The sequence below is a fragment of the Aotus nancymaae genome, unplaced genomic scaffold, assembly GCF_030222135.1.
Source record: "Aotus nancymaae isolate 86718 unplaced genomic scaffold, 86718_ANA_hifiasm-v0.15.2.pri h1tg000059l, whole genome shotgun sequence".
Lineage (NCBI taxonomy): Eukaryota > Metazoa > Chordata > Mammalia > Primates > Aotidae > Aotus > Aotus nancymaae.
The window spans coordinates 34,231,561-34,335,047 of NW_026988473.1; the positions used below are offsets into that span (position 1 = coordinate 34,231,561).

Genomic DNA, 103,487 nt, shown 5'->3' on the forward strand with positions numbered 1-103,487 from the left:
TATTATTGTATAAAATCCATAAAAATAGAGCTTATTAGAAGAAAGAACATGGAATTTAGAATCTGAGTTTCTATTGTTTCATTTCCTGAGAATTGAATGAGATCTATCATACTGATCTTCCCCACGACTAGTATTGATAGATTGGAGACATTTCATAAATGTTTGCTCGATTAATGGTTGTCATAATTTAGGTAACTAATATATGGCAGTGGCTGACATGATGTAGATGCTCAAAGGTCTTAATTTATTTCCCATTTTTATTATAACCATGCTCCTTACCTGCCACGCAAGCTCATGGATTCCTAATTAAGTGTTGAGAGCTTGCCTGTGTATAGGCTTCCAATTAAGAGTAGCTCTGCAATAGAAAAACTGAATATCTAACATTTTACTTTTAACTGATTTAACAAGTTGTTAAATTAGGTCTGTCAGATATTAAAAATCTGACTTAATGAGTAGAATATTCTTTTTTTCAGGGATATAGTTTCTGAAGGAATATGGCATATTGTGGCATTTTTCAAAGATAACCATCTCAAACGTTCTTCTTACAACATAATATTGATAGGACTCCATCATGAGGCAGGATTTTTACCCTCTTTCCACTCCTCGCCTCAAACCTGAATGGACCCTCATAACTGCCTCAATTAATAGAGCATACCAGAAGTGAAACTATGCCTTCCTAGCCTGGGTCTGACCTCTCTGGGACATGTATCTTCAAAACTTTGAGTCAACATGTAAAAATTCAGCTACCTGCAAGCCCCCATACTGGAGAGAATATGTGAAGACACTCCATAGAGTTACAGATGCCCAAGGAGTCCCAGATGAGTTAGCCTGCAGTCTTCTCAGATCAGACATCAGAACATGTGAGGGAGGAAGTCTTCAGTATGATCCTGGCCCTCACCATTGTCTGATTACAACTTCATTAGAGACCCCAACTCAGAAGGCCCATATCTACTTCTCTTAGATTCCTGACCCATAAAATTTTGATAGTTAGAAAATGATTATTGTTGTTTCAAACCACCAAGTTTTATAATGATTGTTGCACTGCCATGGAAACAAGCAGGGCAATTAGGGGGAAAAATGTTAGTCTAGTTAGGTTTAAATTGCAAGACAGATGAGCCATGTCTTAGAACATTCCATCCTTCAATCCTGGTGATCACTGTGAGGGGAAGGCAGAGACTCTGCCCAGTCTGTGAGGTTTCCATTGATTCCTGGGGTTGTGGCAACTGAAGTTGTCTAAGACAATTTTGTTCTGAAAAACCCATGGCTCTGGAAGAATAAAATATACTTCTTAATAGTTTTTCCAGTAATTAAAGTTTTATTTCCACATCCGTTTTAGTAAGTGTAAAAATACATTTCAAATCACTCTTTCCTTCAAAGTGGGAAAAGAAGGTGGGGGTGGGGGGAAGCAGAGCCCATATGTCTCCAAATAAATGCAGTTACCAGCGCTGCCTTTACCGAGGTCATACACCTATGTGGTGGAGGGCATAGGATGGTGGATAGGGATTTTCACATCTGGATTTCATCAACTCATATTGGTTGTAACTTGCAGACTGCAATTTCTTTGCCAATTTTTTTTTGTCATTAATCCCTTGGTAGCATAAAATAAAAAAAATGGTTCTAGACTCTTCATAAACTGCAATTGGGCAATAGCTGTTGTGCATAATAGGCAGCCTAGACTTGATAAATGTTAACAAAACTCTCCCCTCACCGCCATGAAGGTGAAACAAAATGTGAGGTCTACACTAGTGGAAAGAGGTAAATGGCATAATTTTGCTTCTGTCCATGAGTGATGGGAGTGAAAACAAAATGTGCAAATCCTACAGGGGCTGAGAGCAAGAAACCCACACAGTCCGTGAGTGTAAAAGGTGTTGAATGGTCACTGAGTCCTTCTGGAATTGCTCCAGGGGAAATGGTTTCCTGAGGCCTTGGTCTGGCAGGGTGGAAACAGCATTGCCGATAGATGATTGTTAGGTTTACAAAGGAGAGAAATTATTTAAGAAGGCAAATGGAGGCATATTTTTTTTCTACATGTTTTACCCTGCCAGTAAGTAGAATAAAAAAAAAGAAAGAAAGAAATTACAATTCCCAAACATAACTTGGACTTTTACATCAGGAGGTGGCATGGGCTATTTTGAATCTAAGGGCAAAGTGAAATGATGAAAAAATAAAAGCTGGGTCTTACTTTCTGCCTCTTGACTCCAGTGAATAAAGATCTTTGGTGTATGATTGATGCTCAAAAGCCTTTTAAAGACCTTACACCCTAAACTATTTTTGGATTATATAACCAAGTACTTTAGAATGTGGTAGTGCCTGATGCTACAAATTAGGTAATACAATATTTTTCTTTATCCTTATTTAATTTAGAGTAATGTGTAAGAGGATGGGTCTGAGGCTTATATACCCAGATTCCCTACCCCCTGACTGCTTAAGCAGGGGTCTCCATTTCTGTGTGCCTCATTTCCACATGTTTAAAACATAAGTAATATTTTGTGAGGATTAAGAATGTTTCATGAGAATCAAGTATAATAAAACATGTAAGTGCCTAGGACTTACTTAGGTGCCGATAACTTTTAGTTATTATTCTTATGTTCATCTGTACCTGCCTGACTTATTATGAACCTACACACCATTTTCTATGTTGTTTTTAGTGTTTTTTTTTTTTTTAATTTTTCTCCCTATTGAGTTGACTGTTACCACTTGCAGCATATAATGTCACAAGTTGTAGGTCTACAACTAATTAACCCTCTCCTTTTCTTCTCCTAAGTCTTAGATTATTTATATGGAGTTTAAACAGATCATTTATTTTCACATTTGATCTTTTTAACAGCATTTTAAAACTGGTTCTTTTAGCTGTTTTGAAATAGACAATATACTATTGTAATTAACTGTAGTCACTGCTGTGCAATAGAACACAAGAACTTATTCCTCCTATCTAACTGAAACTTTGTGCCTGTTGACCAATCTCTCTCCTTCCCTGTTCACTCCAGCCCCAAAGCCTCTTGTATACCTTCTGCTTCCATGAGCTCAATTTTTTTAGATTCCACATGTAAGTCAGATCATATGGTATTTGTCTCTTTGAGCCTGGAAGTTTAAATATTCTCCCCACAAATGGTACATATTTGAGGTGAAGAATATGCTAATTAGCCTGATTTCCTCATTTCATAATGTCACATGTATCAAAACATCACATTGTACCCCATAAATACATACAATTACTATTTGTCAGTTACAAAATCAATTAAAAACCCGATTCTGAAATAAGAAAACAAACCTCTGGATATGACTGAAGAGGTGATTATTAGACCGCAACCTCCATGAGGCCAGGGACCATTTTTATTTTGTTCACTATTTTGAAATACATAGAATGCAGAAAAATCAGTTTTTCTTTCTATTATTTTTGCTATGATTATTCCAGAATAGGCTGGCTCTCTATAGCAACTATCAGTCAGGGTTCAATCAGGAAACAGGTGGCTCTACCCAACATGGATACTTTAAGTAGAAATGAGTAAAAGCACTATTTTGAATAGTGGGCAAGGTTTAGGGAGCACAACAAAATCTAGTGTCTTCACTAAGGGCCAGTGAGAGTGGGGGTGCTGGGACTGCTACTGACTAAAGAGACCAGGGCAGACGAGCATTACCAGGAGCCAGAAAGAGGGAAGGTGTACAGAGGAAGAGGCCTGAAAAGATCTGTGTGGAAAACTGGCAGGTAACCATCCCGGGAAATGAATACCTTTTTACACTATGTTCCTGCCTCTGGTTTACTGCTTGTGCCCCCATTGGCAGAGTATATCCAGAAGCCAGAAGGCAAGGGAGCCTATGCTATAGTTCCTTAGGTTTAGGCTCCTAGAGCACAGAGTGAGGAGGGAGAAGTGTGGAGCCTAGACCTGGAGAGCGAATGAAGACTTCTAGCACAGGATTGCATATTCAGCCACTTCTATGTGATCCTTCCTATTCTCTAACCCTAATGTTTCCCACTTACCCTTTAGACACTCAGTATTCTCACTCAGACTGCCCTCCAAGAAATACCCAGTGATCTGGAATTTACAGCTTCATTAATTCAGTAAATACTCATGGAACAAAAGCAAGCCAAATGTCAACAAATGCAACAAATTATAATCCACTGTAATAGGTACCAGGATAGAGCTGGCGTTAAGCACTGAAGGAAACAGAACTAATGACTTACTTTTCTCTAGTGGTGAAAAGCAAGGGAGGTCAAGACAATTTTACAGACGAGGTAACAGTTAAAGTGAGTCTTGAACAACAAGGAAGTGTCATGGTTATTCCTCCCAGGGACTTTATTTTAAACTTATTTCTAACTATTTTCTTAAAAGTTCCCTCCCTTTTTGTACTAGATAGTTTCTAAGATGGTTTCAGTGATCCTCATCTCCTGATATTCATGCTTTTCTTTAAGCCCCTCTAAGTGTAGGATGAACCAAGTGACTTGCTTCTAAGAAAGAGAATATGGTAAAAGTTACGGGATATAAATTCTGAGATTAAATGACAAAATGACTGACTTCTGCCTTGCTCTGTCTCATTATCTTCCTCAGTTTCTCTGAGGGAAGCTAGCTACCATGTTGTAAATAACTTGTCTCAACTCATTCCTGCTGCTATAGCAAAATACCTTAGACTAAGTAATTTATAAATAATGGAAATTTATTTCTCACAGTTCTGTCTGGGAAGTCCAAGACTAAGGTACTGGTAGATGTGGTGTCTGGTAAGGGCTTGCCCTCTGCTTCCAAGATGGTGCCTTGTTGCTGTGACCTCTGGAGGGGGCCAAACATGTGCTTACATGGTAGAAAGACCAGGCAGGTCTCTGAAGCTTCTTTCATAACAGCATTAATCTCATTCACAAGGGCAGAACCCTCATGACTTCATTTCAGAAGACCTCACCTTTTATCACAATGGGGAGATTAAATTTCAACATAAATTTCAGAGGGACACAAACATTCAAACCATAGCATTCCACTGCTCATTCTTCAAAATGTATGTCCTCGCATACAAAGTACATTCATTCTATCTCAATGCCCCCAAAGTCTTAACTCATTCTTGCATCAGTTTAAAATTCTAAAGTCCAGAGTCTCATCTAAATCAGATATGGGTGAGACTCAAGGTACAATTCCTTCTGAGGCAACTTCCCTCTCTTGCTGTGAGCCCATAAAATCAAACAAGTTATGAGTTTCCAAATTACAATAGAGGGACAGACACAGCATAAATATTTCCATATCAAAGGGAGAAATAGGAAAGAAGAAAGGGGTAACAGGTCCCAAGTGAGTCCAAAACCCTACAGCAAAAATGACATTAAATCTTGATGCTTGAGAATCATCTTCTTTGACTCTATGCCCCACCTTCCAGACCAGCAGCAATGGAGGGTTGATCCCCCACAGCTCCTGGAGGACCCCTTCTTGTGGTAGTTCTCTTCCTGAGCCACTGAAGCTCTCCAAGGCATCCTTTGAAATCTACGTGGAGGCAGCCATGCCTCCATAGCTTGTGCACTCTGTATACCTGCAGAGTTAGCACCATGCGGCCACTGCCCAGGTTTAGCACCTATGCCCTCTGGAGCTGCAGCCTGAGCCACATGTGGGCCTTCTTGAGACATAGCTGGGAAAGCTGAGGAGTGCTGCACCTGAATGCAGGGAGAAGACAATTGATAAATGAGGTGGAATTAGGCATTGAGTGCTCAGGCTCTGTGGGTGCCCACAACCCTTCTTTTGACATGATTTTTGTCCCCCAGGCCTTGTCATTCTGGGCCTGTGATGAAAGAGACAGAACCAATAGTATCTGAAATGCCTTACAGTTGGATTTTCATCTGCCATTTTGTTAATTTTTTTCTGTGTATCCATGTTCGTTAATATTTTTCATGCTTTTTTTTTTTATGACAAATTATTGTTCTGTCACCCAGACTAGAGTGTAGTGGCACAATCACGGCTCACTGCAGCCTTGATGTTTTAGGCTCAAGTGATCCTCCTACCTCAGCCTCCCAAGTAGCTGGGAATCACCATGCTGGCTAATTTTTCTTTCTTTCTTTTGTTTTTTTTTTTTTTGGAGAGATGAAGTTTCATCACGTTGCCCAGGCTGGTCTTGAACTCCTGTGCTCAGGTGATCCAGCTGTCTTGGCCTCCCAAAGTGCTAGGATTACAGGCGTGAGCCACTGTGCCCAGCCTCTTTTACCTTTTGGGCTATATTTTTCTTTCCATTTAGAATACACTATTGGATTATTACCTATTTCTCCTTTTCATTGTTTTAGTGTTTACCAGAGGGTTTACAATGTACATCTTTAATTTACCAGTCTAATTTCAAATAATATGCCACTTTTTGTATGGTGCGATTATTTTGCAGTGGAATAATTCCAATTTCTCTCTTACACCCTTTGTGTCATACAATGTACTTCACATATGGTATAATACATTAGTACTATTTTTGCTTTAGGCATTCAATTACAGTTTCAATTCTGTAACATACAGAGAATGTCCTTGATATAGTATTTACCTTTATTTTTACCATTTCAAGCACATTTTATTCCTTTGTATGGATGTACATTTCTGTCTTGTATCATAATTCTTCTGACTGAAGAACTTTCTATAACATTTCTTAAAGCACAGACTCCTGGCAATAAATTCATCTTTGATATGTCTGAAAAATTACTTATTTTGCCTTATTTGTGAAAGGTAGTTTTGCTGAATATAGTATTTGGAGTTTTTAAGCTTCTTGTAGTTTAAATGTTACTATATTGTTTTGTAGTTTGCGTATGTTCTGAGATGTCCTTTATAAATTGTATTTTGTTGTTCTGCATGTAGTGTATTTCTTTTCTGACTGTCTTCAAATTTTTTCTTTGTCTTCAGTTTTCAGTTGTTAAATTATGATGTGTTTGTGTGTGTGTGTGTGTGTGTGTGTGTTATTTATTGTGTAAATAGATTTAAGCTCCTTGGATCTATGGTTTGATGTCACTCATTATTTCTGAAAAATTCTCAGCCATTATCACAAAATGTCTATTTGTCCTGTTTTTTTTCTTGTCCCTTTCTTGCACACCAATTATCCTTATGTTAGAACATTAATATTAAATGCTCTGTTTTTTTTTCTTTTAAATTTCACTCTTTTCCCCAATGTTTTTGTTTAGATAATTTCTATTTATTCATATTTACTCAACATCAGTTCTTTGAGATCCATCTGAGTTGTTGAGAATATTCCTTTAGTTTATTCCTTTTTATGGCTGAATATTAACCAATTTAGAGTTTGGTGAATTTTTTTTCCCTCAGCTATCTTAAGTCTACTGATGAGCACTATAAAGAATTTCTTCATCTATGATATAATGTCTTTTATTTCAACTTTTCTATTTGACGTTTTTAGTTTTGTTTTCTCAACTAAAATTCCCCATCTGTTCATTCATGTTGTTAAGCTTTTCCACTAGGTTCTTTAACATGTTAGTCATAGCTACATTAAAGTTCCCATCTGATAGTTTTGATATATCTCAGTCTGGATTTATTAATTTTTGTCTTTCAAAAATGTTTTTATTTTGGTATATCTCATAATTTTTTACTGAATTATGGACTTCATGATAGAGACAGAGATAATATTTTTATGGGGAAAAGGCTACACTTCTACTTTTGGGCCAATAATATGATGGTTCATTCATTCTAGACAGGAGTTGATTTAGGTTTCTGTTTCATTATCACTAAAGTTACCTTCTTGCACTACACACTTCCAATTTCTCTACCAAAAGGCTGACTTTGTGAATAGGGTAAGCCTGTGACCTCTTGTCCTAAATTATGAACAAATATCTGAGCATGATCAGAAACTATTTTGTTGAATTTCAGATGTAACCTAGGGTTATTGTATTCAAAGTGTTGCCCTATAGGATGACTACACATACCATTTTGCCCAGAATCATTACAGGTTTGGCTAAAAACTCCACATCCTAGGAAAAACCCTTATAGTTTCAGGCAAACTGGGCAAGTTGATCATTCTATGACAAAAGACTAGCATCATTGATATTATCTGGGAGCTTGTTATTAGGTTGGTTCGAAAAGTAATTGTGCCATTAATGGCAAAACCAACCAACTACTTTTTGCACTAATCTAATAGTAATAAAGAATCTTGGCTCCACTTCAAACCTACTGAAGCAGAAACTGTATTTTAATAAGATGCACAGGTGGTTCATAGGCACATGAAAGTTTGAGAGGAATTGCTATAGAAATAAGAGTTGAGAATCTACATACCTGAAATTTAGATTCACAAGACATTTTGGATTTTGTTTTAAAATGTTTCTATTTTCCATTCTTTTTGCTCTACCTGCAACGTTATTCAACTTACGGGAAAATCTTCATTTGTCTCCCACCAGGACTTAGTTTATTATATCCTGTGGAAGCACAGTGTCAATTGCCCTCTAGTGAGCATCAGCTTTTTTAGTTCCATTAATCTCTGTGTGTGTGTGTTCATATACTTTCTAATTAAATTCATTTTTTAAAGAAGATCTTTTAATTCAGATATACTCAGGTCTCTGGAGAGTGATTATGGGATTCACTAAAATGCACAATAAGCAACTCACTATATTAAAAAACTAGCTAATGAATACAACTTTAGTAATTTTCTTCTATATTCTGATAAATGGGGTTTGAAAACTATATCACTGAACTTCTCTGGAAAAATGGATGAAATTTTTCTAGTTGATATCTGGCTTCTTTGAAGATAGAAATATCTTTAATTTTCATTTTTGTGCAAATAATTATCTGATAATTTTATTTAAACATTCATAAAACCAGTAGTAAAAGTTATAAACTAGATCTTTTGTATATAATGAAAGACCTTTGTAGATCCTCCATGCTCTATATATAATCTAACCATAAGGATTTTTTTCTTTCCCTTTTGGAAGGCAACATCCATTTTATAGAGTAGTACGAAATGTAGCTTTTATGTTTTGGTTATGTCTTTCCTAAAACACATTTCTTTAGCATTGTGGGTTTTCACACTCTGCTTTCAGACCCATGGAATACTCTCCTGAACCTCCAATGTTTGTTTAAGCTGGCATAAAATCCTAGAAAAATTCCAGCAAGGCTCCCCATGGCCACCACCACCCAGAAACAAAGCCCAGATTCACTGCTGGCCCATTACCTGAAGCCTTGACTGCTAAGTGAAACGGCAGGGTTGACTTCAGCTCAAGAATGAATGTATGGCTTCTTGGAGTAATTAGGTTTTCCTGGCCTTTGCTTCATGGCATATGTATTACAGTTTAACTAAAGTATTAGACAACATAACTTTGTTAGACAAAACACCCAAATTTACTTCCAAGGAAAATGGTATTGTTAATAATATAAGATTTGAATTAAGACTGCTTTTACTTTGCCATTGAGAATTGAATGATAATCACAGGAACAATCACAGGGATTCTATGAGCTTCAGTGTCCCTATCCATAAAATGAATAATAATAGAAAGTATCTTGCAGTGTTATTGTGAGAATTCATTGAATAAGTAATCAAAAACAGAATTCAATGCCTCAGCATGTTAGTTTCCCAGTCTGAAATGTCACCATGGTAGGTCTCCATGGTATTTGTAAAATGATACTGCTTGCTGTCCTGAAAATACAAATTTTAAAAAGCTATAATTCTGTACATATGGCTAGGCATATGTATTCAAATATGTTCATGTGTTTTCCACAACTATAATTTATTTGCATAATCTTTTCCTAGTCTACTGCCCAAAATTTTAAGTGTCTTTTGGGAAAAGGAAATAAAACAGCACATGCTCTGACTTGTCCCAGGCCAATTCCTTATTTTTTAGATGGACAATATCAAAATAACATTGTTTTCATGGAATGTATATACACGCACATGAAAGCTTACACCAGAGCCTTGCTAGTCTTGTGTACTGGTCTACATTCTTTTTATTTATAGCATATGGTGAGTTTCCCCTTGACACCATTTAAGATAGTACAAATGTTCCAATTTTTACAAAGGTTCAAATATCTATTCTACCCTCCTGACATAGGAAACCACATGATGAAGGGATTTGGAGCCAGAATACCTGCCCTTTATTGATCTTAGGCAAGTCATTGAATCTTCCTCAGCTTTAGTTTTCACATATTTAAAGTAACAACAGTGATAAATTATTATTACAGTAATAAATATATCAATGATCAAAATTGCCATGAACATTGATTGACTGCTTACTATGCTCTAGCCCTCATATGTTTGTAATCTATCATAATATGCAACATGATGAGATAAGTACTTGCATTAATTCCACTTCATAGATGATAAAACTGAGGCTCAGAGAGGATAAGTGGCATGGCCATGATTAGCCAAATTGTAAGCATCGGAACAGGGGCTGATAGTTTATGCTTTCATGTGCTGCTCTCCACTACCCTCCACAAAGTGAGCACAATAGCTTATATTTCTTGTATTTGCTTCTCACGGCTGTTTTAGGAGCTAATTTGTTCATGTAGAAGGATAGTGGTTTCCAAACTATAAACTTATAAAAATATTGGTTATTATTAGTATTTTCATAGGACTCTGGCCTTTCAAGTCAAAATAAAAGCTACTCTAGTATCAGGGAAATTTTAAGGAAAAAAAAGTTTTGCAAATCTACAATCACGGGATCTTAAATCATTTAGTATTTCAGACATGCTAGTTTTCTAGCCACAGGCTATTTCCAAAACCATTTTTCATTATAGACTGAGCTCAATTCCTCTAGTAGGATGAAATTGCTAGATACATATTTCTATCTTTCTTTTATTTCATATAGGGATGATTCTATTAGTTTCCTAGGGCTGCTGCAACAAATTAGAGTAAACTTGTTGGCTTAAAATAACAGAATTCTTTCCTATAAAACTAAACATACTCTTACCATATGATCTTGTATTTGCAGTACTTGATGTTTACCCAAATGAATTTAATACATTTGTCCACACAAAAACCTTTACATAGGTATTTATAACGGCTTTATTCATGATTACTAAAACTTGGAAGCAACCATGATATACTTCTATTAAGTTAATGGGTAAATAAATTGTTACATATCCAGACCATGGAATATTATTCAGTGAATGAAATGAGCTTTCAGGCCATGAAAAAACATGGAGGAAACTCAAATGCATCTTACCAAGTGAAAGAAGCCAACCTAGAAGGCTGTATATTTGTGATGGTTAATTTTGTTTTGAGTGGGTCATGAGAAGCCCATATATTTGGTCTGGATGTTTCTGTAAGAGTATTTCTGGATAAGATTAACATTTAAATTGATAGACTGAGTAAAGCAGATTGCCCTCAATTAATGTGGGTAGAATGGGCCTAATTTAATTAATTGAAGGTCTGAATAGAAAACAAAGACTGACCATCCCCGAAATAGAATAGAATTCTTTCTACCTGACAGCCTTCAAACTGAAACACAAGACTTTTCCTGTCTTTGGACTAAAACAGAAACATTGTTTATTGTTCTCTCCTGGGTTTCCACCTTGCCAATTTACCCTACAGATCTTCGGACTTGCCAGCCTTTATAATTGCATAATTCAATTCCTTATACTAAACTAACTCTCTCTCTCTCTCTCTCTCTCTCTCTTTCCTCTCTCTCTCCTCTCTCTCTCTCTCTCTCTTTCTCTCAGAGAATTTTTAAGACGGTGAAACAATTCTGTCTAATACTCTAATGATGGATACATGTTATCACGCATTTGTCAAAACCAGTAGAATGTACACCACTAAGAGTGAACCCTAAGGCAAAGCATGGACTCTGGGTAATGATGTATCAGTGTAGGTTCATCCATTGTAACAAATAAGGTACCACTACCGTGTGGGATGTTCATAGTGGGGAAAGATGTTATTTGGGAACAATGGGTAAAGCGAATTCTCTGTACTTTCTGTTCAACTTTGCTGTGAACCTGAAACTGCTCTAAAAAATAAAATCGATTAAAAACAAACAAGACGAAGTCCATTAAAAACAAACAAAAACAGATAAATTTATTCTCTCACTGTTCTGGAGGCCAGAAGTCTGAAATCAAGTTCGTCAGTAGGGCTGTACTTCACCTGGTGGCTCTAGGGAAGAAGTCTTTGCATCTTATAACCTCTATAGCTGTGGGCATTCCTTCATGTGTGGCTGCACCATTCCAATCTCAATCACCATGATCACATTGTCCTCTCTTTTTCTTTTCCTTTTCCTTTGTTTGTTTCTTTCTTTTTACTTTTTTTTTTTTTTTCTTTTCGAGATAGAGTTTTTCTCTGTCACTCAGAGCTGGAGTGCAATAGTACAATCTCAGCTCACTGCAACCTCCACCTCCTGGGTTCAAGCAATTCTAGTGCCTCAGCCTCCTAAGCAGCTGGGGTTACAGGTACCCACCACCACACCTGGCTAATTTTTGCATTTTTAGTAGAGATGGTTTCATCATGTTGTCCAGGCTGGTCTCGAACTCCTGACCTCAAGTGATCTTCCTGCCTCAGCCTCCCAAATTGCTATTTGTTTCTTATAAGGATATTTGTTATAGGATTTAGGGCCCACCTGGGCAAACTGGGATGCTATCTTCATCTGAAGTTGCTTAATGTAATTAACTCTGCAAAGATACTTTTTCAGCATAAAGTAAGATTCATAGTTTTCAGAGATTAGGGCATGGACATATCTTTTTAGAGGCTACCATTCAGACAACTACAACGATCATTTACCCAACCCTGGTCAAGAGACCTCAGAGAAAGTCTACTCAATGACTTTTAGATAAGGCTTTCTCTTTTATTTCTCCTCTGTTTATGTGCATCTCTTCTATGCATGAGAAGAAACTAAGTTTTCTAACTTTCTGCACAGTTTAAGAGGGCAAGGGGCCTGGAATAGCAGCAGCCATCTTGTGTCCAAGTGGCGACAAGCACAAAGACTTGGTTGAGCTACTGAAACAAGCCTGAATTTCATTCCATCTGAGGCTATAAATATTCTGATAGTTTAAATTGTTGATCATTATGATTTTTGTCACTTGTAGTTCAAAGTATACTAACAACTATTAAAATGCGAAAATATAAATATCACATAAGGAAAAGGAGAACTTATGTAACTTATGTGATAATTAAAATATAACAGATTTAGAATTCAGGAAAATAAACAACTGTCTTAATGGTCAAGTTGGCTTAAGAGAGGGTAATTCGAGGGTTATTCCAAGAACACAGAAAGAGACTTATTTATCCTTAAGAATAGGAGTCAAGAGAACTAGCCTAGCTGAAGAGTAAGAAAAGGCGGAACCAACTGCTAGACCATCAATTCTGTGAAGTCAATTAGAACTACATAAAGCTTTGGGCATAACATATATGTGGAGGGTGGCACCTGAAGCAGGCATCAAAGATTCAAGGTCAGAGTCTCAGGAAAAGCTTTGGGCATCCTCTAGGGTGAAAGAAAGCATTCAGGTGAGTGAAAACTTGATAGTCTATCACAGTTTAGCTCTTGAACAGAAGCTCACATTCTAGATACTTCAGGAGACACAACAACGAATTAAATGGTATAACTATCCTACTCTCAGGATAGTGACCATTTCTTGAAGAGAAAATACATATATACAAATGGTAATAAAGTAAGAAAGTTCCTAAGAGCTGTGGATGTAATAATTTAGGTCTAGGTAAGAGAAAGAAGTGGAAATTCTGATATGGAAGGAGAAAACTATGCAAAGCTCTAAAAGCAAATTTGGCTTATCATCAGTTTGTCTAGTTAGAGGCTCTACTGTGAGTTATTACTCTGGTACCCTAGCCACTAAAATCACAAACTCCTTGAAGTTCTTTCTAGATCCAAAGTCTATGCTTCTGTTTTACTGCATTATGCTACATCCTTAAAATGGATACAGCAGGTATAGCTGCACTTGATGTGACTTCATTTTTGTTTCACAAAATATAAGCTAATATTGAATGTAACTAACCCACAAAAACCAGCAACAACAATAATCCTTCCTAAGACAACTTACTCCTTTATCAACCACTGACATTCACAAAGGTTTCCTAATGTGTTGTCTTTTTGCATCCTTCCAGAAATTAAGGGAATAGAATGCTTTAGGTATTTTAACATTAAAAAAGAAAGCATATAACATGGCCAGATTATAAATGTATACTGAATTATATCAAGCCTAAAGTGTCTACTTGTCCTGCTTCTAAACCCCACAGATCTCATGGGTAAACTTTGAGAACATACTGGTTTTGTAGTAAAGACATGTATTCATCAAGTGGAAAAGCTCAGATTTTTATATGTAGCCACATGTGAAAACTATTGTTAAGGTGGACAGATCCTGAAATGATATTGCATAACTGGAGCTGGATTTGACACAAATCTTATGTAATAAAATGCCAGTCTACTTCTGTTCATACTCCAGTCATCACTGGCTCCCTTAGCAGTAATCAAAGCAGTAATCAAAGCAGTAATGACCCAGACAAGTCCTTTTGTGCACAGCTTGACATGCAGCCAGGGGAAGTTTGTGAAAACTATGAAATAACTCTCCACTATGAATATCATGGAGTCATCCCCTCAATGTGATTAAGTAGATTTAATTTTGATTGCTGGCAGATTTCACAGCTCTCAACACCTGCAGCTCCCTGGTAGACTTAAGATAGGTGTTTTGCAAAATTCCTTTTTATTTTCCACATCAGTTGAACAGAACTTCGTTTCACTGGAGCCATGAAGTATCTTCTATTCTGCAACCAGTGGGTCTTTGACTTAAGCAGACAAATTAGTTCACTGGTCTGACAGCCAGGTTGTCTTTTTTTGTTTGTTTGTTTCTGCCCCACTGTTAAATCTCTGCCTCCCAAAGCTATCTATGTTTACTACTACACACAACTCAAAAACAAAACAAAAGAAACATTTTTTCTGCCCTATGTTGGAATCCTGACACATTCTTAGAGTCTCAGTCTTAGTGTCATAAAAATCCTTAAATTTAAAGGATGTCCCCGTGCCATATCTAGCAACCCTTATCACTACCCCTCCAATCAAAAACATATGCTTGTAGTTATTTTTTTACCTAAAGAATAGTTCATGACCAGTTTCAAGTTTCAAGTTTCAGGCAGCCTCTATTTTAGAAAGATATTATACTTACCAAGGCTATTGCCTTTCCTTAATAATTGCTGGCATTTACTAAGAATTTACTATGTGATATCCACAGCTCCTTTAATTTTTACAATTACCTTATTCAGCAAGGACCTCGATTATCCTTTTTTTTTCCAGCCAAAAAAGTCCTGCTTAGAGCACAGATCACTTAAGTAGCATTACACAGCTTGTAAATGATGGAGATGAGGTCAAATTTAAGGTGGCTTGTGTTCTTAACTTATATTTCCTCACACTATTGAGGTATTTACTAGAGCTACATTTAAATCAACTCTGCCAACCTGTGCTCTAATAGAGATTACTGCAGAGAAGTTCCTACCTAACCAAACCTTTATAAGAAGTAGAGAACATTTTCTGCCAGGAACTGTTGAGAAACAAATCTGTTAAGTCGACTTGGGAAAGGTAACTGGCTACAATTAAGCAGTTTAGGTTCTGTCAATGTCATAATTTTATGTGTTGCCAAAAGAATAGGACCAGAAGTACAACATGTAGGCAGTTTGAGTTGGGGTGAAGATAATTCCTTTAGTCTGCAAGAGTAGGCATAACTGCAGAGGAAAATGTGAGTTTGAAGCTCTGGGTGTGAGGCCAAAATTAGAGAAAGAAAGCAAAGACAAAGACCATGAAAGAGGCAACATGTGGATAATAGAACTGGACTGTGCAGAGGACACAGATTTCAGTGTTCTCATATGCAAACAATATAAGGATCTTAGATAATCCTTGGGCCTCAACAGGACAGCTGTTGAATAAAATCTAGATGGGGAGAACCCACACAGCTATCTTCATGACAGTAAAACATAGTCCAGCCCACTGGTTCTAATAAAATGGCTGTATCTTTTGAGTGCTACTGATACATTATGTTCTATGCTAAGCAAATTACATGTCATCTTATTTCATTCTCACAATTCTCTCACAAAAGACATAGTGTTATATATTTTATTCTTCACAAAGTTGAAGCTTAAAGAAATTAAGTTCCTTGACCATCTCTAATGCTCATATTTGGATTTTTATTCTGATTTAAAGGATGAGAAAAAATTTTACTCTTAAATGATATATGGTCTATCTTAATTCATATTTACTAATCATGTACAGCATTCACAAATAAATGAAGAGTTGAACTCTAACACGTTCCAATATGTTGGTCCACATACGTTGATAGTTTAAATGTACTAAGTTTGCCTGGATACCTTTTTTAAAAAAAAAAAAAGCTTCAAAAAAAAAATCTTGCCCTCCCAGGATATTCAAGAATATGACTTAGTATGCATTATTTAAACTTAGCTTGGAATGAGCAAAGATAGCTTGAGAGTAACCCATGTAAAAAAAAAAAATCTTAAGTAATCAATTGAGTCTGTGTTATAAATAAACTTGCAAAATGGACTAGTTAAATTTAGGCTTCCTAAATAAATGGAACAATAGTTTCTAAAAATTCTCCCCAAAATATGCTTTAAAAAAATCCCTAAAAGCTATTTTTGTTCCTTGTAACTTCTCAAAGCCTAGGCTTAGTCAAAAATTGAAACTTTAGTAAAGCCTACATTTTTGTTTGTTTTTGAGTCCTAGACATTGAACTAAGTCACAATGTCTGGTCCAAATATCACAGAATCACCCTACATGGCCCTTATGATTTCCATGATGCTCTATTCATTAAACACTCAGAATATTTCAGCAGTTCTCTAGTACTTCAGGAACAGATTCTATCTTACCTCAAGTTCAAAGATCTATTTCATTTGTTGAGACCTTCCTATAACATCAGCCATGCCCTCTGTTCCGTCATGAATATTCATTCCTCCAAGGTCTGGAGTGTTCTGGTACTTCTCAGGATGTCAGAAGAACCTCCTTGAATGAAGTTTTTTGAGCAGGGGCTGTAATTTCCCCATCTTCACTGCTTTTGCATGAATCTTAGCATCTAGGTACTGCTCACTGTTGAATTATCTTAAACGGTCTGTATGTGTCAGATTTGGATAAATACATTGTTTAAGCATGACATTTAGCACTGCTAATTGGCTTAAAGAAACAAAACTTATTCTACTGAAATCTTTTATGAGAAAATGTATCCCACAGTTTACCCAATTTATTACACGCCCTTTAGTTAGTAAAATGTTTATAGTTTTAAGTTGGGTATGATAGAATTTTCCAGGAATATGTCAGTGTTTCCATTATGCCCTTATTTTTCACCCCAAAGTAGCACAAGTTTATTACTATGTCCATAAAAATTAATATTCCACTGAAACTTGGCACCAAACCATTAAGTAAATGTTTACATATGCCTTCAAATATTAGTTGAGTTGTTTCTACTAAATGCTAGACCTGCCAGGCATAAAAATTGTTAATCTATAGCCTTTGTCCACTAATTCATTTGAGTTATTCTTTCAATAATTAAACTTAGCTAAGAAACAGCACCTGAAATGGACAGGAAGCCAGAAAAGGGCTGATGGAGAAGGAGTTTATTAATTATCCAGAAGCTTCCAACATGAGGTCATCCTGAAAAGTGAAAACCATCAAACAAGGCAAGTATAGCCAAGCAGGCGGGATGACTTGCACCAAAATATACATCCCTGTTCTCTGTCAACTGCCTGTCAGCTGTCAGGAAATGGCCTAAGGGCCAACCCACATGGGCCATCTGCGGGCCACATGCTCAGGAATGTACTGCAGATGGAGGGCTAATTGAGCTCCCAATATATTTCGCTGACCAAATGGTGGGGAAGCCAGGCCTTCATAAGAGTTTAAAACTTTATGTCCATTATAGGAAGGCTGAAAATTCTTTGGATAACTAAGGAGCCAGTGAGGATAGAGGAAAGGAAAGTGTGGTGAGCTCAAAGATACCGAAAGAGAAGAACCAATGAACTGAGCTAGTCTCTTCTTTTGTCAGCTCCTATCCCTGTTCTGCATAGAATGAATCATTGTTCTAAGTTGTCTACAAAGAGAAGAACCAATGAACTGAGCTAGTCTCTTCTTTTGTCAGCTCCTATCCCGGTTCTGCATAGAATGAATCATTGTTCTAAGTTGTCTCCCTTCCTCCCTCCTTCCATGCCGCTCTCTATACATTTATACTGAAGCGCCTATGAGAATTAGAAGACTTATTTGATTCAAGACTTGCCTTCACCACTCACTAGCTGTGTGATTTCCAGCAAGACAATTTATTACATAAATATTCATTCATTTATTTTTTCGAGACAAAGTCTCACGATGTCACCCAGGCTGGAGTGCAGCGGTGTGATCTTGGCTCACTGCAACCTCTGCCTTCCAGGTTCAAGCGATTCTCCTGCCTCAACCTTCTGAGTAGCCGGGACTACAGGCATGTGCCACCACACCTGGCTAATTTTTGTATTTTTAATAGAGATGGTGTTTTGCCATGTTGCCCAGGTTGGTCTTGAACTCTTGACCCCAGGTGATCTACCTACTTCAGCCTCCCAAAGTGCTGGGATTACAGGCGTGAGCTACCGCATCTGGCCCATTTCTTTAATTATAAAGTAAATATCTAGTGAGGAGTTCTAATAAATGCTTGATGGTGCAAAGCCCTGCTCCATTTACATGGCTTAGGGTCAGAAACCCATAAGCTGACTCATGTGAAACTGGTTAATAATAGTAATAAATAATGGTGGGCATTTATTATGTGCCAGGCAAGGTCAAGAATTTGGCATAAAATATCTTACCTATCTATATAACACACATCTAAAGTATTTTTTTTTGACTTTGAAGATTTAAAAAATCAGAGGCTCTGAAAGTTTTAGCATCTTTCCCAGGATGTTTAGTCTCCCTAAATTGACCTATAGATTTAATCATCAAAATTCCAGATAAATCATATTTATTTTACATATTTACAAACTGATTCTAAAATTGATATGGAAATGCAGAGGGCACAGATTAGACAAAGCTAATTTTGAAAAAAATTTTTTAAAAAAGCAAAAGATTGGGAGGATGTATATTACCTGATTTTAAAATTTATGATAAAGATCTGATAATCAAGACAGCTTGGTATTAGCATAAAGATAGAGATACAAATCAATGAAGCAGAAAGGGAGTGTAATAATAGACCCACACTTGTATGAGCATTATTTTTATTTAAAGGCAATAGAGTAATTCATTGGGAAAGAATAGGTTTGTTTAAAAAAATATAAAGTGACAATAACTTCATCCACATGGAACAAAACATACCTTGGCCCCTACCTCATACTATACAAAAATATTTCAACTTTCATTATACATCTAAACATAAACATTAAAACTCTAAAACTTCTCGGAGAGAATCTTTGTGACCTTGGAGTAGACAAAGAAGTTTTTTTTTTTTTTTTTAAATAAAACACAAAGCACACTAACTGTAATAGAAAAGATATATATGACATAATCTTATTCTAAATTAAAAACTTAACAATCTTCAGAACATATTAAAATAATGAAATGCAAGGTACAGGTAAAAAGAAATTTTTGCAATGCATACATCCAACAAAGAATTTGTACTAAAAATATAACCTTCCACTTCAGTAATAAGACAACACATTTTTTAAGGATTTAAATGAGGTTCTTGAACATTCTTGAACAACCAAAACTAATCCATAACATTAGAGACTAGACCAATGGTCACCTGGACCTGGAGGGTGATTACCCGAAAAGAAGAAACTTTGTATCCTGATGGAAGTTTATCATTTTGTAATTGTGTGTCGGTTATACAAGTGTACATGTTTCTTATAATTCCTCCAAATATCTACTTAAAGTTTTATTATATATAAATGAGATTTAAGTAAAGATGACTTTAAAAATTGACCAAAGTGGTCATCAGTTGATTTTGTGTCTGCTCTTGTGTGTTGATTGAAAAAAGAATTGCTCATAAAAGAGAGATGCCAAAAAATTGGGGAATGTACAATACCTGATTTTAAAATTTATGATAAAGATCTGGTGTACAGTTTGTTCTAGTATGGTGCTGTCACTAATGATAATATCATTCATGGGAATAAAATAGTCAGGAGAAAGAGCAGACTTTGAAAAAAATGAAAGTTTTAAAACATTTAGTATCACTTGTCTATGAAATATCTAAGTAAAGTAGGTCAGTAAATAGTTAAACATGTGGGTCAGTGTGTTAGCAGATAACTAGTAGACATATGTGTACAATATATGATATGGTTTGGCTCTGTGTCCCCACCCAAATCTCCTGTTGAGTTGTAATTTCCAGTATTGGGAAATAGACCTGGTGGGAGGTGATTGGATCATGGAAGCAGGTTTTCTCTATCCTGTTCTCATGATAGTGAATGAGTTTTCATGAGATCTGATGGTTTAAAAGAGTGTGGCACTTCCCCCTTTACTCTCTCTCTTGTTTTGCCACATGAAGATTGTGCTTGCTTTTCCTTCACCTTCTATCATGATCGTAAATTTCCTTAAGCCTTCCCAGACATGCCTTCTGTATAACCTATGGAACTGTGAGTCAACAAACCTCTTTTCTTCATAAATTATCCAGTTTCAGTATGTCTTTACAGTAGTGTGAGAATGGACTAATACAGAATATTGGTACTAAAGAAGTGGGGTCTTGCTATAAAGATACTTGAAAATGTGGAAGCAACTTCAGAACTGGTTAATGCACAGAAGTTAGAACAGTTTTGAAGGTTCAGAAGAAGAAGGAAGATGAGGAAAGATTTGGAACTTCCTAGAGATTTGTTAAATTGTTGTGACCAAAATACTGACAGTGATATGGGCAGTGAAGTCCAAGCTGAGGTGGTCTCAGATAGTGATGAGAAACTTATTGGGAACTAAAGTAAAGGTCACTCTTGATATGCTTTAGTAAAGAAACTGGCAGTGTTGTGCCCCTGCTCTAGACATCTGTGGAATTTTGGACTTGAGAAATTTGATTTAGGGTATCTGGTGGAAGATATTTCTAAGCATCAAAGTATTCAAGATGTGGCCTGGCTGCTTCTAAAAGCCTACACTTATTTGAATAAACAATGAAATGACCTGAAACTAGAACTTGTATTTAAAAAAGAAGTACAGCATAAAAGTTTGGAAAATTTGCAGCCTAACCATGTGGTGGAAAAGAAAAATCCATTTTTGGGGGAGAAATTGAAAGCTTCAGAAATTTGCATGAATAAAGAAAAGTCAAATGTTAATAGCCAAGACAATGGGAAAAATGCCTCTAGAACATTTTAGAGACCTTCACAGCAGCCCCTCCCATCACAGGCCTTGAGGTCTAGGAGAGAAAAATGGTTTTATGGGCCAGGCCAACACCCCTGCTGCTCTGTACAGCCTTAGAACATGGTGCCCTGAATCCCAGCTGCTCCAGCTCCAGCCATGTCTAATACGGGCCAAGGTACAGCTTGGGCCATTGCTTCAGAGGATGTAAGCCCCAATCCTCAGCATCTTCCATATGGTGTTGAGCCTGCAGGTGCATAGAAGGAAAGAGTTGGGTTTTAGGAACCTCCACCTAGATTTCAGAGGATGTATGGTAACACCTGGATGTCTAGGCAGAAGTCTGCTTCAGGAGAGGAACTCTCATGGAGAACCTCTACGAGGGCAGTGCAGAGGGGAAATTTGGGGTTGGAGCCCCCACACAGAGTCCCCACTGGGGCACTGCTTAGTGGATCTGTGAGAAGAGGGCCACTGTTCTCCAGACCCCAGAATGATAGCACCACCAACAGCTTGCACCATGCACCTGGAAAAGCTGCAGTCACTCAAGGTCAGCTCCAGGGGCTGTATCCAGCAAAGCCACAGGAGTGGAGATACCCAAGGCCTTGGGAGCTGCCCCTTGTATTATCATGTCCTGAGTGTTAGACATGACATCAAAGGAGATTATTTTGAAGCTTTAAGATTTAATGAGAGATCCAAGATGGCCAAATAGGAACAGCTCTGGAGTGCAGTTCCCAGTGATAAAGCAGAGAGTGAGAGATCACTGCATTTCCAAATGAGTTTTTACTGCCCAGAGACCAGGAGATTCCCAGGTGGAAAAGTGCCATGAGTCTCCAGCATGACTGTTTCAGCAGGCACAGCAGGTCTCTGCACAAAAACTCACACAAATCTGGGCGGCTGATTCAAGTGGTGCCTGGAATGGCTGGGAGACAGAGTCACCCATTCAACTGAACAAAATGGGACTGAAACAGGGAGCCAGGTGATCTGGCTTGGTGGGTCCCACCCCCACAAAGACCAGCAATCTGAAATGCTCTGGATTGAGAATTTCACAGCAAGCACAGCTGGACCTGGAACAGACCAGCTCTGAGAGGGGAAGGGCATCTGCCATTACTGAGGCAGTCCACCACTACTGAGGCAGTCTGCCATTACTGAGGCAGTCCAGCATTACTGAGGCAATCTGCCATTACCAAGGTAGTCTGCCATTACAGAGACAATCTGCCATCACTGAGGCAATTCTAACTATACCCCTATAAACAAAACAGCAAGGAAGTTCACACAGCAGCTGGGTATAGTCCACAGCAGCTCAGCAACACCTCTGCTGGCAGACTGTGACTAGGCTACCTCCTTACTGGGCAGAGCATCTCTGAAAAAAGGCAGCAGCATATCAGGTATTTATAAATAAAGCCCCACCTTCCCAGGACAGAGCACCTGGGAAAAAAAGGTGGTTATGAGTTCTGCTACAGCAGATTTAAACATACCTACCCAACAGCTCTGAATGGAACAATGAAGCTCACAGTTCTGCACTTGAGCTCCAGTAAGGGACAGACTATCTCCTCAAGCAGCTCCCTGACCCCTCCACTTCTCCTCCTCCAAGGGATCACAACTCCTCACCAGCAAAGGAACAAGGCTGAATGGAGAATGAGTCTGATGAATTGACAGAAACAGGCTTCAGAAAGTGGGTAATAATAAACTTCTCTGAGCTAAAAGAACATGTTCTAACCCAATGCAAAGAAACTAAAAACCTCGATAAAAGGTTTGATGAAATGCTAATGAGAATAAACAGCTTAGAGAAGAATATAAAAGAATTGATGGAGCTGAAAAACACAATACGAGAACTTCACGACACATACACAAATTTCAATAGCTGAATAGATCAAGCAGAAGAAAAGATATCAGAGATTGAAGATCAACTCAATGAAATAAAACAAGAAGGCAAGATTAGAGAAAAAGGAGTAACAAGAAATAAACAAAGCCTCCAAAAAATATGGGATTATGTGAAAAGACCTAATGTACATTTGATAGGTGTACCTGAGTGACGGAGAGAATTAATGCAAGCTGGAAAATACTCTTCAGGATATTATCCAGGGGAACTTCCCCAACCTAGCAAGGCAGGTCAATATTCAAGTCCAGGAAATACAGAGAACACCACAAAGATATTCCTCAAGAAGAGCAACCCCAAGACACATAATCTTCAGATTCACCAGGGTTGAAATGAAGGGAAAAATGCTATGGGCAGCCAGAAAGAAAGGTCTAGTCACCCACAAAAGGAAGCCCATCAGACTCACAGCAGATCTCTTGGCAGAAACCCTACAAGCCAGAAGAGAGTGGGGGCCAATATTCAACATCCTTAAAGAAAAGAACTTTCAACCTAGAATGTAATATTCAGCCAAACTAAGCTTCATAAGAGAAGGAGAAATAAAATCTTTAACAAACAAGCAATTGCTCAGAGATTTCATCACCACCAGGCCTGCTTTACAAGAGCTCCTGAAAGAAGCACCAAACATAGAAAGGAACAAGCAGTACCAGCCACCCCAAAAATGTACCAAATGGTAAGGAGCATCAACACAGTGAAGAAACTGCATCAACTCATTGGCAAAAGAACCAGCTAGCATCAAAATGGCAGGATCAAATTCACACATAACAATATTAACCTTAAATGTAAATGGGCTAAATGCCCCAATCAAAAGACACAGACTGGCAAACTGGATAAAACTCAAGACCCATCAATGTGCTGTATCCAGGAAACCCATCTCATGTGCAAGGATACACATAGGCTCAAAATAAAGGGATGGAGGAAGATTTACAAGCAAATGGAGAGCAAAATAAATCAGGAGTTGCAATCCTAGTCTCTGATAAAATGGACTTTAAACCAACAAAGATCACAAGAGAAGAAGAAGGTCATTATATAATGATAAAAGGATCAATGCAACAGGAAGAGCTAATGATCCCTAATATAAACACACCCAATACAAGAGCACCCAGATACATAAAGCAAGTTCTAAATGACCTACAATGAGAGTTAGACTCCCACACAATAATAGTGGGAGACTTTAACACTCCACTGTCAATGTTAGACAGATCAACAAGACAGAAAATTAACAAGGATATCCAGGACTTGAACTCAGATCTGAACCAAGCAAACCTAAAAGACATTTACAGAACTCTCCACCCTAAATCCACAGAATATACATTCTTCTCAGCACCATATCACACCTACTCTAAAATTGACCACATAATTGAAAGCAAATCACTCCTCAGCAAAGGCAAAAGAACAAAAATCATAACAAACCATCTCTCAGACCACAGTGCAATCAAATTAGAACTCAGGATTAAGAAACTAACTCAGAACCACACAGTTTCATGGAAACCGAATAACTGGCTCTTGAATGTTGACTGCAATGAAATGATGGCAGAAATAAAGATGATCTTCGAAACCAACGAGAACGAAGACACAATGTACCAGAATCTCTGGGACACATTTAAAGCAGTGTCTAGAGGAAAATTTATAGCAATAAATTTATAGCAATAAATTATGCCCACATAAAAAGCAAGGAAAGATCTATAATCGACACCCTATCATCAAAATTAAAAGAGCTAGAGGAGCAAGATCAAAAAGACTCAAAACATAGCAGAAGAAGACAAGAAATAACTAAGATCAGAGCAGAACTGAAGAGATAAGAGACAAAAGAACTTCATAAAATTAATAAATCCAGGAGCTGATTTTTTGAAAAGATCAGGAAAACAGGCATACTACTGGCCAGATTAATAAAAAGAAAAGAGAGAAGAATCAAATAGATACGGTAAAAAACAATAAAGGGGATATCACCATAGATTCCACAGAAATACAAACTACCATCAGAGATCACTACAAATAACTCTATGCATGTAAACCAGTAAACCTGGAGGAAATGGATAAATTCCTTGACACACCCTCCCAAGCCTAAACCAGGAAGAAGTTGAAACCCTGAATAGAGCAATAACAAGGGCTGAAGTTGAGGCAGCACTTAATAGCCTACCAACCAAAAAGAGCCCAGTTCCAGATGGGTTCACAGCTGAATTCTACCAGACATACAAAGAGGAGCTTGTATCACTCCTTCTGAAACTATTCCAGACAATCCAAAAAGAGGGACTCCTTCCCAAATCATTTTATGAGACCAACATCATCCTGATACCAAAACCCGGCAAAGACTCAACAAGAAAAGAAAACTTCAGGCCAATATCCTTGATGAACATAGATGCAAAAATCTTCAATAAAATACTGGCAAACCAATTGCAACAGCACATCAAAAAGCTTATCCACCATAATTAAGTAGGATGTGGAGAAACAGGAACACTTTTACATTGTTGGTGGGAATGTAAATTAGTTCAACCATTGTGGAAGACAGTGTCGTGATTCCTCAAGGACCTAGAAATAGAAACTCCATTTGATATATACCATTTGGATATATACCATTACTGGGTATATATCCAAAGAATTATAAATCGTTCTATTGTAAAGACACATGCACACGTATGTTCATTGTGGCACTGTTTACAATAGCAAAGACCTGGAACCAACCCAAATGCCCACCAATGATAGACTGAACAAGGAAAATGTGGCATGTATACACCATGGAATAGTATGCAGCCATAAAAACAATGAGTTTGTGTCCTTTGTAGGGACATGGGTGAATCTGGAAACCATCATTCTCATCAAACTGAAGCAAGAACAGAAAATCAAACACCCCATGTTCTCACTCATAGGTGGGTGTTGAACAATGAGAACACATGGACACAGGGACGGGAGCATCACACACTGGGGTCTTTTCGGGGGGACTAAGGGGGGGACAGTGGGGGGTAGGGAGGTTAGGGAGGGATAACATGGGGAGAAATGCCAGATATATGTGACAAGGGGATGGAGGCAGCAAACCACATTGCCATGTATGTACCTATGCAACAATCCTGCAGGTTCTGCACATGTATCTCAAAACCTAAAGTGCAATAAAATATATTTAAAAAAAAAAAGATATATGGATTTCCCTGCTGGGTTTCAGACTTGCATGAGGCCTGTAGTTCCTTAGTTTTGGCTGATTTCTGCAGTTTGGAATGACAGCATTTACATATTGCCTGTGGCCTCATTGTATCTTGGAAGTAATAAACTTGATTTGATTTTTACAGATTAATAGGCCAAGGGCCTTGCTCTGTCTCAGATGAGACTTTGGACTTGGGCTTTTGAGTTAATGCTAGCATGAGTAAGACTCTCAGAGACTGTTTGGAATGGAAGATCATGTGTTGAAATGTGAGAGGAATATGAGATTTCAGAGAGGCCAGGCATGGAATAATATATTTTGGCTCTGTGTCTCCACCCAGAACTCATGTTGAATTGTAATTCCCAATGTTGAGATGGTGCTTGGTGGGAGGTAATTGAATCAGGGGGGTGGATTTTCCCCATACTGTTCTCATGATAGTGAGTGAATTCTCATAAGATCTGATGGTTTAAATGTGTGTGGCACTTCCCTCTTTGCTCTCTCTCTCTCCTGCTATGCATTTGAAGATTGTGCCTGCTTCCCCTTCACCTTTCACCATGATTCTAAGTTTCCTGAGGCCTCCCCAGCCATGCCTCCTGTACAGCTGGCAGAACTGTCAGTCAATTAAACCTTTTTTCTTCATAAGTTACCCAGACTCAGGGATGTCTTTATAGCAATGTGAGAATGAACTAATACAGTATATTTGAGAGTCAGAGTGCAGATAGTAATTAAAGCTTAGAATAAATGAGATCATCTGTGGAAAATCTGTGGTGATTAGGACAGAACTACAAAGAACACAGGATTTAGGCAATGGGCAGGAAAAAGATGGCTGTTAAAGAGAGTAAGTTTTTGTATCTCAAGGGTGAGAATGAAACCAAGAGAGTAGAGTGTCACAGAAGTAAAAGTTGAGTAAAGTTTCATAGATATTAAAGGAAGTGCCAGATACTATTGTCTTTTTTAAAGAAAGAAAGAAAGAAAATGAAGAAGAGGAAGAAAAAGGAAGGAGAAAGAGAGAGAGAGAATGGGAGTATTGCTTTCTTTCCCAGGCTAGAATGCAGTTTAGTAATGGGTATTGAAAGCCTCTTTTATACCAATAATTATACTTGATGTAGACAGGAAGGAATAAGGGAAGAAAATAACAAACAAGCAGCCAACCAATATTTCATTTAAACCTAAGAAATGCTATGCAATTACTGAGGAGTGATTTACTTCCAATTATGTAGTCACTTTTGGAATAGGTGTGAGGTGGTAATGTATGTTTTGTGTATTTGAAGTGGAGAGTTCTGTAAATGTTTATTAAGTTTACTTGTTCTGGGTCTGAGTTCAAGTCCTGAATGTCCTTGTTAATTTTCTGTCTCGTTGATCTATAAAATCGTTAGCTCTTCTTGTTACATTGATCCTTTTGCCATTATATAATGTCCTTCTTTGCCTCTTTTGCTCTTTGTTGCTTTAAAGTCTACTTTATCAGAGGCGAGAATTGCATCTCCTCCTTTTTGTTTATTTGTTTATTTTTACTCTCTGATTGGTTGATAAATCTTCCTCCTTCTCTTTGTTTTGAGTCTTTGTGTATCGTTGCATGTGAGATGGGTCTGGATGCAGCATACCGATGGGTTTTGGCTTTTTATCCAATTAGAATATATATATAGGTTTAATACTGGCATTTGATGCTAGCTGGCTGTTTTGCCCATTAGTTAGTGTAAATTTTTCATTGTGTTAATGCTCTTTGCTTATTGATATATTTTTGGAAAGGCTGATATTGGTTGTTCCTTTATATGTATAGTGCTTCTTTCAGAAGCTCTTGTAAAGCAGGCCTGATGGTGGTGAAGTCTCTAAGTACTTGTTTGTTCGCAAAAGATTTAATTTTTCCTTCGATTATATAGCTTAGTTTGGCTGAATAGGAAATTCTGGGTTGAAAGTTCTTTTCTTTAAGGATGTTAAATATTGGTCCCCACTCTTTTCTGGCTTGTAGGGTTTCTGCTGAGAGATCTGCTGTAAGTCTGATAGGTTTCCCTTTATGGGTAACCTGACCTTTCTCTCTGGCTGCCCTTAGTATTTTCTCCTTCATTTCAACCCTAATAAATCTGGTGATTATGTGCCTTGGGGTTGGTCTTGAAGAATATCTTTGTGGTGTTCTCTGTATTACCTGGAGTTGAATATTACCCTGCCTTGCCAGGTTGGGAAAGTTTTCCTGAATGATATCCTGAAGAGTATTTTCCAACTTGGATTCATTCTCTTCGTCACATTCAGGTACACCTATCAAACGTAAATTAGGTCTTTTCACATAGTCCCATATTTCCTGGAGACTTTGCTCATTCCTTTTCATCCTTTTTTCTCCATTCTTGTCTTCTTGTTTCATTTCACTGAGCTGGTCCTTGACTTCTGATATCCTTTCTTCTGCTTGATCAATTCGACTGTTTAAACTTGTGCATGCTTCGCAAAGTTCTCGTGTTGTGTTTTTCAGCTCCATCAATTCACTTATATTCTTCTCTAAATTGTCCATTCTCATTAACATTTCATCAAACCTTTTTTCAAGGTTCTTAGTTTCTTTGCATTGGGTTAGAACAAGTTCTTTTAATTCACAGAAGTTTCTTATCACCCACGTTTTGAAACCTGCTTCTGTTATTGGAACACACCCATAATCTATTAAGCCTTGTTCCGTTACTGATGAAGAATTGCGATCCCCTGTAGAGGGAGAGGCATTCTGATTTTGAGTATTCTCTGCCTTTTTACGCTGGTTTCTTCCCTTCATTGTATATTTATCCATCTGTCGTCTTTGTAATTACCGACTTTCTAACTAGATCTCTGAGCTGACGTCCAACTTGTTGATTCCCAGCACCGAAATCTGAGCAATCCACTGCGCCGGCCAAAACAGCGGTGTTAAGATTGATGGTGCTTTTCTGCCCGGGAATCTCCGGACTCTGCACCAAGAACTGGCGCACTAAGGCGCCAGCAAAACCGCCACGCCGGCCACAAGAGTCGCCCTGGTGACCCGTGGGGCTCCTCTGCTGGGAATCTCCCAGTCCGTGAGCAACAAATATTCGTCTGAAAGTGTGGCGTCCTCTCGTTCTCTACACTTTCACTGAGAACTACGAGCCCGAGCTGCTAGTGATCAGCCATCTTGGATCTCTCTCCCACCAGATACTATTTTCACTAACATTTAATTAAACAAGTCAAGTCACTTGGCATCTCTGACTTCAGGGGGGCAGGGCAATATAATCTTACCTGGTGCATAGAAGAAAGAAAATAAAAATACGAGTGAGAGCCATGACATTTATCACACTTTGTAATAAATTGCTCCTCCTGTTTCCAGCCCTGCATCTCATTCCTGTCCTCCATTTCTATACCAATGTTTTTGCTGAATTCCCTGGCTCTCCATGGTTCTTTGTGATGAATTTGTTTATTTCTTCCCTATATTTTTTTTGTGCTAATATTCTAAGCTCTGCTCTGTTGCCACAGTAACCACAGCTTTTGTCCAACAGAATTTAATTGATTTGTTCATTTACTGATGACATTTCATGTCCTTATCTTTACCTAGAATGAAAAAAAATAAAGTTCACATGAATAAATTTTAGTATGATCTTCAGTGAGAGAGGCTATAAATATATGAGTCTAGTTTATTATCTTTCAGTAAACATTAAATAATACTTTTATCATTTAAAAATTTTTATGCTTAATTTCTTTCTGCACCCTGAGTAAGAAATCTTTGCCTACCTCCAAGGTGTGAAGATATTTCCCTTAAAATTTTATGGTTTTGACTTTTAAGTTTGGGTACATTATTCATGTAAAACTAAACTTTATATAGGGTCTGGGGTTACAATAACGTTTCAGTATTTTTCCATATGAGATTATAGACCATTTGTTGAAAGGCCCCTTCCTTTCCCATTGAAAATCTTTTCTCACTTTGTCAAAAGCCACTTGGATATTTCGGTGTAACCTATTTCTTTATTCTGTTCCATGATATATTTGTCTATTCTCAGGATGTTACAACATAGTTTTGATTACTCTAGCTTTATAGTGATACTTGAAGTCAAACAGTAAACATCTTCCAAACTTTTTCTGGTGGTAACGGGTTCTGTACAGAACTGATCCTCAGAAGCCAAGTTAATTGTAGAATCCCAGAATAGCAGAGACAAGGCCACACCACTTAACAATCAAGCAAAAGGTAAGCATAATTCCCAAAACGGGCAGCAAGGATACAAAATCAAAGTGCAAAAATCAGAAGCATTCCTACACACAAACAACAGGAAAACAGAGAGCCCAATCATGAATGAACTCCCATTCACAGTTGCTACAAAGAGAATAAAATACCTAGGAATACAACTAAAAGGGGAAGTGAAGGAGCTCTTCAAGGAGAACTACAAGCCACTGCTCAAGAAAGTCAGAGAGGACACAAACAAATGGAAAAAACATTCTATGCTCATGGATAAGAAGAATCAATACTGTGAAAATGCCCACACTGTCCAAAGTAATTTATAGATTCAATGCTATTCCCATCAAACTACCATTAATATTATTCACTGAATTAGAAAAAAGTATTTAAAAATTCATATGGAACAACAACAAAAAAGCTTGTATAGTTAAGGCAATCCTAAGCAAAAAGAGCAAAACTAAAGGCATCATGCTACCTGACTTCAAACCATACTACATGGCAACAGTAACCAAAACAGCATGGTACTGGTAAAAGCAAAAAAAAAAAAAAAAAAAAAAATCCAGACATATAGACCAATGGAACAGAATAGAGAACTCAGAAATAAGACTGCACATCTACAATCAACTGATCTTTGACAAACCTGACAAAAACAATGAATGGGGAAAGATTCCCTATTTAATAAATGGTGGTGGGAGAACTGGCTAGCTATATGCAGAAAATTGAAACTGGATGCATCCCTTACACTTTATACAAAAGTGAACTCAAGATGGATTGAAAACTTAAATGTAAATCTCCAAACTAAAAATCCTGGAAGAAAATCTAGGCAATACCATTCAGGACATAGACATAGGCAAAGATTTCACGATGAAAATGTCAAAAGCAATCACAACAAAAGCAAAAATTGACAAATGGGATCTAATTAAACTAAAGAGCTTCTGCACAGAAAAAAACCCTATCATCATGGAGAACAGACAACCTACAGAATGGGAGAAAATTTTTTCAATCTATCCATCTGACAAAGGCCTAATATCCAGAGTCTACATGGAACTTAAAAAATTTACAAAAAAAACACACACACAAAAAAAAACACTAAAAAGGGGACAAAGGAAATGAACAGACACTGCTTAAGAGAAGACATACATGTGACCAACAAACATATGAAGAGGAGTTTAACATCACTAATCATTAGAGAAATGCAAATAAAACCACAATGAGATACCATCTCATGCCAGTCAGAATGGCGATTATTAAAAAGTCAAGAAACAACAGTTGCTCATGAGGTTGTGGAGAGATAGGAATGCTCTTACAGTATTGGTGGGAATGTAAATTGGTTCAACCATTGTGGAAGACGGTGTGGTGACTCCTCAAAGACCTGGAACCAGAAATAACATTTGACCTGGCAATTCCACTTCTGGGTATATACCCAAAGGAATAGAAATCATTCTACTATAAAGATACATGCACATGTATGTTGCAGCACTATTCACAATAGCAAAGACATGGAATCAACCCAAATGTGCATCAGTGATAGACTGGATAAAGAAAATGTGGTACATATAACCATGGAATATTATTCATCCATAAAAAGGAATGAGATCATGTCCTTTGCAGGAATATGGATGGAGCTAGGGGCCATTATCCTCAGCAAACTAACATAGGAACAGAAAACCAAACACCACATATTCTCACTCATATGTGGGAGCTGAACAGAGACTGGCGTCTGTCAGTAGGGGGTTGGGAGAAGGAGAGCATCAGGAAAAACAGCTAATGGATGCTGGGCTTAATACTTAGGTGATTCGTTGATAGGTGCAGCAAAACCATCATGATGCACATTTCCCTATGTAACAAACTTGCATATCCTGAACATGTTCTCTGGAAATTAAAATAATTTAAAAAATGGGCACAAGAATCATAATGACCTTCAAAAGCTTCTGATTCATAAGGATCTTTGGATATGCCTTGCAGAGCATAGTCTTCCTAGAAGCAAAATAGATGAGCAGCCAACAAAGATCAACCACGCTAATAAAGCAATTTTCCATTGCCCAGTTCCAAACCTCAGGCCAGTTCTAATTCCCAGATCCCATCAGTTAAAAGAAAAGTAAGTTTTCCTTGATAAAGGACCCTGAAATACCATAACAAGAAATAATAGTGGCGATTCCTTCAGTTCTTCTTCAAACAGACTTAGGAACTTTACCTGGTATAATTAGGAAAGGGAAAACCCTAGATTCTCCATATCTTTTGGATACAAGGTCCAAGTTGATGTTAATACCCAGGAAATCAAAATGCCATCATAGCTCTCCTGTTAGAGTAGAGGTATATAGGGGTCAGGTAATAAATGGATTCCTGGTACTGACCTGTCTCACAATGGGTCCATTGCATCTAAGAGTTCACCCAGTATTAACTTCCCTAGTTTCTGAACATGTATTTAGAGTGGGCTTATATGCAATCAGCAGAAGCCTCAACTTAATTTCTTGACCTATGGAATAAAAGCAATTATAATAATAATGTTTTCATAGTAACCTAGAGCCATATGGAGCTGGCTAGTCAGAATTGGTCTTATTGAACCCAGAACAGAATCTTCCAGGTGGGCTTCCTGATATACAAGAGGTGTTCAAAAAGTTCACAGAAAAATTGTTATGAAGAAATTATGCAGATAATTGAATTATTTTGCTCTAGAATAAACTCATACTAATTTGTTATAACTTATATGAACAGTATGTAATTTGAGGGTAAGAAAAAGTTTGAAAAGATTCACTATCAGAGCAAAATGTGTTCTGTTAAAATTGAAGCAAGAACAAATAGCAAATTTATGGTGAAGCTTGGGTAGAAGAATGGTGAAATCATTGTTGTTTTACAAAAATTTAATGAGAACAATGTCCTAAATAAATCAGCAATTTTCAAATGGGTAAATCATTTTAAGAAAGGACAAGTTGATTCTGAAAATGAAGCCCATAGTGGCAGATCATTCACATTAATCTGTGAGGAAAAACTCATCTAGTCCATGCCCTAAATAAAGAGGACCAACAATTAACAGTAGAAGTAATGACCAACATCACTGATGTCTCAACAGGTTCAGCTTATACAATTCTAACTAAAATATTAAATTCTAACAAACTTTCCCCTCAGTGGGTGCCAAAACCAGATGAGCTGCAGACAAGAGTGGAACTTTCAAAGGAAATTTTAGACAAGTGGACTCAAATCCTGAAGCATTTTTTGAAAGAATTGTCATGAAATAAAACATGACTTTACTTGTATGATCACGAAGACCAAGCACATTCAAACCAATGGTTACTAAGAAGTGGGCATGGTCAGTCAAAGCAAAGCAGACTAGTCAAGAGCAAAGGTAATGACAACAGCTTTTTGGGGATTCTTAAGTCGTTTTGCTTATTGATTTAGTGGAGGGCTAAAGAATGATAACATCTGTTTCTTATGAGAGTATTTTGAAAAAGTTAGACAAAACTTTAGCAGAAAAATACCCAGGAAAGCTTCACCAGAGTTATTCTCCACCACAATTGCGCTCCTGCTCATTCCTTTTATTAAACAAGGGCAATTTTGCAAGAGTTTTGATGGAAAATTATTAGACAACTACCTTACAGTCATGATTCGGTTTCTGACTTCTTTTCATTTCCTAATCTTAAAAAAATCTGTAAAAGGCATTTATTTTTCTTCAGTTAATAATTAAAAATGACTGCTGGGTGTGGTGGCTCACGCCTGTAATCCCAGTACTTTGGGAGGCCCAGCAAGAGGATCATTTGAAGTCAGACCAGCCTGGCCAACATGGTAAAAACCTGGCTCTACTAAAAATACAAAAATTAGCTGGGCATGATGGCACACATCTGTAATCCCAGCTACTTGGGAGGCTGAGTCAGGAGAATCGCTTGAACCCAGGAGGCAGAGGTTGCGGTGAGCCAAGATTACGCCACTGTGCTCCAGCCTGGATGAAAGAGCAAGACTCTGTCTCAAAATAATAATAATAATAATAATAATAATAATAAATGACTGCATTGAGGTGGTTAAATTTCCACGACCTTCAGGAATAAACTAAATGGCCGGTATTATTGCTTACCAAGGTGTCCTGAATTTGATGGAGCTTATGGTAAGAAATAATGTTTATATTTTTATTTTTATCTTTTAATTCAAATTTTCCACAAACTTTTCAAAATCACTTCATAGGTGTCTATTGTAAAATATAGTAATTTGACCCCAATACATTATTTAATCCTTAATTTCTTTCAATTATTTTGAGTAAAAATCTATTTGTCCACGAATATCAAGAAATAGCGTATCACATGGTTGTTTGGAAGTCTAACTAGAAATTACTTATCAAGGACTGTAAAGGGTCTGAGATTTCACCCTACTTTTAAGCTAACAATTAGCCTCTCATAGTTTCATGAATGCTGGCAGAAGACATGATATTTTAGGTGAAAAATTGCATTATTCTTGTCAACCACCTTGGAGGTTGATTTAGATTGTCCAAAGAAGATTTCTATCATTGGAAGCTTGTGTGCTCACTGGAAGCTTAGAACTACTAAAAGTGGTTCTAGTAGATCCTCGGAAACATGGGCCTGCAATCTCTATGTGGATAAAAGTAGAGAAGAGATCTGAAGAAACTGTGAAAGCGATGCTGCTTTTAAATCTCATTTTACCTTCAGAGTTGAGAGTTGATAGTGGAGTGCTCTACCCAGATGGAAAAATAGGTGAAAAAACACATCATGACCAGAATGCTTCTTTGGTGTGCAAAACAACTAGTTTGGGGGAAGATGTTGTGATGTAAGGAGTTTCCAGGACTTGGCTGAGCTGAAAGGAGATTATTATTTTAGAAATCTTGAAGGACAGGAAGGAAAAGTAAGAGAATGGGCCCTAGTAGTCAGGGAGTTAACAACATAATTGAGCACTGTGTTTGAAAGATGAGATAATGCTTTCAGTGAATAAGAAACTGAAGTTTCTGATCCAGAAGAATCAGAAGCATGATTCTTGATGGAGCTGGTCAAGTCAAGCAGTTAAAGTAGGTAGGATAGTGGCCAAAAGAATAATGCCAGGATGGGAAAGCAAGGTTTGCTTGGAAGGGGTGGTTTTATGGAGGAGAAGGTAGGAAGGGATATTTTAAAAGCTCTACCTTAATTCATAGGTGGTTGATTCTGTTTTTAAACTGTTTAGGTCATAACCTATGCTTCAGCCATAATAATTGGATTTTTGCTTGATTCTCAAGATTGTATCTTTACCATACATCTTCTTTTGATAATTGCGGCACTGACTTGTTTTGAGATCCTTTATTATCATCCTTGGTAAGCTAGTGAGTTTCTCAGCCTCTTTAGAACCTTGGCCTGACCTTTTGCAAGGGGCCAAAATTCTATCCTTGAGTTTCAATCTCAGGGCCTGAATATGAAAGGAATAATAATAAATGAAAAAAGAAGCTTGAGAGAAAATTATTTTCCTGCTAAGGGAAATATTTTTCTGCTGCCAGAAACTTTGCATATTATTTAACTTTAAAATTTCTATTGTGACTCTTCACCATCAATCTTTCTTTCTGGACCACTGGGCATATTTTAGGTCTTGATGCCTTGCTAACACTTTACAAATGTCACCATATACCCTGGATACTATATGTTATGGGTTAAATTGTGAAGTCCATAAGTTATATGTTGAAGTCCTAACTGCCAGTGCCTTAGAACCTGACCTTACTTGGAAATAGGGTCATTGTAAATATAATTAGTTAGAATGAGGTCATACTGGAATAAGGTGGGTTCCTAATTCAATATAACTGATATTCTTATTAAAAAAAAAAAGGGACACTTGGACAGAGAGGCAAACATAAATGGAGACATGTGATGAGTGGAGTTATACTTTCACAAGTCAAGCAACCACCAGAAGCTAGGAGAGAGAAATCATTCCCCAGTGTCTTCAGAGGGATCTTGGCCTTGCTGAGAACTTGATCTCAGACTTCTACTTTCCAGAACTGTGAGTTGATAAATTTCTGTTATTTAAACCAATCGGCTTGTGGCACTTTGTTATGGCAGCCCTAGCAAACTAATACACTCTCTTCCAAGTGCCTGCCTGGAATTCTTCCTTGTATAATTACACATTTGTACTTTTCTCTAGAATAGTGTTATGTAACAAATTTTTTGGTCATGATTAAATGTTCTATGTCTTCTTTCCAACTATTAGTCATTAGCCAAACATCACTATTGACCACTTGAAATATGGCTACTGCACCTGAAGAACTAAACTTTTTGTTTTATTCAATTTTAATTGTTTAAATTTACATTAAATGGCTACACATGGCTAGCAGTTACCATATAGGATACTACAGTTCTAGAACTTGCCCTAGCCTACTAGGAGTGTCTATTTCTAAGTCCTGGTCCTACCCAGTTTGCATTTAGCCTTCTGTGATTAGCAATATTTTAAGATCAAATTAGCCAAGAATCCCAAAATGTATCATTTAGGCTGCTAAATCCTATTGGTAAGCCTTTACTCAATGGCTTGATTTCAACCAAACTGAAGGAAACAGCTAGCTTTTGGAGGATGTTGGATTCTAGTCCATACCCTATTTTCTTTCATTAGTCACTTTGATTCTGGAGAGCCTGCTATCAGATTTTCCAGTTCTGCTAGTGGTTTTAATATAAATCATGACTATGGATTAAGAACTAGACAGTAATTACTGATGAATTTCAGCTTGGTCATGTGACCAGCCATAGAGGAGATTACTCATTACTTCAGTGACCTTAGTTAACATTGAACTGGTGCCCAGAATATACAAGGCTCTAACTCATATTTTCAATTATGTCTGACTTTCCTGACTCAATCAAGCAGTATAAAGACTTGTAGTCTTCTTTTATACTCTTATTTTTCTGATTCTTGTCACTAGAAAGTGAAGTTGTTTTTTTCCCCATGGCTCTTTTTTTTTTTTGGACTAAAGCTTTCCCTAACATTTTTACTGGCTGGGATATTTATTCCTATTAATTTAAAAGTTTGCTCAATTAAGTTTTCTATTATAATGCCAAATATGCACACATCTTTTTAATGAGACTGGAATTTGTGCCACTGCATTAGAGGATCTGTCAAAAAGTCTTAGGAAATTATTTCTTGACCCTTTACTCTGCTTTTTGACTTTTACATTGTTTTATGTTAATAATCTTATTTTTTTCCATGTTACATAATTTTGAAAATTTTGTTTTTCATTTGAAACATCATGGGGGCATTTAATTTCTTTGTGAGGAAATTGTTTAATTAATATTTTATTTTAAAAGAATGGCATTAAAAACAAATTGAAATGGATGGGCTGCATGAATGTACTTTTTATCAGCTTAGAATAACATAACTAAAATAAAAAATAATGATAACACCAAATGCTGGTGAGGATGCAGAGAACTGGATCACTTATACATTACTGGTGGGAATGGAAGATAGTGTGGTTACTATGGAAAATAGTTTGGCAGTTCATTTCAAGACTAAAAATAAACTCACCCTGGGGTCCATCAGTTGCACTCTTGTGCATTTATCAAGACAAAATGTTAGACTTATTGTCACACAGGAATTTATACACAATGCTTATAGTAACTTCATAATAGACCCAAACTAGAAACCACTGTTAAGTAAACTATGGTATATTAGTCCCATGGAATACAACTCAGCAATAAAAAGGAAAAAACTATTGATTGATATGTGCAACAACATGGAAGAATCTCCAGAAATTACACTGATTGAAAGAAGCCAATGTTAAAAGAATATATACTGCACAATTCTATTTATGTTGTATTTATGAAATAACACAAAGATAAAGAACAAATGGCTCTTAGTGATTGCAAGCCTTAGTGGTTACAGAGCGAGGAGCAGGAGGTGGGGAGGGAATGCACACAATGGGGGATGGGGAGCCACATAGTGAGAGGAAGGAGATGGGTGTGGCTATAAAGGGTTCTAGGAGTGTGTTATGTGGTAATGGCACAATTTAGTATGTTGATGGTTGTGGTGGCTACACAGGCTATGCTTGCAATACAACTGCATAGCAGTTGGGTGACTGGATAAAGGATAATATTATTAACCAGTGTCAGAAATATAGAAAAAAGGGCATTTTGGAATCTGAGATGGCTAATTACAAGTTCCATCTTGGATGTGTGAGTTACTATCCCTGGAGGACAAGCATACGGAGTTGGATGATTGGCAGTAGATACATAGATCTGAAATGCAAAAAGAGAGCAAGACTCAAAATATAAATTTGAAAATTATTAACATATTTATGTATATTACATAGAATATGTCTGTGTGTCCAAGAAGAGACTACTGTCCTCAATACTGTGGCATGTATACACTGAGAGTAATTAAAATATGGGTAGTATTAAAATTATAATCTTGCTACAACTATGGAAGATATACATATACACATATGTACATTCTGTTTTCATTTAGGGCTTTTCAATTTACCCTGGACTTGAGACTAGCAGTTTTTTGTGATCAAAATGCCAATAAAATTCTGAAATTTCTTTGGCCAGTATGGCCAAAATAATCAACATATTCAGTGCAATCGTTATCAAAATATGAATGACATTCCTCGAAGAAACAGAAAAAATAATCCTAAAATTTATAGGGAACCAGAAAAGACCCAGAGTAGCCAAAACAATCCTGAGCAAAAAGAACAAAGTTTGTTGCATCATATTATCAGACTTCAAATTATACTACAAAGCTTAATAAACAGAACAGCATGATACTGGCATAAAAACAGACATAAACCAATGGAACAGAATAAAGAACTTTTAATGCATTTTTTAAGCATTCTACTCTTTCTTTCATAGCACTTATCACAGTCTTAAATTGTTTAATCACTTGTAAAATTATCTGTATTTTTTTCCTGTAATTCTTAGTAGTCTATAACATTCATGATTTAAGAGTCAAATCTGCTTGACTGTTCCCTGAACAGTAAACTAGCATAATCCGTGGTGGTGCAGATAGATAGATAGGTGGATAGATAGTTAAGCATTATTTATATCTGAATAAATAAGTGAACAAGTTTGTAGAGTTTCTTGTGTATTGGCCTAAAAGTCAAGACCACTGGTATATAGTCCTTATTGTGAAACCAACAGGCCATTTGAACTAGAGCAAATATTCCCTTTTTTGGTGTTCTTATATGCAGAAAGAGAAAGTGGGAATCTGTGTTTTCTGTTTCTTTTTATCTCCAAATGGCCAAACTGTATCCAGCAATCATGGTTGGAGCCTCAAAATATATTGAATAGGTCTGTAATGAAGGGGGCATGTGTTTATCAGTATCATTGTGTTACTGGTGTATGTTGTTTCTATTGTACATTTAGAAGCAAATTTAGGATTATATCTTCTGTCTCTGTGTCTCTCTTCTGCAAGATGATTTAATAAGATCAAACTCATACCCATTCATCATAAACAAACTGGATTTGTATGTGTGTGTGTTTATCTGTCATCTAGGCCCCCATCTTGAAGGGCACCTTTGCCCAATAGGATAAATTTTACTAGATATGAAGAAGACACCCTTCCCACAGAAAGGAAGGGGCATTAGCAATAAATGGTGGGCCTCTGGCTTTCCAACTGAACCACTTAGGCTCAACTGCAAGAGTTCGAGGTAAATGTATGCTATTTTTCCGCTCTTTCTTCAACTCAGGACCTGAGTAAGGGCGCAGGTTAACCAGCAAAATACAGGATAAAGAGCATGTATTTTGAAGATAGGTAGAACAAATTCAGATCTTGGTATTCCTATTTTCTGCTGTGAGCTTTAATGCCCTTATCCACATATTGAGGACAATGCTATATACTCACTGGGATGTTGTAAGATTAAACAGGATGATGTCCTATATACAGTTCCTGTATAATTGTTTACTAAAGTGTTGCTATTACTGTTATTATGTATGGACTCCAAGATGTAACTTTCTAAAGAAAATCATGTTTTGATGACATGTTTGTAGTAAGGAGAAACAAAGAGTGTTTTACCAACTGTAGGATCATTACTTCTTTGTTCTATGTTCTTTATTCTATCCTTGACAGGTGTTATGCCATCTCTTTCTCTCAAGTTGCTGCTCAATAAGTAATGTGCATGCAGCCACACTTACTAGTACTAGTAAATACTAGTAGTTTACTAGTACTTATGGGACTAGTAAAGGAGTAAAGTCAGGAATTAACCTAGACTTCTTGAGTTATAGTTCCATGCCCTTTCTACTTTGACATAGACTTTTTTCCTGCTAACTAAAGGGAATAATTGTAGCCATTCACAATTTCAAATACAATGCTTCATAGTATGTACAGAATAAATATTTGCAACACAGAAGATGATAGAGGTATTATCTAAGGAAGGAAAAAAAAGATGAGTAACTTTTGGGAGACTGATAACAAGTTCAGTGTTGGAAATCATTATGAGATTCCCTGAGCAATATACATGAAGATAGCTATAGTTTGTTTGCAATATGAAATTGAAAGTCAGGTCAGAAAACGGGACTTTATATTCAAATTAGGTTGTCACTGAAGCTGCATTGGTTGTTGAGACAATGAAGAGAGATACCTGCAATATGTAGATTCTGAATTAGTTTGCTTGTGGACACACATACATATTACTGTAGGTACACAGAAATTAGAGAGGAACATAGGTGGTACATAACTATCAGGCTTGTTTTGCATAGTAAATGAGTTTTCTAAAAAAATTAAATTTGCTATGTGCTAAGAAGCAATATATATAATAGTTCTCAGTTTCAACTCTGAAGCCAATCTACTGGATGAGCATTCTGTCACTTACCAGCTAGATTAAGTTACTTGGGCTTGATGTACTTCAGTTTCCTTATCCATTAAATGGGACTAGTAATAGATCTACCTGACAGATGGCAGGGAGGATTTAATTCAATATTTTATCTTTATGAATTCTTTAAACAATGTCTGACACATCATTGATCTCAGTAAATATTAACTGTGATTGTAAGGGAATGTAATAAAATCCTGTGAGTGAATCACAGAGAGAAAATTTATTTCATTCTGGAAAGGTCTAGAAAGGCTTTTCTTGTTCTGGACTCCTTTTTTTTTGGCCATTTTATCTGCCTGCCACACTCACACTTGTACCTCAAAATTCACCCAGATGGCATCCTTTTCTGTAAGACTTCCTGATGTCCCTTCCTCCCTTCTGTATCATAATGAATTACTCTATTCCCCATGCTGCCTCTGGATTCTGTATCTCACCACCATCTGTTGAATGGATCTTATCTGCTTGCATGCTTGTTTCCTCTATTAGACTGAAGTAGACTTTCTAGAGCTTAAGGTCAATGGCTTATCAACTTTGGATCTTTACCCCAGTGTTTGGTGTGGAGTACCTGATTATTTCTGCACATTGAACTGTTAAAATTACATTTATACTAAACCTTAAAAATCCAAAGCCCAAAATTCTCTGAGCTAAAGGAACATGTTCTAACCCAATGCAAAGAAACTAAGAATCTTGAAAAAAGATTAGACGAAATGCTAACTAGAATAACTAGCCTAGAGAAGAACATAAATTACTAGATGGAGCTGAAAAACACAGCATGAGAACTTTGTGAAGCATACATAAGTTTCAGTAGCCGAATCAATCAAGCAGAAGAAGGTATATCAGAGACTGAAGATCAACTCAATGAAATGAGAAGGCAAGGTTAGAGAAAAAAGTGAAAAAAAATGAACAAAGTCTCCAAGAAATATGGGATTATGTGAAAAGACCTAATCTACATTTGATCGGTGTACCTGAATGTGATGGGGAAAATGAATCCAAGCTGGAAAACACTCTTCAGGATATTATCCAAGAGAACTTCCTCAACCTAGCAAGGCAGGCCAGTATTCAAATCCAGGAAATACAGAGAACACCACAAAGCTATTCCTCAAGAAGAACAATCCCAAGGCACATAATCGTCAGATTCACCAGGGTTGAATTGAAGGAAAAAATACTCAGGGCAGCCAGAAAGAAGGGTTACCCAAAAAGGGAAGCCCATCAGACTCACAGCAGATCTCTTGGCAGAATCCTTACAAGCCAGAAGAGAATGGGGGCCAATATTCAACATCCTTAAAGAAAAGAACTTTCAACCCAGAATTTCATATCCAGCCAAACTAAGCTTCATACTTGAAGAAGAAATAAAATACTTTACAAATAAGCAAATGCTGAGAGATTTTGTCACCACCAGGCCTGCCTTGCAAGATCTCCTAAAACAAGTACTAAACATGGAAAGGAACAACCACTACCAGCGACTCCAAAAACATAACAAATGGTAAAGAGCATCGACACAGTGAAGAAACTGCATCAACTAATGGGCAAAACAACCAGCTAGCATCAAAATGGCAGGATCAAATTCACATAAAACAATATTAACCTTAAATGTAAATGGGCTAAATGCCTCAATCAAAAGACACAGACTGGCAAATTGGATAAAAAGTCAAAACCCATTGGTGTGCTGTATTCAGGAGACCCATCTCATGTGCAAGGACACACATAGACTCAAAATAAAGGGATGGAGGAAGATTTACCAAGCAAATGGAGAGCAAAAAAAGCAGGACTTGCAATCCTAGTATCTGATAAAATGGACTTTAAACCAACAAAGATCAAAAGAGACAAAGAAGGGCATTACATAATGGTAAAAGAATCAACACAACAAGAAGATCTAACTATCCTAAATATATACACACCCAATATGGGAGTGCCCAGATACATACATACCCAATATGGGAGTGCCCAGATACATAAAGCAAGTTCTTAATGACCTACAAAGAGACTTAGATTCCCACACAATAATAGTGGGAGACTTTAACACCCCACTGTCAATATTAGACATATCAATGAGACAGAAAATTAACAAGAATATCCAGGACTTGAATTCATATCTGGACCAAGCAGACCTAATAGACATCTACAGGACACTCCACCCCAAATCAACAGAATATACATTCTTCTCAGCACCACATTGCACTTACTCTAAAATTGACCACATAATTGGAAGTAAATCACGCCTCAGCAAATGCAGAAGAACAGAAATCATAACAACCAGTCTCTCAGATCACAGTGCAATCAAATTAGAACTCAGGATTAAGAAACTCACTCAAAACTACACAACCACATGGAAACTGAACAACATGCTCCTGAATGGCTACTGGATAAACAATGAAATGAAGGCAGAAATAAAGACATTCTTCAAAACCATTAAGAACGAAGACACAATGTACCAGAATCTCTGGGACAGATTTAAAGCAGTGTCCAGACGGAAATTTATAGCACTAAATGCCCATATGAGAAGTGAGGAAAGATCTAAAATTGGCACCCTATCATCAAAATTGAAAGAGCTAGAGGAGTAAGACCAAACAAATTCAAAAGCTAGCAGAAGACAAGAAATAACTAAGATCAGAGCAGAACTGAAGGAGATAGAGACACAAAAATCCCTTCAAAAAAATCAATAAATCCAGGAACTAGTTTTTTGAAAAGATCAACAAAATAGACAGACCACTAGCCAGACTAATAAAAAAGAAAACAGAGAAGAATCAAATAGATGCAATAAAAAATGATAAAGGGAATATCACCACCAATTCCACAGAAATTCAAACTACCATCAGAAATTACTATGAACAACTGTATGCACATAAACGAGTAAATCTAGAAGAAATAGATAAATTCCTGGTCACTTACACCCTCCCAAGACTAAACCAGGAAGAAGTTGAATTCCTGAATAGACCAATAACAAGGGCTGAAGTTGAGGCAGCAATTATTAGCCTACCAACCAAAAAAAGTCCAGGTCCAGATGGGTTCACAGCTGAATTCTACCAGATGTACAAACAGGAGCTGGTACCATTCCTTCTGAAATTATTCCAAATAATACAAAATGAGGGAATCCTCCCTAACTCTATTATGAGACCAACATCATCCTGACACCAAAACCTGGCAGAGACACAACTAAAAAAGAACCGGCAAATATCCATGTTGAACAGCAAGGCAAAAATCTTCAATAAAATACTGGCAACACAAATGCAACAGCACATCAAAAAGCTTATCCATCATGATCAAGTAGGCTTCATCCCGGGGATGCAAGGCTGGTTCAACATAGGCAAATCTATAAATGTAATCCATCAAATAAACAGAACCAAAGACAAAAACTACATGATTATCTCAATAGATGCAGATAAGGCCTTTGACAAAATTCAACAGCCCTTTATGCTAAAAACTCTCAATAAACTGGTACCAATGAAATGTATCTCAAAATAATAAAACTATTTATGACAAACCCACAGCCAACATCATACTGAATGGGCAAAAACTGGAAGCATTCCCTTCGAAAACTGGCACTAGACAAGGATGCTCTCTCTCACCACTCCTATTCAATATAGTATTGGAAGTTCCAGCCAGAGCATTAAGGCAGGAAAAAGAAATAAAGCATATTCAATTAGGAAAAGAGGAAGTCAAATTGTCTCTAATTGCAGGCGACATGATTGTATATTTCAAAGACCCCATTGTTTCAGCCCCAAATCTCCTGAAGATGATGAGCAACTTCAGCAGTCTCAGGATACAAAATAATTGTGAAAAAACCACAAGCATTCCTATACACCAATAACAGACAAACAGAGAGCCAAATCATGAGTGAACTCCCATTCACAATTGCTACAAAGAGAACAAAATACCTAGGAATACAACTAACAAATGTCGTGAAGGACTTCTTCAAGGAGAACTACAAACCAATGATCAAGGAAATAAGGGAGGACAGAAACAGATAGAAAAACATTCCATGCTCATGGTTAGGAAGAATCAATATTGTAAAAATGGTCATACTGCCCAAAATGATTTATAGATTTAATGCTATCCCCATCAAGCTACCATAGATCTTCTTCACAGAACTGGAAAAATCCACCTTAAACTTCATATGGAACCAAAAAAGAGTTCTCATAGCCAAAACAATCCTAAGCAAAAAGAACAAAGCTGGAGGCATCACGCTACCTGACTTCAAACTATACTACAAGTCTACAGTAATCAAAACAACAATGTTACTGATACCAAAATGGAGATATAGACCAATGGAACAGAACAGAGGCCTCAGAGGCAATGCCACACATCTACAACCACCTGATCTTTGACAAACTGGACAAAAACAAGCAATGGGGAAAGGATTTTCTGTTTAATAAATGGTGTTGGGAAAACTGGCTAGCCATGTGCAGAAAGCAGAAACTGGACCCCTTCCTGATACCTTACACTAAAATTAACTCCAGATGGATTAAGGACTTAAACATAAGACCCAACACCATAAAAGCACTAGAAGAAAACCTAAGCAAACCCTTCAGGACATTGGCATAGGTGAGGACTTCACTACTAAAACACCAAAAGCAATGACAACTAAAGCCAAAATAGACAATGGAATCTAATTAAACTTAAGAGCTTCTGCACAGCAAAAGAAACAATCATTAGAGTGAACTGGCAACCAACAGAATGAAAAAATTTTTGCAAGCTACCCATCTGACAAAGAGCTAACAGCCAGAATCTACAAATAACTAAAACAAATATATAAGAAAAAACAAACAACCCCATCAAAAAGTGGGCAAAGGATATGAACAGACACTTTTCAAAAGAAGACATTTACATAGCCAACAAACACATGAAAAAATGCTCATCATCACTGGTCATTAGAGCAATGCAAATCAAAACCACATTGAGATACCATCTCATGCCAGTTAGAATGGCGATCATTAAAAAATCTGGAGACAAAAAAAATAATCTGGAGACAACAGATGCTGGAGAGGATGTGGAGAAATAGGAACACTTTTACACTGTTGGTGGAAGTATAAATTAGTTCAAACATTGTGGAAGACAGTGTGGCAATTCCTCAAGGACCTAGAAATAGAAATTCAATTTGACCCAGCAATCCCATTACTGGGTATATATCCAAAGGATTATAAATCATTCTATTATAAAGACACATGCACACGTATGTTCATTGTGGCACTATTTACAACAGCAAAGACCTGGAACCAACCCAAATGCCCATTGATGATAGACTGGATAAGGAAAATGTGGCACATATACGCCATGGAATACTATGCAGCCATAAAAAACGGTGAGTTTGTGTCCTTTGTAGGGACAGGGATGAATCTGAAAACCATCACTCTCAGCAAACTGACACAAGAACAGAAAATCAAACACTGCGTGTTCTTGCTCATAGGCGGATGTTGAACAATGAGAACACATGGACACAGGGAGAGGAGCATCACAAACTGGAGTCTGTTGCAGGGGACTAGGGGAGGGACAGCGCGGGGTAGGGAGGTTGGGAAGGGATAACATGGGGAGAAATGCCAGATATATGTGATGAGGGGATGGAGGCAGCAAACCACATTGCCATGTATGTACCTATGCAACAATCCTGCATGATCTGCACATGTACCCCAGAACTTAAAGTACAATAAAAAATATATATTAAAAAAGAAAAAAATAAAGAATGGTGATCATTAAAAAATGTGGAGAGAACAGATGCTGGAGAGGATGTGGAGACATAGAAACACTTTTATACTATTGGTGGGAGTATAAATCAGTTCAACCATTGTGGAAGACAGTGTGATGATTCCTCAAGGATCTAGAAATTGAAATACCATTTGATCCAGCAATCCCATTACTGAGTATATACCCAAAGTATTATAAATCGTTCTATTATAAAAATACCTGCACATGTATGTTCATTGCAGCACTGTTTACAATAGCAAAGACTTGGAACCAACCCAAATGCCCATCAAAGATTGACTGGATAAAGAAAATGTGGCACATATACACCACGGAATACTATGCAGCCATAAAAAGGATGAGTTCTTGTCCTTTGCAGGGACATGGATGAATCTGGAAACCATCATTCTCAGCAAACTGACACAAGAACAGAAAACCAAACACTGCATGTTCTCACTCATAAGTAGGTGTTGAACAATGAGAACACATGGACATAGGAGGGGAACATCACACACTGGGATCTGTTGTGGGTGGGGGGCTAGGGAAGGGATAGCAGGGAGTGGGGAGATTGGCGAGAGATAACATTAGGAGAAATACTTAATGTAGATGATGAGGGGATAGAGGCAGCAAACCACCATGGCATGCGTAGACCTATGTAACAATCCTGCAAGATCTGCACATGTACCCCAAAACTTAAAATAAAAAATTAAAAAAAAACCCCAAAGCACTGGCAAATTTATAATTCTTGATCATAATGAAAATAGTGATGACTACTTACTATTGTAAGTAGTCAGGCATTGTGCTAAGGATTTTGCATGCAATATTGTTTTTCAGCCTTGTGGAGGATATTTTCTTTCTTTCCCTTTCATTCTCAATTTTGGTAAAAATGAAGACGACCCTTTGAACGTGTTAGGAGAGTGTAGTATAATAAATGTAGAGAAAACTACAGAGGAAAAGTAGAAAACCATTACCAGATGACTTGTCCTGTTGCATATTAAAGCATATTTCATTATAAAACAATTAGGCCAGAATTATGCCAAAACAGATATGTAGATCAATAGAAGACAAGAGAATGTTTAAAAAAGGAAAGGTTTCTTTCAAACAATTAAGTTCAGACTTAGTTCAGACTGGATAACCATTTGAAAAAAAAGATAAACAAAATTTAGAATTGCATAGCACTTCTTACAGTAAAATAAATCTCAGATAATTTGAAGACTGAAATCTTACTGAGAAATAAAATATGTGTGAGTATGTTATTATTTAGGGCTTGAAAATAGCCTCTTTCTAAGCTTACAACAAAGGCAGAAACTACATTTTAAAATTAAAATGGACAGAATAAAATGCATAATTTCCACATAGCAGAAATGCAGAAGACAAGTATTTCAAAACTATATTAACAATATAAAGTTGGAAAAAATATCTGTGGCAGGTACAATGAGACAAGGATTAATAACCTTAACTAACAATCAACTCTTTAAAATTAATAAGAAAAAGACCAGCAGTTAGGGAGGCAGAGGTGAGAGGATTGCTTGAACACAGGAGTTGAGACCTGCCTGGGCAACATAGTGAGACCCTATCGCCACAAGAAGAAAAAAGAAAAAGAGAGTCATGCAAACAAACATAAACAAAATCAATTAATGACATAATTCGGCAGCTCTCAAAAGAAGAAATATCAATCACTGTCAAAGATATTTAACTAAACAGGTAATGAAATATCGGAAATTAACTTACATTGAGACATCAATTTAAAATTATCAGATTGAGCATCATTTTTTAATGGAAAATGTGAAATCTATTGTTATTAATAGTAGGTATATAGGAAAATAGGTTGTAACACAAATTGAAAATGAGGATGTAACCTTATGCAACTTTTTGGAGAGTAATTTGGCAACAGTTTATGTAATGAAAACTTACAAAAATATCTATTCACTTAAATACTGCAACTCTACACCTAGAAGTTTATACTAAGAAAGGAATCAGACTTGTGTGAAAATGTAAATATACAAAGACTACAGCTCAACAGTCTTTATTTACAATACTGCTATCCATCAGGGACTTTGGAATAAATTCTAGAGTACCAATATATTGGTTAGTTATCAGCCACTGAAAATGAAGGCCTGTATTCAGTGACATAGGAATGACCATAATATACTGTAAAGTATAAACGCTGTTCTTAAAATATCATATTTATCATGATCTCAATAAGATATGTGTGCGTACATTAGGGAGAAGTAGGGAGTTCTTATAGAGGTGTAAAAAATGTATATAAAGATTATGTCTAGGGTGGCATTTTAGGTGATTTTGATTTCTCTCAGACAGATAGATAGACGGAGGTGGGGAGAGAGAAAGACTAAGCAGCTTATGTAGCTCCTGTTTCCTGTTTATTAGACAGGTTTGCTCTCTCTCTTCTGGATAGAAAGGGGAAACCTGACATATATGTATATATGCATATATGTGTAATAGACTGCATTTTCTAGAATAAATTCATTGTGCATTTATAATTGCAATGTTATTGTTATTGCGAGAGAAGAAAGAAATTACCCAATAACCAAACAGATTTAGAAAATACACTCTTGTAGTTGCCAGTGGTATTAGCTAAGTACTTGGAACTGGTCATTTTTAAGTCCTCCCCCTATGTAATTAGAAACACAGCTGCCAAGACTTGCACAGGGATAAGTCAAAACTCTAGATTATGTTTTCCTATTTTTTCTTCTCTTAATTTTCCAGAGTCTAGAGAAAATAAAACACCATGAATCATTAGCCCACGGAAAAATGTACAGGGGTAAAAGACCATCTTCAAAACCTTCCTTTTTTATTTAATAATTTTTTTTGTTCTACAACCTAGTCGTTCAAAACACCCATGATTTGCAGTCTAGAATTCTAATGGAATGGGAATTTATTTCCCATGGAATGCCAGATACATTTTCCAGGTGTGTTGTTTTTGAGGCTGTATTATTTATCACAGGTGTAAGGTTTTCCATCTCTAATTAGCTGAAGGGGAGTCAGTAAATCTGTCTAATTCATTTTAGAAACAGGATACAGAAGCTACATAAGCTGCTTAGTCTCAAAATAAATGTGCTGCCAGGTGCCCATAATTGAGCTGTTATATTGACACATGCCATTTGGGCAGAATTTTGTTAGGATAGTTTTTCCTGAAAAAAAAGATATATTTATAAGTCAAGTATAAAATAGCATTTTGGAGATGATGCTTTTTAAAATTTTTATAATTCATGTAGAGTGTGAAAACCCAATAAACAGATGATAACAGAGATCTAGCTGATATTGAGCCACTGCCTTTCCAGTTCTTTAAAATATTGATCAAATATTAATTGCCCTTTAAATATTTCTATCATGTCTTTTCTATGTTTCTTTGTTGAGAGACAATTTTCTATACCTTCTGAGGAATTTTCCTTTAGATAATGATGTTGGTTTTTACTACTGCTGCTAATAATGACAACCATGACAATAGAAATTGCTTTATTTATTAGATACTCATGAGAAACACAACAACTTTATTATTATTGCAATTTTATAGATAAGGAAACTTGGATGTGAAAAATGACTAACTAGTAACTTGGTGGAGCTGGAAATCAAGACATTCTGAAGTGGAGAAAATATATTTCTTTAAAGTGGAAATAGAATGCACATTTAAACACCCTTTTGCACCACCTACTATCTTCTTAGGATTATCAATCCCCTTTTCTTCGATGTGTTTTATAAATTCTTAAAGACCTGCACAGCTCAGTAGTAGTCAAGAGTATAGACAAATAATAAGAAAGGTGACAGCTGCACTTAAGACAGTAACATGCCAGCCTAGCAGTAAATAAAGATGATGCCCAGCTACTTCAAAACTTCTAACTACAAGCTAGTACTTTACTCCATAGCCTTTCTCTCATGGCCTTCCTGAAACCTATCTTGTATGCCATTCTCAAATATGGTTGATTTTTGCTTCTGCCCCACATTATATTAGGAATGATGAAATGAAATAAATAAGCAAACAAATAACTAACAATTGAATAAATGAATCAATCAGTAGATTACCCTTATTTTGTAAAGATTTTTCTAAATATATGTAAAGACATACAAATATATATATTGCTATTCAAATTTTTAAAAGTGTTTGCTAACTAAAATAACCTCATAGATCATACCAATGTATTCATTTAATGCTTCTGAGAAGCACTAGGTTATGTAATACACCATACCCATTTGTAAAATTAAACATAAATCATGTACATAGACACGAGTTGGTTAAGTTTTCTTCTGTAAAATATATCTCAAGCTTCAGCAAGAATTCTTCATTTGGGCTTCTTGGGCTTGAGGGCTTCAGAGCTCAAAGAAGAGCCAGGTATTTATGCAGAAATGTGTGTTATAAGTATATTGGTGAATTTTTTTTCTTTGCTATGTTATTTTGAATACCCGTTACCAGTGTTAGTTTTACTGTTATGTTTGTCCTACTTTAAGTTATGGCCCCACTTATTTCAATGGCCAGCAAAGGAAATTATCTTTTGATCATTCTTGCTCCTTTATCTTAATACAGAATTATGCTATATTCTTTTTCTTCCATTTTCTCCCCTTATTTCTTTACTCATTTTCTTTAACAGATAATTATGAGTTTATATCCATGAAAGGTAACTACGAGAAGTGAGACAGATATTCACACATATGTCCTAGAATATTATAATTGCTAGAATATAATGTCCTAATATGTGCTTGATATTAAAATTATACATGAAATAAATAAATTTTTCTTTTACATGCCAAGATACTATTTGCATCTTGGGAACTGTGATGGACAGAACTTAGGGTAGCCCCGTATTCACAGCCTGTATGGGAAGACTTGCTTCTCATAAAATATGACAAAACATGTTGCGATATCACTGTCTTGATTAGCACTCCGTGTGTGTGTGTGTGTGTGTGTGTGTGTGTGTGTGTTTTGCTAACACACATCGGAAACACTTTCCAATTTTTCTCACTTTTTGAAGAAGTAAACTTCCATATTGTGAACTGCCTATAGAGAGGGCAAGGTGGTAAGAAACTGCAACTCTAGCAGTTGAGAAGCAACCTCCAGCCAACAACCAGAAAAAAACAAAATTGGGATCCTCAGTCCTACAACCGCGAGAAGATGAATTCTGCCAACACCCTGAGGGAGCTTGGAAGTGGATCTAAGCCGTGCTTGGACTTCTGACTCATGGAACTGTGAGATAATAAATGGGTATTCTTCTAAATAATTGAGTTTGTGGTAATTTTTTAAACAGCATTGAAAACTAATTCAGATCCTAAACATCAATTAGCATTATACTTATTCATGTGTGCAAATGGTGGACCATACAACTCCAGTTGAGACTCTGCTGGATGAAACAAAACATATCAGAGTTATTTTCTGTCATTTGACTTGAATCTGTAAGAAGTTTGTTTGAGTCAAGAAAAGTCAGCTTGAATGTTTAAAATATATAGGAAGAGGGATACCTTTTATTTCATGACTTGATTTATGGATATAATAATTACACATCTGCATTTCATTTTATGACATGGTCTCAAAAATGTTGCAGTCTCCTACCAAGAGTTTTAAAATTGTATTATGCAGGAAAATCTATAATGTATGAGCTTTGAATGGGAAAAACAGGAACAGCTCTACCAGTTTTAAAAGAGCCTTATTTACATTAAATAATTTCTATATAAATTTTACAGATAGATATTTTTGAATATTCTAAAACCATGAAATGAAAATATTTTGATAAGTTTTTAATCAAGTCATAGAGATGGAGAATTTATAACTCTTATCTTTAGAATTTATGATAAAGAAATTCTTATTTTAGGAATGCTGTTTGCACAGCTTTAGTAATTTCAGGTTTCTCACAAGGCATCCACATTGTGATGTCATAAAAACCCTAAAAGTGTATTTAGGAAGTCAAGGAGAGTATGAGTAAGCATGTGTTGAGTGAAAGCAAAAAAATTAAATGGCCAAGACAGAAAGATGCTAAGTGGCTACATTTAGAAGCATTCTTGCTTTCATCCAGCTAATTTCAGAAGTTCCTACTTTTTTCACAAAAATTATGCTTTTGTCCATGACCTGTATCTTAGAATCTCCTATGTATTTGGCCTGCTTGATTTACCACTTATAACCTCTTCCCTGGATCCTCAACGTCTTTTTCTTTTTATTGGCTCTTATTTGGCACACGATGCTGCCACTCCATGTGTCCACCATTTGCACACATGAATAAGTATAATGCTAATTGATGTTTAGGATCTGAATTAGTTTTCAATGCTGTTTAAAAAATTACCACAAACTCAATTATTTAGAAGAATACCCATTTATTATCTCACAGTTCCATGAGTCAGAAGTCCAAGCACGGCTTAGATCCACTTCCATGCTCCCTCAGGGTGTTGGCAGAATTCATCTTCTCGCGGTTGTACGACTGAGGATCCCAATTTTGTTTTTTTCTGGCTGTTGGCTGGAGGTTGCTTCATATTCTGAAAATCCTTTTCGAGCTCTGACCCCATCTTCTCCATCTATTATCTTGTCTACATACTTCTGGTTTAAGTCCAATTTTCTCTTATTTCCTGTTTAAACTGTTTCTTAAAATCTCTTCCTGGTCTCCACTTTCCAGTCCATATTTCATCCTACTAAAAGAGTAACCTCTCCAGTACACAAGTCTTATTATATTACTTCAGTGACTACTTCAGTGACTCCTCTTCACATTTATTCTAAAAGAAATTCCTCTACATGCCATGGAGAGTCCTTTGCTCCATCACTTACCAATTCTGCAGCTCTTTCCCTGCCTGCCATTCTCCTACACACGCTCTTAGAATTTACGTTCCAAGCATCTGTGTACTTATCTCATCTTACTCATCTCATGTGCTACAAAACCATATGTTCCTTGAAAATAGGACCTGAGCCTGGTAAGAATGCTTATCAACAAATGAATGACTCCAATTCTGAATCTATTATTGGCCTGCCAACAAAAGGTCAATATGGTTGGTTGTTACAGCCAGTGAGTCTGAGTAAGATCATGATGCACAGATGTGGGATTTATTTGCAAAATAACCACTCCAAGACTTTTTCAAGACAGTGACATACTTGGTTGCGCCACAAAATCAATGTGATAAATGTTCTGTCTTTGGGTCATATTTCTATCCCCTTTCCTGCACACTGAGGCTGAACACTTAATCTCAGAGCTCTTCTCCCCTTCATGACTGTGTTCCTTTCTTGTCCTCATGGACCACTAACAGTTTTATATTTTAATGTTTTTCTTAGGGTCTAAGTAACTTTTTTCTGATTAGAGAGGTTATGAGTGAATAATAGTTGCATTAAGGGAAAGAGGCTGTCTTTGGTCTTTACTGAACAACCCAGGAGGTAGACCATGCATGCCTGAGAAGTGAAATACCAGGACCTGAGAAACTCAGTGCATATGTGGACTACACGGTGAGTTAAAATAGACCCTCATGTGGCAGCTGCTTTTTATTATATGCTGCAATCTCTGAAGTTTATTTCTTGTTTTTTTCCCCTCAGGATCAAAATCTTCTCTATTAGCCTTACACACACAGAATTTCAGTCTGGAAGGGTCAGACTTTGACTACACATACTATATTCAGTTCTATGAGTACTAGAACCAGTTGTGCTTACAAAGTTCCTAGAAGACGTGATGCTTGTTATTGGAGTACTGTGAAATGGTCCAGCTGAAAGATACCCCAGATATATGATAAACATATAGCCTATATTTACTAGGGTAGTTTTCAAAGTGCTAGTTCTGTTGTGACTATAAACATATTAATATTTGTTAGAAGATAAGATCATTGTTTTTAGAGATGTAGTGATCATTGCAGTAATAGTAACTGACTTTTATAATGAGAGCATTTTACTTTCTTTTGGGGGCAGCGTTTAAGCAGTTAAGTACAGGAATGAGACATATTTGTTTGGAAACTCCTAGGATACTGGCACACCTGAAGAAGGTTTTAAATATGCAGATTGTTCAAATAAAGCAAAGGTTTTATAGAGTCTTTAAAAGTAATTTCAGAATAAAATGTATAAGACTATGACAACATCCGACTTTTCCAGTCGAAAATTTCAGGGAAAGGCAGATGAAGGAAGTGGGAGTGTTATTCTGAGGGAGTTGTTATTATAGGAAGAAAATGAATTGCTGGCCCTTAACATAATAATAGAGAAATATAGACCACTAAACAACTTGATAAAATTGGTAGATATCTGGTAAAACATAAAATAGCAAAACTGGAACAAAAAATAGAAAAACAATATTTTAACAATTAATTAAATAAATAGAAACACTGATCTCAACCCCTTTCCATCACCCTTCCCAAAAAGCCCAGGAGTAAATGCTTTTAAAGATGAGTTCTACGTAACTCTCAAGAGATAGATCATCATTCTTATAGAAATTGCTGGAAAAATAGAAACAAAAATGCTTACATCATTTTATAACCATACTAGAAACTTGATTCCAAAAGTTGATAAAGACCATTTTGAAATGAATATATAGTCTGATTACTCTAATGAATGCATTGAATAACCAGATAAAAATCTTGGCTAACCTAATTCAATACTATATTAAAAATGAGTGTATTATTGTTATCAAGGACAATTAATCATAGAAAAATAAGAACATTTTAACGTTAGAGAAATGTGCAAATACCATTAATCATCTTAATAGTCCAACAAAAACAAATCATGTAACTATATATTATATTAAAATTTAATTATTTATGATTTTTAAAGTTCTTTAAAAATTTAGAAAGAGAAGCCACATAAAATTCTATCATTTATGATTTTAGAAAACTAGAAATTTGATATGATTTAGTTAAAAACCAAAAATATTATAGTAACCACAATTCCTAATAGAAAATCATCAAACACGCTGTCTTTACCATGGAATACTATGCAGCCATAAAAAAGGATGAGTTCATGTCCTTTGCAGGGACATAGATGAAGCTGGAAACCATCATTCTTAGCAAACTGACACAAGAACAGAAAACCAAACACTGCATGTTCTCACTCACAAGTGGGTGTTGAACAAGGAGAACACATGGACCCAGGAAGGGGAACATCACACACCTGGGCCTGTCTGTGGGTGAGCTACTAGGGGAAAGATAGCAGGGTGTGGGGGGATTGGGTAGGGACAGCATTAGGAGAAATACTTAATGTAGATGATGGGGGATGGATGCAGCAAAACACCATGTCATGTGTATACCTGTGTAACAAATGTGCATGTTCTGCACATGTACCCCAGAACTTTAAGTATAATAATTTAAAAAAAGAAAGTAAAGGAATAAAAGAATGGCTACTCCATAGACAGAGCAGCCCCAAGGGCAGCTGGTTGCCAATTTTTATGGTTATTTCTTGATATGCTAAACAAGGGGTGGTTATTCATGTCTCCCCTTTTGAGATCATATAAAAAAAAATAAAGTCAGAAACAAGGTAAGTTTAGCAACTGTTTAAACCCCTAATCAACAGAGTATTGGATATCCTAGGTAACACATTCCAAGAAGAAAAATAATAATGAAATGGTATATATCTTGGGAGAGAAAAATAAGCTATGATTATGCATCTGCTTATAAATTCAACAAATTAGTTGGAAAATTATCAGAATTAATACAAAAATTAAGAAGGCTGATGAAGAGAAAATAAATCTAAAAAAATCAGCAGAATTTCTTTATTAAAGATATACAGAAAATAAAAACACTATTTTAATAATATTAAAAATCTATAATCTCTCTAGGATTTACCTTATTAAAAATCCAAAATGTCTCTTTGGAAACAATTTAAAAGTTTATTAAAGATTGTTAAAAGAAATAGCAGAACAAAGGGAGAACAATACTGTCTTTGTCAATTAAATTATGTGACATTGTAAAGATGTTAGATTTTCCAGAAGAATTAAAAAATTTAAAGCAACTCTTTTTTTTTTTATTGCATTTTAGGTTTTGGGGTACATGTGAAAAACATGCAAGATTGTTGCATAGGTGCATACATGGCAGTGTGATTTGCTGCCTTCCTTTTAAAGCAATTCTATGCAAAATATAGCAGACCTTTGAAGGCAAGCTTGAAAACTGATTCTAAAATGTATATGAGAGATGAAATTTCATGAATAGCAAAGGCTATTTAAGAAATAAACAGAAGTTCAAGACTAACCAGATACTAACACAAACTATAAAAATATTTTAATAAAAAGTGTAGTACTGATATGTTTATAGGCAAATAGATTAATGTAATAAAACAGAGAGCAATGAAACAAATATCGCACAGACAGACACAATATGCCTAGGTACATTTTTATGTGATACAGGAGGCATAAAAATCACTGGGAAAATAATAAATGTTCATCTTGCTGAGAAAAAAAGACTTACTATATGGAAAAAATAAAGTTAGATTTCTACATTATACCTTATACAAATATAAACCATAAGGAAATTGAAACTTAAATGTAAAAAATAAACTAACAGAGAGAGAAAGAAAAAGAGAAAGAAGGAGGGAGAGAGAGAGGAAGGAAGGAAGGAAGGGAGGGAAGGAGGGAGGGAGAAACATGCTGAGTTTTTTAAAAAGTAAAAATTGAGAAAGAAAATTTCTTTGAGGGATATATACTGTATTAGTCTGTTCTCACACTGCTACAAAGAACTGCCTGAGACAGTAGTTTATAGATAACGGTGGTTTAATTGACTCACAGTTCTGCATGGCTGGGGAGGCCTCCAAAAACTTACAATCATGGCAGAAGGCACCTCTTCACAGGGCCAACAGGAGAGAGAATGAACGCCATCTGGGGAAATGTCAGACAATTATAAAACCATTATATCTTGTGAGAACTCACTTAATCATGAGAACAGAGTAAGGGAACTGCCCCATGATTCAATTACATCCACCTGGTCCCACCCTTGACATGTGAGGATTATTACAATTCAAGGTGTGATTTGGGTGATAACATAGAACCAAACGACATCATTCCACCCCAGCCCCTCCCAAATCTCATGTCTTCACATTTCAAAACACAATCATCCCCTTCCAACAGTCCCCCAAAGCCTTAACTGATTCCAGTATAAACTCAAAAGTCCAAATCCAAAGTCTCATTTGAGACAAGGCAAGTCCCTTCCATCTATGAGCCTGTGAAATCACAAGCAAGTTAGTTACTTCCTAGACAAAATAGAGATACAGGCATTGAGTAAATAAACCTGTTTTTTTAGTCAATGCGAGAAAATGGCCAAAATAAGGGACTATAAAACCCATGCAAGTCCAAAATCCAATAGGTCAGTCAATCATTAAACCTTAAAATTTCAAAATGATCTGCTTTGACTTCATGTCATGCTGATAAGTGGGCTCTCATGGCCCTGAGAAGCTCTGCCCCTGTGGCTTTGCAGGGTATAGCTTCCCTCCTGGCTGCTTTCATTAGCCGGCATTGAGTGCCTTTGGATTTTTGAGGCATATGGTGCAAGCTGTCAGTGGATCTACCATTCTGGATCTGGAGAATGGTGGCCCTCTTCTCATACCTCCACTATCAATAGGTCCCCAGTGACAGTGCCTCAGTGGGGACTCCGTGTCGGGGGTCCAGCCCCACACTTTCCTCTGCACTGTGCTAGCAGAGGTTCTCCATGAGGGCTCTGCCCCTGCAGCAAACTTCTTCCTGGACATCCAAGTGTCTCCGTGCATTCTCTGAAATCTAGGTGGAGGTTCCCAAACCTCAAGTCTTGATTTCTGTGTACCCACAGACCCAAGACCATGTTTAAGCCATCAAGGCTTGGGGCCTGCACCTTCTGAAGCAATAGCCTTAGTGGTACGTTGGCCTCTTTTAGCCAGGGTGGAACACAGGGCAACAAGTCCCAAAACTGCACAAAGCAGCAAGGCCCTAGACCAGGTCCATGAAACCATTTTTTCCTCCTAGGCCTCCAGGTTTGTGATGAGAGAGGCTGCCATGAAGACCTCTGACATGCCCTGGAGACATTTGCCCCATTGTCTTGGTGATTAATATTTGGATCTTCATTATGTATATAATTTCTGCAGCTGGCTGGAATTTCTCCTCAGAAAATGTTTTTTTTTCTTTTATATTGCATCATCAGGCTGCAAATTTTTCAAACTTTTATGCTCTGCTTCCTTTTAAATATAACTTCCTATTCCAAATCATATCTATGTGAATGCATAAAGCTGAATGCTTTTAACAGCACCCAGGTCAATCATTAAACCTTATATTATGCTGATTAGAAATTTCTTCTGCCAGATACCCTAAATCATATCTCTCAAGTTCAAAGTTCCACACATCTCTAGGGCAGTGGCAAAATGCCAACAGTTTCTTTGCTAAAGCATAGCAAGAATCGCCTTTATTCCAGTTCCCAAGAAATTCCTCATCTCCATCTGGGATCACCTCAGCCTGGACTTCATTGTCTATATCACTATCAGCATTTTGGTAAAAGCCATTCAACAAGTCTCTAGGAAGTTCCAAACTTCCCTACATCTTCCTGTCTTCTGAGCCCTCCAAGTTTCTGGGAAGTTCCAAACTATCCCACATTTTTCTGTCTTCTTCTGAGACCTCCAAACTATTTCAACCTCTGCCTGTTACCCAGTTCCAAAGTCCCTTCCACATTTTTGGGTATTTTTATAGTGGTGCCCCACTCCCTCAATACCAATTACTGCATTAGACTGTTCTTATGATGATATAAAGAACTGCCCAAGACTGGGCAATTTATAAAGGAAAGAAAGATAAATGAAGGAAGTTCAATTGACTCACAGTACTGCATGGCTGGGGAGGCCTCAGGAAACTTATAATTATGCTGGAAGGCACCTCTTCACAACTGGAGAGAGAATACATGCCAGCAGGAGAAATGCCAGATCCTTATAAAACCATGAGATCTTGTGAGAATTTTCTCACTATCACAAGAACAGTGTGGGGAAAACTGTCCCCATGATTTAATTACCTTCACCTGGTCCTGCCCTTACATGTGGGGATTTGGATAGGGACACAGAGCCAAACCATATTATATACATATAAAGGAACACATTGAATACTTTATGGTGAATTCAGCATAAAGGAATCAGTGGTAGGGAAATGACAATGGGGTGGGAGGGACAAAGGAGAGAATAAAAATAAATAAAATAAGGAAGGGAACATGCTGGAATAATTGAGTATGATGTACAATGAAGTGAGGAGCATGGTTTACTCAATTCTCTGTACCTGCTGTCCAAGAAATGAAATCGTCTGAGAAACCTACTAGGACATTTGCCCAGACTTATTTAATTGTGAAACTGTGCTCTGCTTTTATTCTTTGCCATCACAATTTCTCAGGAGTACAGTCTCTTAGAAACTTAATGTTTCTCTTATTCTAAAAAACATACTTTTTTTCTCCTAAAACATGTGGAACATCTATTAGCATTAATAATAGTTGAGGATACACTTGATAGAAATCAATAAATTCCTGGTGAAATATTGACAATGCCCATCTTAACATACTGTATATGATTACTTCTCAGTTGTTGCATATTTAAAGATGTTTACCTATTTACATGGCTCAAAAATTCTGGCTGGTTGCTAAGAGAGTATATTTGAACTGTTCCCACAACAAAACAATTATAAGTATATGATGTAATGCATATGTTAACTAGCTCAATTTAGCCATTCCACAATGTATATGTATTTCAAAACAACATGTTGCACATGATAAATACATGCAATTTTGTCATTAAAAACAAAAACAAAAGCACACTCTGGCCCATAAAAACTACATACTACTATCTGCCAGACAATGAGGATACGTATCTCTGCGTACTAGTGGCATGCATATATATATATATATATATATATATATATATATATATATATATAAAATCGAGAGAGAGATATCCCGTACTTTGAGGTGTATAGAACAAATGCAGAGCAATCCTTAATTGTTTGAATTTAGACATGAATGTGTCAAGTAAGTTAAAAGATGATTGAAATACAGAATAGAAAAGTAATGTTTGTGCTTTTCTCTGAGCTCTTACAAGGACTGCTGTGCCCTGAGAACTAAGTGCTGAGTGGTGTATTACAAGATGAAACCTGTGCTAAATTTATAGAAGGTCCCTGGTCAAGTACTCAAGATGATGGAAAATGGGGAGAGTTTCAAGGCAATCTTATGTAGTGGAAAGAAATCTGAACTAAAATTGTGATGACTTGCCTTCGATTTCCCATGCCGCTGGTCTATAACAACTTGAGAAATCATGATATTCCTAGTGAATAATTAGTTCTTAGTTGCAAGATTATTGGGGAACTCTAATGACATAACCCTTGTGGAACCGATTAGCAAATTTTAGCTGTGGCAATATAAGGGATTCTGTTAGGGAAACTAGGAACCAGCATGATTGTTTACCCTTCCCTAACCATGTTGCCTCACCTTACTTGTTTAAAGGTGAAAAGTAAAACAAAACAAAATGTCGAAATGAGAGAAAATTACTTTGAAAGTACAAAAAAAGCAAAAGTTCTGGTGAACTTTGCATTCAGTCAGAAGTTGAAAAGAAAATTATATCAGCCCAAGAAGAATTTAGCATCAATCTCCATGGGTTTTTTCCTTCATTTCTCCCTCTAGTCCTAAGATTTGTTAGTCAAAAGCCCTGAAGTTGAAGCTCACTTCCACACACTGTCAGTTTGATGTCTTTAGCCAGGTCAGAGTTGCATATCTCTTATCTCAAGAGATAAATATTATAGTATAGAAAAACTTTATAAATAGTGGGGTGACTATAATTTTTTTCCATACTGGGACACTTAAAAGAGTTCTAGGAAGTGCGTATATACTAGGGTTATTCTTTGAAACTGGGGTATATAATGACTTTAGGTAAAACTCACTTTTGTATTTCCAGGTGTTTTGGCTCATGGATTAAATCAATTCACCAACATAAATAACAAAGTTTAATTTCTCTAATTCTACTATCACAAGCACAGTTATGAGAATTATAGTAATTTGAGTGCTCTTTAGATTTTTCCCCCTCCCAGCTAGTTGATGAAGTCCCCAAAGAGTAACTCCAGTGCTTGTAAATTCATTCCTTCCAGCTAACATAGACATTTTTACCATTTCCTTGGGCAAATGCAGTGAATGTGGGGAATGTAATCGTTTCCACTGCTATGGTATGGCAATGGTACTAGACATTTTTACTCTACTCAGACATTTTGAGTCACAATCTTCTGGTTGTCATGAAGGCTGATATTTTTACCCCTGATGTTTTATTGGTTTCTTGTCTTTTCCTGATCTGAGTTTATCAAGTTTATGAAACCCCCATTGTGTGTATTCACAATATCCTAATCCTCTTTTCTGATGTTTATTATTTATATTTCCCTGTCCTCTGCAGACTATAAAACATTGCTTTCAAAGTCTCAATCAAAATTTTAGCTGAATCACTTTTATTTTTAACCACCGTTTCCACTCAAACTTTGCTACTAGTTTGTGGAGAAAAGCATTGAATAGGTGGATAATAGGAGTTGCTCCACCACTATTGCACTGACATTAATTTCTATATAATGGACTGTCTTTGTAACAGTTTAGAAGCCTTATTTTTCTAGATGTATTTCTTTAGAATTACCCTTAATAGATTGATTTTTTTTTTTAGAATTAATCTTGATTTTTCGTAAAAATACAAACCAGGTAGGCAAACACCATCAGCCTCAGATATGCATAAATATGCTTACAAATTAAGTGGAAAATTAACTTACAAATTAATACAAATTAAGACTCTAGCAGATCTTAATTTCTTGTCAGAAACTAAAGTCTAAGATGCACACAATTTAGGAGCTTAATCTAGTATCTCTCACAGACTATCAAAGAAACCATTACAGCCTGGGCACATTGGTTCATGTCTGTAATCCCAGCACTTTGGGAGGCTGAGGCAGGCGGATCACTTGAGGTTAGGAATTTAAGACCAGCCTGGCCAACATGGCAAACCCCATATCTACCAAAAATACAAAAAAAAAAAAAAGCCAGATGTGGGGTGCATGCCTGTAGTTTCAGCTACTCATGAGGCTGAGGCAGGAGAATTGCTGGAACCTGGAAGGCAGAGGCAGAGGCTACAGTGTGCCACTGCACTCCAGCCCAGGCAACAGAGTGAGGCTCTGTCTCAAACAAACAAACAAACAAACAAACAAACAAAAAACATTAGACAACAGCATGAGATAGTTGCTTATAATGTGCTAAATTTTGTGCACTAGACTATAAAAGCCATTTTAGAATGGGGAAGAAAGTGGGCAGAACTTGAGCCGGATATTAAAGAATCAGTTTGTCTAGAGAAGAGATTATATTCTCTAAGGGAGAAAAGGCCTGAATAAAGACATAGCACCAGGAATGACTGTGCTTATACTATAAGAATTCTAGACTGCTTGCATTGGATGATGCATTTGGGGACTCAGTTTACTCAGGGGCTTGGAGTTGATGTAATAGAAGGAAACCACTGTAGATTTTAGATAAATAGATAGCTATGGATAATCACATTTATAGGATGGTTTAACATAGGTAATGATGGTAAACAGAGAAAACAGCTAGGATATGTTAATAAAAGTTATGTGTGAGATGACATAAATTAAGACTCTAGTAGTGGCGGGGACAGCATGTGGAGTGGGAAGGAAAATGAAAGATATTTTAAAGAAACAGCTGACATCACTTGTGAATGGATAGATATAGAAAAGCTATTTTTCAATGGCACACTTCAGAGTGCCAAGATTTATGCCTTGGGTGTTACCACAGAGCATGGGAGAGAGAGAGGAAGAAAGAGAGAGAGAGAGAGGGCACTGAGCTTACAGAAGTCCCTCACACCCACTTTAATTAGAGCAGCACCACTTATCTGTTTTATCTAATAAATTTATTGGATTTTTATGTAATTCAGATTTTTAAGTTGTCCTGTGTATTAATTTGGTTCTTCTAGTTGAAAAACAAAAAACAAAAATAAAAGCAAAAACCTTCAGGTTAATTTCAGCTCCCTCATCCTTCCTTATTCAACCTCTTCAAAAGGAGAAATTAATTGGAGAAATCCTGGGGTATTTCACAGAACTGAAGGAAGACGTGAAGAACTATTTTGAAGAAAAAACAAATCCCAGGCCTATTTCAGGGAGTTCAGCAAATTGAAATTCATAAATTTTCTCCTCCTTAAGTTGTTTCATTAAGGTGATTTCATCTAAGGAATCTCATCTTGGCTCTGCTCTCTTACAACTTTACTGTCCTAGCACAGAGAATCAAGCCCAGTTGGATCCAGGTTTCTACTTCAGTATACTATTAGCATGCCTCAGTTTAAGCATATGACCTCAGGCACTCCTGTCTCAAGGCTTACAAGCGGTACTGGTGGGTTTCAGTTAAGCAATGAAGTATACAGACCACCAATAACTTCTCAATTTTGACTCCCAAAACTGGAAAAGAAAAGCAGCCAGGCACAAAAATAAGAAGACAGGAGATGATATCAACAGTGACGGTGGAGTAGGAAATTGATTTTAAATGTGTGGTTGGATTTTGGGTATGTGGCTATATGGTAAAATATCCAACAGACAAACATGAAGAATATTAACTTCCAGGAAGGCCAGGATTGGACATAAAAATTTGAATCGCTGGCACAGGGGCAATAACTAAAACTCTGAGAGTAAATTTCCTTTTGTGAAGGAGAGGGTAGCATAGAGAAGAATGAAAGGGAAGCCTGAGGTAAATTGCCTCATCATCTATGTGCGGAGAAAGTACCTATGGTTTCCCCTACACATCCAGCCATGAACACAGGCTCTTTTAACTGCAAGGCTATAACTCAGAGATGTGGCTGAGTCAAATTGTGGGTTGCTGAAATATCCTAGTCACCCAGCTGTTTTGTATCATGAGGACCCAGCGTGTAGCTTCTCCTTCATGCTCTCGCTCTGCATCCGAGCTAGTGCTTCCACATGAAGGTGTGCACTGTGATGCCGACTCATGCACTCCTTTAAAGTTTGCCCAGCTACTTCTTTGTAAAGGCTCACTCCAGACAGGAGGTGATATAGGTATTACCATCTGACTTTTGGAAATAAAATTCCATTATTCCATGAAATAATGCTTATAGTTTTCCTCATTTACTACACAGATGTCTTTTCGTTTTTTGCCTCTGAGCCTTTCATGAGCGTCTTGGGGAGTAGAAGATGAGAGAACCCTTTCAGTGAGAACTACCGCTGTCGTCAGTAGCTTACAGCAGTTTTACAGAATGCTAGCTCAGCAAAACGCACATGCTTCAGAGACCACAGCGCACAACGTAATATTTGCAACCACAGTGAAATTGGCTCAAATAATTTATTCAAAAAATTCCAGACCAGGGCCAAGATATAGAAAACTAGCTACATAATTTATAAGTCCTCTTTAAATCTTCTCTCTGTAAAATTAATCTCCACTCTTTTTCCTACTTCTTGCAACAGCAGTTTCCTGGCACTGCTGACAAGTATTGCTCTTGAGAGTTCTACTCACAGCAATGGAAGGCTGTTTGCAAACTCTGGATTAACCTGCCAACTAACTGAATGTAAAGCCATCACTCAGGAAGATTCTAAACAATCTCCACTCTATTTTCCAAGTGGATTATTCCAAGGGCCACAGCACTACTGGCCTAAGAGAAATCTGCTGTGGTTTGAGAGAAGGAGAGTGAGGCATGGGATTTGGGATGATACAATTCTGAAATCTAATGCAAGCTTTTTACACTGCCTTGGCCTCTTTACATTGCTATCCCCGTGACTGTTCGGTTAGCTTGCTGCATTGCTGACAGCTTATCATTCTTCTCATCTCAGCGTAACTGTCACATCCCTAGAGAGACTTTCTCTGAACAGTCCAGTGAAAAATTAACCCATTTCCCCTTTTTCCTCTATTTACTATCGTCACAGTCCTGGGGTCATTTATTTCAAAGCATTTTCTCCAACAATACGTATTTTGTTTATTTACTCTTTTGCTTCCCCTTTCCTCTAAAAGGCAAGTTATTAAGGGAAAAACCATAACCACATTTGTTTTATGTTTGAGAAGCAGAATATCGCCATGATTCTCAAACATTTTTGGTCTTTTCATCCCTTTATGCTCTTAAAAGTTATTAAGGGGCCCAAAGAGCTTTTATTTATGTAATTTTTATCTATTGACATTTACTATATTAATAATAACAAATGAGAAATTTAAAAATATGTTTATTAAATAATTTTAAAATAATAAATACATTATTACATATTAAAATAAATAACATTTTTAATGAAAGTAACTGTTTTCAAAATAAAAAATTAGTGTGAGCAGTGCCATTGTTTTACTTTTTATGAATCTCTTTAATAGCTGGCTTATTATATATGCTTCTGAATTCAGTTTGTTGTGATAGATTATTCTGGTTGAAGAACAGTAAGAGAAGTCAAAATATTGCATATATTCTTTCTTGATACAGTGCTGAAAATTTGACAAGTGGTAATTTCTTAAAAGTTAGTTGCAAAGCGGACTCTGAAACCATAATTATGAACTTCTTACACTTGCATTATAACCCAAAGGTTTGGCACTTTCAAAGAATCATTTACTTGCGAGCAATTTTGTAATATGCATTGATCATTTAAAAAAACATTGGTTAACTGAATTATCCATATCTTTCAAATGCTGACACTTTTTATGCTATAATATCAAAAAGTTATATTTGTTAATGTCATCTTTGATACCACGAGAAGAGTCTATTTTTTTGTTTTGTTTTGAGACACAGTCTTGCTCTGTTGCCTAGGCTGGAGTGCAGTGGCGAAAACTTGGTTCACTGCAACCTCCGCCTCCCAGGTTTAAGTGATTCTACTGCCTCAGCCTTCCAAGTAGCTGGGACTATAGGTGTGTGCCACCACAACTGGCTAATTTTTGTATTTTTAGTAAAGATAGGGTTTCATTATGTTGGCCAGGGTGGTCTCGAACTCCTGACCTCAAGTGATCCACCCACTTCGGCTTCCCAAAGTGCTTTGCTGAGATTACAGATACAATCCACCATGCCTGGCTAAGAAGAGGCTTTATTAGGAATCTCTCAAGTGCACAGTGCTAAATATAAGTTTTCAAAAATTCTAGTTTTTGCTTAAAAGCTCAAATTTTATGAACGGCCATAAATACTGTTATCCATTTGACTTTGTAGTGACAGGCTCACTTCATTGATTTTTGAGAAATTATCTACAAAATAGTCAAATGTGAGTATCCTTAATTTGGCTCTCATTCTTTCTAATAAAAATGGTGTTCTATTTAAATAAAAAAAAAAAAAGGCTGGGTGTGGTGGCTCACACCTGTAATCCTATTACTGTGGGAGGCCAAGGTGGGTAAATTACTTGAGGTCAGGAGTTGGAGACCAGCCTGACTAACATGGTGAAGCTTCATCTCTACCAAAAAATAAAAAAATTATCTGGGCATGGTGGTGTGCACCTGTAATCTCAGCTACTTGGGAGGCTGAGGCAGGAGAATTTTTTGAACCCAGGAGGCAGAGGTTTCAGTGAGCCAGGATCGTGCCATTGCACTCCAGCCTGGTGATAAAGTGAGACCGTGTCTGAAAAAAAAAAAAAAGAATGACTAGTTCACCTCTCAATTCAAATAAGCTCATCAATGCTTTTCCTTCAGACAACGATCATACTTCACAACCAATATAAATGCCTTACATGTACTTTTTATTTCATCATACACAGAATACTGAAAAGACATATATGCAAGTGTTGAGATGTTAATACGATGCATAATTTTACTGCTTTATCAAGTATAACATTAATGTCCTTGGCATTAAGAGTTTTATTGTTTTCTGAGTGTGTGAAGAACACAATGAATACCAGTACAGTTCAATGCCACTGCATTGATCTGTGCAATGGCACCAGCAGTTTACCCACAAATATTTTGCTTCATGAGTGCAAATGTTGCTATGAAAAAGGCAAATCATGCCTTAGTGTTTTTAGGAAAATAATGTTGGTCTCATGGATCTCATGGAAAGATCTCAAGAGCACTCAGGAGTCTGCAGATGGCACTTTGAAGACCACTAAAGTAGTGGTTAGTAGAACATGACTATGGCTCTGAACTCTCTGGGTTTATACCTTTGCTCTATTCTTTGCCATTGTATTGACAGGCAGGTTTTTCTTACCTTTGCCTCAGCTTCCTCATCTCTACTAGTTTTAGCATGTTGGGTAAAATACTTCATGAATTGTGAGGATGAAACAAAGTCAAACATGTGGGAAAACTCTTTTAGTTTTAGGTTCTCTAGAAATATTTTTTCCTAATAATAGAATTTTTTACTTATGGGCTTGCAGTCACTTTTTGGTACCTGCTTCAATCTGTCTCTTTCTTTTTCCTACTCTTCATGCAAAATGTTCCATCTTATGTCTCAACCTCATCAGGCATGAATCTGAATAGCTACTCAGATATGTCAATGACAAATTAACAACCAACACACAAGAGTTGGATTATTCCTGGTCTAGTAAAATTTGCGGAGGAGAAAATGTGCAACTTTGAACTAGAAAAGTACTCCTAAAGGACAATGCAACCCAAATTTCCGTAAGTTTACTAATCAGTGACATCTCAGGTTTGATTTATATGAACAGCAGCTGAATTAGTTAGGACTATTGTTTACTAGTGATCAAACTCAGTTAAAACTGTTTAAGGACAAAAATCCTAGTCAAGTAGGTAGACATCAGATCACACATCTGAAGACAGATACTCACATTTTGTTGTCATCAGTCATCTGTTTCTCTCCACTTCTCAACTTTGCTCTTCTTGGTATTGACCCATGTCTTAGGTTGGCACCTGTAATGGTTAATGTCGTGTCAACTTAATTGAATTGAAGTTTGCAAAGTATTATTCCTGGATGTGTTTGTGAGGGTGTTGCCAAAGGAGATTGACATTTGAGTCAGTGGACTGGGAGAGGCAGATGCACCCTCAATCTGGGTAGGCAGCATGTAATCAGCTGCCAGCTAGAATAAAGCATCAGAGGTTGGAAGGACTAGACTTGATGAGTCTTCTGGACTTCATCTTTCTCCCGTGCTGGATGCTTCCTGCCCTCAAACATCAGACTCCAAGTTCTTCAGTGTTTGGACTCTTGGACCTACACCAATGATCTGCCAGGGACTGCTAGGCCTTCGGCCACAGACTGAAGGCTGCACTGTGTATTGTTTCTAATTCTTTCATTTGAAATGCCTCAACTCTGTTTCATTATGCTGAACCTCCACCCTCTTCCAACTTAATTGGTATTTCCAGTTCTAAGTATCCTTAAAGTCTGCTCAATCCCCATTTTCAACATGTGTTCAGAAACAAAAAAATCTAAGGCCAAATTTGTATGTATAAGCAGAGCAGGTGACCATTTATAAGGCAGGCAATGACTTAGAGAATGAAAATGAGAGATCCTTTTGTCCTAAGCTTTCCTCCTCACCTGCTTGTCAATTCTAAGAAATTTCCATTTAGAATAACTTTGCCATTGAATCAATAAATCTTCATTATGACATTGATTAGATGCGGATATTCATCTTGATAATATAATTTATTGCAATTAGCAACCAAGAGCAGCAAGAATTTGTTAATCAGTTGAACCTAGGAAGCAGAAGGATTTAAAATAAATGGAAGTGAGAACGGGCTTAGAGCCTGTGGTACTACTCTCTAGGGATGGCAGGAGGTGGTAGCAATGGCAGGGAAACTGGGGGCTGAAGTATTTCTTCATTTATCTGTTAGCCAGCATTCATGAAATACTTGTTTTGTACCTGGGAGAATTCTAGTTAAAGTACACATTGGTTTAAAATGATAGGCAAATGCAGGGCTCTCACGAAGTTCACAGTATGAGGACACTTGATATTAAGTGAGTAGTTTCAACAAAGTCTGGTATGTTTTATAATAAGCTTAATCCAGGTACTTTAGGGGAGCATAACTATTATACCTTACCTCCCTCACCCAAAATATTCAGGTAAAGTTATATGAAAAATGTGCCTTTTAAGTTGAGACCTGCAGAAGGCCAAGATGTGACCAAAAAAGAAAGGAGGGGAAAATCTTCTAGCGAGAGGAAATACACAAGCCTGGAGACTAAAAACAAAAATGAAAGAATGCATGACATAGTTAAGTAAATAAATAAAATTTTGTATCTTTGAAATATAGAATACATGGAAAAATAACTAGAGATAATGCCAGGGAAATAGGCAAGGATCAAAATCCTGTGAAACTGGATAAGGAGTAGGAAAGGGAACATATGAGCCTGGCTATGGAGCTTGTACTTTATCCTGAATTAATGCAGGGCTATTCCAAGATTTTAAGCAGAACAGTGATATAATTACATTTGCTTTTATCAAGGTCATTCTGATTGTAGTACATTGGAAGGGAACATGAATGAAAGCAGATAGATGATTAAAGAAATTAATTACTGCAGCATTCCAGTGAGAGGAGATATTTGTAAGAGTTAATATATCAGTGATGATGATAATGGTGATGATGGTGGTGATGATCATGACTATGATGATGCCTATATTGACAATGGTGGTGGTGGTAACCATGGTGCTGTCTTTAGGCACTATCAGGCTTATTTGCCTCCATGTCTCTATAGCTGCACTGTTGAATCTTCTAGCCAGTAGCCAACGTGGCTAAAGAGCACTTCCAATGTGTATAGTGAAACTGTGTTCATCTTAAACAAATGAAATAAAACTAAACATTTTGTACCTCAGCTGCACTAATCACATTGCAAGTGCTCTTGAGCCACATGCACCTAGTGGCTCTCATATTAGATTGTGCAGGTGTGAAACATTTCCATCGATGCAGAAAGTTCTGTTGGACAGCCTTGCTCTATTATTTTTCTCTCATCACATCTACACAGCTGCTTAACTTCCAGCTATATTTGTACCTAACCCTAGATTTTAGGATTAGTCTTTTCTTTAGAAGGGAAATTAAAGGGTAATACAATACTTGAAATGCAGTAGGGACATTTTAATGCCCTAATAGTAGTCAAATTTAATTTAATGATGCTTGCTTTGACTTGCTCTTATGTGACTTCCAGATTTCCTCAAATTGTCTCTCAGTTATTTCAGGGATCCCCTAGGGGACTTTTCACATGTATACATAAGCATACCATTGATAGTTAGTAAATAATTTATTCTACTTCTTTCCTCTCTTCTAATGTATTCTCTTATCAATTTTCTTGTCCATGTAAGTCCATCAAAGAATCCCACTGGCTTCTCTACCTCTGACCATTACCACAAAATCCCTGCTATCTATCTGGTCACCTAGTACTCCTAAAAATACCAACATTGGCTGGTAGCAGTGGCTCATGAGGTCAGGATTCTGAGACAGTCTGGCCAATATGGTGAAACCCTGTCTTTCCTAAAATTACAAAAATTAGCCTGGTGTGGTGGCATGTTCCTGTAATCCCCACTACTTGGGAGGCTGAGGCAGGAGAACTGCCTGAACCTTGAAGGTGGAGGTTGCAGCAAGCCAAGATCACATCACTGTACTCTAGCCTGGGCAACAGATTGAGACTGACTCGGGAAAAACATTGTCAACATCAAGGCACTAATGAAACACTGTTCCCTCTGTCATACTCACCAGGTCCAAACTACCCTGTGTCCTACCCAGAAGAGAGAGAGTGGGTGTACATTTTCTTCATTCAGTACTACATAATTTTGTAAGAGCACAGAGGCAGCACTGCTTGGCCCTCGTGTTTCACAGGGTCAACCATATAAACAGTTCTTGAGGATGTGTGGGTAGAGGGAACTGGAGGGATTCATTGACGTCTGGTTAAGGAGGGCACCAAGGTCATACAAAAACAATGTCAAAGAGAGATTGAGGTTCAGTGGCGTTGGAAACAGCTTGTGATGGATTGTGTGGAATGAGTCAGTATAAGTGGCTTGGGTCTGAGTCTGTGAAAAGCAAAAGAGCGGAGGGCTTACTTTAGTGAAGTTAAGTTTTTCTACATTGGCTTCAGGAATACAGTGCCTTCTATTTTTTAATTAATAATGTTTCAATAGGGTTATAATTCCAAAAACCTTGGAACACACATTCATAGAGAACACACTGGACTCTTGGCACATGAAATGAAGAGAGATGTCACATGTAATTTGAAAAAAATTATTGAGTGTTTCTTTGTACTTTCCTCCCATTCATAGCAACACTTTATTAGTGTAGCCTACATGGTCCATTGGCTGGCATATGGTTAAAGGAACTGCACTGCTGAACACTAATGAAATTCAGTCACTAACTAGTAGTCAGTTTCCAAAATGGCCTCCATGATATTTGCCTCCTGGTATTTATGTCCATGTATAGTCTTCTCCCAAAATGAATGATAGCTGGTCTATGTGACTGTAGGAGCCAAGGAAAAACTTCCTCTTTGCCCTCTGAAGATTCACTGAAAAATCAATTCACAAAAGGCGGATTAAATTGAGAAAATGCATGTAAAATGTATTGATGTGTGCATGAGAAGAATCACAGAGTGATTACCCCATCCCTAATGGGGTGCAGAAGATTATATACCAACTTGAGGTTACAGATAGAATGGTGGCTTAAAGCATGGTCAAAATCAGCTTACGGTGGTAAATCAGGTTTTAGTGGCCAAACAGATTATGAGAGGTAGAGAAGAGGAGTCTTGGCTAGCAAAGGTGGTCTTCTTATGTAGATTAAACCTCACAGGTAGCAACCCTTAGAATAGATGATAAACCTCTCTTTCAGATGTATAAAAGTATCAGATTCGCAGTTAATTTTTTTCTAGATCTGGACAAGGGGAGGCTGCATCAATGCAGATTCTCATCAGATGCAAATCTCCCCAACAAAAAACAGGTTTGCATGTTACTTCTGTTTGCTGCAGCCATCTCAAAATATGTCAAATAAATATATTTTGCGGTAAGGCATTTTTATTTTCTTTATGACCAATAAAGTATGATGGAGGTGACAATGTATGACTCACAAGACTAGGTCATAAAGGCATTGCAACTTCCTCTGTGCAATCATGGATCTGCTCTGGGAGAAGCCACTGCCATGCCGTGAGGATGCTCAAGTAGTCCTGTGGAGAGGCCTTTTGGAAGCTACAGCTTCCCACCAAAACCAATTCTAGCTTGCAAGCCCCAGAATGAGTAGCCTTGGAAGTAGAGTCTCCAGCCTCAGTCAAGTCTTTAGGTAACTGCAGCCCTGGCCAATAGATGATTGCAACTTGATGAGATATCTTATACCAGACTGTGGCAGGCCAGGTCTCTAACGCAGGCATCCATACTGTTCCAGTAATGACTGAGTGGTTAAGTTAAATATTAAAACCTGAAAGAGCCAGTGCCCTTATACAAATGCTGAAATGTAACAAAAGCCCACCAAGGGTTTTGCCTAGGCCTTTCCTGGGCATTAAAGCATCAAAAAATAATGAAGAAATTCTTAACAGGACCCGTTTAGGATTAAACAAGTTTTATTGGAGGTCTGAAGAAGCTCCCCAGGCCTCCACAAACAAGTTTATTGGGAGTCTGAAGGAACTTCCCAAACCTCTGTGATTTAGCAGGAGAAAGGATAAGGGTTGTCACCCTTGTTTATATGCTAAACAAGGGGTGAATTATTCATGAGATTTCCAGGAAAGGAGTGTGCAATTCCTGGAACTGAGTGTTCCTCCCACTTTCAGAGCATATAAGGTAACATCCCGACATTGCCATGTCATCCGTAAACTGCCATGACACTGGTGGGAGTGACTTTTACCATGCTAATGCAAGGGTGTAAGGAGCAGTGAAGCTGACCACAAGTGATTTTCATTGCCATCTTGGTTTTGGTGGGTTTTGGCCTGCTTCTTTACCACAACTTTTTATCAGCAAGGTCTTTGTGACCTGTACCTTTTGCTGACCTCCTATCCCATCCTGTGACTTAGAATGCCTAACCTCCTGGGAGTACAGCCCCGTAGGTCTCAGCCTTATTTTACCCAGCCCTTATTGAAGATGGAGTCACTCTGCTTCAAACAACTCTAACAAATTTCCTCCTTCCGTTTTACAAGGGAACACTTAATCTTAAAAATTGTAGAGGGACGAAGATCCATCTTCTGTGACTTCTTCTGGCTGAATAGGGGTGATGATATTCTTGCCTAACTCTTAGGGCTTCTTCTATTTGGGGTAGAGAGGAGCTCAGTCAGAAAGCACCAGTATGGTAAGAGTTATTAGTAACTCTGAGTTCTAACAAAAGGTGACATCCGAAAGACTAATAAGTGTTCAATTTAAGAAAACATTCAGTAAGCTAATACTGCATTCCCACACAAAGAGTACAACAGCAATATATTCTATAACAGTAAAGCAAAATAAGTACAACTATCCTAAGTAAACTAAAGAAGGCTTTCCATGAACTGGACAATTGCTGGAACCAAGCTGATGTGGGGTTGCTAGCTAATTCCAATATGTGCCCAGAATTAGAATATTGATCCCTATTTTTACATTACCCATCCCTCTTGTATCTTCTGAGCAGAGATCACTGGTTGGTTCATCAGCAATAAGCAGGGTTAGTCTAAATTGCAGGAAAAAAACTAAAAAACAACTGATGAAACTAGAATCTAATGACAGGTGTACCACAGTTCTTAAAACATCTTGTTTTCTCTTTCCAATCTTCCATTTTTACTAAAGACTAATGATGGTAAGAATGATTTTGCTTTAGTATACTTGGCCTGATTATGTATACGATGTGCAGCAAGAATGATTATTTTCCACATAAGCTTTTTAAGTTGGCTTTGATGGAACTCTGTTTCAGAGAAGAAATCTCAGATAAGAATTTTTTAACGCTGAGCCTAGTCATGGGTTTTTATCCTCAAATCTCTATGAGTTTGGTAAATTTCTCTCCTATTGAGGTCCCAAGATAACTTGGGCCTCTTGGGCCTGTCAAAAAGTGACATTTTTTACTTACACATATGAGGAAACCTGCACAGGGACTGTGTAAACAAGGTGTGAGGCCAGTTTTCCCCAAAGGCTTTTATCGGCTCTACAAGTCAAGTTTGATTTCTTACAGAAAAGTACATCATTCTTGTCAAAGACTTGGTAAAATAACCAGTTTCTCCAATTGTGTCCTGTTACAAAAAAACAAAGATTATTCTTGCACTTATGCAAACAACTATATTGCCATAAGTTAAGAATCGTCACAAATAGTTTTCAAATTTTGGAGAAATTAGATAAATAAATATGCTCCAAATTTCATTCATAGGAGTATCCTTTACTCAATTGTTAAAAGCTGTCTATAGCTCAAAAGAAAAGTTTCCTTGACTCCAAAAAACAAAAGATCAGCACCATTTTAAGCAAAGCATCAAAAAAGATTACTTCAGTCTTCTACTAGTTCAGTTCATGCAGTTAACTCCTGTTCTGCTTCATATACACGAACATTTCAGCTCTTCATGAGAGTGCTGACAGTTTTCCCTCTATTCTAACGCCACAATCACCAAAGCTGTCAGTAACTTGCATTCCAGAGCACCTGTTGAAGTCCTGTAGATGATTATCAAACACATTTTAAAGAGAATCCAAACAAGACAATTGTCTGTGAATGACAAAATGTCTTAGGGCAGCCACTGTCAAAAACACAACTAACAAGGAAAGTTGATTACCTCTATGTCATACAGTAATTTTACCTAACAATTATAACTATTAGTAATATATGCTAAGTCATACCAGAATTATATGCGTTTCCCATTAATTTGGAACACATACCAATAACATATTTATACAAATATAGCGTAAAGAAAGCCAAACATCATTTCATACTTGATGATGTTTCCTGTATGATTTTTATATCAAATAAGCCAAATTTCACCCTTTGCTTTAGTGTACTATTAATGACAACCTCAATTCTTCATAGAAACTTGTAGGCAAATCTACTCAATTTTAATCAGTTTGACTGTAGGTAAGATTCTTATAAGTCTTTTATCACCATTATAACTTTTTTTTGGTTAAAGAGCAGGTTCGTGCTCTAAGAAAAATGTGTTGTTCTTTTATTCCAATGCTCAATTTATGGAAAAACTGAATAATATTCCTTCAACTTTAGCCATTATGTTCACACACAGAATTTGTTTTACAAGATAAATTTTTCACAAACCTTCCACAACTTATTCAAACCTTCAGCTTTTCCTTATCTAATTTAAAACAATCCTTTAACCCTCTAAACCAGGCCAAAAAATTCACATTTCCATGCATTCTTAGACTCTTTTACCAAAAACACGTTTCACCATGCTTTACATACCTTGCATGTTAAACTGTTTTAGTTTCCCAAAGATTACTTAAGTCATATAAACTAAAAAGCATTACCCTTTTTACTTTTCTCACAAAATATTTGAGGTAAGCACTTATTATTTTTAAGCCAATTAAGTGGAGCACTTTTATATATAAACATCACACACACAACGTATGTAAATACACAGACAGGCAGGAGATCCAGTAGTTGTAAGGTTTTTCAGTTGACAGTTTTTAAGGCTCTCTTTAAAGCATGTAGTTTCTATGGCTTAATTAGCAGGCACAACTGAAAGGCAAAACAAATCCCCAGAAGTTAACGGTCCCATTTTCACACCAGATTTTAGATCCCAAAAAGAGAAACGCTATGGAACAAGAAAGTGCAATGATTTTACTGTGAACTTTTTTACAAAGCAACCCAAAGCCAATTAGCCCATTCCCCACAGGAGTCTTATCTCTCAGTGGGGCAGGGAGGTGCTGGTGGTGGGGACATCTTCATACTTTGCAGGTGGCCAAGAGCATGCTTCTCTGATCCAAAGAGCCGAGTATCCTCCCATAACTGCCATTAGCTATCTCCAAAACTGTATTTTCTACCTAATTATTACATACCAAATCTCTCTTATAATGCAAAGTAATTTCTAATACCCACAAAAGTCAAAACCATCAGATGTTGCAATGCAAAACAGAACAGAATCTTAGATTTTTAGATGGATCTACGCAGTTCCACTTCCTAGGGTTTCATGAGGAAAACAGAGGTTTTCTCCAAAATGGGTCTGTGGCATCTCCTCTGTTTTTCCCCAAAAGTCCCAGACTGTTAATATTCACTTTTAACCAGACTCTAGCCAGACTAAACAGTCAATATTTCTGACTTTTGAACTTTACTAAAGGTAACCTCTCAGGTACTCAGTGAAAGGAAAGTTCAAGACAGTTCATGGAGGGGAAAGAATTAACAAATAGCAAAGATCATGCAGATATCAAATCAGGAAAGACTCATCCCCTAAACCAGGAATTGAATTCGAAACCGAGGCCACAAAGTCTTAGCCACTAAGTGATGGCACAGGGCAGTTCCCATTGCTCTTCCCAGAAGGCGCCTAGAGCAACCAATTTTGACCTTGCAAATGCTTTCAACTGCTCAAGATAATGTTAGAGACAACTATGACAGGAACTCCAAAATTCTTGTCCACTGGACGGTGAAAATCAAGAGAAAGTACTACCCCATGGTTACAAGGTCAAGTTCCCAAGGGCATAAAAGGAGGGAAATTTCATCCAGGTTTTTTTGTTTCAGGAACCTGCAGCAAATTTGCAACTGACCAGTTTGCCAGGCTCTCTTGAACAGTGGGCTTATGGAGTCCTAGACCCACATTCTATGCTAAGGTACTCCTCTCCATTGTAGAATAACACAGAAAGATCTCAGGGAGGTCTGGGAAAGACCCATCCATTACAGTGATACTGAATCAAAATTTCAGGTGGCTGCTTTTTGGTAAGGAAGAAATCATTTCCCCACAGTCCCATCAGCTCTTGTGTCCTTCTCTTGGAAGGAAAAAGCTCTCCATGTCCCATGATCCTGTATATGCCTAACCCTGTAATTCACAGCCATCAGCAAAGAGTGCAAGGCATATTAGTCCAAAGAGAATAGCTGTGAAGGACTATTAACATCCCTTAGCTGTGAAGGACTTTACTGAGAGGGGCCTGTAACCCTCCTAAGTCTTAGGAAGAACCCTAACTTTCCTAAGTTGGGACTTGAACCCAAGTTCAATCAAAAGTCTTTGCCTTTTATTAAGATGAGCCTTCAACTCTCTCTATCTGGTAACAATTGGACCAAATAGACATTCTAAATTATTAGAGATCCATTAAGGAGGATATAGAACAAATACCATCAAGGGATGAGTTTGTGTAAAAAAAAAAATTATTCTTTTAAATTTTACATGAACTGTTTGCCCATATAAGGTCACAAAAAAGTCTTTAAAATAATAAGAAAGAAAAAAGATATTCTTTATAGTTAGAAATATATTTATCAGAGGTTTGATGACAATATTATTCATATTCACTATGTCTATACATATAAAGAAACAGAATCAGTTAAGGAATAAGTTATTTGACAGAATTCACATAAAAATATCTAGATAGTATAGTGAAATAGAAAACAAATAAATATATATATTATATATGTACATATATTATGACAAAAGAATAAAGGTTCTTTATACACATTGAGGTTCAAATGTTTTTCATTTAAGTATTCTTGGATTACAGGCTACAACATGTAGCCCTGGTTGTTCTTGATAAAAATAATAATAATTTATTGGAAAGATGGATGACTCCTTTCATAAAGTATGAGAAACTTGGAGAACCTGCCTCAAAAGAGACAGAAACAAGTCCAGTCTAGTAATCTAGATAACCAGAGAGTCTGACACTTTTAAAGATCTGAAAGACACATTTACCATCTATTCTCTCTGAGGGCTGCTACCTGTGAGGTTTCATTCATACAGCAAGACCACCTTTGCTAGCCAAGCCTCTCCCTCCCTCCCATACCTGTTTTACCATGATCCAAGTCCCTATTCCTTCTGTACCTTCAAGATGTTATAAAAGCATCATCTATTTTGCTTTTCTTTGAGTTTTTATATTTTATGTGACTCCTGTGCAGACGTGTACACATAATAAAGTATGTATGCCTTTTTCCTGTTACTCTATTATTAATTTGTTTTATACATTCAAATTATCAAACCTTCAGAGGAAAAAATTAAATTCCCCTATACCCTGATTTATTTTAAGGTGTAATTTTCCAAATAAAATTTAAGTTACTATTGTTACCAGTAAGAGGGAGAATATATCCTTGGCACTATAAGATAGCAAATATTACCCACCAAAAGCCAGTTGTGCGAGCACAAAATAGCAAATATATAGAGTATATGTGAGAAGAGGATTCAAGATTTTAGATACCATTAGGTACTAAAATGAGAAGAGTTTTTAATATATTTAAAACATATATTTATATAGATAAAGAGATATGTATATAAGTACACACACACACACACACACACACACACTCCACAAACATTAATTGTATTAATCAGACCACATTAGGAAAATTGGTCTTCATTTCTTGAATTTAGCATAGACAATTCCAGCATGTTTATAAACACACCTTCACTCATAAACACATACCCCACACACACACACACACACACCCCCACACATACTTCTAATTGATATGGTTCACTTCACCAGATTGGAGCATATGTAAGTTCATAAAATATACTATCTAAATAAATTGCTCAAGGCCTCATTTGTCTAACTTGGCAGCATGTTTTGTTTCTCTTGTTTTCTACTTTCTAGTTTCTGAAAACCCTCAGAGCTTACTCAGCTCAAAGGGCCCCATTACATCTGGGTTCCAAACATGAGGCAAAGAGAAATCTAAGAACTAGAGTGATTTCTTGGCTAGTTTTGGAATGCCATCACTTCCATCATTTCTAATTAAGTTACTAATAAACATTGACGTTTAAAGTTGTGGTACATGCTTGCCACTACTGTGGCTACCCTCTTGCTGTTCCAGATCTTTATAGAAGCTACGTGTGCTGCTCCCAACCCTGCTGAATACCTACATGTAAGTTAAGGGAGTATGGCCAGGACTGGCAGATATTAAATAATATTTTTTTCTTCCTGGGTACATATTACATCTACATTTCCTAGCTTTTTGGAGTTAGTCTGAGACTCTATAAACAGATTCTGACCAATGCAAATGAGAGGAAGTAATGAGTGCAAATTTCAGGCCTGACTATAATATCCTGACTAATTGCCTGTGTTATTTTTTTCCTTTCCATGCAGATGTGGAGGTTATACATTAAAGATGATGACATCACAAGACGGAAGGAGCCTGGATCCCTGAGTGATAAATTGGAGGAGAGCTGCACAGGGGAGCTCTCTAGGAAAACTGTCCATCAGGTTGGATATGATACATAAGGCTTTATCCTGTTAAGCCACAGAAGTTTGAGGTAATTGTTACTATAGCATAATCTATGACTAAAACAAAAAGCTCCTTTGAGGATTACAACTCTCCAAGAATATATTCACACCCTTAGTCATTAATTCCAAAGCATAATCTTTTTAGTATACTGGCTTAGTTAGTCATGGACTATGTAAAAGTCAGTTTGTTTCTCCAGCTATTTAAGAGTCCAGGCCAATAATCCAGATGTCTATTAGTCTCATACTAGTTTTACTTTGCAGCCTTCAGCATGCTTTCCAGTTGTCACACCTCAGCTGGAAGTGTCTCAGCTCATCAGAGAGGGTCTAATAAAATTATACCTCAAAATGATAGTATTTCATGTTTCTATTTCTTTCTTCCCAGGGGGTTCATTGATTGCTATGCAAATGTATCTAAGACATCTCCAGAGATGAGCTCTATATATCAAGGAGTTTTGTGGGGCCGCCTAGGTTAGTAACAGAAAAACTGTATTACCATTTTTAAAAAGTTTTTAAGTTTGTAAACGAACAAGGAGAAGAAAAAAGCAGAGGCAGAGGAGAAGCAGCAGCAACAAAGACCTCATGTGGCCCCCAAAGACTTAAACCTTTACTTCCTGGCACTTTACAGTAAAAATTTGCTGGCTTCTGCTTTAGAGCAATGGGTGAGAACAAACCTTAAATTGGCATAATTATGAGGACACAGTTAAGTGATACTTCGTAGAAAAAGAAAATTTACTCCAAGGTGATTTTTGGTGCCCATTTGTAGAAATAGGCATACATGGAATTGCTTTTTAAGCTTAGCCTCACTTAAGTATCTTGCTCAAATTTAGCAGTGTATGTATGAAAGTGAATAATTTTGGAAAGTTATATGCCAAAATATCAAAAGCATCCCTTTTTGCATAGAAATTCTTCATAGATCATTTAAAAATACTTACTGCTGACTTTGGTTTTCTAATTTTTCTCCAAAGTATATATGACGTGTATTATTTTTCAAAATAGTTTCAAAAAAGACTTGTGTGTAATTCTGGGTGAAATGAGAAATAGGAACATTAACACATGAAATATATGTAGAGGTTAAGTCTTATGAAAAATAATTTAATGAACCAGAGGAATTTCTCCTCGAGAAAAGAAAATTCAAAGGAGCTCTGATCACATCTCTGAAATATCAGGAAGAGCCATCAAAGGAAAAAAGAATTTAACTTATTCTATGAGATAAGAAGGAGTAGAAATAGAAGAAATTAGGCAGCTCTTAGGGACACCAGTTTTTGTTTATTGTAAGAAAGCTCTTTCCAAAAGTCAGAGCAGGCCAATATTTGTGATTGTCATGAAAGGTGTTGAGAAGTATATTGGATAAATATTTGGCAGGAAAGTTGTAAAAGAGATTTGATCACACACAACAGTACTAGACAGGGGTCTTTGAATCTATTTATAATTCCGTGTACAAGCACACAACACCGATTCTCTGAAAATGTTGTTTCTATCAATAACGCATTCTAGATCTACTCAGGTCACATATAGTCTGCAGATTGACAATAATGCCTACTCATTATTAATCTTTTTTCTAGTCATTAATACATAACATTTCTGGAGCCAAATGCATTGGTGAAGAATCAAACAATCTGAATGTATTGTATCTTTGTACTCACAAGAAATCTTCAACAAAAACCTGGTACCTGACATGCCTCAGGTCCTACCCAGATAGCAGGAAGAAAGAGAGGCAGAAAGTAAAAAAATAGGAAAGAAATCAGAGGAAGGGCACAGGAGGGGGTGTAATATAACCAGGGCTATTTTCCCAGAACTAAGATTACCAGGCGACCATATTTTCCCTCCAGGAAAATAAACCCTGTCTTGCTTCTTTCCATTGTTTCTGGGCTTTGTGTGGGATTTTTTTTTTTTTCTTTCTGATCTTTTTATTATTTTAAAAATATTTTCCTTGTCCATGGTTATTTAAAAGTGATCTAAAGAAAAGAGCAATGTGTCCAGATGGCAGTGTTAAAGCAATCTGGAGAAATTAGCTAAGCAAGTTGTACGATCAAAGACCGCTGCTTTTTGGTATAATTAAACACCTTTGGGGGAAAAAAATTCCTGCAGACAAGAGTAGAGCTAAAGGTACAGCCATTGGCCTTCTACCTAAAAGTCAGAAGCCAGAACAGCATGTAATCAGCCTCACAGACTAGGGACACAAGAAACCACTGAAGCAAATCTTAAGATTGTTCTTTTTTTTCTTGGCCCAAAGCTGCTTAAGATTAAATTACAGGATGTTGATGACACTTATGTGTCCTTGAAAGTCACTTTCAATCTCTGTGCCTCATTTTCATCTGGAATAAGATTAGAACTACTGTTCCTTACCCAAAGTCCCTGGGATACTTAAGGATTTGGAAACATAGGATAATAACAAGAGTTATTAACTTGTTTTTAATTATCTCTAAAAGTTTAATGGAAAACATAAGCCATAAAAGTAATCAAACTATTGAATGTCTGCTTTTGTTTAAAATTTATCAATGCATCTAAATCATATTGGTTTATAAAGGTGATGAATAGTGCTACCTGACTACTAAGCATTTAACTTATACTTTATGAGTTAATTTATTTATTGTACTTTATTGGATTTGCTGGGATATAAATGGTGAACAATGTTGGTAACCAAACACGGTCACCCCGGTCATGACCTGTGTGAAGCTCTCTACTAAGTGAAAAAAATAAATGAAAGAATTCTGTGCTGATAAAAGAAAACTCCAGAGTAGGTAATTTCTAATTGTCCCTCAAGTCCTTATATTATTCAGTTTTAGGCTTTTAATTTTTGTAGTCCAAATTTGCCATGATTATATTCATATTGTTCATTCAAAATTAGCTTCCTAGGATAAACTTGGGTAATCCACTCTCCTGCAAAAGAGAAAATGGGTTACATTTATCATTACAGAAACAGTAAAATTGACAATCAACCTTCTTTGACTGTATTGTAGGTACCATTTAAAGGATAAAACAACTTTTGAAAATGTAAACACTAGTCCTTTACTTTGCCAAGGTTTTCCCTCTTTAGGAGGGCCAGGACTTATTTTTTTAAGCACACAAATAAATATTTCTTTATGCATGTTTTCATAAAGCTCTTTTTAAAATAGAAACACTTACTTTCGATATTCCTTGTGAGCAATGACAAGAATGGAGTTGACAACTACACGGAGAATCTCAGTGCCCACCTTCTCAAGCTCTGGATGTTTTAGTGGCCCAAGTGTAGTCTCTTTCTTTCCATAATATACTATTTCAAGTCTTTTACATCTGTCATTGGTATTATTTTAATAATTTTTTTGGCCTTCAATCTTACTTAGAAGATAACTCATTCTAAGGCATAATTCTAAAAATACTTTGACTTAAAATCCTTCAAGGGCTTTTCACAGACTATAGAAAGAAGTGAAATCTTCTTAGCCTGGGATTCAGGGCACTGTATGTTCTGGTCTGGGAATTATTTTTAGACTTTCTTCCCATTACAATCTCCTCTATCTTTAATTCTAGCAATAATCCTGTACTTATTGTCCTCCATTGTATCACGTACTTTTCATGCCTCCAGGTCTTTGTTCATGGTGTTCCCAACAACTAGATTTTGCTTTATTTTCAATTTGAATTTTTTTTCATTAAACCTTTGAGGACCAGCTGAAATATTTCTTCAAGAAATATAAGATCCTCTCAGCTCTTCTGCCTCTGTACTTCCTTGGGACTTTCAACATATTAGATTTGACCTTGCATTATATAGACTTGCCTGTTACATATATGAATGGCCAGAGATCAAGAATTAAGATTTTAATTTTGTATTTCTCCCAGGACTTAACAGAATCTCTAAAATAACTTGGTTGCTCCCAAAGTAGTCAACTGACAAATTATTTTCTGAAAATTATCCTGGAGAAATAAAGTACCCACATACAAAGACATCTTCCTGTTACTTAAGAACTAAAAAGTAAGACTTGGTTAACTATTTTCATGTTTGAGGTAAGTCTCCACAATCTTCATTAAAAACTTCCTTTAGCTACTTTGATGTTACCAAGTTACTAATTGTCATGACCAGTACTCTGGTTGCTTTATTGTATTTTACTCTATCAGATTAGGAGCCTGCTCTCTAATGGCTGCTACTGGAAAATCACCCTTACACCAGATAACTTGCCAAGAGTCCTGAAAGATTCTTCCTGATATCTAGAAAGAACGTGTTCCCAGTCAAGAAAAAACACATTTTATTTTACTTCAGAGTAGGGAATATCCTTTGCAGGAATCAAGGATGAGGAGCCTGAGATTTTGAATAGATCTGACCAGAGCTCCTCAGAGGTATTAGGCACAGAAGAGGATCCTAAGGCAAAGCTAGAGTGACCAGTTACTAAGAAACAGAAAAAAAAAAAAAAAACACAAGCCAGAAGAGTAAAGAAAGAGTAGAGCTTAACAAATAGGCAGACTTAATGTTAAAGGTAGAATAACATGGAGTCAACCTAAGTGTCCATCAACAAACCAATGGGTTTTAAAAATGTGGCGTATATACACAATGGAATACTATTCACCCCTAAAAAAGAGAAAAATCCTATCATCTGCAACAACATGAATAAACCTGGTGGACATTATGTTAAGTGAAATAAGCCAGGCACAAAAAGACAAATGCTACACTATCTCACTCATAGTGGAATTTAAAAACAGTCAACGTCGTGGAAGCAGAGAGTAGAATGGTGGTTATCAGAGGCTGAGGCTATGAAGTTGAGTTAGTCAAATGACACAAGATTTCAGGTATAGAGAAGAATGTGTTCAAAAGATCTATTGTACGTTATTGTGACTATAGTTAATAATAATCTATCATGTACTTGAAAATTGCTAGGATTTTAAATGTTCTCACCACAAAAAAATAATGTCTGAGGTAATGCATATACTAATTAGCTCAATTTAACCATTCTGCAACGTATACGTGTATCAAAACATCATGTTTTTATAACATAAATATATAGAATTTTTATTTGTCAACTTAAAAAAAGGCAAGGTAAAGATTCCATTTCATAAGTGATTATTGTTTTTCCATTGTTATTAAAAATATATGAATTTCTATTTCAGAATTTAGCATGAGGTGTGAGCAGAGATGTTTCCAAACAAGGGAAAACTCAATATTTAGCTAACTTACACAGCCTTACTATTGTAAAATATATGATTTTATTAAGCTTTAAGAAATACTCATAATGGCTTGCAGACTCCTATTATAATTTTTGCTAGCTCCCAGGAGCCAAAATTTAATATTTGAGGGCATCACTACAGTGGATCGTTCTGAATTCAATCACATTTATTTTTGGAACACCTTTATTTGAGGAACAATATTTCCTCTAGCTTTACTTTCTCATCCTACTCTACTTCCAGCAAAGAGGGTCTTCATTGTAAAGTTCAGAGAATTTAAAATCCCTCTGAAGTCACTCTTATTTTAATTGTTCAAGTCTGCCAATCTACCCTCTTCCTTCATGAAACCTAATGCTACCATCTGCAACTATTTGAAGATAAAGAGCTCTAGATCCAAGTCTTACAAAGAATTTTCTTCAAGGGAGCCTTAAAATGCATCCTGTGACAGGAGATTCGCATGACACCAGCTGAGAATAAGGCCTTTTGAGGCTGTGGAGAAAGCGCTCAATGGAGTGAGACCAGAGAGGCTGTTCCCGTCAGCCACAATTTACACACTTTGAGGAATCATCCCCCTTCTCTCTGCTCATGAATGATTTGTGCTTAGTTAGCTGACATTTTCTCATTTTATTCATTTTTATTAAAAATCAATACATTCCTTACTATAAAAATTCTAAATAAAAAATATTATGTAAAAAGCCCACTTATTCTTTTACCACGACTTTAGATCCCAATTTTATAGTCAATCCCAAGTTACTATGTATCCTTACACATCTTATTGTCTGCATGTGCTAAAAAGTGAACGCTCACATTTTAATTAACTACATAATATTTTATCACCTTAAATATTATATAATTGTATTTCATGGATACCATTTCATATAAATTATCACATCCAGGCAATGTGTTCTTTTCACAAGCTTATGAAGTGAACTAGAAATAGAAACACATTTTTGTGTCTTTTTCCCTGGAGATTTGATCCTCTGCTTAATTCCAATCATCAGTTTACATTCCTCTGTTCTGTAGCTGCAACTACAGAACAATTTTAATATTAATATCTGCTCTTTGCATTTATTTAGCATGCCCTTCAGTGAAAATGTACTATCCTTTCAGAGAAAGAACAACTGTAGAGTGGTTGTCAGCCACTTAGTATTTCAAGGTGCAAAGATAAAGGCTGATCATCTGAAACCTGTAACACAAATAAAAGCGAGTTTTTGCAGGATGGTTTACTGCAGATCATTTCTGGTTTCTTCTTTTCCTCTACCTTTACCCCTTTCTATCTTTCGTATGTGCTTTACTTCTCTGTTTTGACCTGTCCTTTCCTGGGTGGTTCTCCGCTGCCTGTCTGCATCTTCTCTTCTTTCCTCTCTCTGCTTATGCTTTTCACTTCTATCCCTTGCTAAGTCTCCTGCTTAACTATTCATTTTTTTAAATTATAGTATTTTTAAAAACATTTTTGTGGTAAAGTCCCAATTGAATGTAATTATACACAGAGCACTATATAACCATTAAAATTTATGGCATGGAAATATATTTTAATCTAGAAAAATGCATACGATAACACTGTCAATTTTTTAAATCTACAAAACAGTATATATAGCAAAATCCTGTTTTGGAGATAATTCTATTTATAGAGACAAGAGATTTTTAGATGACAGTTTATGAGATTTATATTTGAGTGGTGATGAAATTATATTGTTTTATGCTATTTGCTTTTACTTTTTATATTTAAAATTTTTTTTATTATTTAGTATACGTGTGAAATAAAATGTTTTTAAAAAGTAACTTTAAACACATTGGCTGCATTTATTGAATGAATTCATTTTGTCTTTTCTAAAATTTCAGTAAGAAGAATTATTAAGTTAAAAGTGCATAACAAAGGAAAAAATTACATTAAAATTATAATTTGAAATAAATAAAAGATAATTTTTCAACCACTTAAAAACCTAAGAAACAAGTACGAGACAACTTTTCTATGTAGGGGTAATGAGGGACTTTTGAGTTGAGGCAGCTACCATGACCAGAAAGAGACATATTCTGCTTATTTTCCAGGTTCACATTGCCCCACATGGCCTGAGGTCTACCAGGCCCAACACAGACAGCCCAGAGGGAATTTAGGGGCAGAGCCCTATAAACACATTTGTGATTTCAGCATCTTTCTGAATACAAAACAAAATAAATAAAAAATAAACTTAAAAAAGAAAATGCATTGCTTTTTATCTCTCTGTGGCCCTTGACTGAATTCCTACTCCCAATCCTCTTCTCTACCCTGAGGTCAAGGGCCCTAAAAAATAAACAAAATCCAGCAGGTCTAGGGGAAGCCACAGGAGTTAAACATGAAGAGGCTGCCATCTGGTGGCTCTTAGTCTGTGCTTTCACTGTCAATTTTATGATGCAACACAGCTGGATCGTATTAGGCTAGTTTGAGACTATATAGTCCATAGATTATACATACAAATCCTATTCATGTGTTCGAGAAGAATTGGGTTCTTATACAGTCATTTTTTATAACTTTTTATGAAGAAAGGCTTATTTGAATTAGAGTGTGTGGCCCATTTCTGGCAGCTTTGCCATTAACATGACTCTGAATGACTTACTGTCTTCAGTCTTTGGAGACTCTTAGAAATTCACAGTGCACCTTACTGTGTGTGTTTGCTGCATACTGAGGACATTTTCCAGACCTGGGTAGAGGCAGCCACACAGAAGGTCTCTGTGTATTAAGCCAACAGAGACTATATTATAAAGATGTCTTAGAATTTCATCATGTGCAAAAAAATTGTCTCTAGAGGCTTTATTCAAACACACACATACATACACAATATTCTTCTATTCATTGGCTTTTCCAATATTTGATGAAAAGGCATGGTGGGCTTCAAATTGCCTTGTGTCATTTTTTCTGATGGCAGATGGCTCCTTGATCAAATAATCAATATTGAAATTATTAAAACATTAAAATTACTGAAAAAAACTTCAAATCTTTTCCAATATAGGCTCCTCAGACATAGAAAGTACTGTATGACCATCTGTCAACCAGTTCCTGAGGGCTGCAGTTTTTGGAAACAAAAAATTCAAAGAAGTGAGTTTCTCTAACTTCCAATGCATCTCTGTAGCCGACTCATCCTTTCCTCCTTCTAATTCAATTCTTGGAATTTGTGTTCTTATTGACTCATCATACTCAGACATCGTACTAAGTTCTCTCTAAATATCCCCTGAGATCTTGCCTCTTCAGTCATCTTTCTTTTATTTTCATTATTTTCTTCAGCAATTTCCTCCTACTAGATAAATTAGCAAAAACTCCATTATCCCTAAAATGCAACAAAAGCAAAACCAAATAATAAAATTAGTTTTGCTCCATCCAATATTTTTCTTAAGCCACCATTCCTCCCAGTTTTTCTTCTTCACTTTATAAGTGTCTCAAAGGTATAATTTCTGTCCTTTCTGTGACTTTGAGGATGTGGCTCAGACATGGAACTCAATTGTATACATAGATTTAGATGTCCTCAATAGTGACACAATATCTTAAGTAATCAGAATAAAAAAGCCATCCAGAGAATAAATATAGTTTGACAACAAAAGAGGGCTAGGGGCTAGCAGTTAAGAAACGTCTACCTGTAAGAGGCAGACAAAGAAAGCAATGTCAGCATAGAAGCCTCGTTGGAACTTTGGGACATAGCCCTGTAAATACACTTGTGTTTCTGGCAATTTTCTGAGGACAAAACAAAAGAAAGGATATAAAAAATAAGATAGAAAGTAATTGATGAAAAGGGCTGAATGATGACAAAACAAAGTAGATACAGCTGAGTACCAACAATGATAGTAGAAGCAACAGTGGAAACAGCAATGGTAATAAATGTATTGATGGCTCTATATAATGGTTACGATTTAATACTAACCCTCTTTTAGGTGTTTGTATTCTTTTTCATTTAATTCTCATGGCAATCATCAAGGTAAGTGTGATTTTTTTTTCTGGTAGAGTTAGTTGAGGAGTCTGAAGCTCTGAGCACTTATATTATTACTTTTAATGGCAAAAACCGCAATTAACTTTGCACCAACTTAGTATTTCCCAGTTTTACAAAACGAAGATGACAGAAACCGAACTAAAAATTAAGTCACCTTTTCAACATTTCACACATCCCAGAAGACACAATATGTACACATACATGCACATATATGTGTGTGAATGTTTATATGTGTGTGTATAGATATAAAATATGTGTATATAAAATATATTATATACAAATGCAATAAAATAAAATAAATGAATAAAATACATAATACATAAATAAAATAAATATATGTATAATATAATATGTGTATAAATACATACATAAATATAAACTATCTCCTTTTCCCCTATCCCTCTCTTGACAAATGCAAAAGAACACTCAAGCTAAAGCTTTATTCTCTCTTCCTGTCTCATTTCCTGTTGGTTCTATTTTATTTCTGTTATGTGTTGATTTGCAGTCGTACTACTCTGAGAACAGTTCTTCATCTTTATTTGTGTTACAAATCAAGTTTCCAAAAATTACAAACCCTTTAGACAATCTTTTACCTCCCCAGTTCAACACCCTGCCTCTAGAGCTACGGTTCATAAAAAAAATTCTACACTTACACTTTTTCAACCTTTAATTTTACAGAAAAAAAAGGAGTGTATTATTTTTCTATTGCTGCTGTAAGAACTTCAAGAAACTTAGTGGCTTAGATAATAAATGATTATCTTACAATTCGGTAGGTAAAAAGTCCGAAATTGGTCTCACTGAGCTAAAATCAACATGTCACAGGTCACATTCCTTCTAGAGGCTCCAGGGAAAAATCTATTTCCTTGCCTTTTCCAAATCTAGAGCCCATCTGTGTTCCTTGGTTAGTGGGCCCTTTCTCCATCTTTAAAGCCAATGATGTCAGGCTAAGTCCTTCCCACATCATCATCTCTCTTTTTCTCCCTGTTCTGCTGACCTCTTCCACTTATAAGGACTCTCGTGATTCCATAAAGCCCACTGGAATAATCTAGGATAATTTCCCTATCTCGAATTTACCATCCTAATTCCGTCAGGAATCTTACTCTTTGCCATGTACCTTAACATTGTCACATAGAATGTGGACATCTTTAGGGGGCTACTATTTTGGCTACCACAATGAGTTGAATAAGGCTCACAAGAATTAGTATAATGAACCTCAAATTGTCTTTAATTATGACATCATGACATTTCTCCCCATATATTTATAGCTACACATAGAACACTATAATAATTATTTGTGAAATTTTGAAACAAAGGGAAGACATTATGACCCTTCATACTTCAGAATATAGCTCCTAAGAATGAGGATAATCATTTATAATCACAGTGCAAGTAGTAAGTTTAGGAAACTAACAATGATACAATACCATCATCTAATATACATATTTCAATAGTTGTTCCCAAACTATCCTTCATAGAAAAAAAAAGAATCTCACCCAGGATCAGTCATTGTGTTTTGTTTTCATTCTTTTTCAGCCTCCTTTCTCTGCTATGAAACTGACATTCTTGAAGAGTAATTCTGTAGAGACAGTTTCTACAGAATATCCCTCAATATGGGATTTTCTGATTTTTTTTCTTCTTGATTAGATTCAGGTGATGTGTTTTTAGCAGAAATACCATGTGAATGATGCTGTGTTATTTCAGTGCACTACACCGTGAAGCATGCATGTGATATCATGTTGCCCTGTAATGAACTGGTAATGTTAGCTTTGATTATGTGGTGTTTTCCAAGTTTTTACACTATACAGTTGTAATTTTTTCCCTTCATAAGTAATTAATAATCTGTGGTGAGACATTTTGAAACCACAGAAATATTCTAATCCCGAGTCCATCAAAATTTCACCCATTTCTTTTAGCACGCGTTGTTGATTCTTGCCTCAGTTATTAGTAATAGCAATTGCAGAATGGGAATTAAAAAACCCAAAGTCATTCTTTTTGGCAGTGTTTTATGGAGATGCTTTCTCATGAGCACATTGAATTATAGTTTATAGTAACTGAACAAAGCCCATGAATATCTTCACCTGTATAGAGCGTTGGGGACTCTGATTGTATTACAAATTTGATTCAGTATTATCTTGAAATGCTTGTGTGGAAGTCAGGCCATTAAAGAGTTTCTGGGGTTTCTTAGGTCTTTCATTTTACTTATTCTAAAACACATGGCCTCTGGCTGAGTATTTGATTATGGTGTGAAGTGATTGGGGCTCACTAAGTTTCTACAAATTTTATACTAACTCTCAATGCTGGGCTTACTAACATAGTAGACCCAAGATATGATGCAATATCATGCTTGTCATCAAGAAACACATAAAGAGAAAATGATTAAAAAAAAAAACAAACAAGTAGCACATTTAGTTGGGAACAGTCTCTGAGATTCAGAACCCTGGTGAAAGAACTGTAGATTAATTGAATCTTAAAAATTGAATAGGATTTTAATTGGAGGAGAAAATTAGGCTGGTGTTTGGGCTGATAGAAGCTACATAAACTACATGTGGAAGCAGGAAGGAAGACAGCACTGCTGGAGAAAACACAGGGCAACTACTGAAGAGGAAGTTTCATGCTGAAAATTAAAGAGAGGAATTATTTGTAGAAGTAAGATGATGCTAGCTACTGAAAGTTGTTGAAGTTTAGACAGAGATATTTTATCTTGAAATGACAGATAGAGGTTCTTGAGCAAGATGAAAATAGTATTTTAGGAAAATTACACTGAATAGGTGTGCAGGATGGATTAGAATGGATGGGCACCTGAGGTAGAGACTTTGCTTAATAGGCACTGTAAAATACATTGTAAATTAGAATGCATGCTATGAAGGCTTTAAATGTGAAAGAAAGCCAGAACCACAATGAATGCCTTTGGGATGCAGAAGGTGGGATGAGTTTAAGAGATTTCGGAGGAAGAATCAAAGTAGGTTAGAAGAACCTCTCAGCCTAATGGCTGAGGTTCCCATCCAGTCTACTTCTGGCTCCTGGCAGACAGTAAGCACACACCATAACTTGGTTGTGTCTATTTTTAAAAAGGATGAAATTAGTATATGCGGTAATTACTGAGGATTTCAGGATCTTCACATTGACTGTTTATGTATTATATTCCACCTTGTTCCAGAACGAATGTCAGAAATCTTATTAAGTGACTTGCACAGGACAATAAAATGTCATAAATTAGCCTAGGTTAAATAAGAAACAAAGAAAAACTGTAAAAGAGTGGATCTGAGATAGAAACATAAATAAAGGTAATTCTTCAAACTGTAATAAGCAACACATTTAATATGGGTGTGAACCATAAATTTGGCTAAACTTTCTGGCAGTAATGTCAAAAGTGAACAACCTAGCAATTAAGCCACAGCATCATGTGATAAAACCAGATGGATTACTAGATGAACTTTTAAGTAATCTTGGATTACTTAATTGAGAGGATAACCTCTTAATTGCATGTGTTTCAGCTGAAAATTATTTTTCTCTGCAACAAGATTCTCTCTTTCTTGACACCCTCCTCCCCCACCCCATTATACACAGATGCACACACAGAGAGAAATACCAAAGCTAATAGTAATTGAAGAATAGCTAATGTCCACATTTTGCCATATCAGCTAGTTTTGTTGGATAATTTAATATTCCTTCCTCCACCAAAAATAATTCCAGAAATATTCCCTTGATATACAAATATACGATTGATTATTTTGCATTTATTTTTATGATGGGCTTGATAAAATTAATAATTTATAGATAGGGTGAGTAGGAGAAAAGAAATGAGAGAGAAGAAAAATGGAATTTTCCTGTAGATTTTTACTATGATACGAAAACTTATGAGCCAGTGTTTGACCTTGATTGTAATAGAGCTATACTATGAAGCTTAACTGAATCTGTTACAAGAAGTTACCTAAATTTTTCATGCAGATAATAGTGTGTATCTAAGGAAATATTAGAAAACTCATGCAAGTTAAATCTGAAGATCAAGTACTAGTTGAAATAACATTTAGAAGTAAGAACACATTGTCATTTGTAGTAAAGTATAATGAGCTGCTAAATTAGGTACTGTGGCCTTAAAAGAGCAAAGTATTTTTGAACAAATCCAAGCCAAAGTAAGTTCTCCAAATGAGAAAGTCTCATTAAAGTAAGATATTTGGGCTCTATATTTCTGTCAGAATGATAATCAGGTACTCCATAACAAGGCCTTGCTGGATTGCTGCTTTTATAGGCAAAGCCACTACAAAGTCTTGGCATGTTTCATTTTTGTTACATCCCAGCCATCAATCCCAATGGACTCTGTACAGCTTCTAAAATAGAAAGAACATTTCATTTAGCAAGGGAGAACTTTTTGGAGCTTATTAAGTAATACTCTTGTGAGCAAACAGAGATAGAAAAATGACCTTAATTACAGTTTGAAGTTGAATGGAGAAGCAAACACACATATTAGACAACATAAAAACACATTTGTAATATGACAATTGGGAGCAAGCTTGTATCCAAGAAAAGAATAAGTCCTAGTGGAAAGGTCAAGAGCTTTAGAATTATATAAATCTGAATTTGATTTGTGTTAAGTGTATGATCTTGGGAAAGTATAACAACTTTCTCGGTCTCAATTTTCTCATCTGTAAAATAGGAATAGTGATACCTATTTTTCAGAGTTGATAGAAAAAACAAGGAGATACACTGACTAACATATCTTGCACATGGCCAAGGCATATAGAAGAGTCAATACATGATGACAACTTTTTGATTTAAGGTATTTTTTTGACATTCCGCATAAAGGTGTAGTCCTTATTTTTAGAAATACAGAGTCTAACAGAAAGATGTGCAACTCACAGTGATACACTTTTGATGAAGATCTAGAGTCTGAGATGAAGATAAAGGGTGAATAAATTTAAATAGTTGTAATAATAACAATAATAGATTCTATTCATTGAGTGCTTATTATGTACCCAGTCACAATGCTAAAAGCTTTAATACATCATTTTATTTTATTCTGTGAATATCTTGTTTTACATGGGGAACCTCAGAAAAGCTAAATAATTAGATAAGTAGAAAGTGAATTCCATTCCTTAGAGGGAAACTTTATAAGGTCACTTGAGAAGCTTTCAACTTCAAGTAACAGAAAGCTAAACTCAAATTCTATAGTTTATTGTTTCACATAATTGAAATGTCCCAAACTAGGGTAGATCTAGTTGATATTTGGCCCTGAAATAAATTATTTTAAGAACCAGCTATCATTGAGTTCCTGCTGTATCTTCCAAAGATTTGCTGATTGAACAGTTTAAATTCTGTGCTTATCCATTATCAATTATTTTGGCTTAAGGAATGTGATGTACCAACTCCTTTAAAGCTGACTTAATGTATGCCTTTGTTAACCAGTCACTATAGCCAGAAAGGAGGATGAAATTATGCTTATTGGTGAAGGCCTACAAGGGCCTATTCTTGCTTGGGAGAAGTGGGTAGCACTGTGCCTGGAATCTACTTTGCATTTAATATTTCTTAATTATGACTACTGCTATTTGTATTTATGAGGTACATGCTAGCTCAGTCAACACATTTTCAAACCCCAAACACAATCAGTTGTACCCATGGCTTTCTTTTCCAACCTGCTTCTGGATGTGTGGTACAATGGTCTGCAAAGAAATACTATTTTCACTGATGGACCTATTGGGATATAGGAAAAAATATTAGGGTATCAATCTCTCCATCTATATATAAATATCCTAATTTTTATAATATTTAATATAATATATAGTATATATATTTAATGTCTGTATATCATATATCTAATATCATAGTACATATCATCTTCTAAATGTTTATATTTAAATATGCTTTACAATTTGCATATTAGTATATGTAAATAATTTGTAAGTCAACAAAATCTGTTAGAAGTATGATGAAAAGTTTTTACCATGGAGTATGAAACTAAAAACAAAAGTTTGAAAACCAATTTACAACTTTCTTGGCCACAATAAATTTGATTTCCTACAAGATATCAATTTTCCAGGATCTAATCAAACTCTTATGAAAAACATCAGTTGATGTTGGTATAGAAGAGTCACAACATAAGCCACTAATTAAGCAAAATAGGTATCTAAGTCTAACATAGAGGGTTTGTATAATAATAATTATAACTAAAATTTTTAAGTACTTATCATGTATCAGACATTGGGCTAAGCAGTTTGCATATATTATCTTATGTAAACCTCATAAATATCAGCTGTGGTTATTAATACTGTTTGTGTTTTACATATGAGGCATGTCCCAAAGACGCTAAGTATCCTGCCCAAAGTGGTGAAATCCAAGTTAGTACCCATGTGGTCTGGCTACTCCACACATAGTAGCACATAACAAGATGTGGTTCTACTACTTTATTGAATCCAATATTTAAAACCTGCTGATGGATCCAATCTCATTTGAACTTCACAGCAAATCTTTAAATTGTAATTAGCTGTTTCTATGAACAGTCCATATCATAGAGGTTGATGAGCCAAAATCCGGCCCATTAGATCACTGTACTGCAGGTTCCTTACATAATACATTTTCTTGTATATAACCATTGCTCTTAGTTAAAGCCTGAATTCTGGTGAGTTTAAATATCAGAAAATTGATGTGTTTGTCTAATGCTTACACTTTAATTCCCAAATGTAAACATAAACATATTAGTCTTATCTTTTGTTTTTGATCAATTTTTAATGTAATCTAAAATCTAAGAGTTGTACAACTTGGAATTATTTGTGAAATGCAAATTCCTTTTCTTGTGTTAAGGAACATTAAAGGTCTTTCATCAAGTTATAACCTGTTGGATAACGAAGCAACTAACAACAAACTCCTTTTTGTAAAGTGTGATCAGGGGATGGATTTTCTATACTTCTTTGATGACTAATATCCTCATTCGTTCTTAAGCTCCAGCAAAAACACAAGCCTGTTCATAATAGTCACATTTACTACAAAAAGAGGGGGTCATCTTCTAAATAAATATGTGATAGTGGATATAGACATACATATTTACATTTCCCTAATTTCACAGTAAATATTTGAAGTTACATGGAAGCAGAAAAAAGAATGGTTCCTTGTGCTTTCTGAGAGAGATCTAGAGAGAGAGAAAGACTTGTAAAAAATTTTGAAAAATCCCTAGTGTAACAATTTATGAGCAGCAGAAATAAAGTAGTGACGATGGCAGTTTCCTGGTTCACTCAGTTCTTATAACTTTCTCATACAAAATAATGACATGATGAAAATAACTTGTTTTGGGTCTAAATTATCAGGAAAATTTCATGAGTATTCCACTTCACATTGTATTTTAAGATTATACCAAAGTTCATATATATATATATCTATATCAATATATTTATATATGTTTTTATATATATATACATCCATTTATTTCTTATATAGCATATGTCTTGCCTATCTAGTACCTAGAGCAGGAGGTGACAACCTTTTCTGTAAAGAGACAGACCGTAAATATTTTAGGTTTTGTGGGCCAAAGAGTCTCTGTTGCCATTGTAGCAGGAAAGCAACCAGAAACAATATTATATGATGGGGCATGGCTGTGTTCTAATAAAATCTTATTTATACGAACAGGAAAATCCTATGAGGGTCACGGTTTGCTGTTTCCTAATATAGAACTATAGCTTCCAAAAAATCTTCACCAATAAATCTGAACATAGAAGCTATATGTACATATAACATGCACATATGTATATGTGTGTATAATAATATCTTTGATGATGGAAGTTCTATTCAGGTCTCATTTAATACACTGAAATCCTTCTAAATTATTTCTCATTTTCAAATCAATTCTATCATTTAAGTATCATATCAACTTCATGAGACAGAAAATATACAGGCATTATTATTTATTCACTTCCATTTTGTAGAATATAAACCCAAGACACTAGCTCATTAGTGAAACTTGAACCAGTTCTCCCAAACCCCAATTATAGGCTTTTTTCTTTAACTGGGTGATTTTGAAATGTAGCTATTATAGCAAATGTTGAATCTTCCTCAAATAAATTTATGCCTAGATTTTACAGTGCTATCTTTTAGACAGTGTAGATATTAGGTACCTCTAAATCTGAAATCAGAATAGCCGATAGTTAAATTTTATATTAGTGTATACATATTCTAAAAAATGGCATTCAAAGTTTTGTTTGCAGCAGCATCAATCTGAATTTTATAATATCTGTATCTCAAACACTCTTGCTCCCATACCAAACAAGGACTGGTGCTGTTATAGAATTAACTCAAAGCTTTCTCTACATTTTTTAGTAATCAAGGGAAGTCAAAGGGAGCCACATAACTGAATTAGGCAGAAACTATACAGAGCTGATTTACCCTAAAAACAAAAATGGAAGGATTTTTATTCAATCAAATGGTTGATGTATTTTTCTCCTAAGGAGAAAAAAGCTGGAGAAGAGGAAAGTAAAGAAAGGGGAGAGGATGACTAACCAAAATAGCAAAATATAAACAAATAAATAAATAGGAAGAATGGGGATGGCTAGCATTTGGTTTTAAATTGTTTGCTTTGCAGTGATGTAAACAGCTCCAATGTAAAGTCTGCTCCATATTAAAGGCCCAAGGGCAATTTCTTATATGTGTAAATCAGAAAAAGAAGGCAGTGTTGTTTTTTTTTTTTTGGTGGGGGGGGTGGAGGTTTCTGGCTGAAATTCTGTGGACAGGAAAGAAAAACCCACTGTTGGAGTAAATATCCATTTTACTTAGAACAAATCACTAGGCTAAGTTGGAAGTGGCCCAAAGTAATCAACTTGCCATCAAGTGCCTTCTTGATCTACTTACACTGATACACTGGAGGCCTCCCTGAGTGAGGTGGCTTTACAATCATTGTCTGTTTTCATCTTTTGCTTACATACTAAGCTGATCTGTCCTTAAATCAGGTTTTGTCCTGCTTATGCTCAATACAGAATGAAAAATGTTCACCTTATAATGGATTCCTGCTGGAACTACTGCCTGACTGCAAGACTTGGTGGGTCCAACATGACCCAGTTTGCAATGGGCATATTGTAAACTAATTCTAGGCATATGATCACTTGGTATCAGTGGCCAAGCTTTCATCTCTACCAGAGTCCAGAATCCAAAAGTCTACCCATTGAATCTCTCACCAGGGCCTGGCATAAATTCCTCAATGCATCTTTCTTCACCAGTGATATCATCACTGTAGATTTTTCCAGATCCTGTGGCCATAGTGGCAGTCCTGCTTGTACTGTAGCTTAGGTCTGATGCAGAATGTTTTCTGTCTATGGTCCACCATGGAAGCTGACATTTTTTCATGGTGTCCAATATGTAGATCAGAGAAGTATTCCTAGGTGTGAAATGGCTTGCCTCCGGAAAAAAGAAACTTCCAGGAATTAGACTTCTCTGTGGAAGGAGATAAAACCTGCACAATTTAGCCTCCACTTTAAGAGAATAAACTGACATATTCCTGACTTCTTACCCCTTAAAATGTTTTACTAAAATGGTAGATCTCTAAATATTTAGATCTCTAAATATTTACAGGAGTATCTTGCTTCCACAATACTTATGCCTCAGCAAGGGCTTTTGCATGCTAGCTGCTGTAACTTATTCTGGCCAATCAGTATATATCAGTGATATACTAGATCAATGTGATATTCTGCAGGATGTCAGCATAGCCCAGATCTCCTCACCATATTATGATAGAGAGATGGGGAGTTAACACAACCTTGGGGTAAAACTGTGAATATAGTGTCAATTTTTGTAAATGTCAACTGTTTCTGGTCCACTATCCTGATGGGATAGAAAGGAATACATTCACCAAATCAATGTTTATATACCACGTACCCAAAGCCATATTGTATCAGTCAGCTGGAGAGAAATTATCTTATTTGGCATGATAGTGTGATTGATGCTACTCCTTGAGTAAGCTTGTGACATCTTATATCATTCTCCAGCATCTATCTTGTTTTTATAGAAATGCAGACAAGCAAATAAAATAGAAGCATGATAGGGACTTTCACTCATGCTCTCTTTAAATCTCTTAATGTTTTATTCTCTGTATCATCTCCTCTAGGATGTGATTTTTTTATTTACTACCTTGGCCAGAGGAGTGGGAGACAGTTTCAGAGGTTTCACTTGGCTTTCCTCACTATATTAGCAATTACATCATAAGTGAAGGACTTGGTGTGGGGGCTACTCCAACTGTCAAAAATACCAATCACAAGCATGCATTCATGGACTGAGAAAATGATCACCAATGAGTTCATGTACCCAGTGGATCCACTGTAATTTAGACTTTGAGGATGGTGCTGTTGCTTTGGATCTCCAGATACCAATCCCCTTAGGGATACTGTGTTCTACTTACCATATCCCCAGTTCTCACTGGTCCAAGCCTCCTTGACGGCCTCCCCAATCTTGGCATTTGTTATGAGAACTGATGTAACTGAAGCATAGTATTTTTTGCTTAGGATTGCTTTGGCTATTTGGGCTCTTTTTTGGTTACAAATGAATTTTAGAATAGGTTTTTTTAATTTTGTGAAAAATAAAATCGGTATTTTGATAGTGATAGCATTGTATCAGTAAATTGCTTTGGGTGATATGGCAATTTTAACTATATTGATTCTTTTAATCCATGATCATGGAATTTTTTCCCATTTATTTGTGTTGTCTCTGATTTCTTTCAGTAGTTCTCTTTGTAGAGATCTTCCACCTCCTTAGTTAGATGAATTCCTGGGTATTTAATTTTCTTTGTGGCTATTGCAAATGGGATGTGTTCTTGATCTGGTTCTCAGTTAGAACGTTAATGTATAAAAATGCTATTGATTTTTGTACATTAATTTTGTATCCTGAAACTTTACTGAATTGGTTTATCAGTTCCAGGAGCTTTTTGGTGGAGTTGCTAGGGTTTTCTATATATAGAATCATATCCTTAGCAAACAGAAACAGTTTGACTCCTTCTTTTTCGATTGTGGTGCCTTTTATTTCTTTCTCTTGCATATTTGTTATGGATAGGACCTCCAGTACTATGTTAAATAGGAATGATGAGAGTGGGCATCCTTATCTTGTTGCGATTCTGAAAGGGAATGGTTCTAGTTTGGGCCCATTCAGTGTAATGTTGGCTGTGGGTTTGTCATAGATGCTTTTTATTATTTTGAGGTATATTTCTTCAATGTCTAATCTGTTAAGGGTATTGATCATGAAGGGATGTCGGATTTTATCAAAGGTTTTCTCTGCATCTATTAAGATGATTGTAAGATTTTTGTTTTTGATTTTGTTTACCTGGTGAATCACATTTATTTGATTTGCATATGTTGCACTAACCTTACATCCCAGAAATAAAGGCCACTTGGTCATGGTGAATTAACTTTTTGATGTGCTGCAGGATTCAGTTTGCTGGTATTTTCTTGAGCATTTCTATGTCTGTTTTTATCAGGGATATTGCCATGAAGTTCTTTTTTCATTGTGTCTCTGCCAGATTCAGGTATCAGGATTGGATTTTTTTCCCTTAAGAATTGTGAAAATAGGTCCCCAATTTATTTTGGCTTATAGAATTTCTGCTAACAGGGATGCTTCTAGCTTGACAGGGTTCCATTTGTAGGTGCTCTGGAGAATATATCATTTTTTTTCTAGCACTTAATGCTATTTTTTTTCTTCACACTCAATGACTATTCCCTGGAATGAAGCTTTGTCATTCATAAACTCATAGAAGTTCAGCTGAATGTATATCTCATGCTTTTGATCTATGATGGTTGGTGCAGACTGGTAATGACACCTATAACTAGGTAAAACAATCATTAACAAAAGCCAAAGTCCAAAAATAAATCTTCATCTCAATGAAAAATGGACTTGTTTTTATGTAAATTGCTACATAAGCATTTAAAAATTTAACAAAGTGAGATAAGTGGTGTATTTATAAACTTTATATCCTCAGTAGTGAGACCATTTATTGAGTTGTCATTTACTGAATTCCACCTACGCCTGCTACTGTATCAGCTAGATTACAAGCATTATCTTGTTTAACCCTTAAAACAACACTACATAGTATTATTCTCATTTTACAGCTGAATACATTAGATCAAAAGTTTTCATAACTTTGCTCAAACCTGTAGTGTGGAACAGAGCTTGGAAAGGAAACCAGATTTTTCCCAGACTATAATCTGTCCACCATCACACCTTGTCTTCTTAATACTAAATATTTAGTTCTATCTTACAAAGTCACTGGTTGATTTTTAGCCCCTCTCCCCCATTTGTTGTATTTCATGCAAGATTTGCAAATTTAGTGAGTTGCTTGAGGCCTGATACCTTTAATCAAGATATAAGACCTCTCTTGGGGAAATACATATATATGACTTAATAGTGGATGAACAGACAGAGCCACACTTCCTAAAAATTATATTATTACTTTTGAGAAGGATCATTATGAGTTGATCCTTACAAAGTAATTCCATGGAAGTGCCTAAATTTAACACCACAGAGATAAAATCAAACAAAACTGTTTCTATTAATAGGTATTATTATTAGTTATTATGAGGTCTACTTACTCTTCTTTTTCATTTGGTTTTTGTTGTGTTAGTCTGTTTTCACATTGCTAATAAAGACGTACCAGAAACTGGGTAATTTATAAAAGAAAGAGGTTTAATTGACTTGCAGCTCCACATAGCTAGGGAGGCCTCATAATCATGGCAGAAGGAAAAGGAAGAGCAAAGTTATATCTTACATGATGGAAGGCAAAAGAGCTTGTGCAGGGGAACTCCCACTTATAAAATCATCAGATGTCATGAGACTTAATTCCCTACCACAAGACCAGTATGGGGAAAACCATCCCCATGATTCAATTATCTTCATCTGGCTCTGCCCTTGACACATGGGGATTATTATAATTCAATGTGAGATTTGGTGGGGACACATTCAAACCATATCGTTCTGTTCCTGGCCCCTCCCAAATCTCATGTCTTTACATTTCAAAATGAATCATGCCTTCCCAACAGTTCCCCAAAGTCTTAACTCATTTCAGCATTAATTCAAAAGTCCACAGTCTAAAGTCTCATATGAGATAAGGCAAATGCCTTCCACCTAAGAGCCTGTAAAATCAAAACGAGTTTGTTACTTTCTAGATAAAATGGGGGTTCAGGCATCAGGTAAATATGGCCATTCCAAATGGGAGAAATTGGCCAAAACAAAGGGACTACAGGCCCCATGCAAGTCCAAAATCCAGTGAGGCAATCAAGTGTTAAAGCTTCGAAATAATCTTCTTTTACTCCATGTCTCACATCTAGGTCATGCTGATGCAAGAGATGGGTTCCCACGGTCTTGAGAAGCTCTGCCCCTGTGGCTTTGCAAGGTACAGTCTCCCTCCTGGCTGCTTTCACAGGCTGGAATTGAGTGTCTGTGGCTTTTCCAGGTGCACAGTGCAAGCTGTCATTGGATCTACCATTCTGGTGTCGGAGGATGATGGCCCTCTTCTCACAGCTCCATTAGACAGTGTACTAGTGGGGACTCTGTGTGAAGGTTCCAACCCCACATTTCTTTCCACACTGCCCTAGAAGAGGTTCTCCATGAGGGCCCTGCCCCTGCAACAAACTTCAGCTTGGCCATCCATGCATTTACCTCAATTTTTGACTTCTCTTTACCTATAAGCTCAACACTCATAAGGGCCAAGGAACAGCTCAGAAGTCATGGCCTGAGCTATACCTTGGCCCCTTTTTGCCACAGCTGGGGTGGCTGGGATGTAGGACACAAAGTCCTGAGGCTGCACAGAGTAGGGCTGCCCTGAGCCAGGCCCACAAAACCATTTTTACCTCCTAGGCATCTGGGTCTGTGATAGGAGGGGCTTCTGTGAAGACCTCTGACATGCCCTGAGACATTTTCCCCATTGACTTGGTGATTAGCATTTGGCTCCTCATTACTTATGCAAATTTCTGTAGCCAACTTGAATTTCTCTTCAGAAAATGGGTTTTTCTTTCCTATCACATTGTCAGGCTCTAAGTTTTCCAGATTTTTATGCTCTGCTTCCCTTTTAAACATAAATTGTAATTCCAAACCATATCATTGTGAAATGTAAGATTGAGTGCTTTTAACAGTGCCCAAGTCACCTATTGAATGCTTTGCTGCATAGAAATTTCTTCCACCAGTTGCCTTAAATCAACTCTCTCAAGTTCAAAGTTCCACAGATCTCTAGGACAGGGGCAAAATGCCACCAGTCTCTTTGTTAAAGCATAACAAGGGTCACCTTTACTCCAGTTTCCAACAAGTTCCTCATCTCCATCTGAAACCACATTTACCTGAACTTTATTGTTCATATTACTGTCAGCATTTTGGTCAAAACCATTCAACAAGTCTCTAGGAAGTTCCAAAGTTTCCCACATTTTTCTGTCTTCCTCTGAGCCCTCCAAACTGTTGTACCTTCTGCCTGTTACCCACTTCCAAAGTCACATCCACATTTTCAGGTATCTTTACAGCAGCACCCTACCCTACCAGCACCAATGTACTGTATTAGTCTGTTCTAATGCTGCCAACAAAAATATACCAGAGACTGGGTAATTTATAAAGGAAAGGGGTTTAATTGAATCACAGTTGCACATGGCTAGGGAGGCCTCACAATCACGATGGAAGGCAGAGGAAGAGCAAAGTCACATCTTACA

The 103,487-nt window shown here is 36.5% G+C and overlaps 1 long non-coding RNA gene across 1 annotated transcript; it reads right to left on the reverse strand.

Moving 5' to 3' along the window:
• Positions 1-18,963: 18,963 nt before the first annotated feature.
• Positions 18,964-83,084, reverse strand: LOC105717215 (uncharacterized). Its single transcript, XR_001107476.2, has 4 exons — positions 82,886-83,084; positions 68,336-68,417; positions 57,384-57,475; positions 18,964-21,389 (listed from the first exon to the last, which is right to left on the reverse strand). It is a non-coding gene; the product is annotated as an uncharacterized LOC105717215 (long non-coding RNA).
• Between the last annotated feature and the right edge of the window lie 20,403 nt (positions 83,085-103,487).